Below are 141705 nucleotides of genomic sequence, written 5' to 3' on the forward strand. Positions count from 1 at the left end.
CAGTCAGAGTCCTGCAATCAAATCCCACTAGCCTTTAAAGTCTGATTCTCTAGGAATTCCTCCTCCCGTTGCCAGACCCCCAGGTTGGGAAGCCTGACGTGACGTGGGGCTCAGAACCTTCACTCCAGTGGGTGGACTTCTGTCGTGTAAGTGTTCTCCGGTTTGTGAGTCACCCACCCAGCGGTTATGGGATTGGATTTTATTGTGATTGCGCCCCTCCTACCATCTCATTGTGGCTTCTCCTTTGTCTTTGGATGTGGGGTGTCCTTTTTGGTGAGTTCCAGTGTCCTCCTGTCGATGACTGTTCAGCAGTTAGCCGTGACCCCGGTGCTCTCGCAAGAGGGAGTGAGAGCACGTCCTTCTACTCTGCCATCTTGAACCAATCTCTAGTCACTGATTTTTAATCTGTTCATATTTTTTCTTGTGAGGGTGGGAATAAGTTGCAAGCTCTTTACTTATTGGAGTGGAATCTTTCCTTTAGATTTTAGACATTGTTTTCTTTAGCTCTTTGGACATATTAAAATATCTGATAAAAGTCCATGAAAAGGCATGGAAGAACCTTAAATGCATTATTACTAAGTGAACAAAGCCAACTCAAAAAGGCTACATACTGGGACTTCCCTGGTGGCACAGTGGTTAAGACTCCGCACTCCCAATGCAGGGGGCTGGGTTCGATCCTTGGTCGGGGAACTAAATCCCACATGTATGCCGCAACTAAGAGTTCACATGCCGCAACTAAGGAGCCCATGTGCCGCAACTAAGGAGACTGCCTGCTGCAACTAAGACCTGGTGCAACCAAATAAATAAATGTTTAAAAAAAAATTTTAAAGGCTACATATTGTATGATTCCAATTATATGCCATTGTGGAAAAGGTAAAACTATGGAGACAAGAAAAAAGACCAGTGGCTGTCAGGGGTCGGGGGTCAGGGGAAGGGATGAGTAGGCAGAGCACAGAGGATTTTTAGGGCAGTGAAAATACTCTGTTTGAGACTATAGTGATGGATACACGTCATAATACATTTGTCCAAATCCACAGAATGCACAACACCAATAGTCCCCTGGTTCATTCTCCAAACTCCTTTGGAGCATCTCTCCTCCTCACTCCTGATATCCATTCACACGGCCTTTCATAGAACATATGAAACTTTCCCAATTCAGGATTTTTGCCCAACACCTTTCATCCAGCTTATTTATCTTTCAGGTTAAGCTTTCGTGTCCCTTCCTGGAGCGGCCTTCCTTGCCCTCACAACCTAAATCAGAATCCATTGTATTCTCTCTCCTTGTACCATGTTCCTTACGTGGACACACTTACCACCATTCGTGTATTTATTAGTTTATTGTCTGAGTCCCTAGTAGGGAGGCAAATTTCATGACAGTAAGGAAAGCATCTGTCTTGCTCCCTGATGTATTCCCAGCACCTAGCCCAGGGCCCAGCTGGAGTAGGTGCTCAGTTGACACATGTGGAATGAGTGAATAAAGGAGGTTTATTCATCCACTCTGTGAGGTTGATGCCATTACCTCAGAGTAGTTTAGTGACTGCCACACAGCTAGCAAGTGGACATAAATGGGTGAGATCTCAGAATTACAGTTCTTAGGTGAATACACCATCTAGGAAAGTATTTGCTAAGGGGATGGAAAGTAGGGGTCGGGGAGGAGTGGGGTGTGGAGCAAGGCAGTTTGGACGATTCCGGACCAGTCACTCTCAGGGAAATGGTCCCCGGGGGAGGGGAGGGGAGAACCTGCAAGACATATGTTCAACATTTTACGTGTTGAAAACTATCTTCTGTTTTCATAATACAGACTGCCCTGGCTGGGAAGGATAATAGAAAATTATCCTTCTTCTAAGGACAGATTTTCCGATTTATGGGAAGGAGGCAGGTTTAAAAGGCGACAGGGAAACCGCCCCCAGCTTTCTACCATTTCCCTAAGCAAGTAAAGGGCTCCGGGGCGCAGGAGACGTGTGGGCACGGGCGGCGCCAGGACCACACTCGCGCAGGGGAAAGTGGATCTTGGTGGCATGGTGCCCCGCAGGCTGCACATCCCTCCCCGCCGCAAAGACTCCCTTCCACAACACCCCCAGCCAGTCTGCACCTTACTTCTCAGACTCCACACGCCCCCCACCGCAGCCCTCCGCGAGCTCCACTTCACCCCACGTCACCTAGCAGTCTCACATCACCCCACGAATGGCGAGAAGCTTGCAGGGAAGGCACGGCTGTGGAGAGTCCGCGCTTAGCGGCGGCGTGGAGCCGACTGCACAGCAGAGGGCGCCGGAGAGCCACGCGGCGCCGGCCCGCCGGACGCTCGCGCGCAGGGGCCGCCTCCGTGCCGGGTAGCTCGCAGGCAGGTAGTAAGCCAAGGCCGCCAGCCGCGCCCTTCTAAGAAATAGACTCTTCCTGACTTCCGCTGCTCCGCAGTGAGTTCGCTAGTTTGAATGGCCCTACGGATAGCTGCAAAATAAAGGTTAATTGCTATTATTATTATCATTTATCACATGTATCGGTAACAGGTGATCTTAAGAAGCCAAGAGTCTATGGAATAAGAACAGAAGTGCAGATTGTGTTTGGGTAGTTTGCTTTTGTTTCTTTTGTGGCTTGGGTTGCGGGGTGTGCTATTTCGGCATATAGTGTTTTTTGTTTGTCTGTTTCTTAAGGTATAGGTTAAAAATTGCCTTTGTGGGGAGATTGAGATTGACATGTATACACTACTATATATAAAATAGATCACTAATACGGACCCACTGTATAGCACAGGGAACTCTACTCAGTACTCTGTAATGACCTACATGGGAAAAGAATCTAAAAAAGAGTGGATATATGTATATGTATAACTGATTCACTTTGCTGTACACCTGAAACTAACACAACATTGTAAATCAACTATACTGCAATAAAAATGAATTTTAAAAATTGTCTTTCTGGGAAAAGACTTATTTTTCTAGAGTGATTTGACACATTTCTGGGGAAATGCGTTAACATTCCCTTCACAAAAGACTGATGGGAAGGGAATAATGGGAACAACTTCATATGCCGAGGAAAACAGATAAGGTGTGAGGAGACCGTTTACTGACATTTAAATTCCCACACGCCCTTTTTGTATTTTTTTTTAAAGAAAGAACTTATCTAGGAATGAAATTGACCAAGTCAAAGAACGTTAGACCTGGAAGGAATTTTCGAAATTAAACCACCTTCTCATTATTATATATGTGGAACAGGAGGCCCAAAGAGGGTAAGTGGCGTTCAAAGTCATGGAACACCTGTGTGCAGTCAGGGCTGATTTCCAGTCTGGAGCTCAAGTGGGAAGCAGTATCTCTCACGGAAAGGACAGTAGTGTGATGTTTAAGGATTTTATTCTTTATTAAGTAATAATTGTAGGAAAAGTTGGGAGAAGTTAATGTTTGAATTTACCTAGAGTCCTACCACTTCGAAATGCTCATTGTATTTTTGCTGTATAATTTTCCAGACTTCTTCATGTATGCAAATACTGGTAAAAATGCTGTATTTACTAAAATTGGATCATTCTATCCATACTTCTTTGCAATATAATTCCTAACAGATGCATAACTATTCTGTTGGATGGAGGGACCTTTATTAATTTAATCAGTCCCTTATGATAAACATATAAGCTTTTTCTAATGTTAAACTCTTATAAAAGATGCTGCACTAAACATTCCTGTTTGTACATCTTTTGCTGAAGTGATGTCTGCCTATTGTTCAGTTTGAATTTTTGTAGGAATGTAGTGCAACGGTGTAGGCTGGGTTTGAACTCCAGCTCTGGAATTTACTGTGTGTCTTTGCACAAATCACAGCCTTTCTAGGCTCCAGTTTCCTCATCTTTAAGTGGAAGCAATCAGACTACTGATTGCCTACAGCTATTGGGAGGATTAAATGAGATAATACACGTAAAATAATTGGTTAGTGCCTAGCACATTGCAAATCCTCAATCAATATTAGCCATTATTATTATTATTACCACCATGACCCCTGAAGAAGGCTGTTTCTTCAAAATGACTCCCATAGTTTCTATTACTCTTTAAAAGAGAGTAATCAGAATTTCATGAAGAAGTTTTTAGGTGTAAAACTTTAGTAGTTAAATGAATATTTCCTATTTCTAACTTCATTTATCCAGAGGATAAATAATAAAGTGTGGGCTGTAGAGCTACTTAACCATGTTCTGGTTATATAGCTTTACTGCCAGTCAAACCAGGAAATCATAGCTTTTCATTGGAGGTTCTTATGTAAAAATCAATTGTTTTGTGACAAATAAAACCACCCCTGATTCTTTCTCCTTTGGAAAATGCTCAAAGCACAGCTTATCCCAAAAAAGCAGCAGAATATCTATGCTATCACCTATGCAGCTTCCCAGTACCTTCAAGCTATTCTCTTCTGATTTTCTCTTGTATCCATGGGCCCACTATTTCTTATTCTTAATAGGTGTGGGAGAGAGCACAGAAGCAGAAGTTGTTGCCTCTGAAACTTTGCTTTTAATCTGGGAAGATACCATGAGTCACACTGGGACAGATTTCAGGTTCATATTCCCATCTGAAGCTTTGGAAACTAGTCACTATTCCTACCAAAGCCTATACAGTTAACCCAAGCCTGTGTTACCCTTATTTCTCCAAGGGCTGTCAAAAAATAAGGAAACACTCACTCTGTTTTATTGATTGATTTATTTGTATATTTTTAATTCAGGTATAGTTGGTGTACAATAAGTTTCAAGTGTACAACATAGTGATTCACAATTTTTAAAGGTTATAGTACATTTATAGTTATTATAAAATATTGACTATATTTCCTGTGCTGTACAATATATCTTTGTAGCTTATTTATTTTATGCATAGTAGTTTGAGTCTCTTAATCCCCTTCTTCTATCTTGTCCCTCCCTACTGTGTCTCTTCCACTGGTAACCACTAGTTTGTTTTCTATATCTGTTGCCGAAATTCGGCCTTTGTTCACAGGTGCTGAATAGAAATGTGGAGACAGAGTTTTGGGTGAAGTAGAAAAGAATAGCTTTATCGCTTTGCCAGGCAAAGGGGCCACAGCAGGCTAATGCCCTCAAAACTGTGTGACCTACGCTGGAGGGGGTAGTGAGGAGTCTTATAGTGTTTAAGGAGCAGGGCGTGATCAGCTCGTGGACATTCTTCTGATTGGTTGGTGGTGAGGTCATCGGGACTCAGCATCATCAACCTTCTGGTTCCAACCGGTCTGGGGTCTCCGTGCTTGTGGGCAGCGTACAGTTAACTTCTTCCACCTGGTGAGAGTTTCAGTATCTGCAAAACAGCTCAAAGGAGATGGCTCAGAATATTATCTATAGTCCTTGAGGAGGAACTAAGGTCCTTGACTTTGTTTAATGGCTAAAGTATTACTATTTTGTCTTGCTTGACTGTTTTCCTTTCTTTCTGCATTTTCTCACTTCTCTGATTTAATTTATTCTTTTTTAAAAAAATTATTTATTTATTTATTTTTGGCTTCATTGGGTCTTCGTTGTTGGGTCTTCGTTGCTGTCCGTGGGCTTTCTCTAGTTGCGGCGAGCGGGGGCTACTCTTCATGGCGGTGTGTGGGCTTCTCATTGCGGTGGCTTCTCTTTTTGCAGAGCACGGGCTCTAGGCGCGTGGGCTTCAGTAGTTGTGGCACGCAGGCTCAGTAGTTGTGGCTCGTGGGCTAAGTTGCTCCGCGGCATGTGGGATCTTCCTGGATCAGAGCTTGAACCCGTGTCCCCTGCATTGGCAGGCGGCTTCTTAACCACTGCACCACCAGGGAAGTCCCTTAATTTATTCTCTGACTAAAGTTTTTCTACAGACAAAAGGCAGGCGGAGGACATGGGTAGGGGTCTATTCTGGGAAGGCCTCATAGGGTCTTTCTCGTTTACATATCTGTGAGTCTGTTTCTTTTTTGGCATATTCACTAGTTTGTATTATTTTTTAGATTCCACATATAAGTGATATCATATAGTATTTGTCTTTCTCTGACTTATTTCACTAAGCATAATACTCTCTAAGTCCATCCATGTTGCTGCAAATGCCAAAATTTCCTTTTTATGGCTGAGTAGTATTCCATTTTATATATAGATACCACATCTTCTTTATCCATTCCTCTGTTGATGGACACTTGAGTTGCTTCCATATCTTGGCTATTGTAAATAATGCTGCAATGAACACTGTGGTGCATGTATCTTTTCGAATTAGAGTTTTCAGGTTTTTTTCAGATATATACCCAGGACCACTCACCCTCTTTGAGAAGCTGGGTGGAATGTTCAGAGTTTGATGGCCTATCTCAGAAGTCAGCAGTCAGTGACCAAAATTCATGGCGACCAGATTTCCAAAATGCTGCCAGTAACTCCATGCTTACTTACGGTTCCTTCCTCTTCTGCTCCACTGAACACTGTGAACAGAGACACTCAACAGGATCGGTGGAGTAAATGTGGTGGTTAAATGAGTCCTTCCCGGACACAGCTCTTGTGGAATCTGAGCACCAAACGCTGGGAAATCCTTGCCTATAACTGAGGCCCGGAATGACCTCCCGTGTGTCTTTTGCCATGGTGTGCCATCCTTCTTTCCAGTAATGACCAGTTACACTCTATTATAGTGTCTCATGCTTGTTGTAGTGGCTTTGACAATTTAGCTAGGCTAGAACTACGTTTCCCGGGATTGCCTGCCCTGTCCTGAATTAGGGTTGGCTGGAAATAAAATTGGGGCAAGATTTGGGAGACGGAAGTGAAGCCACAGCCATTATGTTCTGAAATTTGGTATAAGACCAGGTGCTATTGCCCCTTGTGCACGTTGGCACTGACCCTCTGGCATATCTTGTTGGTGTGAGACAGCAGTGGGGCCCGCAGCAACTCCACCCACAAGATCTCCTCCAACGTCTCCAGATCCTGGGCCGGGTGCGTGTGCAGCTCCATGGCAAAGGATGGCAGTTCCTTCTCTAGATTGGAGACAGTAAGAGGCAGATATAGGGTCCACGGAGTTTTGTGTCTTCATGGGTTTTAGTTTGTCCTCATGGGTTCAAGGGAATCCTTGCAGGTTCCAGTTGGTCTTTGCTCTCCCCCATTTCATATGCACTTGTCTGCCCGACTGTTGGCCTTGAATATGTGCATTGACTTCAGGCCACCGTCAAATGCAGAGGCAATAGCCTTTCATAGACTTCTTCCTCAGCTCCCACAACTGCATGAGATCTAATCCCTATAATAAATTCCCTCATTGCCTTTCACTCCGCTTCCCTGATCAAACCCCACAACTGTGTTTAGGTGAGTCTTATTTTTACCCAAATTTGAAAGTCAGATACAGGATTACAGACATGACAGAAGAATGGTTTCTTTGTTTTTTGGCCGTGCTGTGCGGCATGTGGGATCTTAGTTCCCCGACCAGGGATTGAACCCATGCCCCCTGCATTGGAAGTGTGGAGTCTTAACCACTGGACCACCAGGGAAGCCCGAGAATTTTTAAAACTGAAGTATGGTTGATTTACAATATTGTGTTAGTTTTAGGTATACAGCATAGTGATTCAGTTTTTTGTTTGCAGATTATATTCTATTATAGGTTATTATATTACAAGGTATTGGATATAATTCCCTGTGCTATACAGTAAACCTTTGTTGCTTATCTATTTTATGTATAGTAGTGTGTGTCTGTTAATCCCATATTCCTAATTTGTCCTTCCCCCTCTCCCTCTCTGCTTTGGTAACCGTACGTTTGTTTTCTATGTCTGTGAGTCTGTTTTTGTTTTATATATAGATTCATTTGTATTATTTTTTAGATTCCACACAAGTGATATCATGCAGTATTTGTCTTTTTCTGTCTGACTTATTTCACTAAGCATAATATTCTCTAGGTCCATCCATGTTGCTGCAAATGACAATATTTCATTCTATTTTATGGCTGAGTAATATTCATATATATATATAGATACACACACACACACACACACATATATATATACATATATATATATATCAATATCTATCTATCTATCTATATCAATCACATCCTTTTAAGCCAATCATCTGTTGATGGGCGCTTGGGTTGTTTCCATGTCTTGGCTGTTTATATATTTTGGATATTAACCCCTTGTTGGTTGCATTGTTTGAAAATATTTTCTCCCATTCAGTAGGTTGTCTTTTTGTTTTGTTGATGGTTTCCATTGCTGTGCATAAGCTTTTAAGTTTGATTAGGTCCCATTTGTTTATTTTTGCTTATATTTCTTTTGCCTTGGGAGACTGATCTAAGAAAATATTACTACAATTTATGTCAAAGAATGTTTCGCCTATGTTTTTTTCTAGGAGTTTTATGGTGTCATGTTTTACATTTAGGTTTTTAAACCATTTTGAGTTTATTTTTGTATATGGTGTGAGGGAGTTTTCTAATTTCATTGATTTACATGTGGCTGTCCAGCTTTCCCAACATCACTTGTTGAAGAGACTGTCTTTTCTCCATTGTATATTCTTGCCTCCTTTGTCATATATTAATTGGCCGTAGGTGTGTGGGTTTATTTCTAGGCTCTCCATTCTGTTCCATTGACCTATGTGTCTGTTTTTGTGCCAGTACCATGGTGTTTTGATTACTGTGCCTGACAAAAGAACCTTTGATTTTTCAAAAGAAAAAAAAAGATTTGTACATGACAGTTAACTAACCATCTATTACCCTTGCTTTCTTTTTGATGTCAAACTCCTTTAAATTGTACTGTACGTTTATTGCCAACTTATTTTATTTTTCTTCCTCCCATTTTCTCTACAATCCCTTGAATATGATTCCTGCCTTACAAAACACTTTTTTACTTCAGTAGGGACTTACCAAACAGCACATCCAGGTCTCAGTCTTCTTTATTTCTTCGTACTTCTCTACACAGTTGGCTGCTTTCTCTTTCTTGAATTTCTCTCCTCTCTTGGTTTCCGAAATCTGCAGTCTTTGGGATTTTCTCCTCTCTCTCCAACTGCTCCTTCTCTGTCTTGTTTGCTGACTTTTCTTCTCCCCGCTCTTCAGGGTGTAGTTGTTGCCCAAAGCCCAGTTCTTAGCACTCTTGAATTCTCACTTTACCCTTTATCCCTTTATGATCTCCTCTACTCTCATGGATTCAGCCATCATCCCTTCACACTCATGGTTTACAACTCTATGTCTTTATCTCTGCTCTCTCTCCTGAATGCCAGGATTGTTTCTAACAGTTCATTGAGTCACACATGAATCTCAGATTCAACGTGTGTAACCCCCACTATCTGTTTACCACCACAAGTCAGTGTTCCTTAAATTGCATAATGGCATCACCATCCTTCAGTCATCCTGCTCAAAACTTCAGAGCCGTTCAACACTCTTCCCTCTAATCATCTTCAAATCCATGAGTGCTCTGACTCTCCCCTTCTTCCAGTTCCCCTTGCCAGACCCTCATTTGGGCTTACTTTTACAACTTACTATTACAACAAACTCCTACTTGATTCCTAACTTTAGCTTCCACCTCTCTCCTTTCCTACCCCCTGCAGCCTGTGTTACTTTCCCAAAATATGCATGGGCTTATGTAACTTCTTTGCTGAAAATATCTCCTGGTTCCCCCTTACATATAGAATAAATACCTGCCAGTTTTGCACAGCACAGCCACATCTTGATTTCTTCCCTTTCAACCTCATGTCCTATGATACTCCAATCTCCCACGGTGCACAGTCTATGGATCCCTGGACATACCTGCCTGCTCCCAGCCTAGGGCCTTGGCTCAAGTCTTTTCTGCTTGGGCTCTGTACTATATTGAATTCCTAACCATCCTCTCTATCCAGGCTCAATTCTCACTCCTAGCTAGTGACTTGGGTAAGAATCTCTGAATCAGAGGTAGTTTTCATCAATAACATGAAAATAACAATACATATAATAGCAATAGCTCTCATGGCTCAAGTACTTACCTACTGTGCCAGGCACTGTTCTACATGTTTTACATGTATACATTCTTGTGTTCTTCCCAATAACTCCTCCCCTGACATCTTCATGTCAGTGTGGATGTGGATACAGACTGACCTCACTCTTGATCCCTTTACTTGAGCACCAGCTGATGTTGGTTGAGTGCTCACCATGGGCCTTATCTTTATTACGTTATTTAAACCTCACAACCCTGTAAGGCAGGTACCATCATGATATCCATTCTACAGATGTGGCAGTTGAGGCACAGAGGGAGGTCAGCCAACTTGCCCAGGGTCACAGAGTGAGTAAATGGTGGGGCTGGGTGATCTGCCTCCATAATTTGTGGCTTCTTTCTCTGGTGTGGGCCAATCTGCCTCTCGAGACTGAGAACCCACAGCACGACGGCTGGGTCAGGCATTGTGACATTCCCCACATCGCCTGGCACAGGGCCCTGTATACCAGCAGCCGACATAGGCTTACTGACTGATGCTCACAGGTACAAAAAGTGGCAGGAGGGACATTATTTTCACAGGAAAACATCCTGTCCTCGTTGAGAACCGCCAGAGGATAACCATCTCCCCTCTTACAGACCCTCATGAATAAATAAATAAATAGAAAATGACTGAAGTGGTGAATATAAAGCAGTGTGGTGTGGTCATCTGTAAAGTTTTATTAGAAATATTCAATCCCAAAGTGTTACTGCCCATGATGTAAGTAACTACTACTCCCAAAGACAAGCTTCCAAAGAGCACATTAGTGATGGGTGCACAAATCTCACGTCACCTCCTCTCCTCCACACCTGCACTAAAGTATCATTAAGAATGAGACATTTAAAGCCTTTATAAATGGAATTAATTAATGACAAAAAATGATTAATGTCCTCCAGGGTAAAGGTACCTAAGAGGCTGTTTAATCAAATCTCCTTTTCCCCTCAAAGGCAGGTTGGCTGACACAGCAGCCCAGGCTCTGTCTACCAGCTCCTCCTTCTCTATTCCAACTCACTGGTGGAAGAGGGGCCACATCTGAAAGTGCAGTGAGTGGAACCACTTCATCATCAGGGCAGGGCAGGGCTTGTCTATGAGTGAGGTTGAGCCATTCCACCCTGGTTTAATTTCTTTTAAAAAGGGGATGATGATAATGATGATTGTGCAGGTAGAAATAGGATAAATCATGTACAATGTCAAGCACAGGACCCATGGTTAGAAGCTATTCTTAATATTCAGGATATTAACATGCCCCCGGGGACCTGTAAACACCTCTTGAAGAACCATAAAACCCTTAATCTGGCCTGGCTTTCATTTGGCCCTTCGTGGTGGGGAACAAGAATTCCACTATGGAAAACAGTATGGAGCTTCCTTAAAAAACTAAAAACAGAACTACCATACAACCCAGCTATCCCACTACTGGGCATATACCCTGAGAAAACCATAATTCAAAAAGAGTCATGTACCAAAATGTTCATTGCAGCTCTATTTACAATAGCCAGGACATGGAAGCAACCTAAGTGTCCATCATCGGATGAATGGATAAAGAAGATGTGGCACATATATACAATAGAATATTACTCAGCCATAAAAAGATACGAAACTGAGTTATTTGTAGTGAGGTGGATGGACCTAGAGTCTGTCATACAGAGTGAAGTAAGTCAGAAAGAGAAAAACAAATACCGTGTGCTAACACATATATATGGAATCTAAGAAAAAAAAAAAGGTCATGAAGAACCTAGGGGCAAGATGGGAATAAAGACACAGACCTACTAGAGAATGGGCTTGAGGATATGGGGAGGGGGAAGGGTAAGCTGTGACAAAGTGAGAGAGTGGCATGGACATATATACACTACCAAACGTAAAATAGATAGCTAGTGGGAAGCAGCCGTATAGCACAGGGAGATCAGCTCGGTGCTTTGTGACCACCTAGAAGGGTGGGATAGGGAGGGTGGGAGGGAGGGAGACGCAAGAGGGAAGAGATATGGGAATATATGTATATGTATAGCTGATTCACTTTGTTATAACGCAGAAACCAACACACCATTGTAAAGCAATTATACTCCAATAAAGATGTTAAAAAAATAATAATAATAAAATAATTTTTTTAAAAAAAGAGGAGAGAGTTACCAAAAAAAAAAAAAAAAAAGAATTCCGGAAGTTAGAGGAGAGACAGAGTGGGAGGGGTGGGGTGGGAGATGGGGTGCAGGAGAAAAGGGCGGCATGGGGAAGATGGAAACTCTCCCTGGTCTACAACTCAGGCCCAAGTAAAAGGCAAACATGCACCTTTGTAGGGCACCTGCAGCCAGAGGTGTGGAGCAGAGTCCAGCGGACGATGCATAGCTCCACTGTTACGTCCAAAGTCGAAGGAAGGGCCCCTTGCCCTGTAAGCGTTCTTGGGAGCACTGACCACTGGCAGGGTTCTACACTTGCACTCTGACGTGGGTTAGTACAAATCTGGAGTACTTGTTGCATTCGGCAAGGGACAGGTTGGGTTTCTTGCAGCAGGCATCTGAGCACACAGAGTGCTCTGCAAACACAGCCCCAAGCTCCCACTATAATGCGCCCCAGGGAGCCAGAGCAAGCAGCTCCCTAATCATTTCATCTGAACCACTAGCCTGATTCGTGGACTTTGCGGGCGAATGGAACAGAACCAGAGTCCCATCCATTAGTTACCGACTTTTGGGGCGTTGGGGAGAGAGTCGTGCTCAGAGCCCACACGACAAAGGGTGGTGACCGGGCTGGGGCTGCTGGGGCCCCGCGCGCTTTCTCCAGCCCCACCTGTGTCTCTCGCTCCGGGGTAACTAAGGGCAACAAGTCTGGGCCCATCGAGGGGCCAGGCCGAGAAATGTTCTCCCAGCATTTTTCCTGGGCCCCGGGGGCGAGTGAGGTCTCATTCCCCTCCCCCTCCCCCGCCTCAAGTTGGCACCCCTCTACGGCCACTCCCTGGCCTCGTGCACGCCTCAGCGGGTCCCACCCACCGCAGGCCAGGTGGGGGCGGGCACCTAACCAGGAGCGGGTACGTACTGCACCTGCGACAGACACGCTATAACCGGGATCAGGCGCCAAAAAGAGGACCTGACTCGGCCACTGGCCCTAGCTCTATCCCCGACGAGGGCATCCCCGCAGATCCCAGCGCAGCTTCATCCACAGCACTCAAGACGTGCAGCCTCGGCTCGTGGGGCGGGGGGGGGGGGCAGTGGGGTAGCCTCGATGATACTGGCTATCACAGCCTGGAGTTGGTGGAGACCGGGAAGAACCACAAGGCCAGTGCCCGGACCGGGACAGGTGCTTTGGCGAAGCCCAGGAAACGCCCTTTCCCTGGGAGAGGCGAGTGGACCGGACGCCGCTGCGGCTCAGTGACGGCCCTTCGCCTCCCTATAGGCTCTCTCTTTGCCTTTCCCCCTTTTCAGATATGAAGCCCTCCGTGATCTCAGCGATGGATGGTAGCGGGAGGTGAAGAGGAGGCAGTGTGGTCCGAACTGGGGCTGGGAAGGACGAGGAGGCGGCGGCCAGGAGCCCACAAAGCAGCAGCAGCAGGAGCTGACCTCCCCAGGTCCCTGAGGGGCGGAAGCCTGGGGACAGGTAGCGGCGCTTCTACCGCATCACATTCACCCCTTTGCAGCTACGGATGGAGAGCCTTTTACACCGCACTGGATAGCCCGCCGTGTTCCCCATGTACGCGGCTAGCCCTGGAGGTGCCTAGCTCTCCAGGGGGCTCGGTTGTCTCTGGGTGTCTCTGGCTCTTTTCCGGAGTCTGAGCCAAAAGCCACCTAGAGGGCCCAAGGCCACCAGGGCCCCCTCCCCCAGGACTCTGGGGTGGGGGCAGTACCTACTGGGCATCAAGGTAAATACTTTCATGCAGTATTTAAATCCATCAAGTAGGGAAACTTTGGCCGGAGGCCCGTTTTGTAAATAACGTTTTGTTGGAACCGTGCATGAGGCACGGTGGAGCAAGTGCAGGGTCAGATTCTACCTATGTTTAAATTTTGGTAATGTTTTCATCATGGGCTATTTTTGCACTAATTTTGGTATTTGTTAAATACTGCACTAAAACATTATTTACCTCGATTACTGATTTTTTTGGTGCCCCATTAAATTTTGCGTGGGAGGGAAAACCACCTGCTAAGGCGAGCCTGGAGCTGGGTATTACAGAAAAGTGTACTGTGGTGGGGGGCATGAAGGGGATAGAAAATTTAAAACAAGAGTGAAATAACATCCATATATTTCATTTCATCCACATCTCAGAATACTGAACATTTGTGATTTTCTTCTCTCAGAAAGGAGCTTGCAAGACACATGGATGATACTGAAGCCAGGGTGCAGGTGAGTAAACCTGAAAAAAACAACCTGGCAGGGCAGCCATCCTAAAACCTGCTTTGGGACTTGGACATCTTTGTCATGGACATTCTCACGTTGGTTTGTTTTTATTGCCTTTTCCATCATTGGAAAATAAGTTTTTGAACCTTGGGGGCTTTAAGGGGTAGTAAATGGGATCAGTAAATTCCAGTTTATGGAAACTGCCCATCATTCCCAAAGAAGAAAAAATAGAACAGAGCCACTTTTCCTACACCTGTGGTATCTATCCATCTGAATATATATAGATATGTGTTTTTTCCAATAAAAGTCAAGTCCTCCTAACACAAGTATCCTTTAGGGAGGATGTTAGTCCTCCTTAAAGCAATACTTCTATCTTCCATGCAGTCATGTTGGGGACTCAATCTGACCTGGAAGTATTTACATTAATGCACTGAGGAGCTGGGTTATAAGAGGGTTCAACTGTGCTAAATTATTTAAAATATTCAAAACCAAGCATAAACTCTGAGGTAAAATGAGTGATTCTGTAAATATTTCAGCACTGGTGCAAGGGAGTAATTGGTCCAGAGAACACACTATAGGAGTAACTAGCATCTGTTTAGTTGCGATGAGACGGATGGGGTTCAGAGCTTAAAGTTCAAGTCCTCCTGCTGTTGTTTTTCAGCATTTGGTAAAGCAAGGTAGGGAGTGGTAGCCCTAAAGTTGTCTTAAAAAACAAAAACAAAAAAGAACAATAATGGATAAAATTCCACTGACCCAAAAAGGGTGAAAATGAGAATTCTAATATATTGTCAAAATATGCCTTGGAGATATCACACAAAATCAATGTTACGAAACTACCAAATGCATAAATGAATATTCTCTTGAGGAACTTCTCATCTAAGGACTTTTTTCCCTTTTGGTGGTACAATTAGGAACAAGTGGGTTTTGTGGAACTCTTTGGTGCTGGTGGGGTGGCTGTCAATTCAGGGTAGATTTGGACCTGTGTTAACTTGAAGTACTTTTTCATTTCCTCAAGCAGGGGTGACTTATTTCTAGGTCATGGAATCAAGAGGTGACTACTTGAGATCACAGAAAACCATAGGTTGCATCAAGGAAGTATTGATAGGAGGAAAAATCAGGATGAGCTTATTATTAGCTTTGCTGCAGAGAGTGTGTGTGAGGGCAGTGATGGACACGGGCTGCAGAGCTGGTGGTGGGGTCTGGAAAGCAGTGCTGGCAGCCTAAGGCCACGGGCTGGGCTCACAGTCAGGTCTGGCCAGGGCTTGGGAGGCCCAGGCCTCTGCTTTCTCAAGCAGGCAAAGCAAGCTCAGAGGAAAAGAAATACTGAAGTTTTGGTGACTTGCTTCTCCTGGGTTTACGTAGTAGTCTCTTAGTGGAGTTCTGAAGGGAAAAGGAACCACAAGAAACAAATAAGGAAAAAGAATGTTCTCATCTATTTCCAAACTACAGCATGAACCCCAAAGAACCTCCTTTTCTCTCTTTTTTTTAAATTGAGGTATAATTGATATACATTAGTTTCAGGTGTACAACATAATGATTTGATATTTGTATACACTGCGAAATGATCACCACAATAAGTCTAGTTAACATCCGTCACTACACCAAAAATTTTTTTCTTATGAAAACTTTTAAGATCTACTCTCTTAGCAACTTTCAAATTAGTACTATTAGTACTTTCAATAGTACTGTTAACTGTAGTCACCATACTGTACATTACACATCCCCATGACTTAAGTTTGTACCTTTGACCCCCTTCACCCATTTCTCCTACCTCCCACCTCTGGCAACCACCAATCTGTTCTATGAGCTTGTTTTCTTTAATTGAGGGGGGTTGTTGTTGGTTTGTTGTTTTTAGATTCCTCCATGTAAAAGTGAGATCACACATTATCTGTCTTTCTGATTTATTTCACTTAGCATAATGCCCTCAAGGTCCATTCATGTTGTAGCAAGTGTAAGATTTCATTCTTTTTTTGTGGCTGAATAATATTCCACTGTATATACAGGCACACCTCATTTATTGTGCTTCACTTTATTGCACTTTGCAGATATTGCGTTTTTTCTTTTTTTTAAACAAATTGAAGATTTGTGGCCACCCTGCATCAAGCAAGTCCACTGGTGCCATTTTTCCAACAGCATTTGCTCACTTCTTGTCTGTGTGTCACATTTTGGTAATTCTGGTGATCTTTCAAACATTTTCATCATCATATATTTGTTATAGTGATCTGTGATCAGTGATCTCTGTTTCTATTGCAGAAATATTACAATTTGCTGAAGGCTCAAGATGGTGGTTAGCATTTTTAGCAATAAAGTATTTTTTTTCTTCACAGCTTAAACAACAGAAATTTATTTATTTATTTTTTATTGTTTTTTTTAACATCTTTATTGGAGTATAATTGCTTTACATTGCTGTTAATTTCTGCTTTATAACAAACTAAATTGGTTATACGTATACGTATGTCCCCATATCTCTTCCTTCTTGCATCTCCCTCCCTCCCACCCTCCCTATCCCACCCCTCTAGGTGGTCACAAAGCACCGAGCTGATCTCCCTGTGATTTGCGGCTGCTTCCCACTAGCTATCTATTTTACGTTTGATAGTGTATATATGTCCATGCCACTCTCTCACTTTGTCACAGTTTACCCTTCCCCCTCCCCGTATCCTCAAGTCCATTCTCTAGCAGGTATGCATCTTTATTCCCATCTTGCCCCTAGGTTCTTCATGACCATTTTTTTTTCAGATTCCATATATATGTGTTAGCATATGGTATTTGTTTTTGTCTTTCTGACTTACTTCACTCTGTATGACAGACTCTAGGTCCATCCACCTCACTACAGATAACTCAGTTTCGTTCCTTTTTATGGCTGAGTAATATTCCATTGTATATATCTGCCACATCTTTTTTTTTAAAACATCTTTATTGGAGTATAATTGCTTTACAATGGTGTGTTAGTTTCTGCTTTATAACAAAGTGAATCAGTTATACATATACATATGTTCCCATATCTCTTCCCTCTTGCGTCTCCCTCCTTCCCACCCTCCCTATCCCACCCCGCTAGGTGGTCACAAAGCACAGAGCTGATCTCCCTGTGCTATGTGGCTGCTTCCCACTAGCTATCTATTTTACATTTGGTAGTGTATATATGTCCATGCCACTCTCTCACTTTGTCACAGCTTACCCTTCCCCCTCCCCATGTCCTCAAGTCCATTCTCTAGTAGGTCTGTCTTTATTCCCGTCTTGCCACTAGGTTCTTCATGACCTTTTTTTTTTCCCCTTAGATTCCATATATATGTGTTAGCATACTGTATTTGTTTTTCTCTTTCTGACTTACTTCACTCTGTATGACAGACTCTAACTCCATCCACCTCACTATAAATACCTCCATTTCATTTCTTTTTATGGCTGAGTAATATTCCATTGTATATATGTGCCACATCTTCTTTATCCATTCATCCGATGATGGACACTTAGGTTGCTTCCATGTCCTGGCTATTGTAAATAGAGCTGCAATGAACATTTTGGTACATGACTCTTTTTGAATTATGGTTTTCTCAGGGTATATGCCCAGTAGTGGGATTGCTGGGTCATATGGCAGTTCTATTTTTAGTTTTTTAAGGAACCTCCATACTGTTCTCCATAGTGGCTGTATCAATTTACATTCCCACCAACAGTGCAAGAGGGTTCCCTTTTCTCCACACCCCCACCAGCATATATTGTTTGTAGATTTTTTTAAAAATTATTTATTTATTTATTTATTTATTTTTGGCTGTGTTGGGTCTTCGTTTCTGTGTGAGGGCTTTCTCTAGTTGTGGCGAGTGGGGGCCACTCTTCATCGCGGTGCGCGGGCCTCTCACTATCGCGGCCTCTCGTTGCGGAGAACAGGCTCCCGATGCGTAGGCTCAGTAATTGTGGCTCACGGGCCTAGTTGCTCCGCGGCATGTGGGATCTTCCCGGACAAGGGCTCGAACCCGTGTCCCCTGCACTGGCAGGCAGATTCTCAACCACTGCACCACCAGGGAAGCCCCTGTTTGTAGATTTTTTGATGATGGCCATTCTGACCAGTGTGAGATGATATCTCATTGTAGTTTTGATTTGCATTTCTCTAATGATTAATGATGTTGAGCATTCTTTCATGTGTCTGTTGGCAATCTGTATATCTTCTTTGGAGAAATGTCTATTTAGGTCTTCTGCCCATTTTTGGATTGGGTTCTTTGTTTTTTTAATATTGAGCTGCATGAGCTGTTTGTAAATTTTGGAGATTAATCCTTTGACAGTTGCTTCATTTACAAATATTTTCTTCCATTTTGAGGGTTGTCTTTTTGTCTTGTTTATGGTTTCCTTTGCTGTGCAAACGCTTTGAAGTTTCATTAGGTCCCATTTGTTTATTTTGATTTTTATTTACATTTCTCTAGGAGGTGGGTCAAAAAGGATCTTGCTGTGATTTATGTCATAGAGTGTTTTGCCTGTTTTCCTCTAAGAGCTTGATGGTGTCTGGCCTTACACTTAGGTCTTTAATCCATTTTGAGTTTATTTTTGTGTATGGTGTTAGGGAGTGTTCTAATTTCATTCTTTTACATGTAGCTGTCCAGTTTTCCCAGCACCACTTATTGAAGAGGCTATCTTTTCTCCACTGTATATTTTTGCCTCTTTTTTTTTAACATCTTTATTGGAGTATAATTACTTTACAATGGTGTGTTAGTTTCTGCTTTATAACAAAGTGAATCGGTTATACATATACATATGTTCCCATATCTCTTCCCTCTTGCATCTCCCTCCTTCACACCCTCCCTATCCCACCACTCTAGGTGGTCACAAAGCACCGAGCTGATCTCCCTGTGCTATGTGGTTGCTTCCCACCAGCTATCTATTTTACGTTTGGTAGTGTATATATGTCCATGCCACTCTCTCACTTTGTCACAGCTTACCCTTCCCCCTCCCCATATCCTCAAGTCCATTCTCTAGTAGGTCTGTGTCTTTATTCCCATCTTGCCACTAGGTTCTTCACGACCTTTTTTTTTTCCCCTTAGATTCCATATATATGTGTTAGCATACTGTATTTGTTTTTCTCTTTCTGACTTACTTCACTCTGTATGACAGACTCTAACTCCATCCACCTCACTACAAATACCTCCATTTCATTTCTTTTTATGGCTGAGTAATATTCCATTGTATATATGGGCCACATCTTCTTTATCCATTCATCTGTTGATGGACACTTAGGTTGCTTCCATGTCCTGGTTATTGTAAATAGAGTTGCAATGAACATTGTGGTACATGACTCTTTTTGAATTATGGTTTTCTCAGGGTATATGCCCAGTAGTGGGATTGCTGGGTCGTATGGCAGTTCTATTTTTAGTTTTTTAAGGAACCTCCATACTGTTCTCCATAGTGGCTGTATCAATTTACATTCCCACCAACAGTGCAAGAGGGTTCCCTTTTCTCCACACCCTCTCCAGCATTTATTGTTTCTAGATTTTTTGATGATGGCCATTCTGACCGGTGTGAAATGATATATCATTGTAGTTTTGATTTGCATTTCTCTAATGATTAATGATGTTGAGCATTCTTTCATGTGTTTGTTGGCAATCTGTATATCTTCTTTGGAGAAATGTCTTTTTAGGTCTTCTGCCCATTTTGGGATTGGGTTGTTTTTTTTGATATTGAGCTGCATCATGAGCTGCTTGTACATTTTGGAGATTAATCCTTTGTCAGTTCCTTCATTTGCAAATATTTTCTCCCATTCTGAGGGTTGTCTTTTGGTCTTGTTTATGGTTTCCTTTGCTGTGCAAAAGCTTTTAAGTTTCATTAGGTCGCATTTGTTTATTTTTGTTTTTATTTCCATTTCTCTAGGAGCTGGGTCAAAAAGGATCTTGCTGTGATTTATGTCATAGAGTGTTCTGCCTATGTTTTCCTCTAAGAGTTTGACAGTATCTGGCCTTACATTTAGGTCTTTAATCCATTTTGAGTTTATTTTTGTGTATGGTGTTAGGGAGTGTTCTAATTTCATACTTTTACATGTACCTGTCCAGTTTTCCCAGCACCACTTATTGAAGAGGCTGTCTTTCTCCACTGTATATGCTTGCCTCCTTTATCAAAGATAAGGTGACCATATGTGCGTGCGTTTATCTCTGGGCTTTCTATCCTGTTCCATTGATCTATATTTCTGTTTTTGTGCCAGTACCATACTATCTTGATTACTGTAGGTTTGTAGTATAGTCTGAAGTCAGGGAGTCTGATTCCTCCAGCCCTGTTTTTCTTTCTCAAGATTGCTTTGGCTCTTCGGGGTCTTTTGTGTTTCCATACAAATTGTGAAATGTTTTGTTCTAGTTCTGTGAAAAATGTCAGTGGTAGTTTGATAGGGATTGCATTGAATCTGTAGATTGCTTTGGGTAGTAGAGTCATTTTCACAATGTTGATTCTTCCAATCCAAGAACATGGTATATCTCTCCATCTATTTGTATCATCTTTAATTTCTTTCATCAGTGTCTTATAATTTTCTGCATACAGGTCTTTTGTGTCTCCTTAGGTAGGTTTATTCCTAGATATTTTATTCTTTTTGTTGCAATGGTAAATGGGAGTGTTTTCTTAATTTCTCTTTCAGATTTTTCATCATTAGTGTATAGGAATGCAAGAGATTTCTGTGCATTAATTTTGTATCCTGCAACTTTACCAAATTCATTGATTAGCTCTAGTAGTTTTCTGGTAGCATCTTTAGGATTCTCTATGTATAGTATCATGTCATCTGCAAACAGAGACAGCTTTACTTCTTCTTTTCCGATTTGGATTCCTTTTATTTCTTTTTCTTCTCTGATTGCTGTGGCTAACACTTCCAAAACGATGTTGAATAACAGTGGGGAGAGTGGGCAACCTTGTCTTGTTCCTGATCTTAGTGGAAATGGTTTCAGTTTGTCACCACTGAGGACAATGTTGGCTGTGGGTTTCTCATATATGGCCTTTATTATGTTGAGGAAAGTTCCCTCTATGCCTACTTTCTGGAGGGTTTTTATCATAAATGAGTGTTCAATTTTGTCACAAGCTTTCTCTGCATCTATTGAGATGGTCATATGGTTTTTCCCCTTCAATTTGTTAATATGGTATCACGTTGATTGATTTGCGTATACTGAAGAAGCCTTGCATTCCTGGGATAAACCCCACTTGATCATAGCGTATGATCCTTTTAATGTGCTGTTGGATTCTGCTTGCTAGTATTTTGTTGAGGATTTTTGCATCTATGTTCATCAGTGATATTGGCCTGTAGTTTTCTTTCTCTGTGACATCTTTGTCTGGTTTTGGTATCAGAGTAATGGTGGCCTCGTAGAATAAGTTTGGGAGTGTTCCTCCCTCTGCTATATTTTGGAAGAGTTTGAGAAGGATAGGTGTTACCTCTTCTCTAAATGCTTCATAGGATTCGCCTGTGAAGCCATCTGGTCCTGGACTTTTTTTTGTTGGAAGATTTTTAATCACAGTTTCAATTTCAGTGCTTGTGATTGGTCTGTTCATATTTTCTGTTTCTTCATGGTTCAGTCTTGGAAGGTTGTGCATTTCTAAGAATTTGTCCATTTCTTCCAGGTTATCCATTTTATTGGCATAGAGTTGCTTGTAATAATCTCTCATGATCCTTTGTATTTCTGCAGTGTCAGTTGTTACTTCTCCTTTTGTATTTCTAATTCTATTGATTTGAGTCTTCTCCCTTTTTTTCTTGATGAGTCTGGCTAATGGTTTATCAATTTTTTTTATCTTCTCAAAGCACCAGCTTTTAGTTTTATTGATCTTTGCTATCGTTTCCTTCATTTCTTTTTCATTTATTTCTGATCTGATCTTTATGATGTCTTTCCTTCTGCTAACTTTGGGGGTTTTTTGTTCTTCTTTCTCTAACTGCTTTAGGTGTAAGGTTAGGTTGTTTATTTGAGATGTTTCTTGTTTCTTAAGGTAGGATTGTATCACTATAAACTTCCTGCTTAGAAGTGCTATTGCTGCATCCCACAGGTTTTGGGTCATCGCGTTTTCATTGTCATTTGTTTCTAGGTAGTTTTTGATTTCCTCTTTGATTTCTTCAGTGATCACTTGGTTATTAAGTAGTGTGTCATTTAGCCTCCATGTGTTTGTATTTCTTACAGATTTTTTCCTGTAATTGATATCTAGTCTCATGGCGTTGTGGTCGGAAAAGATACTTGATAACATTTCAGTTTTCTTAAATTTACCAAGGCTTGATTTGTGACCCAAGATATGATCTATCCTGGAGAATGTTTCATGAGCACTTGAGAAGAATGTGTATTCTGTTGTTTTTGGATAGAATGTCCTATAAATATCAATTAAGTCCATCTTGTTTAATGTATCATTTAAAGCTTGTTTCCTTATTTATTTTCATTTTGGATGATCTGTGCACTGGTGAAAGTGGGGTGTTAAAGTCCCCTACTATGATTGTGTTACTGTCGATTTCCCCTTTTATGGCTGTTAGTATTTGCCTTATGTATTGAGGTGCTCCTATGTTGGGTGCATAAATATTTACAACTGTTACATCTACTTCTTGGACTGATCCCTTGATCATTATGTAGTGTCCTTCTTTGTCTCTTGTAATAGTCTTTGTTTTAAAGTCTACTTTGTCTGATATGAGAATTGCTACTCCAGCTTTCTTTTGATTTCCATTTGCATGGAATATCTTTTTCCATCCCCTCACTTTCAATCTGTATGTGTCCCTAGGTCTGAAGTGGGTCTCTTGTAGACAGCATATATATGTGTCTTGTTTTTTATCCATTCAGTAAATCTATGTCTTTTGGTGGGAGCATTTAATCCATTTACATTTAAGGTAATTATTGATATGTATGTTCCTATTACCATTTTCTTAATTGTTTTGGGTTTATTATTGTAGGTCTTTTCCTTCTCTTGTGTTTCCGGCCTAGAGAAGTTCCTTTAGCATTTATTGTAAAGTTGGTTTGGTGGTGCTGAATTCTCTTAGCTTTTGCTTGTCTGTAAAGGTTTTAATTTCTCCGTCAAATCTGAATGAGATCCTTGCTGGGTAGAGTAATCTTGGTTGTAGGTTTTTCTCCATCATTTTAAATATGTCCTGCCACTCCCTTCTGGCTTGCAGAGCTTCTGCTGAAAGATCAGCTGTTAACCTTAGGGGGATTCCCTTGTGTGCTATTTGTTGTTTTTCCCTTGCTGCTTTTAATCTGTTTTCTTTGTATTTAATTTTTGGTAGTTTGATTAATATGTGTCTTAGCGTGTTTCTCCTTGGATTTATCCTGTATGGGACTCTCCGTGCTTCCTGGACTTGATTAACTATTTCCTTTCCCATATTAGGGAAGTTTTCAACTCTAATCTCTTCAAATATTTTCTCAGTCCCTTTCTTTTTCTCTTCTTCTTCTGGGACCCCTATAATTCGAATGTTGGTGCATTTAATGTTGTCCCAGAGGTCTCTGAGACTGTCCTCAGTTCTTTTCATTCTTTTTTCTTTTTTCTGCTCTGCAGTTATTTCCACTATTTTATCTTCCAGGTCACTTATCCGTTCTTCTGCCTCAGTTATTCTGCTATTGATCCCTTCTAGAGAATTTTAAATTTCATTTATTGTGTTGTTCATCACTGTTTGTTTGCTCTTTAGGTCTTCTAAGTCCTTGTTAAACGTTTCTTGTATTTTCTCCATTCTATTTCCAAGATTTTGGATCATCTTTACTATCATTATTCTGAATTCTTTTTCAGGTAGACTGCCTCTTTCCTCTTCATTTGTTAGGTCTGGTGGGTTTTTGCCTTGCTCCTTCATCTGCTGTGTTTCTCTGTCTTCTCATTTTGCTTAACTTACTGTGTTTGGGGTCTCCTTTTCGCAGGTTACAGGTTCATAGTTCCCGTAGTTTTTGGTGTCTGTCCCCAGTGGCTAAGGTTGGTTCAGTGGGTTGTGTAGGCTTCCTGGTGGAGGGGACTAGTGCCTGTTCTGGTGGATGAGGCTGGATCTTGTCTTTCTGGTGGGCAGGTCCACGTCTGGTGGTGTGTTTTGGGGTGTCTGTGGCCTTATTATGATTTTAGGAAGCCTCTGCGCTAATGGATGGGGTTGTGTTCCTGTCTTGCTAGTTGTTTGGCATACTGTGTCCAGCACTGAACCTTGCTGGTCGTTGAGTGGAGCTGGGTCTTGGCGTTGAGATGAAGATCTCTGGGAGATTTTCGCCGTTTGATATTACGTGGAGCTGGGCGGTCTCTTGTGGACCAGTGTCCTGAACGTGGCTCTCCCACCTCAGTGGCACAGCCCTGACGCCTGGCTGGAGAACCAAGAGCCTGTCCTCCACACAGCTCAGAATAAAAGGGAGGGAAAAAAAGAAAGAAAGAAAGAAGATAAAATAAAATAAAATAAAGTTATTAAAATAAAAAATTAAGAAAAACAATGTTTTAATAATAAAAAAAAAACGGACAGAGAGAACCCTAGGACAAATGGTAAAAGCAAAGCTATACAGACAAAATCACACACAGAAGCATATACATACACACTCACAAAAAGAGAAAAAGGGAAAATATATATATCGTTGCTCCCAAAGTCCACCTCCTCAATTTGGGATGATTTGTTGTCTATTCAGGTATTCCACAGATGCAGGGTACATCAAGTTGATTGTGGAGATTTAATCTGCTGCTCCTGAGGCTGCTGGGAGAGATTTCCCTTTCTCTTTTTTGTTCGCACAGCTCCCGGGGTTCAGCTATGGATTTGGACCTGCCTCTGTGTGTAGGTCGTCTGAGGGCGTCTGTTCTTCGCTGACAGGATGGGGTTAAAGAAGCAGCTGATTCGGGGGCTCTGGTTCGCTCAGGCTGGGGGAAGGGAGGGGTACAGATGCGGGGCGAGCCTGTGGCGGCAGAGGCCGGCGTGACGTTGCACCAGCTTGAGGTGCGCCATGCGTTCTCCCGGGGAAGTTGTCCCTGGATCACGGGACCCTGGCAGTGGCGGGCTGCACAGGCTCCCGGGAGGGGAGGTGTGGATAGTGACCTGTGCTTGCACACAGGCTTCTTGGTGGCTGCAGCAGCAGCCTTAGCGTCTCATGCCCATCTCTGGGGTCTGTGCTGATAGCCATGGCTCGCGCCCGTCTCTGGAGCTCCTTTAAGCTGCGCTCTTAATCCCCTCTCCTCGTGCACCAGGAAACAAAGAGGCAAGAAAAAGTCTCTTGCCTCTTCGGCAGCTCCAGACTTTTTCCCGGACTCCCTCCCGGCTAGCCGTGGCGCACTAGCCCCCTTCAGGCTGTGTTCACGCTGCCAACCCCAGTCCTCTCCCTGGGATCTGACCTCCGAAGCCCGAGCCTCAGCTCCCAGCCCCGCGCCCGCCCCAGCGGGTGAGCAGACAAGCCTCTCGGGCTGGTGAGTGCTGTTCGGCACCGGTTCTCTGTGCGGGAATCTCTCCACTTTGCCCTCCGCACCCCTGTTGCTGCGCTCTCCTCCGTGGCTCCGAAGCTCCCCCCCTCCGCCACCCGCAGTCTCCGCCCGCGAAGGGGCTTCCTAGTGCGTGGAAACCTCTCCTCCTTCACACCTCCCTCCCATTGCTGCAGGTCCCGTCCCTATTCTTTTGTCTCTGTTTTTTCTTTTTTCTTTTGCCCTACCCAGGTACGTGGGGAGTTTCTTGCCTTTTGGGAGGTCTGAGGTCTTCTGCCAGCGTTCAGTATGTGTTCTGTAGGAGTTGTTCCACATGTAGTTCTGACGTACTTGTGGGGAGGAAGTTGATCTCTGTGTCTTACTCTTCCGCCATCTTGAATCTCCTCACCCATAAAGTATTTTTAAGGTATTTACGTTGTGGTATTTTTAAAATTAAAAAAAATATTTATTTATTTATTTTTGGCTGTGTTGGGTCTTCGTTGCTGTGTGCGGTCTTTCTCTAGTTGCAGTGAGCGGGTGCTACCCTTCATTGCGCGGGTTTTTCATTGCAGTGGCTTCTCTTGTTGCGGAGCATGGGCTCTAGGTGCACGGGCTTTAGTATTTGTGGCTCGCAGGCTCAGTAGTTGTGGCACGTGGGTGTAGTTGCTCCGTGGCATGTGGGATCTTCCCAGACCAAGGCTCGAACCCATGTCCCCTGCATTGGCAGGCGGGTTCTTAACCACTGGGCCACCAGGGATGCCCTTTATGTTGTTTCTTAAGACATAATGCTATTGCATACCTTAATAGACTACAGTATGGTGTAAAAATAACTTTTACATGTATTAGGAAACCAAAAAATCTGTGTGGCTCACTTTATTGCGATATTCGCTTTGTTGCAGTGGTCTGGAACCACACCTACAATATCTCTGACATGTGCCTGTATACACATTTTCTTTATCCATTCATCCGTGGATAGACAATTAGGTTGTTTCCTTATCTATTGCAAATAATGCTGCAGTGAACACGGGGGTGCCACACTGTTGTTGACCTTGTTCTAAAATGCCTAGTTCCACTCTCCTGCCTTAGAACTCTTGTTGGTGTTGGGATCTCCTAGTTGAGGAGTAGGGCTGGCAGGACCTACTCCGGCAACATCACCTTCCAGCCAGAATCCTGAACCTGGAGGTAGAACCGGGTTAGCTGACAGCCCACGAAGACTGGAGGATGAGGGCAGGTTGGCACATGCAGAATTGACAGTGGTCTGCCTCTTTCCCTCCAAGTTATTGGCTGGGCATAAACTGGGTTTGAATGGAGTTGAACCTAGTTAGGTTGAACTTTCTTTAGCATTAAAGACTAAGATATCAAGGCAGTGACCAGATCTTCAGCAACTCTCACGTCCCAGTAAGACAAGTCACAACCCCCCTGGGCCCCCTTGCCAGACCACCTTTCTAACTCTCAAGATGTTTCAGAGGGTGAATGACCCCTTAGTCATCCTTGAAGGAAGCCTTCTGTCTAAAAATCCAACATGTTCCTTCCTATTATTTACTTCAGACTGAAGATGGGGTTTTAAAATAGGGGCTGCTTCCCTCAGTATGACTTTGAAAGGGGTTGAGTTTTTACCATGCTCAGCTCCCCCCATCACCAGGGTGACACTGTCCCTAGTGAGGAGGGGCAGAGCAGCTGGACTGCTGTCAGAACACTAACATGTCTTTACCCTGTTACCAGGCAAAGCATTAACAGCAAGGACACAGTGCAATTCACTAGCTGGTTTGTGTGTAGGACATGGAAAATAGTTAAAGAGTACTAAAAGTGGGAGGACAGGAACAAAGCAATAAGCCTAGACCAGAGCTTGGCACGTATAGCCTACGATCACTAAGGGTGGGCTGAAGGGAGGGGTGCAGTATTAACTTTCCTAAGATATTTGAGCAATAATGAAATAGTTTCTTCCATTTCATCAATAGCATATAGATTTGCACGTTGTGTTTTTCTATTAAGACATTAACTGTTCAATATACTAAACCAATCCCTTTTTTCCCTCTGATTGAAGTTTTGGTTTAAGAATGGGAGGGCCAAGTGTTGGAGGTATCAGAGGGGTTTAATTCTCAGAAATACATCCCCCATGGCCATGGGTCACCCTGTCATCATAATCCTGGATGGACCCTATAATGCCATATTTATTCTGGAGCCCAACTGGAGTTGGGTTCCTCTGGTGCCACTGCAGCCCCAAATACCTGGGCCACCCATGCCATCCTTGCCTTGTCTGCCTTTGCCTCCTCCACCTGTGCCTTCCTTTGGCTTAGCTTTGCTTGGCCTGGCATGGGTCCCTGTCATCAGCATTCATTTTCTAGTCCCTAGCTTGTAAGGCATGTTTTCTGTGAGTTTTTCCAAAGTATTTTTTTGCCAGATTGAAATTTTTCATAGCACCTCAAGAGCAGTTCACCAAATGCCTGATAAATGAATTGAATAAATGAAAACAGTGCACTGTGTTTTTAATAGGGCATATTTTTTGTATTTTCAGTAAAGATGTGATTCTCTTGTATACTTGTTTTTATGTGCCAAATGGGGTTAGTATTATATGGATAAGAATTGCTAAGGAATGTCAAGAAGGTCTCTTTTCATGAGGTGACGTCCCTAAGCACTATCACTAGACCCTGCACTTCTCAGATACATACACATGTAAGATGAGGTGGGAAAAGTCGCTAGTGAGAGAACAGTGTGCTGCAAAATGGGGCCGAGCTCCATTCATGATGAGGAGCTCAGGCACAAGCCTGGACTCTAAAGGAACCTTCCTAAGAAATTACTATTCATAGGGCTTTATGGGAAGGTAGCATACAAATATTCACCTAGTTTTGTTCTAGATGCTCCAGATTCTGTTCACTACCCTCCCTTTTTGTGAAGGATATAGGGGAACAAACCATTCTGGCCCAAAGGAACTGCTGCTTCAAAGGGAACACAAGAGGAGCCTCCATCGAGGCCAGAAAGAGGCTCTTCTCCCTTTTCACCCCTCCCCCCACCACAGGAGCCATATTGTTGTGTCTTCCCCGGCTCAGAAGTGACAATTATGCCTTCAAATGTATTTTGTCTCATTCAGTGTCCTTGAAAGGACCCTAGATCTGACGATTAAACACTAAAAGGGAACATTTTGGTTTACTGCTGCTCGAAGCAAGAGGGAGGCCCTGATTAATATTCCAGATTAATGGATCACTGAAAAGAAGCGGTCAGACCTTGGCTTTCTTCATACTGTCTTCCTCATGTGAAACTGCCAGGCTAGAAAACAAAATAAAAATGAAGTGTGATAAGAACTGAGGAATTACTGTTAAATTTTTAGGCATAGCAATGGTAATGTGGTTATGTTTAAAAAAGAAAGAATGTCTCTCTTTTAGAGAAACATGCTGAATTGTTTATAAATGAAATGATATCTGGGATTTGTTTCAAAATAATTGGGAGGTGGTGGCAACTTCCCACAAGTTGATAACTGTTCAAGTTGGTGATATGTACATGGGAGATCATTACACTATTCTCTATACTTGTATATATATTTGACCTTTTCCATAATAAAAATTAAAGAAAAAAACCTGATCATCTGTGTTTCTTCTTTTTCTTTTGCTGGGCTTTTTTTTTTTTGCTTTCCTTTGTATCTTCATCTGAAAATTAAAACACATTAAAATTGAAAAAAAAAGTTTACCTCTAAACATTAATACCTTTTTATAAATTTATTTATTATTTATTTATTTATTTATGGCTGTGTTCGGTCTTCGTTGCTGCATGCAGGCTTTTTCTAGTTGCGACGTGCAGGGGCTACTCTTCGTTGTGGCACACAGGCTTCTCATTGCGGTGGCTTCTCTTGTTGCAGAGCACAGGCTCTAGGCGCACAGGCTTCCATAGTTGTGGCACGTGGGCTCAGTAGTTGTGGCTCGCAGGCTCTAGAGCACAGGCCCAGTAGTTGTGGCACATGGGCTTAGTTGCTCTGTGGCATATGGGATCTTCCTGGACCAGGGCTTGAACCCAAGTCCCCTGCATTGGCAGGCAGACTCCTAACCACTGTGCCACCAGGGAAGTCCCCATGTTAATACCTTTGACCAGATAAATATGCTTTTGCTGTCCCATTTGTTATATCAGAGAAATTCACTCATTCAAACGCTTATGTCACGAACCGTGCTAGGCACTGGAAGCATAGAAATTAAAGTCACACTAGGTATTAGATGATATAGGGAATTATTAACTTACTGGGTGAGATAATGGTATTGTAGTTAAGTAGGAAAATGTCCTTCTTTAAAGCGTTGCATACAGAAATATTTAGTGTATTTTACCTTGACTATCTCAACAAAAAAATCCCTATCTGAAGCAAGTATGTCAAAATGCTAACAAATGTTAAACCTGAGTGACAAGTACTGTACATGGCATTAATAATACTACTCCCTTCACTTTTCTCAGTGTTTGAGTATTTTCATGATGTGTGTGTTTGGGGGTTTGCTTTCCAGGAGCTCATTCTAGTGGAGGAGACACAGGGAAAGAGGCAAGTAGAATCTGAGTGAGAGGGAAGCATGGGGTGCTCTGGGCATACAGAGGAGTCTCAAAATCAGGCTGATTTGGGGAGGGTGGCTGAGGAACGGTTGACCAGGAAAAGGTGACTCTTAAGCTAGTTCTTTTTAAAATCAGTTTCATTACAAAAGTAATGCATGCCCATCATAGCAATGAGTAAGCCAAGCCGCGTGCAGGGAGAGACCGGCATTGTAGGCAGATGGACTCTCTGCATCAAGCGACAGAGTCAAGAGAAAGGACGTGCAGTATCAAGGAGATGGAAAGTCATTCTTAGGCCAAAGAGGACGCTGCAGGAGAGCCACAGGGTACGTGTGATGCGAGAGATCAATCGGGATCTGACTTTACCCTGAAGGCCATGGAGAACTGCGGAAGGATTTTAAGTAGGGACCGCCATGCTCAGATTTGCGCTTCAAGAAAGCTCAGCCTTCCAGCAGTGAGGAAGAAAGGTGACAGTGAGGGCCAGGAAACCCAGGTGACATCAGAGGAAGGGGTGCCTTAGTGTAACGTGTCCCCAGAGGAGGCACCCTCTGTCAGTCATCAGCCAGGAGAGGGCGCAAAAAGGTGGCTTTTCTGTGATGTGCCGCCCCACAGGAAGTGTGACACCTAAATCAGCTGCTGGCCTGAGGGAGACCCCTATGGTGCACCTTTTTGAAAATTGCACAAAGGCGCCCACTGAGTGTGAGAATCTCACAAAAGCGCCGCTCCACTGGGCTGAGGCAGCCCCCTGTGGCTTGGTTTGGCACCACACGTCTCACAGACTAACCCCAACTTGGTTCGGTGCCACATGCCTTGTACAGCTACACACAACCAATCTGTAGTCACATGGCTTAGGTTTGAATCCCAACTGTGTGGTCTTGGGTGCAGTACTTATAACCTGCTCTGGGCCTCCATTTCTCCATCTCTAAGATGTGTCCTTCAGTGACTGTGTGGATTAAATAGCAATAATGCATATCAAGCACTTAGCAGGGTGCCCAACACAAAGTCAGTGAGTGTTCAAAACTCTTGGCTATTATTGTTTTTAAGAACCTTCTTCTAAAATAAGCTTTCAAGAAGTACTAGTTTTGAAGCAAGGCTCACAGAAGGATGTTGGCTTTCTTACCACTGGAGTCTGTTTCAGAATCAGAGTCACTGTCACTATCATCAGAATACTTCTTGTGTTTTCTTTTAGATGATTTTTTCTTCCTCCTTTTCTTGGGTCTTTCTTTCGAATGACTAGACTTCGTCTTCTTCTTCTTTTTTTCTACATAAAGTACAAATAAAAAACTAACTTCTAAAGAAGTATTTCTGAGCATCAATTTTATTGTATTAAAAATACTGAAAGGGAATTGATGAAAGGCGATTTGAGTAAAGTCTAATGTTCAACTATTTATAAACGTATTTTTTAAACTTCTCAATAAAAAAGTCCTATATTTAAAAAATACCTTCTGAAGTAGAAGCTGAAGTGGTGCTTTTCTTTGGCTCTTCGTCCTCTACTGGTGTATGTTCATCAGAGCTGAATTTAAAGAAAATTGTAGTAAGAATCAGAAAAGTGATAAAATATGGACCACAGAGAATAAAAATATACACTTAAAATTTTTCAGTAACAAATTGCTTGTCCAAGAACCATTCAAAGCCAGCACCAGACTGCTTTTGTAACATTACAGCTTATCGGCCAACCACCTTCATAATAACAGAATAATCATTTACATTTGCATAATGCTTTCGAGTTAACAAAATGTTATTCACACTGAAAGCAGCATGAAGGATTTATATTTTCAGAAGAAACCACAGGGCAAATGCAGGGAAATAGGAACCATAAGGAAAGATGAAAGAAACTGGAGATAAGAAGGCTGAGGGAAGACTTCATAATTTCATTCTACATGTGGAACAGACATATGGTACAGTAGCAACTGTTCTGTCTCCCCAGAGCAAGAACCTAACACACTACGGTATAGAGATTTCATCCTGTTGTAAGAGAATTCTGAAAATGAGTATTATTAACATTCTACAATAGCTTAAAAAGGGAATTTCCATATCACAGAGTCTTTTCCTCTCAACATCACATCTGGAATAATTTAGGTATTGCCTAGAAAATTATTTTTAGGGTGTCTTCCAACTCTAATTCTCTGATTTCAGGTTCTTATAAGGATATCTGTAAGTACAAGTTTCTAATAATAATGCTTTATCAATTAGTCACAAATTAGAAGTTTATCTGTGAAGCACATTGTCTCAACTCAACCTAAAGTAGACACGAAAATAGAGGAGAGGGAAGCAGCAGCTAATGAATAGCACCAAAGAGAAAAGAAACAAGGAAAAAGAAGAAGTATTAAGCCTTCAGATAGTACTGTATATAGGAAAATTAACTAAACAAAACCATACTAGCATATTCATCTTTAAAAATCCCTTTGTAATGCTAAAATCTGGCATGCAATCTGTTATTGGGTTAGTTGAAGAAAAAAAATAATTCAAAATAACATAAATGCATTATTTGTTTTAACACTGAACCCTTCTATGAATAGGAAATTAGCACCCCATGAATTGTAATTTAAAAAGAACAATTAGCATGCTAAAATCCACTGGCAACATGTTTTAATTCTTAGGTATGTTCCATATTTTTAAAACTTAAGGGATATAAAAGGATAAATCACAAGAAAGAAGAAATATGTGAGATGCACTTAAAGTTCCTCACTTAATTAAAAAAATTTAAAATAGGCACTGGATTTAATAAATGTTATAAGATATTTTAAAATACATTTTAAAAAGACTTACTGTGGTTCAGGATTGTATTAGTCAGCTAGGGCTGCCATAACAAAATGCCAGAGACTGGGTGGCTTAAACAACAGAAATTTATTTTCTCACCGTTCTGGAGGTTAGAAATCCAAGATCGAGGATTGGTTCAAGATGGCGGAGCAGAAGGACGTGCTCTCACTCCCTCTTGCGAGAGCACTGGAATCACAACTAACTGCTGAACAATCATCGACAGGAAGACACTGGAACTCACCAAAAAAGATACCCCACATCCAAAAACAAAGGAGAAACCACAATGAGATGGTAGGAGGGGCGCAATCACGATAAAATCAAATCCCATAACTGCTAGGTGGGTGACTCACAAACTGGAGAATGCTTATACCACAGAAGTCCACCCACTGGAGTGAAGGTTCTGAGCCCCATGTCAGGCTTCCCAACCTTGGGGTCTGGCAACGGGAGGAGGAATTCCTAGAGAATCAGACTTTGAAGGCTAGCGGGATTTGATTGCAGGACTTTGAGAGGACTGGGGGAAACAGAGACTCCACTCTTGGAGGGCACACACAAAGTAGTGTGCACATCAGGACCTAGGGGAAGGAGGAGTGATCCCATAGGAGACTGAACCAGACCTACCTGCTAGTGTTGGAGGGTCTCCTGCAGAGGCAGGGGGAAGCTGTGGCTCACCACAGGGACAAGGACACTGGCAGTAGAAGTTCTGGGAAGTCCTCCTTGGCGTGAGCCCTCCCAGAGTCCGCCATTAGCCCCACCAGAGCCTGGGTAGGCTCCAGTGTTGGGTCGCCTCAGGCCAAACAACCAACAAGGAGAGAACCCAGCCCCACCCATCAGCAGACAAGCTGGTTAAAGTTTTACTGAGCTCTGCCCACCAAGCAACAGCCAGCTCTACCCACCACCAGTCCCTCCCATCAGGAAACTTCCACAAGCCTCTTAGATAGCCTCATCCACCAGAGGGCAGACAGCAGAGGCAAGAAGAACTACAATCCTGCAGCCTGTGGAACAAAAGCCATGTTCACAGAGAGACAAGATGAAAAGGCAGAGGGCTATGTACCAGATGAAGGAACAAGATAAAACCCCAGAAAAACAACTAAATGAAGTGGAGATACACAGCCTTCCAGAAAAAGAATTCAGAATAATGAGAGTGAAGATGATCCAGGACCTCGGAGAAAGAATGGAGGCAAAGATAGAGAAGATGCAAGAAATGTTTAACAAAGACCTAGAAGAATTAAAGAACAAACAAACAAAGATGAACAGTACAATAACTGAAATGAAAAATACAAATTCCTAGAAGGAATCAATTGCAGAATAACTGAGGCAGAAGAATGGATAAGTGATGTGGAAGACAGAATCATGGAATTCAGTGCTGCGGAACAGAATAAAGAAAAAAGAATGAAAAGAAATGAAGACAGTCTAAGAGACCTCTGGGACAACATTAAACGCAACAACATTCACATTATAGGGGTCCCAGAAGAAGAAGAGAGAGAGAAAGGACCAGAGAAAATATTTGAAGAGATTATAGTCAAAAACTTCCCTAACATGGGAAAGGAAATAGCCACCCAAGTGCAGGAAGCACAGAGAGTCCCATACAGGATAAACCCAAGGAGAAACACGCTGAGACACACAGTAATCAAATTAGCAAAATTTAAAGAAAAATTATTGAAAGCAGCAAGGGAAAAATGACAAATAACATACAAGGGAACTCCCATAAGGTTAACAGCTGATTTCTCAGCAGAAACTCTACAAGCCAGAAGGGAGTGGCCTGATATACTTAAAGGGATGAAAGGGAAGAACCTACAACCAAGATTACTCTACCTGGCAAGGATCTCATTCAGATTCGATGGAGAAATCAAAAGCTTTACAGACAAGCAAAAGCTAAGAGAATTCAGCACCACCAAATCAGCTCTACAACAAATGCTAAAGGAACTTCTCTAAGTGGGAAACACAAGAGAAGAAAAGGACCTACAAAAAGAAACCCATAACAATTAAGAAAACAGTAATAGGAACATACATATCGATAATTCCCTTAAACATGAATGGATTAAATGCTCCAACCAAAAGACACAGGCTCGCTGAATGGATACAAAAACAAGACCCATATATATGCTGTCTACAAGAGACCCACTTCAGACCTAGGGACACATACAGACTGAGAGTGAGGGGATGGAAAAAGATATTCCATGCAAATGGAAATCAAAAGAAAGCTGGAGTAGCTATACTCATATCAGATAAAATAGACTTTAAAATAAAGAATGTTACAAGAGACAAGGAAGGACACTACATAATGATCAAGGGATCAATCCAAGAAGAAGATTTAACAATTATAAATATATATGCACCCGACATAGGAGCACCTCAATACATAAGGCAACTGCTAACAGCTCTAAAAGAGGAAATCGACAGTAACACAACAATAATGGGGGACTTTAACACCTCACTTACACCAATGGACAGATCATCCAAACAGAAAATTAATAAGGAAACACAAGCTTTAAATGACACAATAGACCAGATAGATTTAACTGATATTTATAGGACATTCCATCCAAAAACTGCAGATTACACTTTCTTCTCAACTGCGCATGGAACATTCTCCAGGATAGATCACATCTTGGGTCACAAATCAAGCCTCAGTAAATTTAAGAAAACTGAAATCATATCAAGTACCTTTTCTGACCACAACGCTATGAGATTAGAAATCAATTACAGGGAAAAAAACATAAAAAACACAAACACATGGAGGCTAAACAATACGTTACTAAATAACCAAGAGATCACTGAAGAAATTAAAGAGGAAATCAAAAAATACCTAGAGACAAATGACAATGAAAACACGACAATCCAAAACCTAGGGGACGCAGCAAAAGCAGTTCTAAGAGGGAAGTTTACAGCAATACAATCCTACCTCAAGAAACAACAAACAGCTCAAATAAACAACCTAACCTTACACCTAAAGGAAGTAGAGAAAGAAGAACAAACAAAACCCAAAGTTAGTAGAAGGAAAGAAATCATAAAGATCAGAGCAGAAATAAATGAAATACAAACAAAGAAGACAATAGCATAAATCAATAAAACTAGAAGCTGGTTCTTTGAGAAGATAAACAAAATTGATAAGCCATTAGCCAGACTCATCAAGAAAAAGAGGGAGAGGACTCAGATCAATAAAATTAGAGATGAAAAAGGAGAAGTTACAACAGACACCGCAGAAATATAAAGCATCCTAGGACACTATCACAAGCAACTCTATGCCAATAAAATGGACAACCTGGAAGAAACGGACAAATTCTTAGAAAGGTATAACCTTCCAAGACTGAACCAGGAAGAAATAGAAAATATGAACAGACCAATCACAAGTAATGAAATTGAAACTGATTAAAGATCTTCCAACAGGACTTCCCTGGTGGTACAGTGATTAGGAGTCCGCCTGCCAATGCGGGGGACACGGGTTCGAGCCCTGGTCTGGGAGGATCCCACATGCCACGGAGCGGCTGGGCCCGCGCGCCAAAACTGCTGGGCCTGCGCTCTAGAGCCCAAGAGCTGCGGCTGCTGGGGCCCATGCGCTTGGAGCCCGTGCTCCTCAGCGGGAGAGGCCACCGCGGCGAGAGGCCCGCACGCCGCGCCGGGGAGTGGCCCCTGCTCGCCACGGCTGAAGGGAGACCCGCACGCAGCGATGGAGACCCAACGCAGCCAAAAATAAAAATAAAAATAAATAAATTAATTTAAAAAAAACTTCCAACAAACAAAAGTCCAGGACCAGATGGCTTCACAGGTGAATTCTATCAAACATTTAGAGAAGAGCTAACATCCATCCTTCTCAAACTCTTCCAAAAAATTGTAGAGGAAGGAACACTCCCAAACTCATTCTATGAGGCCACCATCACCCTGATACCAAAACCAGACAAAGATACTACAAAAAAAGAAAATTACAGACCAATATCACTGATGAATATAGATGCAAAAATCCTCAACAAAATACTAGCAAACAGAATCCAACAACACATTAAAAGGATCATACACCATGGTCAAGTGGGATTTATCCCAGGGATGCAAGGATTCTTCAATATACACAAATCAATCAATGTGATTCACCATATTAAGAAATTGAAAAATAAAATCCATATGATCATCTCAATAGATGCAGAAAAAGCTTTTGACAAAATTCAACACGCATTCATGATAAAAACTCTCCAGAAAGTGGGCATAGAGGGAACCTCCCTCAACATAATAAAGCCCATATATGACAAACCCACAGCGAACATCATTCTCAATGGTGAAAAACTGAAAGCATTTCCTCGAAGATCAGGAACGAGACAAGGATGTCCACTCTCACCACTATCATTCAACATAGTTTTGGAAGTCCTAGCCATGGCAATCAGAGAAGAAAAAGAAATAAAAGGAATCCAAATTGGAAAAGAAGAAGTAAAGCTGTCTCTGTTTGCAGATGACATGATACTATACATAGAGAATCCTAAAGATGCTACCAGAAAACTGCTAGAGCTAATCAATGAACTTGGTAAAGTTGCAGGATACAAAATTAATGCACAGAAATCTCTTGCATTCCTATACATTAATGATGAAAAATCTTAAAGAGAAATTAAGGAAACACTCCCATTTACCATGGCAACAAAAAGAATAAAATACCTAGGAATAAACCTACCTAGAGAGACAAAAGACCTGTATGCAGAAAACTATAAGACACTGGTGAAAGAAATTAAAGATGATACTAACAGATGGAGAGATATACCATGCTCTTGGATTGGAAGAATCAACATTGTGAAAATGACTATACTACCCAAAGCAATCTACAGATTCAGTGCAATCCCTATCAAATTACCAATGGCATGTTTTACAGAACTAGAACAAATCATCTTAAAATTTGTATGGAGACACAAAAGACCCCGAATATCCAAAGCAGTCTTGAGGGAAAAAAACGGAGCTGGAGGAATCAGACTCCCTGACTTCAGACTATTCTACAAAGCTACAGTAATCAAGACAATATGGTACTGGCACAAAAACAGAAATATAGATCAATGGAACAGGATAGAAAGCTCAGAGATAAACCCACACACCTATGGTCAACTAATCTATGACAAAGGAGGCAGGGATGTACAATGGAGAAAAGACAGTCTCTTCAATAAGTGGTGGTGGGAAAACTGGACAGCTACATGTAAAAGAATGAAATTAGAACACTCCCTAACACCATACACAAATATAAACTCAAAATGGATTAGAGACCTAAATGTAAGACCGGGCACTATAAAACTCTTAGAGGAAAACACAGGAAGAACACTCTTTGAGATAAATTGCAGCAAGATCTTTTTTGTTCCACCTCCTAGAGTAATGCAAATAAAAACAAAAATAAACAAATGGGACCTAATGAAACTTCAAAGCTTTTGCACAGCAAAGGAAACCATAAACAAGACGAAAAGACAACCCTCAGAATGGGAGAAAATATTTGCCAATGAAGCAACTGACAAAGGATTAATCTCCAAAATTTACAAGCAGCTCATGCAACTCAATATCAAAAAAACAAACAACCCAATCCAAAAATGGGCAGAAGACCTAAATAGATATTTCTCCAAAGAAGATATACAGATTGCCAACAAACACATGAAAGGATGCTCAACATCACTAATCATCAGAGAAATGCAAACCAAAACTACAATGAGATATCACCTCAGACCAGTCAGAATGGCCATCATAAAAAAATCTACAAACAATAAATGTTGGAGAGGGTGTGGAGAAAAGGGAACCCTCTTGTACTGTTGGTGGGAATGTAAATTGATACAGCCACTATGGAGAACAGTATGGAGGTTCCTTAAAAAACTAAAAATAGAATTACCATATGACCCAGCAATCCCACTACTGGGCATATACCCAGAGAAAACCGTAATTCAAAAAGACACATGCATCCAATGTTCATTGCAGCAGTATTTACAATAGCCAGGACATGGAAGCAACCTAAATGCCCATTGACAGACGAATGGATAAAGAAGATGTGGTACATATATACAATGGAATATTACTCAGCCATAAAAAGGAACGAAATTGAGTCATCTGTAGAGACGTGGATGGATCTAGAGACTGTCATACAGAGTGAAGTAAGTCAGAAAGAGAAAAACAAATATCGTATATTAACGCATATATGTGGAACCTAGAAAAATGGTACAGATGAACCAGTTTGCAGAGCAGAAATTGAGACACTGATGTACAGAACAAACGTGTGGACACCTAGGGGGGAAAGTGGCGGGGGGTGGTGGTGGTGGTGGGATGAATTGGGAGATTGGGATTGACATATATACACTAATATGTATAAAATGGATAGCTTATAAGAACCTGCTGTTTAAAAAAATAAATAAAAAAAAATAAAATTAAAAAAAAAAAAAGAAATGCAAGATCAAGGTGACATCAGTGTTGGTTTCTGGTGAGACCTCTCTTCCTGGCTTGTAGACGGCCACCTTCTTGCTGTGTCCTCACGTGGCCTCTTCTCTGTGTCCTCTGTGCTCAGGTCAGGGGAGGGAGGGAGTGGGGAGAGAGGGAGAGAGGAAGAGCAGAGGGAGAGAGGAGGATAAGGGGGAGATAGAAGGAGAGAGAGAGACAGAGAGATAGTGATTGACTGAGATCTCTCGTGTCTCTTCCTCTTATAAGGACACCAGTCCTACTGAATTAGGGCCTCATCCTTATGAGCTTATTTAACCTTAATTACCTCCTTAAAAGCCCTATTGCCAATTACAGTCACTTCAAGGGTTAGGGCTTCAACATATGAATTTGGGGGGCACACAATTCAGTCTAAAACAAGGATTCTTGGCAGAAAATCCTCATACTTCAGGAGCTCCCAATTCTCTAATCCTATCTCACTTAATTTTCCAGAAGATATAGGCATGTAAATTATAACTCAATAGGTGAATTCTAGGAAAAAGGGGAAAGCTAGAATGAACGCTGTGCTATGGATTGGAATTTGAGGTACTGGTGTGAACTCATGGATTTCAATAGGTAGAAATGTTATGAAATATAAATTTAAATATAGAAATAAAAAAATTTTAAAATAGCTGAATTCCATTCTCTCTCTCTCTCTCTCTCTCTCTCTATATATAAATTTTATATATATTCAAATTCAACAAGTCCAGTTATTCTATTCTCCCTTTATGTTTTAAACTTTAAATTAATAAAAACTTGGTATAAATGTAAACTTAACACTTAGGGTCTGATGTTCTGATAGTACTATCAAATGGTACAGACTACAGACAGCCTGAACAGCCAGGCTAGAAATGCAGCCTGGGAGGCTGTCAAGCGCATCCCTTCTGCCGCATGCATGACAGAGCTCCTAATTGCTCATTTCATCTTCTGCAATATGTGACAGAAACAGTTTTACATTTGGAAATAACTTCATTTGTTTATGCATATTTATGAAAGGAAAAAGAAGTCTGTTCCAATTTGGTTAAAACTTTAGTTTTCAGAAACCGAGGAACTAGTAAAGACAATTTTTAAAAATGAAGCACTACTGATTGGCAGCTTTAGATTTCTTGATTTAAAACCTAACTAAACTGATTACATTTTAGGCATTCTTTCAATGGTGAAGAGGTTCTCGGTGAAAAGTTTGGGAACTATTTGGTGCTTAGTAGAAATATTTTGAATTAATGTATGTACCAGTATTGCCATTTCTTTACTAAATTCAAAAATTTTCTGTCAAGTAAATATTTCAATTTTGAAAAAAAATGAAGCACTACAAGAAGTAGAAAATAAAGGGAGCTCTGAAAAGTTCTATGTGACAAAAGTTGTATTCAATGAGATTCAGGGTTTGTTTTGTTTTTCCTTTAGTTCCTTTTTAGAAAAGGAGTACATTGTCTATCTGCTCTTTGGAGGACATTAAATTTTTTTTGTTTTATTATAATGTTTGTCACTTCTTCTGTCATTTCTTCTGTTTAGTATTTGCTATTACTCATAAACTGAAAAAAAGAAAAGGAGAAAACTAACAGAGGCTCAATTCTCCAAAGTTTAGCTGCTTATGTCTCTGTTTTTTTTTAATCCTTACAAAATAAATATATTTGGTCTCATTGCTTAAATAAATTATTTTTTACTTCTTTATTCAGGGGAAAAGGTATTATAACTATGCAGATTTGGACTCAGAGGGTCGCCCAGTTCCAGAAGCAGATAATCTAAAAGTAAACATACAAATAACAGCCCTTGGAATATATAAGTATAGGGGCCAATGGTGCCTGCCAGACTGTAAAGACACACAGTCCTTGTGGTGTAGGGCCTAAAATTAAGGCCCAATATTATGTACTGCCTTGACATCTGGGGAAACCAGTAGGGCCTCCAATGGCCTAACTGCAAACTCCCCTTCCCACTCTGCTCCTGCAGAAAAGGTCCCCTAGCCAAACAACCCTCTTTATCAAAGGGACAGGTGCAGTTCCAGATTATCCCTGCATAGTGGATCTTATGTGTCCAGTGTCAGGTGTCCTATGTTCAGCTGCCCCATAACCCTAGGGAGGGATTACCTCTCTCACCAACAGGGTGAATAGGAGACCATTAAAACAGTCCCTGCTGCTACCTGGTTTCATCTGGACTCAAGATGAATTATGTTCTACATGCACAAATGCAAATTTCATCCAAGCTGTTCTTACACCTTTTGGTTAGGATTCTAAAATAACCTGTTTGGTTTTTGATTGACACAGATTGCGGGTGACCTTTCTGAAACATATAACTTGGAGAGGTAGGTCTCCAATATAACTCAGGACTATTTTTACTGTTCCTGCTCCCAGGTATGAAACCCCAATAGCTAAAACATAATGTGTATTATGTTCCAGGCACTAAATCATTACAACAACCCTAAAAATGTCAGCACTATTTTTATCCCCGTTTTTACAGGTGAAGAAATGTTCCTTGGAGAGGTTAAGTAATTTGCCCAATGTTTTGACTTCTTTAAATTAACATTTGTTAAGTGGAGCACAGGGTGCCAGATGGTGAGCCAAAGTTCAACAACAGACCACAAGAGAAATTGAAATAGAGTAGTTTATTACTCACAGGTCCGGTAGGAAGTATCCAGCACACCTCGAGGGGTTACATGGGGAGGTCAAGATAGGGTGCAGAGAGTGACAGGACCTGGGGCACATGCCTTTATTATGGTCTGTGGGTGGAGTGCTTTGGGGTTCCCAGGCTAGGGCCATTTTGGTCATTTTAAACCAAAAGAGCGGGGGTTTTGGTAAGCCCCACGAGGGTCTTCTCTAAGGGGGCCATACAGCATACCGGCACTGGGAGGCAGGGGAGACTGCAGATCACAGGGGCTGTTAGGGAAGTCATATCAGGAACTTACATTTGCTTGTGATTTTACGGGTTGCTATCTAGGGCATGTGCTTACAGGAGGGGGCTAGTCCCTGCAAACAGAATGGATGTTGAGGCAGCAATACCACAGAGTAGCTCAGGTAAACTCTCGACACCCAAAGTTATACAGGTATTAAGTAGCAAAGCAGGGCTTCAAACTCAGGCAGTCTGAATCCAGCCACTATCTTCCTCCTCACTATGCTTTATTACCTCCCACTGCTGGAAGAAAAAGAATCATCAAGACATCTCCCAACTGTTGTAATTTCAACCTGCCCCTCAATGCCTGTAATGTTTGTAAATTTCTCATTTTTAACACATTCAAGGCACTTGGGAGGTATGAATACTTACACAGCAATAATTAGAACTTTTCCTTCTTAAACTATTTTTCCGCTCCAATACTCACTTTCATTAGAGGAAAATTGATCTCACCCTCCCCTCATTCCTCAAGGTCAAGATTGAGACCATTTCACAAGACCTTTCTCAAGGTAGCCCCATTTGCAGTTACGCACATCGCTTTTCCTACGTTCATCCAATCCTGTCGTGGGGGAAGGTTTTCTCTTCTCCAGTTTAAACTCTTAATCTCAACCTTTCCCAACTCCCTACAAAGAATTTCCACTCACACATCCTGTTATCATCTCAAACCAATCTGTTCATTCATTCAACACACAACGGTTGAGCTCTTACTAAGTGCTAGGCACTGTGAATTCTGTGATGAGTAAAATCGGACTCCTTTCCACGAACTCAGTCTAATGGAGAATAAAAACTTGCTCACAAATGATAACACAAAGTAAATAGGTCTGGGACCCTTGGCCATGCCTTCTGCCAGACCAGAAGTGAAAGGGGGTGGAGGGGTCAGAGCACGGTATGAAGGGGCCCAAGGATGAGTGAGAATTAAGGGAGAAAAAGGGCAAATAAGGAGCTGTCGTGGACTGAAGCAAAAGATAGAAATGGGCGCAAAGAAGGTAGAAAATGCTTAATTGGGACAGTTCAGAAGCGGGATGAGAGATGAAGCGGACTCTGAAGGCAGGTGGGCTCCTCAGAGCGAAGGTGCAGCCGCATCACTCACCTCCTCCCGGTCCAGGAGGCTGGGTCCCGGCTCGTCGCTCCCGCAGCGGCGCGAGTGGTGGCAGCGCTCAGCGGACGAGGACGCAGAAGCGGAAGGGGCGCACCGAGGTGCCGAGGGACGCTCTCGCGAACGACACTGCAAGCCAGGGCCGCAGAGCTGGTTTCGGGAGCCTCGGCTGAGGCCACCCAGCTGATGGCCGAGGCCATTCCGGTCCCCGGGCCGAGAGCAAGAGTGCGAACGAGAGCGGCCGCCCCGCGGGCTCGGGGCTCTTCGACGAACTGCGACGCTTCCCACTCCGGGCTGCGCGAGCGAGACACCCGAGCCATTGTTGCCGCGAAAGAGGTAACACTCTCAAGAGCCCGGGAAGATCTCAGTCTCTTTGGCTCCCAGAACGCGCCGCTGCGCAACCCTCCCCCGCCCAACCAAAGCTGAGGAAACCGTTCCGGGTACGCCGGCAAAATCCTTCCCCAGGCCTACGTGGCCTCCCGCCGACGTGAAAGGGTTGTGTGCATCCGTGTAAATAAGCCGCCGCTGCGATCGGTTCCGCTCATCCTTCCGGTTCCGCAGGAGGCGCGCCAGGTCCAAGTTGGATCGGAGACCGTGTCTTTCTCAGCCTCGTACTTGAAATGACCGAAAGGAAGGATGACAGACCACAAGATACATTTCACTGAGTGGCCGTATCACCAACACAGTCAATTCTGCTTGTGTTTCAGGTGCCTTCTGTGCGTGTGTGTTACATATTCTATACTATTGGGTGCTTACTGTTTCTCGTGTGTGTATGTATGTACATACGTACATATACATAATATCAATATATGCACAGATGTGGGCGTCTGTGTACATGTAGAATATATAGGAATGGCTCAAATCGAATTACATATTTTTTTCTGAGTCTATCCTGATTTCAAATAAAAATCTAAGTGGGACGAGAAGAAAAAGCACCAAGTATTCAAAGTATTTCCTATGCAGCTGACAGTGTTTTTATTTTAGTGTTGTCAGATTTAGCAAAAAGAAAAAAAAATACAGTAGATTCGCTTACATTTGAATTTCAGCTAAACAATGAATAATGTTTTAGTATAAGTACGTCCCATACAATAATAATGTACTATTAACTATTTTCTACTAAAGATGAGGAGATAGCCAATATTATACCTCCTCCCTCCTCTCCCACCACCTCTAAAATTTATTCCTTATATTCTAAGGCTTTTCACTTGCTGTTAGAGAAAATGGATTGGGAAGCAGCCCCTGATATCTGGAAGCTGGCTAGTGCTCAGGCCATGTTCTTCTGTTGAACATAAACTCACAGAACACCAATCTAAGACAAGGTCACTAGGTGACTGACAACGTGAGACGAAATAAGACCACTTCATAATTTTGTCTAAGCACAGACAAAAAAAAAAGTCACTGTGCCACCCAGAAAACACCAAACACCCCCTCTCTTGGCCAAAATGGGTGACTGCTACTTTATCAATTACAGCTTTATCCTTGCCCTAGTCTGCCCTCCCTATATATGAGGTTATTGAGATGCCCAATCATACAATTGCCCCTGCTTTCTGACAGCATCTGATTTAGAGCGAACTGCCACTTCCTTAGACCCTCCCGTAAATCACTCAAATACTATAGTAGGTTCTTTCTAGCATTCTCTTACTGAAACACCCCATGGTTCCCTATGGTGTTCATTCTGCCTGCCTGCAAAGAATAATAAACCCAACTTGTCAGCTATGAGTAAGTTCCTGATGGTCTTTGGTTGAAGGGCATTGACATGTTCCACTGCCTAGAGTGCTCTTCCCCAGATATTTGCATGGCTCTTTCCCTTAGTTCATTCCGTTCTTTGCTCACCCATCATCTTTTCAGAGAGGTCGTCCCTGACCACACTATTTACAATAGCACCCTCATTATTCTCTCTCCCTTTATGCTATTTATTTTTATTCATAGCACTCATTACTATCTGATATTATGTTATATATTTAGATAATATGTTTACTGTATGTCTCTCCCATTAGAATCTAAGTTTCATGAAGACTGCGACTTCATCTTGATGATGATTGTATCCACAGTGTGTAGAGCATTGCCTGGCACAGAGTAGGTACTAAGTGATATGTATTTAATGAACAAATGAATGAATGGATTTTTATTGTGTCAGGGCTTATAATAGTTTCATTCTATCACATATTCATAACCTTGTTGTTTGGTCTTAGTCCTCCATTTACATAGACTGGCGCACTGCAAAATGTCCATTCTTAATTCTTCATTTTGACTCATTTCTTATCAGATTTGATTTCATATTGCCAAGTAATTTTTCACAAAGGACACATTTGTAGTATATTCTCTCAACTTTTTTCATATTAGAAATAAGCTACCTGTTGCTTTTGGGGGGTAGATTGTATTATTGTCGGCAATATCCACTTCCTCTTTCTCAGTAGGAGGGTTATATATCCTTATCCAATTGACTTTAGAAGGTTTTAAGAAGAAAAGGAGAATCAGCCGTATCAAACAAGTCACTTAAAGAGAGAATTGTTGGGATAAAGCAGAAAAGGGGAGAGTGATGAAAAAGCAAACATATATTTAGCACTTACTGGGTTCCAGACACTCATTCATTCAATATTAAGTAACCATATCTGTCTATCATCTACCATCAAGGCAGGCTTCACAAACATGTTAGTATTTGAGTTGTGTCTTTCTTGAAGACCAGGCACTTGCCAAACAACAGGAGAGGCACAGTGTGAATACAAAAGGAATGGTTATTACAGGCTCAGGGTTCCAGGCACAGACATGAAAGCAGTAAACAGCATGTCATATTTTGGAAACTGTAAGCAGTTTGACACTATCGGTAGTTAACTCATTTAATCCTCAAAACAACTCTATGGGAAGGTATTATTATCTCTATTTTACAGATAAAGAATCAGGCTCAAGGTCACACAGCTAAGTGGGAGTACCAGAATCCCAACCCACTCACATCTGCCCAAGTCTTTGTTTTTTCCACTATACCTTACTGTGGTTTCTTTTTATACTTGTGTAGTGACCTTACTAAATCTGTGTAGCTAAGCATAACTCAGTGGAAGGGCTCTAGGACTGAATGAATGCCGTTTTTTATCTTTTTAAAAATTTATTTATTTATTTTTGGCTGCGTTGGGTCTTCGTTGCTGCACGTGGGCTTGCTCTAGTTGCGGCGAACCGGGGCTACTCTTTGTTGCGGTGCGCGGACTTCTCATTGCGGTGGCTTCTCTTGTTGTGGAGCATGGGCTCTAGGCACGTGAGCATCAGTAGTTGTGGCTCGCGGGCTCTGGAGCGCAGGCTCAGTAGTTGTGGCGCACAGGCTTAGTTGCTCCGCGGCACGTGGGATCTTCCCGGACCTGGGCTCGAACCCATGTCCCCTACATTGGCAGGCAGATTCTTAACCACTGCGCCACCAGGGAAGTCCCGGTTTTTTATCTTTTATCATCATCAATTAATATATATTAAGCATCCACAAGATTCTTGACATTTTAACACAGGAGAGGACAGTTGCTGGCCTCATGGAATTCATAATCAAGTTCAAAAAAGGCAAAGGCAAGCAAACACTGACACATGGTTATAAAACCTGATTCCATTATCAGCCAATCAAAAATCTTTTTAGAATGTGAAACAATTGATACCTCCAAATCCATTTGATAAAGGTTCTTGTCTTTAAAAGCTACTACGTTGTTTGAAGTAGGGTTAAGCCTGCAGATGAAAAGAAAGTGAAAGGTGAAATAACTTGTTGAGAAACAGAAAATTAATGAAACTTTCCAAAGACCTTGTCCCAAAAGCAGCTGTTAAGGCCACTCAGATTTCTTGGTCTGCTCTGCTTTTCCTACCAAAATATTCCTTTCCTGATCATTGGATCCCCTTTAATTATAGGTAACTTTTTTCCTTTTAAATTCTTTTTTTTTATTTGAAGTATAGTTGATTTACAATATTGTGTTGTTAGTTTCAAGTGTACAACAAAGTGATTCAGTTATATATATATATATATATTAATTTTTTCAGATTATTTTCCATTATAGGTTATTATAAGATATTGAGTATTGTTCCCTGTGTTATACAGGAAATCCTTGTTGCTTACCTATTTTATACATGGTAGTGTGCATCTGTTAATCCCATACTCCCAGTTTGTCCCTCCCCCTCTCCCTCTACCCTTTGGTAACCATGAGTTTGTTTTCTATGTCTGTGAGTCTGTTTCTGTTTTGTATATAGATTCATCTGTATTATTTTTAGATTCCATATATAAGTGATATCATATAGTATTTGTCTTTGATTTATTTCACTAAGCATAATACCCTCTAGGTCCCTCCATGTTGCTGCAAATGGCAATATTTCCTTCTTTCTTATGGCTGAGTAATAATATTTCATTATATATATATACCACATCTCTAAGCCAATCATCTGTTGATGGGCACTTGGATTGTTTCCATGTCTTGGCTTTTGTAAATAGTGCTGCTATGAACATTGGGGTGTGTGTATCTTTTTGAATTAGAGTTTTTGTTTTTTTCCTGATATATACCCAGGAGTGGAATTGCTGGATCACATAGTAGTTCTATTTTTAGTTTTTTAAGGAACCTCCATACTGTTTTCCATAGTGGCTGCATCAATTTACGTTCTCACCAACAGTGTACGAGGATTCCCTTTTCTCCACACTTTCTCCAGCATTTATTATTTGTAGACTTTTTGATGACAGCCATCCTGACTGGTGTGAGGTGTTATTTCATTGTGGTTTTGATTTGCGTTTCTCTAATAATTAGTGATGTTGAGCATCTTTTTTTGTGCCTATTGGCCATCTGTATGTCTTCTTTGGAAAAATGTCTATTTAGGTGTTCTGCCCATGTTTTTGATTGGGTTGTTTGTTTTTTGGCTATTGAGTTGTATGAGTTGTTTTTATATTTTGGATATTAACTCCTTGTCAGTTGCATTGTTTGAAAATATTTTCTCCCATTCTTTTAGTTTTGTTGATGGTTTCCTTTGCTGTGCATAAGCTTTTAAGATTGATTAGGTCCCATTTGTTTATTTTTGCTTTTATTTCTTTTGCCTTGGGAGACTGAGCTAAGAAAATATTGCTACGATTTATGTCAAAGGATGTTTCACCTATGTTCCTTTCTAGGAGTTTTATGGTGTCATGTCTTACATTTAGGTTTTTAAACCATTTTGAGTTTTTGTATATGGTGTGAGGGAGTATTCTAACTTCACTGATTTACATGTAGCTGTCCAGCTTTCCCAACACCACTTGTTGAAGAGACTGTCTTTTCTCCATTGTATATTCTTGCCTCTTTTGTCATAGATTAATTGACCTTAGGTGCATGGGTTATAGGTAGCTTTTAAATTTTAGCTTAGTTTTTGCTGAGTTAGGGGCTGAGCGACATGGACAGAAGGGAAGAGACGGTTTCCTGCACTTCGAAGTAATAGGCCTTCATCATACCTCAGTTGTGGCTCCACACTTTTAAAGCCCTTTCAGGAAAGGGACAAAGGGAAGGCAATTCTGTTGGGGGCCTTGGTGCTGTTGGTGCTGGTGCAAAAGAAAATGTATTGCATCTTACAATTTACTGAGAGGTAACCAACACACATTTGATGTCAAGAGTGGCAGCTACTGCCACTGTGATCTGTATTTCAAAGAAATGTCTCATTTTAGTTTTAGTCAACTAAGCTACTGAAAGATAAATAGATCCTAAACTTTCAAAATGTACTTTGTCTTATTTCCTAAATTTTTTTTTTTGCTACTAAATTTTGGGGGAGGATGACTCAGAAAAATGGTCATTAATCTGCTAACTAGTTTTGTTAAGTGCTCAGTTACCAGGAAAATACTACCATCTGTCTTAGTTTCTTTTACAACAGCACACTCCTATTTTCCATGAAATGTTTTTATATTAGACAATAAAACTTTCATAATTTTAAGGCATAATCAAAAACTAATAATGCAGTAATTCCCACATAGATTGTTTTCCCACAGTACCAAACCTTGGAGAAATGCCTAAGGAATTTCATTTGGATTTCTTATCTCCATGTGAAAATACAGCTGTATTACACTATTTTGATGTCATGCTATGTGGCTTTACTTTATTGAGGAGAATGTAGAATAGATGAGAGATCGATAGATGATGACATCTTTGTCTGATTTTATGTTGAAGAAAATTAGAGATAGTTAGTAGATCTGTTTTTATTCTGGAATATCCTGGTGGACATTCCAACTGAATGGTAAATAAGTGCCAATTCAAGTTTTCGGAAACTGATGCAATATTATCCTATACATATTTTTAAAAAAGAAAATGAAGGTAGTAAATGGCTCTAATTGTTGAAGAAAATGCTGCTATTTTGTTCTTTAGTTGAATATAATCAATAACCAGCCTAAAGGGAAATATTTTGCTCTCCAAACACCCATCCCATTGCTTCATTCATCGTGGTACTCAGTCGGAAGTGTATTACCAGAAGAGTTTTTAAAATTACCACAACTCATTCATATATTCATTCACTAAACAATTATTGAACACCTACTATGTTCAGACAGTAAAGCCCTCTGAGGAGGAAATGCTATGTAAATAAAAATAATAAATTAACAATGCAAGTGTTAATATTATTTATCTTTCAAGATGCAGCTCAAATTCAGTTTGCTACTCCTTTCTCTGTGTTCTGCACCTTAAAAATATTTTGTCTATGTTTGAGTACCTATCTACTGAGCTCTTTGAAAAGGTAGAGACCTTGGTTTATTCATTTTTGTATTCCACAGAACCTAACATAAGATTTGGTACAGATCAAACAGGTGGTCAGAAAACGATAGGTGAAATGAAGGAATTAACATAGTGTTGCATCATTTAGTATTCAGTTAAGAAGATAGTACTTGTCCAAAAACTGAATTTATTTCTTCAAAGTAGATATTATAATGCAGTTGTTATCGTGTTATCCTAGAACTTGGATTATCATAAATCATAATGAGTCGATACATTGTTTGATTATATTTATTCTGATTATATTTCAAGGTGGTTTATCATCTAACAAACAGGCTATTAAATAGAGCAGTTTCAAACTTTCAAAAGAAATGAAACCCGTCTAGTCTCTCAAAGTTTTTACTCCCTAGAAGCTTACACGGAACGTAGATGAAAGCGACTAGCTTCCCTCGCATCCCAACCGTTTGTGACCGCATTACCCCGTCTTTCCCTTTCCTTTTTCCCACCCTTTCGCCCTCCGGAAGGGGCCGAGCTCTCCCGGTACTTCCCAGTCTTCCTCCGCCCCCTGCGGAAGGAGCCGAAGGCGGAGTGGGGCGCCGAAGCGGGGCGGCCTAGCGCTCGGACCCCTCCGGAAAGAGCCGAACCGCACTCGGAAGAGGAGGGCGCCTTTGCCTTCGGCGACTGGCCCCCGCGCGGTGCCCTCTGTCGGCGGCTTGGGGCAGCTGTGGCAGCGGTGGCGGCGGGAGGCGGTAGCCGCGTCGACGTCGACCAAGACTGGAGCGACGTTTAAAGAAGGAGCCGAGTCGCCGCGGAGTCCGGCTTCTGGTTGTTGGAGGACTCCCACCCTTCCGCGCGGCCCGACGACGAGAAGCTGCGGCGCCGGGAAGCAGGTGAGGAGCCGGCCGCGACCCGGGAGGGGGCGAGGGATCGCGCCTGCTTCCTCCGTCCCTGGGCCGCGCCTGCCTTCGCTTTCTCCTCACTTGAACCAGGAAGCGGCGGAGACGGAGTCTCCGCTCCTCCGGCCCTTTCTTTGTGTGGGCCCGGGAGCGAAGGAGGGGACGAACCGGGAGGGCCGCGGCGCGGTCCCCTCCGCCGTCAGGGGCCGAGGGGCTGCCGGCGCCCGGGGTAGGCCCGGAGCGTGGGGAGCCCACCGCGGAGAACCACTCGGCGTTTTCCTCGCCCCTCTGCCTGCCTTTTTGCGCCTCTTTTCCCCTCCTAGCCCTTACTTTGATTTAGAGCTTTTCGGCCTGGCCCATCCTCCCCTTCCGTCCCCTTCCCAGGGCATAACAATGCCGCCTGCTTGGCCTCATCCCCTCCCAACACCCCACCCTCCGGTTCGCCACCTTCTACTTTCCCCGGCTCGCCTCGCCTTACTACCCCCGCCCTGACTGTGCTGGCTGGACCTCCATCTGTATTTGCGTGAAGCTGCTTTTCCGCGTGAATCGGGGTTAAAAACCTCGGTTGCAGCCGGCCGGGTGCGAATGGGAAGAGGGGGTGGAGGGAGGAAGATGGGGTTCAGCTGCCGCAGGGAGCCGCGTGTCGGTTGTTTCAGTCTCGCGGGTGGTGTTTCTCTTTTCCACCTTCACCTGCCCTCGGTCAAGGATTTGTCTCACAGGAATGAGGAACGGCTTTTCCACAGTCGGGTCGCAAATCTTGGTTGGGGTGGGTTCAGACCGATTTGTGCTGTTCCTGGATCCACCTTAACAGGGAAGAGGAGGAAACCTAAACAACAAAATGAAACCAAGTCCCGGTGTCACCTGGACACGTACCTTTAAATAATTCCCCCATTGGGAACACCCATTTGCAAATGACAAAAATAGTGGGACCGTATTCAGAAAACCTATCTATCCACTGAAAAGGGACTTGTGTCGAAATCCCCATATTTCGGAAGCCCAGGTTGCTGGCTCGCTGTCCAAAGGTCACCCTTTCTGATGAATGCCTTTATGGTAACCTGGAATTCCTTGGTACCGTTAACAAGCAATGCCTTATAACATGATGTTTTAAATCCTTGATTTCTAGACTTTTCTCCTATTTTTTGTTTTTAAGCTATTATTTTGAAAAATTTAGAAGATATTTGAGACGCCCTGTCTTCCACGTGTATATAACTTAAGAACTGTGACAGTGGTACTATTTTGGTAACTCTAAAGAGAAAGAATATTAGCAATAAAAAGTGTTTCTTTACCAAAAGTACTTATCAACTAATTTTTCCCCCGCTTATCTATTTTATTTTATTTTATTATTTTTTAACATCTTTATTGGAGTATAATTGCTTTACAATGTTTAGTTTCTGCTGTACAGCAAAGTGAATCAGCTATACATATACATATGTTCCCATATCTCCTCCCTCTTGTGTCTCCCTCCCATCCTCCCTATCCCACCCCTCTAGTTGGTCACAAAGCACCGAGCTGATCTCCCTGTGCTATGCAGCTGCTTCCCACTAGCTATCTATTTTACATTTGGTAGTGTATATATGTCCATGCCACTCTCTCACTTCGTCCCAGCTTAACCTTCCCTCTCCCCGTGTCCTCAAGTCCATTCTCTACGTCTGTCTTTATTCCTGTCCTGCCCCTAGGTTCGTTAGAACCTTTTTTTTTTTTTTAGATTCCATATATATGTGTTAGCATACGGTATTTGTTTTTCCCGTTCTGACTTACTTCACTCAGTATGACAGACTCTAGGTCCATCCACCTCACTACAAATAAGTCAATTTGTTTCTTTTTATGGCTGAGTAATAATATTCCATTATATATATGTGCCACATCTTCTGTATCCATTCATCTGTCGATGGACACTTAGGTTGCTTCCATGTCCTGGCTATTGTAAATAGAGCTGCAATGAACATTGTGGTACATGACTCTTTTTGAATTATGGTTTTCTCAGGTCAACTAATTTTTAATTATATATACATGTATTTATTTATTTATCTATTTATTTATTTAAATTCCGTGTCATTGTTACTGGATATATCTTCTGCAAAGTGCCAAAAATTGTTTTGGGGGTGGTACACAGCAATACTATTTATTGACAGTCCCCCTCCCCTTTTTTCTAGAGTGATGTCTGCTCTGTTCCAGTAAGTTTATATCTTCATTTTCAGTAGTTCATTTGGTGTGAAGAAAGTTCTCATATCAATGCTCATGATTCTTTACCAACAAAATTAAATGTGTCGTGTTTTCATGCAAATGAGCTTTAAGAAATGGTAAACTTTTCTTTTCCTTTGTTTTATTTTTTCACAACAGCATCTGTTGACTTCATTTGGCACTCTGTTTAACATTCCGCCTCTGGAGATTGTAAGGGTAGGCAGGTGAGGGGAAGTGGCAAGGGGAAGAAGAAAGAGGAGAGGGTAAGAAAGGTGTTTCATAGTTTATCCAGATGAGGCATCCCAATCAAAATAAGAATAGAAAAATAATAGAGGTAATAATTGCCAGTGTTTATAAATGCTGATTTAGTCACTGGCTGCAGGGAATAGCTGTAGAATATGTTCTTAAAGATAAGTTAAAATTTAGGAAGACTACATATTTTGGACTCAGTGTTGCACACACCAAGCTTTTCTGACATTCAAAACATTCATTTACAGGTGAAATAACTTTTATGTGTTCATGATAAGATTTTTCTTCAAGTTTTTTTTTTTTTTTCTTCAAGTTTTAAGACAGTTAAAAATTAACTCTTCCCCCTAAATGTCTTTCTTATTTTCCAGTCATATTTTAAAGAGCAGAAAGACAATGTTGGCTTCTTAATCACAAACAACCTCTCGGTTGGGGGAGCATGAAAGTGTCCCTTGAGAAAAATTGCTGAACCCCATGCAGTGCAAGTTTTTCTTTCATAGAGTCAGGTGGCAGAGTCCGTATGGGACAACCAAGTCTTTCTATGTAAGGATTCTGTTCCCCTTTCAGTCACTGGCTCGTTGCAGCAACATCCTCTTGGAAGCCAATCTTGTTCACTTAGAATCACTCTTTGAAACGCTTCACAATCTCAAAGAGAATCAGTTTTGTTTTTTTTTTAAAGAGAATCAGCCAGGTTTTTTTTAAAAAAAAGTAAACTCTGTATTGAAATGTAAGTTACATACAGAAATGTGCCCAAATCGTGAGTTTGTAGTTTGATATATTTTTACAAAGTGAACACACCTGTATAACCAGAAAACAGAGCAAGGAGCAGAGCATCACCTGAACTCCACAAAGCTTCCTCTGTCACTTCTGTCCCTGTCCCCGAAAGGGCAACCACTATGTGGACTTCTAACACCAGGGATTAATTTTGTCTGTTTTTGAACTTTATATAAATGGGGTAATATAGTATAAAAACTTAACGTCTCCAGCTTCCTTCAAGCAATATTCTGTTTGTAAGACTCAACCAAGAACAACAGAATTTTGAGGCTAAGTTACATGAGCGGTGATGTCTGGTCTATAATTGTTTTTTTGGGGTGTTTTTTGCCTGATTTTGACAAGTATTTATGAAAAGCCAAAACCAAAACTCTCAGCCTTTATTGGTGGAAGTTTAGCAAACTAGTGCAGATAATCTTGAATGGAATACTTGGAGGAAGTAGAAACCACCACGTCAAATTACTTCAGAAACATTCAAAAGGCCAGGTCCAAGAGAATAACGGAAAGCACTCACACAATTTCAAGTTTGACACAGTGTATTCCTAGTCATGGCAATACAGTGACTCCCTGATATAAAAACTTTGCAAAATTCTTCTGAGCTTCTTAAATTCCCTGCAACTTAGAGATACTATATAAATATTCACAGGATTTTCCAAAGCAAAAATTGCTGCTTTTCTTGGCTCCCGACAAGCAAACCAGCAAGAGACTCTACTGGAACAAGATGCAAAGCACAATCATATTGAATTTGAACATCAGTTTTAAAACCGATTCTTTATAATTTCTGGAGCTAGTAATCAGAGAGGCAGCATATTAATGAGACTATGCCAGATAGTTTAGCTCTTCCACTTGGAATTTGCTTCTGCTTTTAAAAATAAAAATAACCTGTAATACAAAAAAAAATTAACTCTTAACTCTTCTTGAGGAGAAAATCCAAAATTGGAACTAAGAAAATTAATTTTAGTCTTTAAAAATAGCTTAGTGGTGATGCACGTATCTAAGATTCAAAGGAAGAGATTAATGTTCAAATCTGTAGATCAATTTAAAACTTGCTTGTCTCTTCTCAGGGGAAGGTCATGAGATTTGACACGTGGTCCAAAAACCAGCCTGTAAGAATAGTTTATATAAAAACCAAAAAGTTGTGCCAAACTTTGGGTAAAACTCCAATAAACTAGTTAATGATGCTGTAGCTGAAATTCTGAATGATGAAGTGCTTTTGTCTTTCTTTCCTAATCTCCCATCCTCCCCCTCCCTTTCTCTTACAGGCATGGAGAGTAGAAAACTGATTTCTGCTACAGACATTCAATACTCTGGCAGTCTGCTGAACTCCTTGAATGAGCAACGCGGCCATGGACTCTTCTGTGATGTTACCGTTATCGTGGAAGACCGAAAATTCCGAGCCCACAGGAACATCCTTTCAGCTTCTAGTACTTACTTCCATCAGCTCTTCTCAGTTGCTGGGCAAGTTGTTGAACTGAGCTTTATAAGAGCAGAGATCTTTGCAGAAATTCTCAATTATATCTATAGTTCTAAAATTGTTCGTGTTAGATCAGATTTACTTGATGAGTTAATTAAATCAGGGCAATTATTAGGAGTTAAATTTATAGCAGAGCTTGGTGTCCCGTTGTCACAGGTTAAAAGCATCTCAGGTACAGCTCAGGATGGTAATGCAGAAACCTTACCTCCTGGTTCTAGTGACAAGAACCTTGAAATACAAAAATCAAAAGATGAAGCCCAAGAAAATGGGGCCACTATAATGCCAATTATAACAGAGTCTTTTTCCTTATCTGCTGAAGATTATGAGATGAAAAAGATCATTGTTACCGATTCAGATGATGACGACGATGACGTCATTTTCTGCTCTGAGATTCTGCCTGCAAAGGAGACTTTGCCGAGTACCAATACAGTGGCAGAGGTCCAGCCTAACCCAGGCTCTGTTGCTATTTCAGATGTTGCACCTTGTGCGAGCAATAGCTCTCCCCCTTTAACAACTATCACACCTACTCAGAAACTTCCTACTTCTGTGAATCAGGCAACTCTGAACCAAACACAAGGAAGTGAAAAATTGTTGGTATCTTCGGCCCCAACACATCTGACTCCCAACATCATTTTGTTAAATCAGACATCACTTACTACACCACCAAATGTCAGTTCTTCACTTTCAAATCATATGTCTCCTTCAATCAATGTACTTGTGCAGAATCAGCAGCCACCAAACAGTGCTGTTTTAACAGGAAACAAGGCCAATGAAGAGGAGGAGGAGGAAATTATAGATGATGATGATGACACTATTAGCTCCAGTCCAGACTCGGCGGTCAGTAATACATCTTTGGTCCCACAGGCTGAGATCCCCCCAAATACCGCTTTTGATGGATCGTTGATACAGAAGATGCAGATTCCTACACTTCTGCAAGAGCCACTTTCTAATTCTTTAAAAATTTCAGATATAATTACTAGAAACACTAATGATCCAGGTTTAGGATCAAAACATCTAATGGAGGGTCAGAAGATTATTACTTTAGATACAGCTACTGAAATTGAAGGCTTGTCGACGGGTTGCAAGGTTTATGCAAATATTGGTGAAGATACTTATGATATAGTGATCCCTGTCAAAGATGACCCTGACGAAGGGGAGGCCAGACTTGAGAATGAGATACCAAAAACATCTAGCAGTGAGACGGCAAATAAACGTATGAAGGTAAAACATGATGATCACTATGAGTTAATTGTAGATGGAAGGGTCTATTATATCTGTATTGTATGCAAAAGGTCATATGTCTGTCTGACAAGCTTGCGGAGACATTTTAACATTCATTCTTGGGAGAAGAAGTATCCTTGCCGTTACTGTGAGAAGGTATTTCCTCTTGCAGAATATCGCACAAAGCATGAAATTCATCACACAGGGGAGAGAAGGTATCAGTGTTTGGCCTGTGGCAAGTCTTTCATCAACTATCAGTTTATGTCTTCACACATAAAGTCAGTTCATAGTCAAGATCCTTCTGGAGACTCAAAGCTTTATCGTTTACATCCATGCAGGTCTTTACAGATCAGACAATATGCATACCTTTCTGATAAGTCAGGCACCGTGCCTGTCATGAAGGATGATGGTATTGGGTATAAGGTTGATGCTGGGAAAGAACCTCCAGTAGGGACCACATCTACTCCTCAGAACAAGCCAATGACCTGGGAAGATATTTTTATTCAGCAGGAAAATGATTCAATTTTTAAACAGAATGTAACAGATGGCAGTACTGAGTTTGAATTTATAATACCAGAATCTTACTGAACTCCTTTGAAATATCAGAAAGTTTTGGTTTGGATTAAGGGTCAGGGCTTTCAGAAGACCTGTAAAACAAAGGTGAAGACAAGTTGATTTGATCTGCCATGTCATCTGAAGGTAGTCTAGTTGGATTATTTGTTGATAATTTTTTAGAAGCAAATTATTCTGAAAGTTTGAATAGAGATTGAGAAGTTTTTCCCCCCAAGTATCCATTTTTATAGTTAGCTTTCAGCACATTTAAAAGAGGCAAAAAGAAAAAAAAAGCTTGGAGAGATAGTTTCCTGAATAGAATTTGAAGCAGTCTGAATGTTCTTTGAAAATAACTGGAGTTATTAGCATACCCTAGTATATCTTGCAACTTTCCCCTTCCGTGTTAGCACTTTACTGATGAATTCTCAATTTTCTTATTATTGAGACTATAAATGTGTCGTGTCTTGTATATGGCATAAAAAGTAAACAAGAACTTCTAAAGTTGTCCTGGAAATTTTCAGAATAAGTCTCTGCTTGGTTGTGTATTCTGCTAACCCAAATGGATAGCAACCTCCTGCCCCTCATGAAAATGGCCGTGCAGACAAATCTCTCGTTTGAAGAATGAAGTAGTTTTAGCTAATTAGAATTAAACCTTGCTTTTATTGCCATAGTCTGGAAAAGACCTGTGGCTGGACTACTGTATATATACCTTTGCAATGTGGTTTCCGTGGGCAAAAATACTAAAGGAAAACAAATCTCTGTAGTGCAGACAGGAAGAGGTGAAATGTTCTATCGCATTTGTTTTGAATTCTGCACTCTTATATGATAGCGACAGAGAATGGAAATAAATGGAGATTTCCTTTTTGCTTGTTATGGTTAAAAATATTCCCATGACATTTTTCAAATTTTGAATCTGAAAGCCACCAAATTAATCTTTATGTATAAATCTTTATAAATGACAAATTTCATAAATGAGACGCCTATATATTTTGGGCGGGAGGCTACTGGCATATATTTTTAAATGTTCATATTACTTAGAATCTCTAATAGGAAGTTTTTATTTGACATAGTTGAATCAGTGATCTAGTATTTTCCTTTCAGCAAGACCTTTTAGGTTTTTACTCCTTCTAAAATAAGTTCCATTCCATCTGCAAATTGCTGCAGTATTATAGCAATCAGAAGCTATACGTGGAAGTTAAATAGGCTTGTTGATTCCCATTTATCTTGAGAACAATAAATACCACCTTTCTCCCTTTTAAAATGACACATATTTAAACACTTAGAAAATAAAGTCAAAACTTATTGAAGTGCTAGTACTAAAAGGGAAGCAGGTTGGAACAAATATATAGCCTAGCATTTATAACAGGATTGACTTGTTGAACTTCTGTAAATGACTTTTTGCAAAGGAAAAAAATTAATAGATACTGAAAATGATTGTTGTGCATAGTTATTAGTCATTTGTAACCTTGCTTAAGTATTTCTTAATTCAACATAGATATTTTCTTTCTCCCTAACCACGTATTTTTGAAAATAGTCTATTTCTTGACTTTGAACTTAAAGCTTTAATCATAATTTCTCATGTATATGTCATTCTTCTGACAGTAATCTAGATTTGAAGATAATGGTTTCAGTGTTCCTTAAGATGGTAGCTGAGGGTATCAGGCATCAGTATTTGCAGTAATATGAGAAGAAAGAAAAATAGTATACTCCTTTGCTTTACCAAGGATTAGAATGATGTGCATCTTTCTGTTTTCTGTTATGTGAGTTGAGACCTTAAGACCATTTTGTAAACTAATCCTTGGAAATTTTTAAATTACCTTACAACTTAAGAGTCTGATCTCTGGAATTGCAATATCTGTTTCCTTTCTGTGTAGGTACTGATAACATTACTCTTTGACTATAGGGTACACTCTGAAATATTTTCAGTGGAAATTTGTTTGTTTCATTAATGCTGTTTTACAAGTTAGACATAATTCTTCTACAAGTGTGAATGATACTGATACTAGCAGAGCTTCCAGTCCTTTCAGACTTAACTGCTAGATAAATTAGTTTGTCATAATAAAACTTGGTGGTTTCTACAAGGCCATTATGACAAACCAGGAGTTAATTCTATAATGGAAAACTATCCATTCTTAATTATCTGGATATAATTATTTGCTGCTGCTGTGCTCTATGTAAATTCTGAGCATGAAATTTCAACTTTGCCTACTGAAGGTATCTTCTAGAGTTTTTTGGGAGGAGGAAAACTGGAAAAATCACTTTAAATTGCATTTTTGCCAGAAGACTTTTACTTGCATGTATGTCAGGGTCTTCTGTTTTTCTACAAGTCTCTATATCCAAAATTCAGAATTCATGCGGAATACTCCTTTGGGATTAAAACCGTTCACCCCCAGTATTTATGGGGTTGGAAATCTGTGGCAAGAGGCTGTTCAAAGCTTGTCATGGGGTGTTCCTATTTTATACTTAGTTTTCTGGCAGTTGAACTTCCTTTTTTTCCTTTCAAGTTGGCCTCAAATTTGCTCCTGTGCTAAATTACCTATAAATATTCTGGATAGGAACTTTGAAATAGCAATTTGTTAAAAGAGATGACAGAAAATGAAAGTGCTCAAACTAAGCAAAGATTTTTAAATGTAGCAATCTTGCAAGATTCACTTTAGAATAAATCTTAAATGATTATCATTTTGGTGGTAATGATCCCCCCCACACAACCACTATGAGGAATTGATGCTGGGTTTTTCCCGTTGTACCAAAAAGATAAAACAAATGGTAAAAATGATGAAGGTATTTTGTATTGTCAAGGCGTGCATATTCTAAAGAATTAAATACTAATTCAGCAGCACTGGCTTTCTCATCTCTGTCAATCATATGAAACCTTGTTCATTTCCATCCAATACTGTAATGTTCATACTTGTTCACTCTTCTCTGTCATGACTTTAAGTTCTACTTTTCATTAACCGTTACCTGATATTAGTTCGTAGAGCTTCTTATGGCAAAAATAAAATGTTTTAATTCTGATTTTTGAGTGCATTTTTTACAAGATGATCTTTCAGAAATTATATATCTATCTTATGTTCTGTTGTTTTTCAGTTTTTGTAGCAGGAGACTGGAACTGTATTTCTGATGACAGCATGACAGAATTTCCCATTAGGTTTTATATGTTGGTTAATCGCATGCCCATTTTATCTTGAACCATAATAGTCAAAAGTGATTCAGCTGCTGTCAGTTGCTTTAGAGTGTTTGTGATACTTCTGTTGATTCCATGAAGACACATGTAAGTTGATAAGGAGGAGGATAGTTTTATTAATTTGAAACATCACAAAAGCAGTCTGGGTTTCCAACATGGCAGTGATACAGATTTTAAGCAACATCCAGTTATACAGGTTCTGGATTAATATTTTAATGTTCATGCCCAGTTCAATACTTTAAAGCAGAATTAGGAATAAAGCGGTAAATATTACAAAATGCAGTCAAGGTACATTTTGGAAATACAAATTCCTTCATTACAGCAAATGTTTTTGCAAAAGAGTAAAGCAGCAAATATTAACTTTTCTAAGGTAACATGCACTTTTTATAGTTCAATGTGATAAAAAAACAAGCTGCTCAAATTAAGTGTTACAAAATCTATACTGTTTCAAGTTATTTTGTAAAGTAAGAAAAATACATAGAAATGAGTCATAGAATCTTAACACTTTAAGAAATGTGATAAATGTAGGATATACTATGTAATGGTGCCTTTAAAAAAATTAAATACCCATACACGTTCACTAAAGCAAAATGTAAAGTGTAAACAGCAAGAAATTTCATTATTACAAGTTGATATTTGTATAGTAAGTCAATTGGTTATTAGTCCCTTTTTGAAATCCAATAGAATTTTAATATGCTCAGAACTGTAGAAAATAATAGTAACTTTATATAACGCAAAAGGATTATAGTTGTTCAGATTTGAAATCCGGATGAGACATCAGTCGTGATGCCGAAAGTTAAACTGAATGTTTTGCAAACATTTACTGTGAACAATGAGCACACTGGTTGTACCTTGGTAACTCTTGATGGCTGGGTGTCTACAAGGTAGATGGGAGCACCAGCATTTGCCTGCTACCGCTAATCCATGGCGTTGGGAGGTAGCGAAATTGGCTGGAAATTTTTCCTGTATGCGTTCTGTGTTTGCAGAACTGTCTAATTAGGTACCCTCCTGTAGCCCTGTATTTTTATGTTGTACAAGTGTAGGATTATCAATCTTCCTTTAAATCAATCGATTCTCAGGTTAACATAAGATCACAATGAAAGTGTTCATTCTGAAGTGAAGGCATGGTGCCGAAGTGTTAAATTCATCAGATTGAGGTTTAAAGCTGTGTATAATTAAAAGAACTGTACAAATACCTACCACAATGTGCCAGATGGATTTTAAATCTACGATAACACTTAAGAATTTGTCAAGTTGGCTACATTTGAGGTATTGCAGACAAAGCGGCATTGTAACACTTTCATAATCTTGAACGCTGTCATGACTGGTCTCAACAGAAAAAAGGACCAATAAGAGCAGTGGCATTAAAATACAGATGATTCTTTTGGGGGTGGGGTGCAGGATACGTGCGGTTTGCTGGGATTGAAGCACAATATTTGAAGATAAACAGTCACAAAGATTAGTAACAATCATAACACGACCCAAGAACCTAATCTAGCATTTTTGAACTCAATTTTAACCGTAAGATTTGTATCTCCTGCAGCAAATGCAACATGTAGTAGAACCGCTGTCTCCTAAGTTACCCGATGTATAACTGAGATCCACTTAAAACATCTCACATGTTGTTCTGTGTATTTCAGTGCCTCTTGAACAATCAATCCTGTTCCCCACTACTCAAAGGACTATTGCACTTTTCCCTTTGGGAGGTACCAATCACAGAAGCTGAGCTGAATGATCACAATAGCCATTTTTACAATACAGAGAAGAAAGGAGTAAGAGACATGGGCAGCTTTTTTCAGCATCCAGACACAAGCAAACAAAATCTTAGAACTCTCTGCATTGGAACTACCGTGTAGCCCCATCATCTGGGAAATTTTCCTTAGGGACTGACTTTAGTGGTAGGGAAAGACAGGGCCTATAAGCCAGGTGCTTCAACCAAGGTGCTAGGGTGGCGATCTGCCAACGGCCGGAGGACAACACTCCATTTACACAAAGTGAAGCAGATGGCAACCACACTTCTGCTGCACACAGAGGCGGGGCCATAGGGTAACGCAGGTCCAAACAAGACAAGCTGCTTGCTGGGATGGCTCTCCAGCCTTGCGTTGCCCTTCTTGGAAGTGCTGGGCTCAGTCTAGCCACCCCTGCTCTGCACTGATAACAAATAAGCTTCTTCCCTATCTTTCCTTAGCCTGGCAGGCCATTGCAAAACTTTATGCATAAGAATCACACTTTAAAGTTTGTACCCTACACACTTCCACTAAAGCAGAAATACAAAAGCCACAATAATCTCAATAGCCAGCAGACATTCCTCTTTAGGGGCTGTAAGGGGGTGGCTTTTCAAAAGGCGGATAGTAGGGTGGAGAGTATCGGGGTGGAGCACTGGAGGACCACATGTAGCTGGGCGAAGGAGAGGCAGACTGGGGCTCGTCAGAAAGTCCAGAGGGAGGGGAGGATGGAAAGACACTGGAATGCTGTGTAATCAAAATAGAACAACATCAGTTTAGGCAGTGAGGTTGCGATTCTCCAATGTCAGTCATTATTTTAAAATGAATACGGACCCAGTGTGTTTCTGTTTGGAACAACCAAGAGTTCCTAAACCTCGCAGGGTTAATGAGGGGCATGAAACTGAGCTGGTCCCACCTTCTCTCAGTCACTCAGGCTGCAGAGCTCATGCAGAGAGGCCTTGGAATCCTCCCCCACCCCTCCCTTTGGACCCCCTCATTCAGTCAGTTACCGAGCCCTGTTGCTCCTACTTCTGTGTCGTCTCTGGAATCCATCACTCCCTTTACCACGTTTATAACTCAAGCCTCCAACAACTACCCCCTGAGCCATGGCAACAGCATCCCAACTAGTCTTCAAAAAGGTAGTTTGGGCCTTAAGGATATTTGAGGTTAAGCCATTAATACCTGGGAAAGTCTTTGCTACAAAAATATATCATCACAGAGCCCATCTCACAGACCAAAACAAAACAAAAAAACTAAGGTCAGAGAGGTTAAATGGCTTTCTTGGATCTGGGGTCTTCTAACTCAAAGTCCAACAATTTCTATTTCATCTTAACTGTGGCCCACCACCCCAAAATGCAGGGTATGTTGGAGGGCAAAGAGGAACAAAGGCGTGGAGGTGAGAATCACAAAGATAAGAGTGAGGACCAATCTACCAGGTTGCAGGGACACTTTGTGTTGTCTAACTTTTGTAGTCTTTGGGAAGGGAGCGAGATATGGGTTAAAAAAATACCCAGTGAATTGGCGTGTTAGGAGTCATCTGCCACTTCTCTTTCCCTGGCCCGTGTATACCCTCGACCCTAATGATTTTCCTGCTCAAGGAGAGTTGGCCTGTTTTGTTCACTGCTCTCTCTCCCAGAACTCAGAACAGTGCTTGGCAAGTAGGAGGTACTCTAACTTCAGGAGCATAGAAGATGAACTTGGCATGTTTTTTAAAAAAATAAAATCTATTTTCAAAGACTACGGTCACATCTTGTGGGTACTGTTGCCTTGCTCCAGTGGTGGAGCATGGCTGAGGCCTGAAGGCTGGAGGGGTCTATAGGGATGGCAAGAGGCAGGAGGCCAGTTTTAGGCTCTCAGGAAGAGCAAACGTAAGCTAACGAACAGGGCTGCAGAACTGCAATTTTCTGTTGTGCCTTAGCTCTAGGAGGAACTGCTATATTAAAAAAAAAAAAAAAGACCCACTTACATCAAAAAATTTCTCAAGAGTTCAAGTGCTGTCTGGGGAGGTCAATGCCTTTTCTTTGTTCTGCTGGCCGGAGTCTAAGTAGATCATGTCATTTTCAGGCCTAGAGCAATCTAGAGTCAGCCTTGCCATGAGGTATATGGAGCCTGAGACCAGTTGGCTGATTCTCCTTATCACCAGTCCTGACCTCTGCACTCCTTAGAGAGGGTTGTCCTGGTTTCTAGGTCTTGCTTGAGACACTGAAATCTCCATCTCCCACCACATAATGTCAGGACTGAGAAGAGGCCGTAGCGGCCAACATCCCCTCCTTCCCCATCACATCCATCCTTTCGAGCTGAGAGAAGGAATGACAGGGTCATAGAAAGCCTTTAAAGACAAAAGAACTTGAGGCAGTGGACTCGAGACAAGCCAGATTCCTTTCAAAAATCTCAAAATTTCTCCTCCCTCCAGGAGGAGGTATGCTTTCTAAGACACTGGAATCGTGATTTCCTAGTTTTCCACTCCGCACTGCACAACTCTCTCCTCTCTCTCCCTCCTCTTCTTTTGCTTTCCTCAACTAAGAACGCTGTCCTCTTAAACCAGAGAGGAGAGCAAAAACCCACTAGGGACAAGATCTCTGTGGCTGGGGATGTGCCACTCTGCCCTTCCAAATCCCGTTCCAGGATAGTGAGAGCCAGGACGCCAGTTCTCTGTGGCCCAGCCACAGAAGGGAGGGGCAAGTTTCTGACGGTGGAGCTAAAGGCCGTTCTGTCCTGAGAGGCAGTAAAAGGCTGCCGTGGGCAGCAGCTGCCGTGGGTGGCAGTTGTACACTTTGATAATAAGAGGGGGTGGTACAACGGCCTTGGGTTTTCACTTCTCAGTTTCATGTTTGGGAAAGTATTAAGGGGGAAGGGGGTGGGATGCTTCTCACTTCCCTTTGAGGATGCTGGGAGTCTTAGGGATAAACTCGAAGGGCTCCTGGCAGAGTTAGGGAGCTAACTGGCTGCAGTCCACACACACCCCTGGGATTTGTTGCGGGTGGGGCGGGGTGGGGGGCGCCCACCGTACCAGTGCATAGTTTCCTAGCAACAGGCAGGCACCTTGGGAAAGATCTGGCTTTGTTGCAGCTGGGGAGCTGGCCCGGTGCATTTTGCTTCCTGCCTAAGAGTCGACTGGACTAGGGACAGGCAGCTCAGAAGAACAGAGCTTTGAATCCTTTCGCACCACAAAGCATGAAAAGCATGAAAAGCATCTAAATAGCCTACTGCTGGGCCTCGTCAGCTCGAGCGAGCTTCCCGAGCTGCTGCTTAGAGGCTGGGGTGGCCTAGGGCGGTGGAGCTACAGAGGAGGGAGCCGGCTCTCTCTCCCGCCTCAGCCTGCCCCTCCCTGCCCCATGCAGACCCACACTCCGCAAGACCCTTGTGCGTTTCTGCCACGTGTGCTTCTCTCTTCAGAAGCACTGGGAGGCAGTGACTCCAAAAAGAGCCCCGGAACTGGCCGGGTGATAAAGGGTACCAGCAAAAGATGCTGTGTCCCAAGGGTGAAATCCAGGGTCTCTTGGTTCTTTGCATTCCCCCTCTGTTTCTGACCCAGAAAGCAAAGCCAGGGGAGACGGAGAGAAGAGTGGAGAAAAGGAAGAGGAAGAAAAGGGGAGGGATCAGAAACAAGAGAAAGGAGGAGAGGCAAGGAGAACCTCAGCAGGAGAGGGGAAATAAAAAGTTGAGTGGCGGCAGCAGCGGCAGCCTCCTAAGGCTCTCAGCAACCTGCGCCATCTACCGCCTCCCCCCGGACTAGCGCGACCCTCTCATTCAAGGGGCCCCATTTATAATGGGTCCTGTTCAGTGGCTACGACGAAACCTAGCGTACCTTCATGTGATTTAATAAAGAGCATAAACAGAGGTGCTCGCATTTTGCAGAGGCTTTTGTTTTAAGCTAAACTTGGCGATTCACCAAATGGCTAGAGTGAAATAGGGGGTCTGGCCCAGTAGGCCAGACTAGGGAGTATGGCTGGAAGCCTTAAGGGATTTACCCCAAAGCTACACTGGGTTGAATTTCCCAGCAGAAGTAGAAACGGATGCTTTATACCCTACAGGATATGGACTGCTTGGCCATGGGGAAATGAGTGCAAGGGGCAAGAGAAGTGAGCGCTGGGGAGGTGAGCAAGGAGGCACCAGCAGTCTTGGCTTCTAATCTTGGACGCCTTGGAGTCCAACATTTGCAAGAGTCACAACATCCTCAGGGCCAGCTGACCAGACCCACGTCCTCGCTCCCGTCTGACCACAAGAAATGTTTCCCAAGCTTCCTGACTGGACAGCTACCCAATAAGAGCATGACTTTGAGGGGTGAAAACAAAACTCTATAAATCTCCTCTTCCTTCTATCAGCCTTGGGATAAAAAGGAAAGAGAAGTCTTCAAAGGCAGTGACATAAATAGTCCTATTTGGAAACGACCAGAATGGGGAAGTCATTCAGGAGAAAGTCTAGAAAGGTCAGTTTTCCTGCTATGATTTGGGCCCTTTTACAATCTGAGATGAGACTAAGGGAGCTCTGGCTTTTGTTTTTTTTTGGTAGGTCTGTGCTTCTGGTGGTTTTATTGTCAGAGGTGGTGTGCGTTTTGCTGACTGCTTTCTATTTATCTGGGAACATAGCAGATGTTCCTTCATCCTCTTGGCTTTCTTGGGGAAAGACTGGTATTTCCTCCTATGAAACAATAAGGGAATGGAACTTGGTGAACAAAAGAAAGCTCCACTCAAATACTAAAGTGAAATACTTTGTAAGTTCTAGAAGGAAACAAATCACTTAAAAACATACACCTTAAAACCCATAAATTTATAAAGTCTCCAAAAAGGAAATACAAAAGACGGCTTGAACCTACAGAAAGAACCAGAAGAGGTATAAGAAGTGTCCCAGTAGTCCTTGGAGTGGGGAGCAATTTAATAACATAATAAGAGAAAGTAAAGGGAATCCCCTGGCAGTCCAGTGGTTAGGACGCCACGCTTTCATTGCCAAGGGTGCGGGTTCAATCCCTGGTCAGGGAACTAAGATTCCACAAGCCGCGTGGCACAGCCAAATGGAAAAAAGAGAGAGAGAGAGTAAAGAGACCCTTTCCGAGTCATGATTAGGAAGTCCATAATTTAAACCAGTAGAATGTGTAAATATCCTAAAATTAACTGGGGAAAAGATCAATGCTATACTCAGACTTACAGCTTCTCCAAAGAATCCCTCAAGCCAATCTCTGGCATCAGACAGACCTGGATACATATTCTTGTCCTCCACTTACCATCTCTGTGACTGTGGAGAGGTTACTTACTTCCTCCATGACTCAGTCATCTCAACTTAAAAATGGCAATGACAAGAGTATTTCCCTCAAACGACAAAAATGAGATAACTGTAAAGCACTTAGCACAATGCTTGGTACATAGTAGGTGCTCATTGAATAGGAGCTGTCATTAAAAAGCAGAGGCTTCCACAAATCCCTGAAGTGCCTGCTTTGAGCCCACGGTGTAGGTTTGGGTTAGGCGGCTAGATTTGGATCCCTTCTCTGAGTTAGGTACCCTGTGTCTGGGTTTCCATAGCACTCTGGGTAATAGTCTACTTACTGTTTTGTCCCCACTGCTGTCCCCTGACCAGTCCCCTTCAGGTCCCTAGACTGGTCTCTTAATGCAGGGCCTATGTCTCATTCAATCTCTACATCCATAGCTCCTGGCCCAGTTCCTGGCACATGGGAACACAGAGTCAACACTGACTGAACTGAAACCAACAGCCTGGGCCACCACTGGCATTGGCAATCTTGTTTTCATGCCTGGGGTAGTGTTTGAATGAGGAATGATGGACAGAGAGATGGCCCCATCCCCTAAACAGGGGCTTCCTATCTTAGAGTTTGCAGCAGCCATCACCAAGGAGGTTATTGTTACTACTTCAGGGGTTCGTTATAAAGTGAAAAGTCCTAAAATCAATATAGTCAATATAATTTACTTCGATATAAAAAAAATGGAAGCAGCCTCTTGGGAGCCACGCATGGCCCCTCTGCCCCAGGATGACTTTTTATTATGGGCGTCCCCAAAGAATGGTGACCCTCCTGTGCTAGGTTCAACATCCCTGCATTCTTTTAAAGGACTCCTTTGCCTCTGTCACTACTGCAATTATCTATGCCCTTTTAGAACATATTTGTGTTTTCCGGTCTATATTACCTATTTGGGGAACAAGTTCCCTGATTTGTCTACCCGTGAATACAGTAGGCTTTAAAACAAGTTCTAACATCTTTTCCCAAGCTTTAATGGATGCCTCCTTGTGCTGGTGCTGTATTTTATGACAGCAAACAAATCCATCTTCACACTATAGATACGTATTCCTATTGCCATATAGAGTCCTAGACCTCCCCGTACAGTATGTAAACCAAACCAAAGTACACTTTATTCAACTAAATAGGGGGGTTTTCAGTTTCAATTATTTTGTTAATCTGAAGTGGAAATTAGGTTGCCCAAGGGCTCTGTTTTTCTAAACTGGCTGGTTAATTGGAACCACCCCCAAACAGTCATGCTTTTATGTCCCCTTGGAGCATTCAGGGCTCTTGGTCAATAGAAGTAAATTCATTATGAGCTTCCCTCCTTTCAAAGGCATTTCCTTGGTCCCCAAACTTTGAATTAACCAGATTCGAGTGTAATCCCATCCTTCTGTGGTCCAGGGTTTAGGGTCACTGTAAATGCCTAAAAGACTGTTCCGTTTGTTTTCCTGAAGTGTCTAGTTCAGTGCTCTGCATACAATGAATTCCTTTTAATTATGTGCCTTTTGGGTTCTGTTCTTCTGTGCTTAGTCTTAGCTCAAAAGGAAAATGGTAAAGGGCAAATTTGGTAACACTTATTTCTGACCCACGTGATAACAAGGCAAAAAAGGGGAGGAGGGTGTATAAAAAATATTTTCTCTGCAGAGTCCCAGTTAGGAAGTCTGGAGGAAAAGAAGGGACTTCTTCCTCATTACAGATTTGATTCAAACCCTTGTGTGGCTCAGAATGCCCTTGTGCTAAGGAGCAGGACTAGGCAGGCCTCTCCCGGTGGCAGAGAAATGGAAAAGGCCCCTGTTGGACAGGGGTCCGTGGTGACATACTCATGAGTACCTCGGTGTAGGTCAAGGCAACTTGGGACACCTGGATCCTATCTCCTCTCCCCTTTTCTTCCCTCATTCTGTTTCTTCTCCTCTTGTGTCTTTCCCACCCTCCCCATCTCTCCCATCATTGCCTGCCTATGCAGTCCTTAAGCTAGTCACTGGTACCCACAGGCTGCTAAAGGCCCTCAGGGATAGAGAGCCTGGCTACGTCATATATATTAGAAAGGGTCCATAATTAGGGAGAGAACGAGACAGCATGAGCGAGAGCAAGGGTAATAGAGAGTTCTTTTTCTCTCAAAACATACCTGAAAGTCATAAGCAGAATAAGGTGGCAGGTGAGGAGGGCTATGGTAGTAGGTATTATAGGATGCCACTTGAGGACGAGCGTAGTAAGAAACAGTCGGATGGGCATTTTCAACAGAACAGTTCAGTGCTGGGAGAGCTGGGTTCTGCAGAAAAACATAAATTAGAAACAACATAAACGTTCATCACTAGGAGAATGGTTAAATAAACCATGTACATTTGTACTACAGAATACTATGGAGCTATTGATAAACAATGATGTGCACCTATATTTAGTGACAGGGAAGTTGTCCAGGATATATTGTTAAATTAAAAAAACAAAAACAAGCCATTGGCAAAACTATGGAGACAATAAAAAGATTAGTGGTTGCCAGGGGTTGGGGTTGGGGAGAGGGATGAATAGGCAGAGCCCAGAGTACTTTTAGGACAGTGAAAATACTGTTTGCCACCATAATGATGGATACATGTCATTATACATTTGTCCAAACCCATAGAATTACGACAGCAAGAGTGAACCCTGGGGCTTCCCTGGTGGCGTAGTGGTTAAGAATCCGCCTGTCAATGCAGGGGACACGGGTTCGAGCCCTGGTCCGGGAAGATCCTGCATGCCGCGGAGCAACTAAGCCCATGCGCCACAGCTACTGAGCCTGCGCTCTAGAGCCCGCGTGCCACAAGTACTGAAGCCCACGCGCCACAACTACTGAAGCCCGTGCGCCTAGAGCCCGTGCTCCACAGCAAGAGAAGCCACCGCAATGAGAAGCCCGCGCACTGCAATGAAGAGTAGCCCCCGCTTGCCACAACTAGAGAAAGCCTGCACGCAGCAACGAAAACCCAACGCAGCCAAAAATAAATAAATAAATAAATTTATTTAAAAATAAAAAAGAGCGGGGCTTCCCTGTGGCGCAGTGGTTGAGAATCTGCCTGCCAGTGCAGGGGACGCGGGTTCGAGCCCTGGTCTGGGAGGATCCCACATGCCGTGGAGCACACAATTACTAGGCCTGTGAGCCACAATTACTGAGCCTGCGCGTCTGGAGCCTGTGCTCCGCAACAAGAGAGGCCGCGATAGTGAGAGGCCCGCGCACCGCGATGAAGAGTGGCCCCCACTTGCCGCAACTAGAGAAAGCCCTCGCACAGAAACGAAGACCCAGCACAGCCATAAACAAATAAATAATTTTAAAAAAAAAAGTGAACCCTAAGGTAGACTATGAACTTTGGGTGATTCTGATGTGGTGATATAGCTTCATCCTTGGTAACAAATGTACCCCTCTGGTGGGGGCTGTGGGTAATGGGGGAGGCCGCGCACGTGTGGGGAAGGGGTACGTGGGAAATCTATCTTCCTCTCAATTTTGCTGTGAACCTAAAACTGCTCTAAAAAAATAAAATCTTTTTAAAAAGCCACCATGTTACATTAATGTAGCATAATCCCAGTTTATGTAAAAAATAAAGACTCAAACAATTATACACATATGTGTGTTTGTCAATGAAATTAATCTGGAAAGATTCACAACAGACTGTTAACTATGGTTATCTCTGGGGAGGGCAGCGGTACTAGGAAGTAAATGAGGACTCTTCACTTTCAATTATATAGCCAAGGCTTTCGCAACTAACATGTATTACTTGTGTCATTTCCCCGCAACTTATTATTTTGAAAAATTCAAACCTATAAAAAAGTTGAAATCATTTGTATGATTTTCAAAAGCAAAAAAGAAAAAGAAGAAATTGAGACCCCAAATACAAAATGTCAAACGGACAAGGCTATTGCTATTGCTGTGACAGAAATGTGATCGATCACAAAGGGTTTGTAAAAGTTGTAAGGATTCTTGCAGATTCCACCCTCACTTTTTGGGAAAACAAAGCAATGCAGAAAGAATTTAATACCATTTTTATAACATGGTGTCGTGTGTAGCCCTTCAAGGGTTAAAGCTAATCTTATCCAGGATGGGGTTGCAGATTTCAACAAGGCCAAAACACTGCTCAAGGAAGCCACCACTGCTCATTAGTTCCCAAGCAGGACTGTGCTCTGTACCTTATGAGTGCCACATGGGTCAAGGTGTGGGTAAATGTTCTTTCCATCATCCATGTCATTGACACCTCCTCCATTCATGTGGATAATCAACAGCTGTCTGTAAAATCAATGTGTCTTCTTTCTGGTACGTATCTACTTGGCATTAACGGAGAGCAGAAGCTTCCTCTCAAGTGATGAAAATGTGTGGGCAGGCTTTGGCAATGTCACAGGCAACCATGGTGGGATGTTGGCAGAGGAAACTCCCTTATAGCAAGTTTCAACACAGTCTGTTGCTCTCTTCCTTGGAGTGGGTTACTGTTTACATCTCTAGGAGGTTTGAAGAGCTACAAGCCTCAGTCATTATGATGCTGCTCACAGACAACCAGAGAAATGTTTCTCAGCCTCTCTCTTGTGTGGGAGAGAACTTAGATCTTGACCATTCCAAGGGCTGGCTCGCGTTACAGAAGAGTGCTCAGAAATGCCCTTACCTCTCCACAAGGATTCCAAAAAGAAATGTCATCCCTGAGGAAGTCCCAGAAACCATGTTCCGTTGGCCTTGTGTCAGTTAAAAACACACCCTCCAGCTCTTGCAAAACGAAACCAGTTCTTCTATGCAAATAAACTAAGCCTAACCATAGAGAAGCAATCATGCAATGTAAACTCTATCTAGAAAAGGTTTTGTGTGTGCAGCGAGGCTGGGGGTCCAGGACAATCTTTGAAAGGAAGTTGACTATTATAGAGAAATAAACACAGGAGGAAGATTAAATAAGCACAAGAAAGCCACAGAAGAGAAGTGTAGAGGACGTAGAGAAAATGGACAGGGCACCAAGAGAGGTTGAGGGAGTGAAGGGGGGTGAAGTCAGGAGTCAGGCAGGGAAGAAGCAAAAGGGATGGCCCCAAATAATGGTCTGCTTATGGTTGTTGTTTTTTTTAATATTTATTTATTTTGGCTGCTTCTGGTCTTAGTTGCGGCATGCAGGATCCTTTGTTGCAGCATGCAGGATCTTTACTTGTGGCAAGTGGGCTTCTTAGTTGCAGCATGCATGTGGGATCTAGTTCCCTGACCAGGGATCGAACCCAGGCCCCCTGTATTGGGAGCATGGAGTCTTACCCACTAGACCACCAGGGAAGTCCCATGGTCGGTTATGTTTTAAATCAGTAATTCTGATTTTCCAATAAATCTGGGCTCCATCTCTACTTGTGTGTGCATATAGGAGTGCGTGTATTTCTGTACCAATAATTCTGGGGCTTAAGTTATGAGACCCCCATTTTTGACCAGTAGCATTCTGAGCTCCAGTGAAACAAACAGTTACTAGGTAGCACGGGAAATGGTCAAAGCCGTCTCTCCTGGACAACACTGAGTCTCTTCTGAGACAACAATTGCGGACTTTGGAAAGAAGGCCGCTTTGACTTCTCCCCACTTTACTCTAAACCAGAGACACCAAGTAGGAGAAAATGGCAAGATATAATCACCTTTTAAAGATTCACCTCAAATTCTTATATCTTTGGGCAGCAAACACTTTGGTCATCAAACATTTGTTCAACACCCTTTTCACCAAGCCCCTCTGGTCAGGGAAAGAAGACGTCTTTTTTCCTTTCAGGTTCCCACAACTCTGGAAACGATGCTCTGAGCTGATCTCTTTGAAGGCTGCCAGCTCACAGCTATTGGCTCCTGGCCTCACTACTCAGGAATGCCTTTCATCAGCCAGCACCCCTGGGCCTCCCTGCAGCCCCCAAGGCATCCTACTCAAGGCGGAGGCACGCCAAGAGTCACCAAGCACATCTGGACCCGGGCCGAGGATTTTATGTAGGCCTACCTGGTTGATGCTGCAGGATTTTCCACACCATGTGCCTCATTTTAATAAAGTGATGGAAACAATGGTTCCTCCTTGGTGCCCCCGTCTTATAACCCCCGCTTGTTCTCTCCCGTCACGAATCAAATCTTCTGCCCCTGCTCTTTGCCTTCATCTTTCGTTTTCCCCACTGGCCCTTGATTGGGTTCCCAGGCCTGGCATTTGATGACGCTCAGGTCTTCCCTCGCCCTCCTCCTTTCCTCTCAGAGAAGCTCCCAACAGTTGGAAACAACTTGCTTTTAATTTTTTTAATGAAAGCAACTAAACAAAGGAGGTCATGTCTGTTAAAACACTTGTAGAACCAGAAAGGGCCAGCCGAATGCTCGTTAGGGGCAGCTGGGATGAAGCAGAAGGAGCAAAGGCTCTGGCATCTAACACACCTGGGCTCCACTCCCAGCTCTGCTATTTAGCCCTGGGCAGGTAACTTGACCTCTGTTGGCCTGTTTCCTCATCTGTTAATGGGGGGAGTAATATTTACTTCACGAGGTACTAGTGGTGGTGAGGAGCGGAGAAAGAAATTGTACAAAAGCCCTTTACGGAGAGTAAAGGGGCCATTACTGGCACCTCTCAGGACAGACTGTCAACAAGCCCCTATTCCCCTAGAGATCAAGGTCACAGTGAAATTAACAGTGCAGACTGTACACCTGAAACTAATATGCTATTGTAAGTCAACTATACTTCAACAATTAAAAAGAGTTCAGAAATAAACCTAAACATCAGTGGTCAATTGAGTTTTGACAAAGGTCCTTGCAGGAGCCCCACAGAGCCTACCAAGTGGCCACCAGCCACTCCATTTGTACATCAGGGCGCTCAGCTGTCCATGTCCGAGAGCTCGAGGGATAATTCAGAGAAGCCTTAACACTCATCCTGATGTCCCATCTCAACTCGCCAGCCCCAACCAGACGCTTCTCTTCCAGCCCGAGCGGCTCAGATTCTACACAAGGCCTCTGCTTTCACCTGCCCCCTGGGGAAAGTCTCCAAGAACAAAGGGCATTCTTTTCTCCAAAGAAGCTCCAACCCAGAAACAGCTTTTCTGAAGCTTTCTCACCCCAATGCTCCGTCAGGCCCGAACTTACAGGACAGCCTTCTCCCTCCAAGGGGCCCCCCTACCTTGATGATTCCCCCAAGCTTGTGCTTTCCCGGGCGGGAGGAGGGGCCCGGGAATGAGAAATGCGTGTGTGAGAGAGGGACAGTCGGGCTGGGCAGCAGGGTCACCAGCAGGAACACTCAATACTTCCAGTTAGCCCGGTTCTACTGGGGACTTGTTGCCCAAAACTGCGGAGTTTTTTCTCTTCCCTGGTCCCACCGCACCTTTCACTTTCCATTACTCATCCTTTTGACGGTCCAGGGCCAAACTACAGGCTGCCTTTCAGCTTCCTGTTCCTCAGTGACTCCCCAGATGGGACAGAAACAGCCAAAGGCCTAGGGGTTATCTGCCTCATTTCTGGGGTCAAAGGAAAACCCTTTTTAGGCACAAAATAATTCCCTAGACATGGGTGGGACATTTCTTTAAAGCAGCCATACTCAACCATGGCCACAGTTGGAGTCACCTGGGGGGCTTTTAAAAAAGTATTGACGCCTGGGCTTCAATTTAGACCAATCAAATTGGCATCTCTGGAGGAGCGGTCCGGGCAGCCGGATTTTTTAGAGCACCTCAGGTGATTCCATTCTAATCTGAAGCCAGGTTGAGAACCATAGCTCTAAAGCTATTATTATCTCCATAATTAGGGATCAAGGTTTATTACATAAGCAAATAAATGCTTTGAAATGCTTTAAAAGCAAAAGAAGGAAGGACCCCACTATTATGGAGCACCTACTGGGCGCTGAGTCCTAGGGTGCCTTTGCAGACATACACACGAATATGGAAAAGAGTTGAAAGGGAGCACAGGGGACGCAGGGAGACTGAGAGTGAGGTTAAGGTTGAGGACAAGACCTGACCAGCAGTTTAGCCTAGGGCTGGGCCTTCACATGCAGAAAGAGTCCTGAGGCTCTTTCTGGAGAAACTCCAGGAGGAAATTCCTGGGGAGGGGGAGACGAGCAGTACTCTTACCTGTAGCTAAAAACGTCTTTGCTTCCAGCTCTCCCAAAGTCTGTTAATAGAAATACCCCCAAAAAGGTTTCTACTAAAAGTGTGTGTGTGTGGAGGGAGTGGGGGGTGGTAATTAAGGCTATGTTTACATAGCTAGCATGAACCCCACCCACCCCCAGAATGTGCCTCAAAAACACAGGCAACTCATGTTAACAAGAAATGTCTGCAGGCTGATGGCATCACCTGGCTCCTTCGACTTGAGATGTTTGAAACCAGCTACATTTTTTTTTTTGGCCCCACTGCATGGCATGTGGGACCTTAGTTCCCCAACCAGGGATCGAACCCGCGCCCCCTGCAGTGGAAACACGGAGTCCTAACCACTGGACCGCCAGGGAAGTCCCAAAGGCAGCTACATTCTTGAACCAAGGCTTTCTGTTCCTCCCTTCAAAGCGTGGGTCCCCATTGCCCCCAACCGCCTAGCCTCGCCCCAGCCCTGACAGGAGGAGGGGCCTCTGTGGGATGGGAAGTCACTTCCTTCCTTACCATGTCCTTAAAGCCCCCCAGGACAGCAGCAGTGATGATGCCCAGGAAGAGGCCGACGATGTTGAGGATGGTGGCGGACCAGAGCAGGTGGTAGAGGTGGATGATATCCTGGCAGCTGCTGACGTCAATGTACTCGTAGTAGCCACCGGTGATCTCCACCCGGCTGGACGGGGAGAAGCACATCCAGTCAGTCTCCAGGGGGCAGGCTGTCCCTCTAGGGCTTTGGCTACCATGCGGCTCAGTGAAAAGACAGGTGGGCAGGTGGGGAGCTATCGTAAGGGACATCGTAGCCAACAGTGCACTCGGGGAGCAAGATACGATAATCAATCAAAGTGTGATTACCGTTTATCCCCAAAAACCCTCCTACCTGCCAGAGAAACACTTGTTACCATCAGCTAATGCTAATCCTAGATGGCAATCATTGACACCTGCTATGTGCCCAGCACGGGGCTAAGCATTTTACAGACGTGAATTCATTACATCTGTGCTAATATGGCGGCTTCTAGTCAACAGGTGACTATTAAAATTAAGTAAAAAATTCAGTTCTTCAGTCTCACCAGGCACATGTTAAGTGCTCAGCAGCCACACGTTTAAGGGCCACACTAGTGGCTGGTTACTGTACTGGACAGAGCAGATTACAGCATTTCCATCATCGCAGAAAGTTCTATTAGGCTGTGCTGCAAATCCTTACAATATTGTATGAGGTAAGTACTACCACCATTCCCGTTTCACAGATGAAGAAACTGAAGCACAGAGACGTTAGGAATTTCCTCAAGTCGTAAGCGGTAGAGCTGGGATCTGAATTCAGGCTTCGAAGATTTCAGTGTTTCCTCTCTCAAAACAAAACAAAACACCAACAAACGAAAAACAACATCCCAATAAAGTACTAAAGCTGAATTCCTGCACAAAATCTGAATATCACCTCCTCAGAGAGGCCTTCCCTGACCACTCTGTCCAAAGACATCCCCACCCCCACCCAGCCTGGTCACTCTCTAGCCCACTACTTGCCATGAACTGAATTGTGTTCCCTTCCAAAATTCATATATTGAAGCCCTAACTCCCAAGGTGACTGTATTTGGAGAAGGGCTCTTAGGAGGTAATTAAGGTTAGATGAGATCATAAGGGTGGGGCCCTAATCTGATAGGATTGGTGGCTTTACAAAAAGAGGAAGAGAGAACTCTCCACACGCATGCACACACTGAGGAAAGACCACGTGAGGACACAACAAGGTGGCCATCAGCAAGCCAGAAAGAGAGCCCTCACCAGAACCTGACAATGCTGGTGCCTGATCTCAGACTTCCAGCCTCCAGAATTATGAGAAAATAAAGATTTGTTGTTTAAGCCAACCAGTCTATGGTATTTTGTTATGGCAGCCCAAGCTAATTTCCCTTCCCTAAATCCTCTGCAGCACTTACTCCTTACTAATGTGTGTGCTTCATTACTGTCTGTCTCCCTAACTTGAATGTGAGCTCCATGAGGTTAGGGACTTGGTTTGTTTTGTTCATTGCTGTGCTGGACACATAGTTGGTGCTACATGAATACTGGTTAAATTAATTAAATGGAAGCTCCTGTCTTCCTGGATGTTGCAAACTAGTTTACAACTTGGCCACTGGAATCAATAATGAATCTTAAACACTATGATTCTTACAATTAAACTTAGAACCAAACCCCCTGGCATCAGGATAGTTATGTGTGACTCCCCTGCTAAAAGAATACAGAAAATGAAAAAGAAAAAAAAATTAAATGTTAACCTCCAAAATGAATCAGGGAGAGATTATTCACAGAAGACTTTTAAACTTTACAGATGAATTATCTTAGAATTCTTTAAAACCAGTGCTTCTTTAAGGAATTGAAATCAGTGTGGTTACAGGACAGCCTGCGTCAAAATCTGTTTGTGTGTCTATGTGCCTGCCTGTGTCAGTGTGTTAGTTGTGTGTGCCTGTGGGAGTCTCTGTGTGTCTGTGTGTGCATGCATCTTTGAGAAAGAGATGGTTAAACATGCAGATTCTGAGGCCCAGCCACAGTCCTACTAAATCTGGCAGAATCTCTTGGGGTGAGGCTCTGGAATCTGTGTTAACGAGCTCATTGATATTTGAGACCCGCTGTTTTAAATAGTAAGCTTTCATAGTGGAATTTTAACAGTGTGTCAATTCATCAGAATTTCAGCTGGATTTCAGGTTTTTCAGGAACATAGCTGGACACCACCTGGAAGCATACATTGAGTGTCTCCTATTAGCTGGCATGGTACTCGAGCCTGGGGATGGGGCAGGGAGGACACACAGATTACTTACTGCTCAAAAAGGCACCGCTGTACAAGAACTCTCCCCTGAAAAAGGCAGGCCTGTGTATAAGGGCGAGTGTGGGGTTGTAGGGGTGCAGGGGAGGCTTGAGAATCAGCTTCTGACTTCTCCCCAGGTATCTTTGCTTATGTCCTAAAACACCGAGGGTGGGCTGGTAGCACATACAGATGGGTGGTACAGCAGAGCAGACTCTGGAATCAGACTGCATTTGAACCCTGGCTCTGTCATTTATTTGCTGTCTGACCTTGAGCAACTTTCTTAACTTCTCTGAGCCCGGGGGATTTCATGAGCAAATGCACGGAAGCAGTACTCTAGCACATTGTAAGGGGCCCCCCCAAAACATGTAGCTGTGTTTTTTCCCTTTTAAGAGCCAGCCTCTGGCAAAATGATTCAAACCTTTGAATCGTGTTCTTAAAGGCAGTGACGCTTAAAAAGCACAGACCACAGCATGGGGCTAGGTTAGTAGTTCATTTAAAAGTATTCACTAATTGTAGAGAATGTATGTTTGGTTTCAGTTTGAGCGGGTTCAGCAGCTACTAAAATGTTTTTTTACTGAACCATGAAGCAAAAGAACATTAATACTAGATCTGGTTCAGGGTTTAGCGAATTAATGTGGTTTGTTTCTGTTTGAGATTCACGATTCCATTTGGTTCAGTCTCTGGGCAGAGCTTCGTCTGATAGTCCATCTTTTGGATTCTCACTGCTCCCACCCTCAAGCCTCCGTGACTGCAGGGCCCTCCTGCCAGACCCCATCACTGCCTGGTTCAGCTTCCTAACACATTTGTAAAACTAAAAGTCATTCATTTAATCAAAACCCTTCCCTGGCTACCCATTACCTTCAGGAAAAAGTATCCCAATTCCTCAGTCTGCCATAATCCAACTCCAAAGTGGAATCCACATTCCAGCCAGGCTGGAATCCTCAGAAGCACCAAACTGGCCATGCTGGGTACTTATTCCAGACCTTTGCTCAGATTTCTCCCCCTGCGTGGGAGGTACTGCCTTCTGTTCTCTGCCTGTCCTGATCTCTCCCGCTGCACAAAGCTTCAACACACACGTCTCATTCTTCAAGGACTCCAGCGCCCATTCATTAGCTTTGTACCTGGACTCCCACAGCCTCAGTCTGTTCTTCTTAGTTTGGCACGTTGCATATGTCAATAATTCAGCTATTCATTTCATCTGATATTTACTGAGAGCCTACCCAGTGCTGAGTACCGTGCCGGGTGCTAAAACTACAACCAAGGCCAAGATGGACACGATGGCTCCGTCTAAATTCTAACCTCTGGAGGGCAAGGTCATCTCTTACACTTCTTTTGTGTCTCCCTCACTGCCTCCTAGCTGGGTGGTAGAAACGTTATGGGTCATCAATAGATACTTGGTGAATGAGTAACTGAGTTCAAAGACGGATCATTGCATTGATCATAAGATTGATTACCCAGTGCGGGCTTTTACCCCCTTGCTCCCAACTTGCTGGGTGTGCCTGGAGAAATAGAACCTCTCTGTGTTTCAGTCCACATTCAACAGAGTAGGAGGCAACAGATCTTGGATAAAGCCAAAGGGCACCTTTCTGCTCTTCGATAAGGGCCTGGAACTATTCACCAACTCTTGGTGGGCAGGCAGCGGCTATGGGCAGCCTCTGTGCATCTTTCTCTCACTGCGTGTATTCTGTGTATCGGTCTAAACCCCCCTCCCCATAATCCCCCTGGTAAATTGAGTTCCTTAAGGGCAAAATGTTATTTTAAGGATATCTATTCTTCTAGAACAGTCCCTGGCACACAGTAGGAGCTCAATAAAAGTTTGGCAAAGGGAGGAATGGATGAAAGTGAGCTATCATCTTTCATTTTATTCATCACCAGCTGCAGCAGTTCACAAACCACCCCCATTTCCTTTCGCTTCCTTTAGGTTACACACCGAAAACCAGTGATATTGACTTGACCTCTCCAAAGCTGAGTGAAGGCTGAAAGGCAGCTGCTGCAGAGCTGCGTCCTAGAGAAACCACCTTCCTGCACAGGATGAAATGGAATCATCTATGTTTGGTATTAAAACCTCGCTGCCCCTGACGTCAAAGAAGGTCTGTGGCTTCGAGGGGACAGCAGAAACTCTGTTTCCGTAGCGCTATACAAATGACTGCCTGATGTTTTTGTTCCCACTTTTTTTTTTTTTCTTGGCCTCCTTTCCAGGAAATGGACTAGAGGAGCTGGCAATTGATTAAAAATAGGCTTCGTGTGAGGAAAAAAAATACGCATTCGGCAAAATTAAAGTCTCCGAGCCTCAGAATGCTTGCAGCTAGCTATATTTAGGCCTGGAGATTAGGTCTCCTTCGAGCTGGCTGGAAAAAGTCTCGGGTCAAGGAAACTCTTTTCCTTCTATTGTAGGATCATCACCTCTTAAGTCTCGCGGCCTTGCTTTCTGACCGCATGGGACTGTTTCCTGATGAAAAGCTCAGTAAGTGGTTTTCTAGTGGCTTTGCCCTTGGAATCTCAACGCTACAGACCTGGGCAAGGCCTCGATCACCGCCTGAGGCTGGTCCCCAGGCATCAGGTAGGTGAACAGCATTTCCAGCTCAAAGGTTGTTAGGAGCAGTGTCCCCATGAACCCTCTTAGTTGTCTGGTCCAATAGTTTATTTTCCTGGGGAAAAGGGTGTTCCTCTTTTTGATCCTTTTCAACACATGTCACTCCCTTGTCATCAGGTCTTTCATTCAAGCCCGGTCCTGTGCCGGGGCCTGAGGATACAGATAAGATGAAGTTGTGTTCGCTGCCTTTAGGGAGCCCAGAGTTTAGCAGAGCTCCTCATAGAATTCCTTTAGGGCCTTGAAGACGATCCTGGCATGACTTGCTTTAAGAAAGTCAGTTATTATGAAGTTCAGATTGACAGGAAGATAAATTGGGCCTGAGTCTCCACTTAAAAAAAAATTCACCTAAAGGCTCAGCTAAATGGAATTTAAAGTAGGATTTAGTTTATTCAGACCTTTTTCAGAAACATACCTAATTGTGGAGAGAAAGGTGTGCCCATAAGGAATCACTTCTCAGCCCTCTCAGCGGGCCTCCTCTCTCCTCCTGGGATCTCAGAACGGAAAGGGAAAGGAGAGGGGAGAGGAGAGCTAGCCAGAGGACAGGATGTCAAAAGGAGGGGAGGGGAAACAGAGGGGAGGACTGAGCAGGGGGAGGGGGATGGACACGGGAAGGCAAGAGGAAAGAGCAAAGTAACCCCAATTCCCCTAGGACCTATTTTACATTCCTTTGATCATTTTTGGAAGGATCGGCTCAGGGAGTACAATTATAGCCAGCTCTCCATCACCACTAAGGAGGGAAGTCCTTTACAAGTGTTAGTTATTATTACAACATGAATAATTGAATCTCCCAGATAATCCCGAAACCTCATTTGAGTCTTTAAGTTTCTCTTCCTCCACTGCCAAACCTTTTAACGAAATGAGACCGAAATGAGACCGGTGCTAGCAAAGAAAGTAAAAGGGCTGGCGTGAGTCCCCCCTTTTCCTCCCCCCACCCCACTGCCTCTGGTCTGTCAGGTCTTTAATCCTCAAACCGGAGAAACTGGCCCCCCAAAACCATGAGTAGGGAGTGTGAGTGAGGAGGGGTGCACCCAGCTGACCCCTCTGGACCTACCTAGCTCCATCCGGGCCCCTTCTGCCAACTCCTCCCTCCCTTCCGCCCTCCCCCTCCCCAGCACCCCTGCACTGAGAGCTGAAAGAAAACACGTGCATGGCAGGCACTGGCTGACAGACCCCGCGTACAGGGCCATTCACTTATGCTCTGCATCACCTGCTCACGCATTCCTGTCTATTCCACCTTCTAAATTGCTCTTAAAAGTACTCCTTGCTTTCCACCATCCCCAAACCAACTTAATCTAGGCTCTGTTCCCTTTGGCCTGGACTCTTGCAGTGGCCCCCTAGTAGCCTCCAGTCTCTAACCACTCAAATCCATCTTCCACGCTATACCCTTCAACGGCTCCCAGTTGCTCACAGGGTCAAGTCCAGAGGCATTCCTATGGCCAGTGAGCCCTCCGTGATCTGATCTGTGACCAGCGCTCTGCCCTCACCTCCCCCACAACTTCTGGGAAGACCCTGCCCACCTCCACCCCACTTGGGTTTGTTTCCTAACTCCCTCCTTATCCTTTAAGTCTCAGCTCCCACATCCCCTCCTCCTTGACACGCCCCCCCTCTTTGCCCCCAGCGACTCTGACTTCCAGTCATTTGCATAGAGAGGGTCTCCGGTACATCCCCAGATCCGCACAGCACTTCTCACACTAGACTGTAATCAATGGCTCACAGGTCGGTCATCCCTGCTAGTCTGCGAGTTTCTCCGCAGGACTCTCTGTATTCCTGGCACCTAAATATGTCTTGAAAGAGAATAAATGATGTTTTAACAATTGAAGGGCAGAGCGCCAGAGTGGTTGTAGCAGAACTAGCACCAAAATCTAAGTTCTGTGAGGGCAAGGAATTTTGTTTTGTTTGCTGCTGAATCTCTAGCGTCTGGAACAGAGTCAGGCTATTTGTTGAACTTGGACTTAGACAGAACTGAGTATGAACCCAACCTCTACCATTTTCGAACTCTGTGTCACCTTGAACTACCTGTCTGTTTCCTCTGAGCCTCAGTCTTATCATCTGTAAAATGGGGATAATAATTCTACATACATCATAGGTAAGAATTAAATGAGATCAGATACTTGACAGCACCTAGCATGATGCCTGGCACAGAGAAGGCAAGTAATGCATGTCAGCTGAAATCCTTTGAAGACCAATGTCTTCTATTTCTCTGATCCCTACCGTGCGCCCTTCCCCGACCCTAGCCCTGCTCGTGCCCACTGTGGTCAAACCATCAGGGGCTCAGCACTCACTTGCCACAGTTGTAGAGGTCACAGCAGAAGCAGGTGTTGCCCCGGATGCGAGGTGTGCAGAATCCACGGCTGAGGTGAGGGCAGTTCACCTGGGGACACACCACAGTGAGGAGGTGAGCTGGCACTGGATGGGAGGCGGGACCCTCTGGGATTGGCACTGTGAGTTAGTGACTGATGGAGACGGTAAGGATGGCTGTGAAATGAACACACCAATGCACGGGCAGGATGGGGCTGGGCAGGTGGCTGGCTGAACTCATGTGTGAGGCAAGTCACTGGGGAGCTGGGCTCACGTGCAGCCTCAGCCACAGCCCTCAGGGCCCCATCCCTGAAGGGTGGAGATGGAGAGGAGGAAGGACGGATGGAAGGACGGACAGAAGAACAAATGGATGGTAGGAAATGAGGATACAAGGGGCGGGAAATCAGGGTATGGGGAAAAGGGGACCAGATGGGAAGGAAGACAGAGGGGCCATCACATGCACTCTGAAGTACAATAGTACCTCTCGAGCTGCCTGGGTAAGGTTCCTCATAACCCTCGCGGAAGGAGAATTTTTGGTTGAGGAACTTATGACCTTATATAGGAAAAATAGGGTTAGGGGGACCAGGGTTACAAGTGAACCTATGGAAGTCATTATTAACATTTTTACAGTCACCAAGTTAACACAAGAATGCGAACACGATGAAATCCAGAGAACAGCAATGACATTTTACACATCTCGAGTTTGCAAAAAAGATGTAAAAATTAACTTCCATTTATCATCTCTTATTTGTGAGAAATCTTCCAGGCTCTCCCCCGCCCCATGTGGATGCAATGAAGTGCTTGTAAATTTGTTTCACTGTGTTATAGAGAATATTGGTGGTAAACACGCACTTTTTTCTATATTGGGTCCTTCATCCAAAAGCTCATGCCTTTCTGATAAGCTGTTGGCACACACATCTTTCTACTCCGTTCTAACCCGAGAATAGTTAGAAAAATGGTAAACTAGTGACTGGGTAAGGAAAATGGGGCAAGTGGATGGCACTGTTCACACTGTATGTTAAGGAAAACAGCTTCCCCTGAAGTTATGCAATGCAGTCACCATTTTATATCCACTTGCCACCTTTTTCTTTTTTTTCTTTTTTTTTTAAGGCCTGTTTCTTTTTTTTGAAGTTTTTTTAAAATTAATTAATTAATTAATTTATTTTTGGCTGTGTTGGGTCTTCGTTTCTGTGCGAGGGCTTTCTCTAGTTGCGGCGAGCGGGGGCCACTCTTCATCGCGGTGCGCGGGCCTCTCACTATCGCGGCCTCTCTTGTTGCGGAGCACAGGCTCCAGATGCGCAGGCTCAGTAGTTGTGGCTCACGGGCCTAGTTGCTCCGCGGCATGTGGGATCTTCCCAGACCAGGGCTCGAACCCGTGTCCCCTGCATTGGCAGGCAGATTCTCAACCACTGCACCACCAGGGAAGCCCGCCACTTTTTTCTAACAGTCACAAGTTTACCATTTTTCTAACTATTCTCGGGGGGGGGGGCGCATTGACTTTCAATTTGAAGTTAATAGAGAACCAAATGGTCGAGGTTGCTAGAAGCACATGGTAGAGTTTTATATTAAAGGGCTGTCTGGATTGGAGAGAGGTGATTGTGAGCTGAAATGAAAGCTCTCCAAAAATGACCTGGAACCAAGCTTTACCTCACCGCCCACTGCCTCTGCTTCTGTGTGAGGCAACAAGGAACCCAAGGAGAGCCGTGCGGGGCAGGAGAGACACACCCTCACGTGTCCACTCAAGCATCATCAGACTGGCCTCCAGGCATGTCATGACAGGGGCCAGGCTGCCAGCCCAGGCCTCCCCAGAGCCTCAAAGTGGACCAGGCTTCTCAGTGACCCTCGTTTGGCTTCCTGACCCCTCCCACGTGTGGGACTCAGACTCTGCCTCCCCGGTCCAGGCCTGCTGCCTTGGTGGGGCTCCCACTTTTCTTCCAGCTGGACATCAAGTCCAGGCAGCTGAACCATCATCCACAGACATGGGGGAGGGACCTACCCTGTGGCCTCTGTACTCTTCATCTGTCCCTCTCGGGATCAAAGCCACACACTGAGAGGCTGCCTGCTGGGGTCAGAGGGGCAGCCTGTGGCCACAGAACAAAGTAAATCTGATTAGGCCTCATGAGGCTCTAACCTATGACCGTGGCCCCATTAGCACTGTGCTCTGACCCACTGAACAAATCAACTAAACATACCTTGTAGCAAGCTGTAGGCCCGGGAAAAAGAGTAAAAGAAAGGGGGTTCCAGGCAGAACAGGAGACTTTCCCCAAAGGTAAGACGTGCAGCCTCCTTCTGGCTCTTACCTCCTCAGCTTCCTTCTGGGATGTCTTGGGCACATAGTGGCACCGGTTAGCATAGAGCGGTTTCAGATCCTGGAAACGGAAACACCAAACCAAATGGGTTTTGGCTTTGGAAAATAGAGCAGCAAGTGCTCTGACTGGTAATAAAAGATTTGAATACACACACACACACACACACACACACACACACACACACACCCACACCCACACACACACACACCCACCCAGAGCAGGTAGTGGGTTGGGTTGATTTCTGAAAGCTGCCCATCTAGGGAGGCTGAGAATGTGAGGATCAGATAAAAATGTTCTAATAACTGCTTTCTATTGGGCCACTTGGTTAATGAGAAATTAGGAAATTGACTGAGAAGTGGGTTTCTTGAAATTTCCGCTCTGGTTTTCTTTTATTTCTAGTCTTTGTCTCTTTGCAAAGAGTCCCCAGGGAACAAAAGTCAAAACTCCAAGTTATTGCAACATCACACTCCCAGTCGGAGGGAGGCCAGCTCCCACAATGAGGATCCATTATCACCTGGGGACAGGACCAGGGCTGGCTGATGTGTACACCCTGCGGTCATTGCCACAGCTTTTTCAGAAGGAAGAGCTCAGGAAGCGAGCCCCAGTGGAGTGGGTAGCCATGGAGCCTGCTGGACATTTTAACTCAACTGAACTATGAGCCAATTTCACTCAACTACACAGATTAAAGACAGTGAACTCCAAAAATACCACTGAAGCCCAGAAAACTAACATGGGGCTCAAGGACAGTTGACTAACGCTGCTGACTTGGGCAGCTTCCTGGTGAGGGAGCTCTCAGACACAGGGGCTGGGGTAGAACAGACAGGTGCAATCCAGTGCTACCTGGAAACTGTCAGTCAGCGGATGCTGCCCACTTTCCGGGGGACACTAAACATCCCCTGACTGGTAGGGGGCTTCGACCAAAAGCAGGTTAGCACAGGACAAGCAGTTTATGCAAACTGACCTTTGGAACTTGGCCAAAAGCACCTTGGCAGAGGGAGTTTATCTATTGCCCCTCCTTCCCCCTAAACCCACTTCTCTCACCGTTTTCAATAATCCTGGTGGCTGCTTTTCCCCACACATGTGATTGAGCATCTCCTGTACATGACACCCAAGTGCCTCCTGCCTCCCTGCCTGCTGCCCCGTCAAGGACCTAGGACCTTCCATCAGCTGCTTCTACATGAATGTCCTGGCCGCTCCATGTTCTGAAAGTACACTGCCCTGTGGGCTCAGCCTGGAGTCAGGCTGGAAAGGAATGAGGGTTCTTATGGTCACTGCCAGCAGGGTTTATTTTCCGAGTTTGGGCAGTGGCAGAAGTCATCATCATCCTGCCGAAGGGGAGGCTTGATGTGCTGGTCGTAGCCCTCCTGACCTCCTGGTTCTGCAAAGAGCATTCAGCCACCAACTGCCTAAATGAAGACAGACGTGTGTGTGTGATGGTCCCCCATATGCTGCCTCTGGATGCTCTTGTGCACTGAGGCCCCAGGGGAGGAACAAGCCCATGTGACTGGGAGGTAAGAAAAGGCCACTTAGCCAAGGCAGCCTTTTACATCCGAAGGGCTAGCAGCTCCGGAGTGGAGGGCTGGCCACGAGACTGCTTTCTGCTGAGTGTCAGTGTGCTCTGGGTGAGGCCCTCTCAGGGCGCGTTCACACCCATTATTTCATACCATCCTCATGTTAACCCTGAGAGGCAACTAAGTTACTATCACATCCAGGTGGAAGAGGAGAGACTGTGGCACGAGGAGGGAAAGGGATTTTCCCAGCTAGTTAATTGCTATATTCGGGGAGGGGAAAGGAAGGAAACTGGAGACAAGAGAGAGAAGGAATGAGACACATTTAGAGGGGGGTCAGGAGGTAGGTCTTAAGGGGAAGCGCATATGCCCCCAAGCCAAAGGACAGGGCACCAGGAGGTTAAAGGGCCCCAACAACAGGAAAGGCTGGCTCTAACCCACCCGAGCGGTGCTGGGATCCAAATGTGCCTTTCATTTAAACTGGCCAACAGACATCACCATAGATTAATAAAGCCTTCTCCCTCAAAACTGTCTGGGTACCAGTGAGGGCTGGCAGATGTCTTAGGACAGGTACAGTGTAGGCAAAAAGGTGTTCTCAAAGCCTTACCCCAACCTCCCGAATCAAACGCTCTACTGCAAGCCACTAACGGCAGGAGGTACAGACGGCCTAGACTCAGAAGCTGGAAGAAACTTCCAATAAATATATTTTGGATTTTTCTCCCATTGCCTTTGGATGAGGCCAGTGATCAAAACCTTGAGGAGTTTAGGAGTCAGGGAAATGCAAATCAAAACCACAATGAGAAACCACTTCATACCTACTAGGATGGCTAGAATTAAAAAGTCGGATAATAACGGGAGTTGGCAAGGATGTGGAGAGACTGGCACACTCAGATACTTCCAGTGCGAATGTAAAACGGTGCAGTCACTTTGGAAAATTGGCAGTTCATCAAAAGGTTAAACGTAGTTACCATATGACCCAGTACTTCCAATCATAGGTATATACTCAAAGGAAATGAAAACATATGTCCACATAGAAACTTGAACACAAATGTTTATAGCAGCATTACTGATAACAGCCAAGAGGTGGAAACAACCCAAATGTCCATCAACTTGTGAATGGATAACCAAAATGTGGTATATCAATACAGTGGAATATTATTAGACCATGAAAAGAAAGGAAGCAATGATACATGCTACAATATGGATAAATCTGGAAAACATTATACTAAGTAAAAAAAGTCAGGTTGCAAAAGACTACATATGATATGATGCCATTAACAGGAAATGTTAATTAATATAGGGAAACCTATAGAGAAAGTAGATTAGTGGTTGCCTAGGACTTGGGGGAACAGGGGGAATAGGGAAGTGATAGCTAAAGGGTATGGGGTTGTTTGGGGGATGAGAAAAATCTTCTAGAATTGACGTGATAGTTTGCACATACCTGTGAATGTACTAAAAGCCACTGAATTATATACTTCACATGGGTAAATTATATGGGACATGAACTGTATCTCAATAAAGATGTTTAAAAAAAAACATTAGGAGTGGGAGGAGGAGGGAAAAGGAGGAAGCCATTTTAGCTCATGATGCCATGAAAATCTACTGCAGGCTTCTTGGCCACTAGGCCTACGTTGCCATGGAGACTGCCTCAGAGTGAAGAGTGCTTGTCAAATGGGGATAATAACACCTGCCCTACATATCTCACAGGATTGCTGTGGGTCTCAAATGAGATAATAGATGTTAAGGCATACTGAAACACTAAATTCACTACACAAAAACAAGGAATTATTGTTATTAAGATGGCGCCTGTTGAAACAAAATAGCACACATACTATGATTGTCTACAAGCATGCTACAAAAATAGGTATATACTCAGAGGGTAATATGCAAAAATTGCATACGTAATAGAATTGCTATGTTAGGGTGGTAGGATAGTGGATGTTACAAGTTCCTGTTGTGTCACTTGCCTTTTCAAAAAGAAAAAGATGAAGAAAAAGATGGCTCTCTCAGCTAAACTCAAAAGGGATGAGTCTGATATAGGGGCCGACATATTTCTGACTCCAAAAGAAAACTGGGCAAAAAGCTTCTCTCTTCCATCCCATACTTTTCCCCCTGCCCAGTAATTATCTCCTGACATGCCAGCACTGACCATAGGAATTCCACTAATCTTGGCAAATGAGGGACTGACTCTTATGTCTAGGAGGAGAGTCCAAGAGCAAGTTGGGATTGAAATAATAATGTTGCAAATCATCCTTTCCCAGATCCATCCATACCCAGGACACTCCCTCAGGATGACCTGCACTATTAGCCAACGACTGAAATGGAATAAAATATGATTGATCCACACAATATTCTGATAATACAATTTTTCTCTAATTCAATTGTTTTAGAAAACATATAATTCCAACTAGTTCATAGGATGTTTTCATTTTCAATGTTGGTTCACTTGGGGGAAAAAATGAGTATCTGAGGTTTTTGTGGCAGCTCAGTAAGCTGCTTGGCTTGCTCTCGATTTGGGTTTGTGGGCCAGATCAGGGCTATACTATGACCTCCCTGGGACTTTTGCCTTTTGTGGACAGCTTCCTCCATTAAAAATTGTTGAAAATGATATTTCATTTATTTTGATTATATCTTATGACTGCATTGGTATAAAGACAAATTTCTATTATGTGTGAAAACTTTTTTTTTGGCCTAAAAGTTCATCATTTTTCCTCTGACTTGAAAAGAAATGATCATATTTTTCTGGGACCCTGAAAGTCCATGGGTCACAGGCACTGTTGTCTACTGAGCCCAATGGAGAAGGCGGCCCTAGGCCAGATATCTGGAATCGTAAGAGATGGAAAGCGCCGACCGAGGGGTGAGGGCTCCTGCAGGGAGCCCTGTGGGAAGGACCCGAATCCCAGGCTTCTCCAAGAAGGAGCACAGGTTTGGGTTTCAGGAGTAAAGTAGCCTTACTCGAGGCACAGCTTCTCCAGAACAGGAAGCATTTGGCGCCTCAGCTCCAGGACTGGGCTCGTTTTGGAGACTTCCAGCTCTGGGGCTTTCTCCGGATCCCAATCACATCACTCCTCTCCAGCCATGAAGACAGCGAAGTTCAGGTATCCTAGAAAGGGTGTCTGTCCTCATGGGCTGCTCTTGTCACTGTTGGAGGTGGGGGAGGTCAGCTACTGCCACCTCCAAGGCTCTCAGGAAGTCATGTGGCTTCCTGCGGCTCTCTCCCTACCTCCCCACTCCCAACACCAATTCCAAGCCAGTCCCCTGGCCCTTGTCTCTGACTTCTCCAAATCTCACCCACATGTCAACAAAGGCTTAGCTCCAACCCCTCCACCACTGGGAAGCCTGCTCTGATCCAAGGTAAACCACTTGGGCACTTAGAGTTTATATGCCCAGCTTAGACCAATTTCTCTAGATGCCCGTGTGTGTCCAGGGATGTCCTCATTTTGACATCACCTCCTTGAGGCCGGTGATGTCACCTCCCTCTCCTGTACCCCTCACAGCCCTTAGCACACACCCAGCACACACACGCTCGATGAAGCCTTGTTGTATTGCCCATTTACTTTAACCCAGGACTAAAAATACTCACAATGTGTCTGGCAGCGAAGACCCCATCGACTATGGCACAACAAAAGGCTGCAATCACACCAAAGCTGATAAAGACGATGGAAGCCACCAGCTGTGGGAGTAGGGGTGGGGGACAAAGCAAAAGTGTCTGTTAGCCTTCCACTCTCGCTGCTTCTGGAGACAAGGCGATCCCCAAGAGACCGCCAGCCAAAGCAGAACTCTGGCCTGCCACCCCGTGTGAAGTGTGAATGCCCTTTTCAGTCACGCAGCATGAGTGGGAGCAGGGGGAGGGGGACGCGGAGAAGGGGCCATTGAAGCACTTCTTACATTTTCAGGGCAAGCTAAGAAATTCACTCCATGAGTCTATGAGCGCCCAAGGAAGAGGAGGCTGAGGAATTAGACTGCATGGCTCTTCCATTCTCAGACTCAGAAAAATGTTAGACCTTTGACATCATGAAGTCCCACCCCCTATTTTATTTATTGTGGAATTGGAGGCTCAGAGAGGGGAAGTGGTGTGTCCAAGGTCACTATCCAGTCTATGGAAGAGCCTGTGCCCACCAACCCCTAGTCCAGTGTTCTTCCCAAGCCCTCATGGTGGGCAATGATGAAGAAGGGATGATTCTGAGGCCCTGCACAACCCTACATGGCCCTGCACCACTGAAGAAAGAGAACACTCAACTTATTACGGCTTAGGTGTCAAAGACATTTTACAAGGGTTGAAGTCTCTGAAACTGATCAACTCTGTGTACCACCATCCTGTGGTACATACGAAAAAATTCAAGTAAGAGAAATGTTTGCTGGAACCAGACTGCCCTCTTCTCCTATCGTGTTAGATAACAGAAATTTTCCTAATAATTTGTCTTCCATTACAAGGGCGATACTACAACCCAACGTGGGGGTAGGTGTTTCAAGGCGTAACCAGGGGCAGGGATAGGTACTGCCTAAGCCCACCATCTGCCCGTGTTGACCCTCAAAACACCCTCTTTGAGGTGTTTGGGGGGTAAAGTAGAGAAATAGCATGGCATTAAGCTGCTCCCCAGGGAGAAGGAGGAAATCAAAGTCAAGGCCACCCTAAGGTGGCCTCCCATCTCAGAGGCTAGCCTCCCATCTCACAGGCTAGAAGGTAATACTGATCTCCTTTGGGAGTTGATTCAGAAACCTCGCCCCATAAATCTCACTTCACAGCACTACAGAGAGTTGGTAAATAATGGATGAAAGATGTCATGAAATTGGCATTATCAGCTATGCGATGATCAGCTCTACAATTAGAGCTCCCTTGTCATTTTGAATAATTTAAACCCAAAGTGCAAACACAACTGGCAGCGGAGAGCCCAGGTGAAATGGAAGAAGAGAACTATTAGAACCCCCCTGAGGGCGATTCCCTACATTGCTGGGGGGAGAACACATGGTTAGAGTTCCCTGTCCCTGGAGCTATTACGTTATCTGATTAAACTTGCTGTTAAATAGACCCTAGCATCAGTCTAGATGCCACAGTGACTTGTATGGGGAAGCCTAATCAGTCCACCATCTGACCACTCACCAGGCATCTTGATTTACAAGCCCATAAAACTGCAATATGCTTGCAATTCGGTCTGTACCATCTTCTCTTGCCCTCTAGGAACCCTTCTCAGCCTGAAGCAGGAAAATACAACAGCCTGCCCTTGCGGGCCCCCATTCGGACATAGAACTTGGTGAGTTTTACCTCCTGTTATATGCGTACCCTTCCTCTCAACCTTACACATACTTAGCTTTGAACTATGTATGGGTAATGGGAATACTTGAGGTTGGCTTCGTAATTTCATTTCGTCTTCTTGCGCCCTAAATATATTTGTTCTGTTAATTAAAGTCCCCTAGATTGGAATCTCCTAAAAGGCAGGAACCCTCTGCGAAAACTCCTCTCCAAGATTATGCATCAGAGAGGAAGGTGTGAGGGTCACCAGTGAGCCAGGGCTGCAGCAGCAGGAATCAAAGAAGCAAAGGCATCCGATGCGAGGACAATTGGCCTGACTGGATAGGCTGGCGCACTCCTTTGCGAATGAGGAGAAAAGCAAAAGGCAAGATCCAGATTATTCCATCCCTGTGACTTAAGGAGACTAGCTGGGCCACTGAGGGAGCATCAGGCAGGGTGAGAACAAGTCCCATACCACAGGGTCACTTTAAAACAAGTTCCCTGGAGGCTTAGGAGAAAAGTAAAGTAGCTGTTTCTTTTGTGGCACAATTTGGGCAACCTTAAGAAATGTGTCACTTACCCACAGAAATGTTGAGCTTTTTCAGATGAAGAATTTGATTCTACAGCAATGAAAACTTACCATCTGCCGTTTGTTCTCCACGAGGTTTGATCCGATGATTCCAAGGAATGATCCAAAGCCGAGCTGCAAAGCAACATGGCACAGATAGCACGTGGGAAGATGGTTAGCCTGACCACACGGTCGTTCCACCCCTGGGATACAATTCAGGATAACAGAAAATACCCTGGGTACAGATGCTAAACCCGTGCAGCTGTTATTCACACAAATACAGTATGAGTAAGAAAAGTATTTCTCCCACCATTTGCCAATTTTTCCTCGTAGATATGAATCACACCTAAAAAGAAACTCGTGCGCCCAGAAGCTAAAAGTAAAAGTCAACCATAGCTTTTCAGAGCCTGCTTATATCAATTTCAATATCCATTACCTAGCATGTGACTGGTGAGTCAGTAAGAGAAGGATAATGGTGAAAAGTACGCATGATATTCTGATCTTTATCTTTTCTTTGAAAAGAGACCTTCTATCCTGATGCACGAATTACAAAATAAAGGTTTGAAATAGCGATTTTTGATGCATCAGGCACACTAATCAAACCCAGGAAGTACTTTAGCAATCAGCAAGCACCTTAACCTAGACTTAAAAAAAAAAAGAACTATTTTTTTTGAAAGCCTGTATTTGTGGTTGACCCACTGCAATTTATGTTAGCACTTATTCACCTCTTCTTCCATCTCTGCTTCATTTATGGACAGAAAGCATTCATTAAAGGGTGAATAGAAATGGCAGTGTAAAACCCTGAAAAACAATTTCCCCGTCTAAGCGGCTGGGATGATGGCTCGGGGTAGCAGATTCCACTTTGCTCTCAGTTCTGCCATTAGTGGATTGAGTCTGCCATTCGCAGCTGAAAATGATCACTAACCGATGGCTGCTGTCAGGGGTGAAAGTGGAAGAAGTAAAAAGTGGTGGGAATGGACCAATAAATCTTAACACAAGTCCAGCAATGTAGTTACATTTCTCTTGAGCCTCACTAAGGATCTGGCTTTCCATCTGCCGCCTTACCTTGGCTCACAGGGACATCTCTTTCAGTCTGAGGCCCCCAAGCCTTACACCAAGTCTTGGAAATCTAATGGACCCAAGGGCTGGGCAGGAGCCTGGTGGGGCAGTGTAGGGGAACTGGGTGCCTGCCTCAGAAACCCAAGCATGAAAAAGAATGAAGGGAAGGAGTGAATACAAATTTCCAAGGACTCATTCTGCAGGGCCACTCAGCCAGCAACCCCTCTCGAGAAATAGAAGCTGAAGAGCATGAAGGTGTAACCCATGCCGTCCCAGACTCTACTGGGAACATCCTCACTCAGCGGTTAAACTGTCTGTCTCCCGCCTGGTCTTATTTGAAATGTAATTAAAATGTGTTGTGATGAAGTATAGTGATTAAAACCTGGTCATCAGACTAGCCTGGCTTCTAACCCCAGCTCTTCCACTCATGGCTGTGTGACTTGAACAAACTGACTGACCTCTCTAAACCTCAGTTTCCTTATCTGGAAAATGGGGACCATAGTAGTAGCTGTCTTATAGGATTTTTGTAAGGATTAGCCAGGATAATACAGTCAAAGAACTTTGCACAGGGCCTGGCACACAGTAAGTACTCAGTAAATACGAGTTCTTGTTCTAGTGATTATTATTACTATTTTTAAAGACATTTAACTTTGGGGCAGCTCTAACCTGATTTGAGCTGGTAAATCCTATCATTATTTGCTCTATTTCATAAGAGTTTCGTATTCTGTCTTATCTCCCCTCCCAATATGTTGCACAGCTTTTATTTTTCAGGAAGAATTCCATGAATAGCCTGTGCTTATGACACTCTGGGCCATTTGTGGAGACTGAAAGAAAGTCAGAGGGCAGTTTCTTACATGGAAAATAAGTCCTTTCACTGAGCAGTTCATCTGTTTCCACAGATATTCACTGAATGTTCTTCTGAGCCTCAACAGCAGTCTTTGCCTTAAGACGGGAAGCAAAGACACTCGCTCTTCCTGACACTCTCAAATAACTCTCTGATGGCAGTGACCGGAAGAGGTGGCCTGAAGCCTCATGGAATTGGCTGGAAAGACAAGGTGCTCTGGGACTGGAAATCCCAGGCCAACCAGTTACTTCATCCAGTTCCCTCCCCTTTCCTTCCATTCCATTTCTATTCCACTCCAACTCATTCCATTTTCTAACACTCACTGAGTACTTTTGGGAGATAAATAAATGACATGGCCCCTACCCTGCAGGAGTGCATAGTCTAGTGAGGGAGAGACAGACTGTGACTTAAGGACCACAGGCGAGGTAGAAACAAAGTGCTGAAGGAGCAGAGAATAATTCATTTTGTATTATATCCTTGGCTCTGCTACTTATAAACTGTGTGACCTTGGGCTAGTTCTTTAACCACTCTGTGCTTCGGTTTCCTCATCTATTAAATGGGAATCATAATGGTCCTGACCACACAGGACTGCTGTGAGGATTAAATGAGATAAGGTATGTACGTAGCGTGACCTGCATAAGGTAGGCTGCTAAATACATATACATGGTCGTTCTCAGATCTCACAGAGGGGATAAATGGGGTCAAAGACAGGTAGAGTTCACCAGGTGGGGAACTAATATCAACTGAGTCCTCGCTGGAAGAATTCATTCATCTGGATGACAGGTTTATGAACTAAGTCACCAGTATCACTAAAACTACCTTACATTTGAAAAGCACTTGAATTTAAAGAAGCGCTTGCCCTCTACCTTGGTCACAGTCATGTTAGGGAGTTCGGTGGAGCTCATATCATTCCCATTTGATAGATAGCAAAACGGAGGCCTAGAGAATTGTATGGACTCGTCCCCTCTTACAGCAAGTTCACAGCAGGGCCAGGACGAGCCCTCAGATTCCCTAACAGCTGGTGTTCTTCCAGCCACACTTTGCTGTATTTGTGGTCAGTGTTAGCAGAATAGTGACCTTCACCGCTGCCCCCCAGGGAAGAAGTTCCCTGTAAGGATGGAGCGAGAAGTTCTATTTGAGGAAGAGCTGAGGGGGTGAAAGTAAAGAAGGAAAAATCAACAGAATTTCCTGAAAATGGGCAGCTGCTTCTAATCAACTGTTTGCTCTCCTGAGGCCTCAGAAAGGTAAGCTCTGTGGTCCTCGCTCGAGAACTGCCCGGAATCATGGAATGTTCAGACCTTTGGAACTCCATCTTGACTCCGCATTACCTGAACAAATAACCAGTTTGCTTTGTTTTGGCTGCCCTCCACTTGTAGAAGAAAAAAAGGCAAATCATTAGAACTCAGATTCAAGAGCTCTTTTTAGGCTGCACCCTATAATTTATGCCTATTCCCATCCACTGGGACTGAGGTGCAAATGGATTAATCATTCAACAAGTATTAATTGGACATCTACTCTGCTAGACCTGTGATCTGGAGGCCAGGAAGCGGGGTGGGGTATGATACCAAGACCAACGAGACTCAGCCTCGAGGAGCTGTAACTAGATAATGGGTCCACAATCCCTTTCTGTAATCCTGAAATCAACAAAGCTCTTAAAACCAAAAGGGGTTTTGGTAACTAACTTGGTGGCAAAACCTGACCTTGAACTGACGTGAGGTTATTTTATAATGTTTATCTACTTAGTGTAAAAATTCACAGTTTATTATAGAAAGATGAAGGTGCTTGATTATGGGGTATATCTCAAGACCCCACTGGGATGTTAGATAATATATGATATATGCACTCTATTATCTTTCTGAAATTTCAAACAAAACAAAACAGTCTAAATTTGCAAACACATCTGACCCAAGGGTTCAGAAAAGGGATTGTGGACCTGTATAAACAAAGCTAAATGAGAATATAGCCCAACATCCCACAAAGCAGAATGTGACTATTTCCCAAGAACTATGAGTGGAAGGGAATCTACAGTAGGGAGTTCAAAGATGGTAGACACCACTGTGGATCCCAGTAGCTGAGAAATGTCCCAGCTGTGTCTTTAAGTTGGAATAGGACAGAGCATTTGGATAAACAGAGAGAGAGAGCACAGGGAGGCTGTTCCAGCCCAAGTCACATTCAGGGGACTGTGAATTGACAATTTTGGTAAAAGAAAGGTGTGGGAGACCAGGCCAAGGGCATCTTCAGAGAGCTTTGAATGACAATGCTAAGGAGGCAACAGGAAGCCAATGAAGGTTAGTCTTATCTAGCAAATCAAGACTCAAGTGTCATCTCTGAAATGTACTTACTATGCTAGGAACTTTATCTTAGAATGATCTTATATTTTAGAAACATTTTCAACAAGAGGTAGAAAAAATTTCTGCCTAATTCACAATAAACCACAAAATCCCACTATCCAGACCTCCTTCTATTTCCTGAACATTCAAGTTAGTCAAAACTTTGCTGGATGTATCAAGAGTCTTCACGTGTGAAGCTGAAGCCACACTGGCCTAGAGAAGGTTTCTGGCCTATTGACTGTTTTGAATGACCCCTGTTGTCTCTGCCTCCTACTACCCCATGGCAACTCTGATATAATTTTCAATTAACTGGACCCCCCCCTTCCCCCGCCTGGGAGAGGGGACAGAAGCTCCTGGTTTCTTTCCTGAAAGAAAACCCAGGCTGGTGTGGGCCCTAGCAGTATAACAGCTGGGGGAGAAGGTTCTAGAGTGAAAGGCTTTCAGCACGATCAGGTGGCCAACTCCATCTTGTGGGTTGCATGGGAAACACATGTAGAGGCCTCGTTCTCCTGGATGTAAGGTTAGAGAGCTATAGAGAAGGAGCTGGCTCTCTTCCCTGCCTTTTCCATCTTCATACAACTGAGGCTCTTGGCTTTTTTTAGGCCTCCAGAGTAGAAAGCTCACTGGAACTCTTCTGGAACGGACTATGTCATGAACATTCGAGGACAGTAAAAATCCTAAGCCAGTTTGTCTTTCTGTGTTGGTTTTAATTTTTTTAAAAATTTACACTTTAGCCTGTACAGATGAGCACATCTTTAAAGATGCCTGCTGCATACATGTCTTAGGATGATGATACCACATTCTAGCTCAGGTAGAGTAGCTAACACCGTATCATAATACACCTCACTGTACAAGGGCATCTCGTTTGGCAAAATAAAGATGGCTCAGAAAAGTTTTGCATGACTTAGAGTTATGCAAACACGATTATATTTTTCAATGCCTGAGATCTCAATATTTAAATGAATTGTATGGTAAGTAGTCTTTAAGTCGTCTTTAAATCTAGTAACTGCTCCCCAATTTGTTTGTTTTAAAATTTTAAATTCTCGTGTACACATTTAACCAGAGTCCTAAAACAGCAAAGTTCCAAATAACCTGACATTTTCCCACAAATCTATACAATGGTCTTTATATTCAAACTGACCAATTTGATAGTGTGGAATCTGAAAATGCCACATTTTGCTCATTCTGGTTTTACTGCAAGCATACTTTGTTTATTGTGTTTTAGTTCTCCAGGTGGTTGCCGACCCACCTGAATTAGACTCCCCTGGGGTGTTTATTAAAATACACACCAAGGTGGGAAACCACTGGCTTAGAGTTTATATACTACCTCTCTAATAACCAAACTATCCAATTAGTGAAAGCACCCCAGTCCCGGATAAATCTGGATTCTCAGGCACTTATTGTTTCAGAGGTATGAGTTGTTTATTGTATTTGTTATAACATGATCTGACCTATCAACTCAAATGGATTTTTCTGCTCTTCAATCTGCAGTCTTCCCCCCTTCACTTCCTATAATTAAAACCCATTTTAAAGAAACAATCTACAGGAACTATAAAAGCAAAAAAATTAAGGTTAAACCATAGGGCACACTGCTAGGGCTGGCTCTCCTATTAACATTTCCATATTAGCTCTTAGCCAGACGCACACGCACAGACACACGCCCCCACTGCTTCAACTTCCAGTGCTAGCTGAACGTCAGGTACTCCAGTAACAACAATCACGCGCCCTCCTTCCTTTGTTAATGTATTCCAACCCAGCCACCCACAGGCAGATATTCTACAGAGAAGGTTCAGAGGCACCGTTCATGAATAGTAGTTGCTACTCTTAAGTGACATGGAAAATACCTTCCTCTCACCCAGGGAGAGTCTGAATCTTGGCTTGAGCATTTGCTCATCAGTCAGAAACCTTTTACTAAATGCAGCTACCTGAAGCCCACGAAGTCACGCAGACCCTATAAATTGCTTTCCCAAGCCACCAAAATGCAATCTTACCCCCCCTTCCTCTGTCCCCCGCCCCTCTTGTGTTTAAAAATAAAAGCCAAGTCTGCTGATGACTGGTTTTCTTGCCTCACCACAGGAAGTGGACCGGGTGAGTTCTCACATCACATGCTTAGCAGAGGGCACCAGACGGTGTCTGTGGGACACCTGCCCTCGGCTCGGCTCAAGAGCTGCGAAGGAACTTCCCGGGAAGGGCGGGCGGCCTTCAGCAGCTGGGCCCCCGTGTCAGGCCCCGACTCCTGCTAGGGCTATTGAGAAGGCTGACTGCGGAATCGGTGACCTAGGCAACAGGCGTCAGGCTTGGTCACTCACGGCGCCTGTTTGTCGAAGGCATCCATCTTTAATCCCTTCCCCTTCCTTTGCTTCTCTTTCCAACACCCCCCACTCCAAAAAAAGAGTAAAAAAGAAAAGAAACAAAATAACAGCAACAAAGCCGTCTGCCCTTCCTGATAACCTAAAATGTAAACAACAAAAACCCATCCTAATCTTCCTTCCCGCTCTCTAGCAGTTACAATTGGGAAGTTATTTAGTTGATATTCAAAATACGATCCAACCTCTAGAGTTAGGTTTTAGGGTTCAATAACAGTGTGTGTAGATCCAAATGAGGTTTTTGTTTGGTTTTCTTTTTCTTTTCTTTTTTCCTCAATTATATTGAGGTATAATTGGCAAATAAAATGGTATATATTTCATTTCATTTCATATACAACGTGATGATTTGATATAAAATGAGGTTTTGTATGCAAAGAGTTCAGCGCTTTCCAGAGTGGATTGCATGCAGCCCGGGGATGGGTAAAACAATCCACTGAAGTATGGAAAGAAACTATTTGAACTCTTGTTTCCTATTTTTTGTTTATTTAAAAGAATAAGAAAGAAATTACGCGTTACAGATACTCAATGAACAGACTGTCACTGGCGCCCTCCCTCGGTGTGAATGTCAGGTGACAAGGCGAGAGCTATCGTTCTGGAGGAGGGCAGGCTCCAAGCAGCAAAGGGTTGGTGGTGGGGCAGTTTACGTGTGCCCGGATAGTCTTATCTAGTCTTCACTAAACTAGTCCCAAGAAAATGGACAAGGAGTTTGGAAAGACTCCTGTTGATAAACCATGAGTTGAAGATGACCCTAATAACGTAACACAGTGAGAAAATGACAGAGCTGACCCTTGGAACTCTCAGGGTGAGCTCTTTGTCAGCCACACTGTGAGATCACATTAAAAAAACAATGATGGGGCTTCCCTGGTGGCGCAGTGGTTGAGAATCTGCCTGCCAATGCAGGGGACACGGGTTCGAGCCCTGGTCTGGGAAGATCCCACATGCCGCGGAGCAACTGGGCCCGTGAGCCACAACTACTGAGCCTGCGCGGCTGGAACCTGTGCTCCGCAACGGGAGAGGCCGCGACAGTGAGAGGCCCGCACACCGCGATGAAGAGTGGCTTCCGCTCGCCACAACTAGAGAAAGCCCTCGCACAGAAACGAAGACCCAACACAGCCATAAATAAATAAATAAATAAATTTATTAAAACACACACACACACACACAATGAAGGGCTTCCCTGGTGGCGCAGTGGTTGAGAATCTGCCTGCCAATGCAGGGGACACGGGTTCGAGCCCTGGTCTGGGAAGATCCCACATGCCGCGGAGCAACTGGGCCCGTGAGCCATGATTACTGAGCCTGCGCGTCTGGAGCCTGTGCTCCGCAACAAGAGAGGCCGCGATAGTGAGAGGCCCGCGCACCGCGATGAAGAGTGGCTCCCGCTTGCCGCAACTAGAGAAAGCCCTCGCACAGAAACGAAGACCCAACACAGCCATTAATTAATTAATTAATTATTTTAAAAAAACAAACAACGATGCCCATGACAATCTGTTCATATCTGAGAAGAAAGCCCAAAATATTCAAAATTATCTAGTAAGCTATTTGAAATAACGACTTATAGCCACTATCTTTAATGAGATTTCATGCGAAGTGCATATCACTCCTTGAAATTTTAGTGTTAGTATGAAGATATTAAAAATTAAAGTGTATTTCGTTTTAATCTAATTTTTGAACTTCCATTTTTGTATGTTTTATGAATATGCATATAATTTGTAAATGAATAAATACACATATTTGAGGAGTAAACATTCCACATATTTTTCCTGAGAGGAGGGCAGGATGACTTTGGAGATCAGTGCTGTGCGTCACAGACTGTCAAGCTGCAAGGGTCCTCAGATTTCAGGTAAGGTCAGGTGACCCCTATTATATATATAGGAAAGCAGATGCCCAGAGAGGAAAGGACCTCAGCCTAAGGTTAACACTGCTAATTAGTAACATGTCCTAGACCAGAAAACTGAGGTCCTAAAGAGTGAGATGACTTGCTCAGGATCACACTGCTAGTTAGGGATGGAGCTGGGATTCTTCTGAGTCTTAGTCCAGTGCTCTTCGAAACCAGCCCAGAGCTGTTTCTCTATATAAAGGTAGAGATATATAAAGGAGGAAAACTGAGCAAACACGGAAGCTCAAACAGAATTGAAAACCATCAGAGTAGAACCAAATGTCTGTAGCCAGCAAGCTACTGAGACCTACCTATGCCTTTGATACTCACAATAACTCCCGGGTAATAACCTCCAACAGTCACATTCTGGGTCCTGGTGGTTGCGGCGAGGCCCACCGTGAGAATTAACACGGACACAATAAGCAAAGTCACGGTGACATAGATGGAGTTTCGTTTCCTCCGATTAAAGGCTCCTGAAAGCACACAGAGAAACTGAAATTGCTCATTTCGGCTGGAGAAGGGATGGACTTACAGAAAAAAATCACTAGGAAGGTTTTTCTTTCCTACTTCAACTCGTAACTGGGGTTATCTCTGGGGAGTGGGATTATGGGGAAGGGATGGAGCTTTAGATTTTTGCAGTCATCAGGTGTTACGTTTACAATAATGTATATACGTTTCCAGTTTGAAAATAAACAACAGAAGAAATTGTACCAGTTACATAAAAACAAAACTAAACACATTCGATAAAAGATGTATCATACCCACTTAGTGAAGTGTTTCTTTTTTAAGCCAAATTATAAGGTACATGATAGATGGAAAGTATACTGTGGAGATATTAAATGAAAATATTTTAAGGCCAATATGCAACTAAAAAGGGTTTTTTCATAAGCTGGAGATATGAAATTTCATTTTCAGTGTAAATATCAGAACCAAGCCAGGTACTGGGATTTTTTTTTTCATTTATTTCTGACATTTGCCACCTCATGTATAAACTTTAAAAATGGTGTGTTGGCAAGATTTGCCACATAACAAATGCGTGTAATAAAGTGTTTGGAGGCCATTAGTCCACAAAGATATGTATCGGGGGAGGTAGATGGGGAGGATTATAACTTACACCGTTTAGGCTTATGTGAGGGTGACATAAATACAAATGATGAGAAACCCATTCTCCCACTCAGTGCTTATCGGACATGATAGTGCAAACCAATATTTTTTTTCGAAAACAGGCTTATTAAGTCAGATAGAAAAATGGTATCTAGACTTGCTTTTGAATTTAATTTTTTTTTTCTAAGGAATGAAGCACTGCTCAACACTCTGCGTGCGTTTTTTTCTGGAGGGGGTTCTCAACAGAAAATACCAGGGATGAGTTACCACCTAGGAGTTCTCATAAAAATAAGCAACTGGGGACTTGCTATGAGAGTCCAGTTCTCTAGTGGGGAGCCTTATGACAGAGTTGCCCACTCAGGTGGCTTGGCTGTCATTTATGGGCCTAAAGAGGCCACTTGGGACTGATCGCAGGACCCCGCCATTCTGGGAGGCCTCGCTGCAGCCTCAGGAAGCAGCTGTCTTTGAAGCTGCCCAGACTGCACCACTGGGAGGGAGGGGAGAGGGGATGAAGGAAGGGGGAGGGAGGCGAGAAAACCAGGGAGACCCAGGAGGCCTGACGGTGCTGAGAGGGAGGCACTGTGGCTGGCTCTGCAGCCCCCAGCAGATGCCCCTCCTCGAGGGAAGAAGAGCATCAGGAGTGCCACCCTGGGTGAGCCCCACCATCCATCTCGTCTCTCCCAGTGCAGTCCCTGCCCAAGGCTCCAAGGGAGGTGGGAGGGGCTGGCGGTCTCTCCCCTGACGTCAGCCTCGAAAGTGAGGGCCGTGACTCATCAGGGTCATTTCTAATACGGTACTATTCCAAGACCATTTTACATCGAAATGTAGAAGTGGCTTGAGCGTTTGGAGGCACCCACAGACTAAAGCGCCATATCGCACCCTGGGAGGAGAGGTAAAGTGAGTTGGGAAACGAGGCTCCTCTCCTGGGGGGCCTGAGTCCAGCCTCCAGGGGGAAAAACAACGGGACCGCTGGAGACACCTGTGACATCAGGGCCCTTTGTGTGAGAGGGCTATTTGGGATGCAGATGGGGAGCTGACTGCTGGTAAACAGAGGAGCAGAGCAAGGAGACACAGACTGCGAAGGGTTGGCGGGGGAGGAGCAGGATTTATTTCTTCTGTTTATCTGAAGGTTAGTTACCCCTCCTCTAGATTTCGAGGGACCTTAAATGAGCCTCCAAACCAGGATCCCTAAGTCCATTTGATGATAGCCAGTTCTCAGTGAATCTGCCAGTTGGCTCCACAGAGGGGCTCTAACATAAACTTACCGACATCGCCCCCCATCCCTGTCTGCATTTCTACACCATCTTAGCCCTCCCCGACCCCAAACTGGCCAAAGAGAGTGAGGGAACATCTGGAAACAAGGGTATCTTTGTGGCACACAAAAGTGTCTCAACACCTCACAGGGAAAACATGTCACCTTAGAGACTAGATGTGGGGGAGTGTGTGTATACAGTCTTTCTAAATTCGGGGTATCACTCGCCTGCTCCTTCCCGGCCAACTGGCTTTTGATCTTATTCACAGCTCTTGGGTCTCCTTTGCAAATACCACTCTAACTCTTAAAAGAACAGGAGCCAGGTCAGAAAAGTGACTCAGCAAACCACATGGTGTCATTTGAAAAATCTTTTTTTTTTCCTGCTTTGGAACCTGAATTGAAAATCCAGTCAGTTGAGAAACCCAGGCAGAGATCCTGCAGCTCCACAGGGGCCTTGCCTCCAGATAGGATTAGTTTGGGATAAAATTCCTAAGAAAACTCTCCCATCACTAGGTTGAATATCTATTCTCTGTCCCCTCACATCCTCCCCCAAGTCACCCCTTATTTTACACTCTAAGGACTAAAATTGTGTAAAATGAAATTACTTCTAGCTGCACTTGGGGAGTTGACCATTTTGAGGAACCCCAGGGTGAATGAATCCCTTTGAAAAGTGAAGAATCACCCCTTCCATTTATCTTTAGTGTCAATTTGACTGAAAAGTCACATCTACTTAGAGCAAGATGCACCTGTCCTCTAAAGGTGTGGCCCAGGCTCCCAAAAAGCAGCTCTTTTAGCTGCTTTTGTCTATGTCTACTTAGGACATTTTCCTGGCTGTTGTACTATTTAAGAAGGGAGAAGTAGAGTTCTGTTCTTATTAGGGTACAATTCGGGGCCTGCCTTAGATGTTCCCGTAAACACAGGAACATCTTACTCCAATTTTGTTTAGTAAATCAACATATCAAAAAAACCTCGGACACCATGAGGTACTTCAATAAAGCAGCAGGTATGTGAAAACAGTGCCCATCACAGTGTCTGATACCTAGTGAGCAGTCAATACTTGTTGAATAAATAAGAGTCAACATCTCAGAATCACTTCCTTTCTAATCAAAAAGGCTGTAGGGGGGAACTGTGAGAATAAATATGGGCTACGCTCATGGAATTGGTTTTTTACAATAGGGTACACCCAAGGGCTCCCCAGATCTAAAAGTTTTCTGGCCAACTAGTGTCACAACCCCAATGGCTCTCACTAGCCTGTCTACCTGGCGCCCAGTATCTTTCTGTTTAGACAACAACAGCCAGCCCTGCAACCAACAGCAGTGGGAGAGTCTGAATCCCGTCACTGGCACTGCCTGCCCCCCTCCGCCCCCAGCAGCCTCTCTGCAGAACTACTGCAGCCCTCCCTCTCTGCAGTGCCCCTCCTCCACCCCAGATTCGTGACGACCAGGATGCTCTGCTCTAGAAGGGCCCAATTATTTGCTGTCTCCACCCTTCCCAATACAGCCAGCTTTTCCCTCCTCCGAGTCCCCTCCCTGGTCAGAGCCCCACCTGCACTGCGGTCTTTGAATTTGAGTCCCTCCCTTCTTCTGAAACCTTCTCAAAATTCACCTCCTCCGAGAAGTTTTTCTTGATCAAGCTCACTCTAATCACTCATTATTTCATGTCCCTGAGTTCCTAGATACGTCACTCAGTAAGTATATTAATTATAACTGCTACAATTACAGTTGTAATTGTGGGTCTGGTCCACAACCCATATGATGTCCACCAGTTCCAGGATTATGTATCTGACAGGAACCAAGGTGTGGGTTGCCAGAAGGTAGGATGATTGTCTCTGCTCACTTGTTTTTCTACCTAGTACCTGTTCTTGATTCCACCCCTTGATTATAGGGTGTGTAATCTCTGTCAGAGTGCAGCAAGGATGGAGGCCCAGTATCCTGTCCTGTGCACTATGTTGTTGCTGACTGGCTAATTCTTCGGGCTGATCTTTGAACCGATTCGGATTTGCTTACCTGAGTCAGCTTTGCCATACAGGGAGGGTCCCAGAAGTCCCAGCCTTGAGCATCGGTGGAAACAGGTGGCTGCCCACACAAGAGCCTCAAGGCTCTGCCAGTCTCCCAAACATTTCCTTAAAGGTGCTGAAATCCCCCCTTTGGGCAATTCTTTGACCGGAGACATCCAAGGCCACCGGTGAATCACAAATATGTTACTTGCAAGGGAAAGAGAGCCCCGCTGTAGTAGAGGTGCCTTAGCGCCTGGGGGCGGTGTTGCCAAAAGGGAGACGGGGGTAGCTGGGAGGGGATGAAGGGGCGCCGGAGTCAAATTACCAGCCACGTGCCTGCTCCGCCCCAGCCAGCCAGCAAGCGTAGAGTGCAGGCACCTTAGTGCAGTGTGTGTCCGTGTGTTTTATATTTTATTGTTTTGGCTGCGGTTGTGTCCTGCCAGTAGAGGGAATCCCCTCAGAAATGCTGCCCTTGGAGGCTGAAACACTAACCCACCCACCTCTACTTCCCTTCCCCCCATGCAAGGGAAGGTGGCGTTGCCAGGGCTGAGTTAAGTGGGAGTAGCTCCTAAGTAGCCTAGACGCTGATTCAGGCCTGGGCTGTGCGGGACCAGCGCCAGGGAACTCCGGGGAGACTCCCCTGTCCAAACTCTGGAAACCCAGGGTTACCACTCGACTGGGGAATTTGCTAGTGCCCTCGGTCTGCGCACTTTACGAAGCGGGCTGCGTGGAGAGGGCTCGCGCGTCCATACGGGATCTGTGATTCTTTCCCCTCAGTGTCGAGTCTGGGCTGGGCGAAGCCCACTCATCTTCTTGTTGCGCAGATCTTTCGGGAAACGCATGATTGGCTGAGGGCCCCTGGGAGCCCAAGAAAGAACTCTCTTCATCTCGTTCCCCAACCCACAGAGCAGGGTGCCAAGGAGCAACGCTCTACGCCCGGGGTCCCTAACCTGCCCACTCCCGCACGGGCAGACGGGCGGGCGCGGGCGGCCGGGTTTGCAGGCGGTTGTGGCCCACTGTGAGATGCGCGCGGCCGAAACCTCGTACTCTTCCACCCAGCCCTCCCTCGCGCACCGGCCTGGCGTCGGGGAGCCAGGGCTGCGTTGGCGCCACAGCTGGCCAAGGTGAGGAGTGCATTCTGTGTGCGTGTGCTTGTGCGCGTGTGTGTGTGTGTGTGCGCGCGTGTGTTGGGGAGAGAGAGCTGGGGGGGGGGGCTGGTACTGCTGGGTTCTGGATTCGGACCCGAGTCCTTGGCCTCATTTGTACCACGTTGCAAATAACTACGCCCTTAAAAATAAAAAAAGAGCAAATTCTTATACTGAATATGCAAAACCACTGGAAATACGGATCTTTCCACCATCCAGGAGATAACACTTTCTGGGGCCCCTCCGGTGAACGAATTCTGTTGAGACGGGGTCTTTTGCAGGCAGTAGGGAGCTCACGTAGCGGGTTCAAAGCCCTCCCCGCCCCCTCCCCTCGATGTTCCCGCAAATTCTTCGGAGAAGACCTGAGCGGACTGGATGGCAAGAATTCGGGAAGGAGGGGTTTTGCAGAATGTAAAGTATGTTGGAAAGAGAGAGTTCGATTTGGTTAAAGTGTATCCGAGGCGAATTTTAAGGTTAGGTGGGATCATGGTTTGACAATCCCCTCCCGCTCTCCTGGGCTCCAAATTAATTTCTCCGCCCAGTGAAATCATAGTACTTGGGAAGGTGCCTAACCGCTGAGTGGGACTGGGATTTTTGTTTGTTTGTAACTACCAAAAAGCAGCTTCCAGGGGCAGCCAAGTTGGTGCCTGGAGGCAGCTGTCCCCCACTTTTCATGAGGAAAGGTGTTGAACCAAATCAGGCTAGTGGGTTTCCCCCCTCCCCCTCCCTTCCACCCTGAGAGGAAAAGCGCGACTTCAGAAGACGCGCGGGCTCGCGCTCGCTTTCTTTCTCGCGCTCTCACTCGTCGTCCCCCCTCTTTTTTCACACTCACGCACAATTCCGGGCATTTGGAGCAAAATAGGAATCGAATTCAAGGAATGTTGATCCTGCCGCTGCAGACGGCAGGGCTGGGCTGTCTTGAGTGATTCCTCAGGAATTCCCCTCCTGCCAGCCCCCCCCTTTCTTCTCCCCACCCCCCGCCGCCCATCCCCCAGGGTTGCGCAAACCCCCCATCAGCGAGGTGCAAGTCAGGCCTCCCCCCACCGCAGCTCTGAATTTCAGGGCAGCTTCGACAGAGTTGGGAGGGGGCGAGGACCCTGCTTCTTCTAATTCTCGTTAGTCTTGAGCTCTTAGAAGTGACGGGGACTTTGCAAAGAGGGAGCGTCTAATGGAAAGCGAAGGCGCAGGTTGCAGGGAAGTGTTTTGATCCCCAGACAGCTGGGATTTACCACCGGCTGCAAGACTGTCGGCACACGCACACAAACACGCACACACCCGCACTCCGGGGCAGGGATACTCCGACGCAAGCTGGGCGCTCGCATCACCGCGCGTCGTCCCCGCCCCCGCCGGGCCGCTCCCCTGGGGCTCGGGTCCGGGACCCCGACGCTGGGGCGCGCGGACCCCCCTCCCTCGCCCCGCTTCCCGCTCCCTGGCTCTCGGGGCGGCCGGGGCGCTCGCAGTCCAGGGGGTAGCGCACTCACCCCTTGCCGCCGCCGCCCCTAGGCAGGGCGGCTAGACTTACCCATGGAATCCGGCAGGGACATGTCGCTGGACCGCTGCTGAGTCAGGGACTGATGCATGGTGAAAGCTGCCCTGTGGCCCCGGCCCCCGAAGCTGCTTCACGCGCCCCAGGCTCAGGGCGCCCCGCAGAGCATCCTACTCCGCGCTGCCGCTCCCCGTCCCTCCCGAGAGCTGAGAGAGACTGCCTCTGGTTGCGAGCTGCAGCCCAAGTGCCGCCTCCCCCTCCCTTCCCCTCTTCTCCCTCCCTCGTCTCCTGCCTCCCTCTGCTCCGGGAGGCAGCAGCATTGGCGGTCCGAGCAGCGACGTGCGCTTGCGCAAGACCCCCCCTCCTCCCTCCCCCTCGGCCCCCCCATCCTAGTTATCCACCTCCCAGCCTCCCAAGCCAGACAGGGAGCCGTTTTAGCCCCTTGGGGCCAGGACTGCGTAGAGAAAGAGGGGGAGGCTACAACCTGGGGCTGACCGGTCTCCTCTGTAGTTTGGAGCGAGGGTCTTGCGCTAGCACCCTGTTCTAGGATTTATAATTGGGGAGGGGGCAGAGTAAGAGGTTCAGAGCTGAGAACACACACACACACACACACACACACACATTTGTGCAGGTTTGGTCTTAGTGCTTCCAGAATGACATAATGGAGCTGGAGATGATCCAGAGAAGGGCCACTCTATAATCAAGGGGATGGGGGAGGGTGGAGGGGGCTGCCATATGAAGATAGATTAAACAAATGCAGACTCTTTAGTCTAGAAAGATGAAGGCTGGGAAGGGATGTGACTAGAGTGTATAACATTATGCAGAGATGGAGCAAGGGAACACAGCCTTATTCACCAGATCTGAGAATTCTAGAACCAATAGCCCCCTAAGAGCTAGAAGGAGATTCAGCTAAAGCAAATATGACTCTGCATCAGCACCCGAGTTTGTGCTTTTGTTCAAGGTGCTTTTATGTTAAGGATCTCATTTTCTCGTCACAGCAGCCATGCAAGACAGGAAGAAGAGGTATCGATAACCCCATTTTACAGATGAAGAAACTGAGTCTCAGAGAAGGGATGAAAATTTCCTGTTCTCACTCAGCTAGTACGTGACAGAGGTGGGATTTGAACCTAGATCTGTTGGACTCCCAGCTCAGCGCTCTTCCTGCTACGGCAGCTAGTAGAGAAATGCTACTCTATCTAGTATATTGAAAACCTGAGGAATTCATTAGCCCCAAGAGGTGAAATAGGATGAAAACACAAGTAGCCTTGGAAAGAGTGAGAAAGTCATGGCTGACAGACCCACTGTGCATTGCTAAGGGAAACTGGGGATGTGGTAGGAATGTTCCTGATCTTGGAGAACAACCAAGTCCTTCCCCAACCCATCCTCCCAGACCCCATTAGGATATTGGGCTGGAATCACTACGTTGTTGGCCCAGAGGGTGGTTCTGATGTCCCCAAAAGGGCTGAACAGGATGAGGCCTCCTTGGAGTACCCCCAAGATATCTGGCTGGTGGCCAAGGGAGGAGGAAGGTGAGGAAGGGGAGAACAGTGGGCTCCAGCTCCTTCTGGAAACTCAACCCTGCGGGCCTGGCATTGCAGGGAATTCGCCTGTTTGAAGGCACTCATTCTGCCCCAGTGAGAGGTCCCAGGTTCTGCTTGCCAGGTCTCCTTCCAACCACCTCCCCCTGATGACTGCTGCAACCCTCTCTCCATGTGCACCCTCAAAACATCCCCAAATCAAGTATAAAACACTCCTGAGAGTTGGTGGGATGAAGAAGAGTACTTGGTTCTTTCCAGCTCTGGCTTGCTAATCTACTGCGAGGCTTCGTTTCCTTATCCAGGAAATGGAACCGAGGGCCCCTGCCCTTTCCCATCTTCCGAAGGAAGAAAAGAAGCTTCCTGAAGGTTGAAAAGGAAGCCCTTTGTAAAGAACTCAGGGCACCCCAGGGGCCACGCTGAAGGCCATGTCAGGTATTATTAGCAGCTGTACACTATAGATGCAGTTTAGAAATCTGTGATACATGCCCTAGATAGAGACAAGATGCCCACTATTGCAGGGGTGTGTGTCTTAAGCATGTTTGGCTTATGTATCAGTCTCCATAAACTCCACAAAGGCAGAGAGAAACCCCATATGTACACTCTTGCCATGTTTGTCTCCAGTTCTGTTTACTAGTCTCTTCCTTCCCCCACTCTAAATATCTCATATATTTAATGTGAAGAACTCCTGCAACCAGCACTGATTTCTCAGGAGTACTTCATAATTAACTGATTTTGTTTCTGTGAAAGTAGCCTTGAAGAGGTTTTTATACAGGCTGGAAAAGACAGCTTCACACCTTCTTCGGGGATTTGGGCCCCCCAATAGCAACCATACAGCTAGAGATCCCTAAAGAAGCCAGATAGAAACTTGTTACTATGCTCGTTTCGATGCGTATAATGAGGACTTTTCACTTTAGAGAGAAGCACGTTACAGGATAATTGACACAGAAGGCGTATGTAATCTGACCTTTATAATCAAAGCCGTAAACTGGGGAGGTGCCCTTAATGGAGGTGAGCCTTGCTTTACGCAACATCTGTATTCCTGAATCTGGCGTGAAAATGAAACACTATTTTAAAAAATACTAGAGGAGCTAGCTATTTCAAAGAACTGCATACTGTACATTTCCTTCATACTGTCTCTCGGGGTACCGTATGGGACTTGGAACACAGCAGGCTCTCAGTCAAGTTAAAAATGACTTTGAGACCAGTAGCAGTGACAATAGCAGCAGCTGCGGCAGCTCAGAGAGTAGTAGCAGTCTTCTCCCCAGAGATGCTGTGCTTGTTTGGTCAGAGGATCTGGGATAAGGGGAGGAACTAGAAGGGGAACTTGGGGAAAAAAACCCACAGCACATTTCAACTGAGCCTGGCACAGAGACCCCCTTTCCTCCAAAAGAAAGTTTCTTTTAACTCTGAATGAGCTGGACAATTAAAAAGCAAGAGGCGAATTTTCATGGGCTCTATTCTGATTTTCTTCATGTCAGAACACTTGTGGGTTTTATACATAAATCAGCTCATAGTAAAATTTACCAATAGGCAAGCCACCTAGATGAAGAAGCGGGTCTTTCATGCTAATGAAGGCTACTGTAAAACTGCTTGGTTAGTTTTTGATAAAAAAGAAATTATTAAAATGGCTTAAAATGAATCCTTTTCATTGCAAGCTTAATCAAGCATACAATGTTGCCCTAGGTTGCAAACTGTTTTATAGCATGAGGAAACGTTTGCCAATGGGGCTGCAGCCTGCTTCTCTCCGTCTTCTTCAAACCAATGATGAGCGCGCTCCCCAGAAGCCTTCAGACCACTAGAAAAATGCCAGATGGCGCTCTGCCTCTAATATGTTCGCCCTGGGAATAGTCATAGCACTCCATCACTCCCTTATTTTGATGATCAGTTTGACTGCTCAAAATACCGTAGTACCTTCCTGATTCCAAATATGGGCATGCAAACTAGAGGGATCATGTCTACATGTGTACACAGACATACATGCATTCATGCATATATGAAATAGTGGCTGCATAAGTATTCACAAATGCACAGACACGCATACACACACATACCTATTTACATCCTAACCATTCCCTCTCCACCGTGGTTACCACCACCTACCTCTCAGCTCCAGACTTGAGTTGACCAAGGATAGAAAGGAGCTTCAGAATAATGGAGAACCTGAAAGAGTCCAAACATCCCTAATTGAGGCTGGAGTTGTGCCCACCAGGCTACCTTAGGTCAATGCCTAGTACCCAGTGCCTGCACCACAAAGAGCTGAATCAGAGGAGAGCCATGGTTGATGGTGTTATTTTGCTCACGAAGCTTGACTAGTTCCCACCATCAGCTGGGCATTTTCTTTGAGTACCAGGAAAATCGCCACAGCACCAGGGAATAAAGCTGGTACTTGTCTTTACTTGTTATTGTTTTCTTCCTATTCTGTGACCTGCTTCAGTTACCAAACACTATATCATAAATAAGTGTTTTCCAATACCAATACAAAATTTTTGATAACATGATTTTAAACGGATGGAACATCATTTATTTATCATTCCCTGGTATGAGATGTTTTAGAGGTTTCTAATTTTTCACCATTATAAATAACACAATGAACTAAATATTTGCATCCTTATTTCCATTGGCTACGATGTTACCGTGGACTTGTTGGTTCAAACGTTTCAAATATATTTCCCAATTAAAACATTTTTATCAACATACAGTAAAGTGCACAGGCCTTAACTGTACATATCGATGAGTTTCTACATAACTATACTCCTGTAACCACCACCCAGATCAAGATGTTGAACCTTTCCAACATCCCAGATGGCTCCCTTGAGCCCCCTTCCCAGCCAGTAACCCTCCTAGAACGTAACCACTATTCTGATTTTTATCATCCGAATATATTTAAGGTTTTTAATAGATATTGCCAAATTGTCCTCCAAGATATTTGTAGCAAAGTACATTCCCACCATCAGCATGTGAAAGTAGCTGGGGCCTTGCGCCCTCTAGGCTTTACCTTGCAAAAGAGATGTTTTAGCACTTAAGACACACCTGGTTACAGTCAGCGACCGGAAGGGCCAGTCAAGAAGCCAGCTTGGAGTTCAGCTGGGCACTAGGCATCCAGTGGGAACCACAGATATAGGAGCCAGAGGTGGAGGGCAGGCCCAGAAGGCAGGCAACGACACACCACAGTCCACAAGTACCTTAGAAACTGCCAACTGCTCAGTTGTTTTCTTGTATTCATTACTGTTCTCCGTTGCACATACCCAAAGTCTTCTTTTTTATGCAGCTTTCAAAATTTCTATAGTGATCACTTAGTTACGCCTGGTACATAGTAGGGACTTAAATACTTGTTGAATATATGGCACTTTTTATCCATTGCTTTTTTCTGCTTACTGAAATAAAACATGACACTGTAAATATTCTCCAAACTGCAGAGATGCATGATGCAGCAAATTACCCTCTCCCCACAATTCTACTCCCCAGAGATAACAACAATTTACGGATTGGAGTGCATCTTTCCTGATTTTGTTCTCCATGTATACTTTTCCTTTTGTTTGTTTTGAGAGTTAAATACTCCTTTTAAAAAGTAAATTTTCTCAATAATAAAATAATATATTTTTTGTTAGGCATTGTAAGTTGCATTTAGTAGCGTTCCAATATGCCACATCAAAGTTCATCTTCAATCAGTCAAACCCAACAGTAGTTCATCCTTGCACAATAAAACCCCCTTCAACTTATATTACAATACCTACTTAGCTCTTATGGGCAGGAAATGGAAATTACATCTCGCTTCTGATCACTAATGTGTGATGAAGAGTATCAAGAGAATTATATGAAAATGAATATAAAGAAATGATTGTGATTTCAAAGTACGTGGTTTGGAAACATTACCAAAAGCATAAAAAATGATACAGGTATACATACTTCTAGTAAGTTCTTGATAGGAAAGTTCTGAAGAACAAACAACCTGTTTCTTCCTACAGAAAGAAGGTAGTTTCTTTTTAAAATCAGTGTTTTTTTCCCCACAGAATTTCACATTTTCCTAATTTGAAGGCATAAAAGAGAGAACAATAATGCATGCAGCAATGAATACACTAGGGAAACATTGATATTCAAAAAGGCTAGATTATGCTTTTTTGAATTTTAGAATAAATGTGACAGGTTAATAATCACAAAATGTTAAGGTTAGAGCGAGATCAGTGAGTAAACAAAATTAACATATTTTACACTGTAAACTATTTATTGAAGGAAAAACTCCATACAGAAAAATTCACCATATGTACTGCTTTACAATCAGGAAAAAAGGGCAGGAGATGATGTTGAGTGGCCTCAAACCCACAGGAATGGGTTGGGGGATCATTTGGTGGGTTTCACCGTTTGGATGCCCTGGTTTACCTGCCAGAGATGGTGGTTGGTGGGGATCGTCGAATAGGATTCAGTGAAGCTGTAACTGCCTTGTTTCTTTCCTCTAATTAATTACAGAGCTCAGTACATCCTTTTCCTTTATCCCCATCAAATAACTTTCATTAAACACCTAATTAGATGTGGCATTGTCGTGGGCAGGGGCGTGTATGTCCAACTGCTTTTTTCAGGTTTGACTGGAGAGGATTTCTGTGTTCAGTAGTTTCTGGGAAGCAATAGATTTGCTCCCAGTTCAAACTGCTCCACAGAGCCTTTAAAAATGTTTACACTCTGTGACCCAGTAATTCCACTTCTGGGAACCTGTACTAAGGAAAGAGAAATCTGGACTAAGATTTACGTGCAAGGATGACCATGGCAATGTTATTTATAATAAGGAGAAAAATTGGGGTAAAAAAACCCTGAAATGCCCAAATTTAGGGGAATGATTAACCAGATGATACCACAGCCATATGATGCACATATTATATAGCTATTAAAATTGGGTTTTCAAATGTTAAGGACATAGAAATATCCATAATAATGAGCGAATACATAGGTTAAGAACTGCATGTATAGTTTGATCCTGATTTTGTTTCAAATTGCATATACATGCCCAGAAAAATGCCTAGAAGGAAAGTCATAAACATTCACTGTAGTTACCTCTGGGAGGTGGAAATACAGGCGACTACCTTCTTTATACTTTTCTGTACCTTTCAAATATATTCAATGAGAATGTATTATTATTCACATTAGCCCCCCAAACCCTCCAAATTCTATTTTATAAACAAATTAAACAAACAGGTGAATGTTTCATAATTGTACTCTGTCCTCCCTGCGGTGTGTGCTTGGGGCCACTCAGGGCTCACTTACTCTGGTTCTTCTCTCTCTCTCTCACACACACACACACAAGTACACACACACACACACACACACAAACGCGCGGCTCTGCTTTCAGTCTTCCTTGCCTGAGTGCAAGTTTCAGGCAAGGTGTCACCTCACTAAAGGGAATCTGTACTTCTCTTTCATTGTGTGATTAAAGCTTGTTGATGCTGGCAGGTGGCAAGTACTTTTTCTGGTCCAGCTCTTTCTATGCCCCTGAAATTACACCGGTAGGGGGCTGTCTACTCTGTGGATTGCCTGAAAGGAACAGCTTTCTGGGAAACTGACCTGCCTGGGAAGATAAAAGGAACTCTGCCTGGGGTAGGGTGGGGTGGTTGGAATTTGAGGGAAAGATAGAATATAGAGAGGGATAAAATGAGCAGCTTTGTTTATTAGGATATCGTTAGTAAGGTTGTATTTTAGTGTCTTGCTGTTTAAAAGAAATACAGCACTGCAGTTCAGATGGTCCTGTAGGAAGTTCTGTTGAAGGTGAAATGCCCCTAACTCCATGCCTTCCTCTCAGCTCTGCTAGGAACCCAGATCCTGCTATAACGAGGAAGCAGTTGCTCAATAAAGTCTGCCTTCCTTTAACAAACAGCCAACGTGAGATATGCACCTAAATTTCGAACAATACAGAAGTGTATAAATTAAAAAGTGAAATTCTTTCCCTCCCCAATCTCACTCTTCAGAGGTAACCTCTATTAAAAGTCTGGTGTGTATTTTCCTAGACTTTTCCACTTTTGCTATGCATATATAATAAGTATATGCATATACACACACAGAGACCTACACACATAGGTAGTGAACAAAAATGGAACCAAACTATAAATATTATTCTGCAACTTACTTTTAAAAAAACCCAATATTATTTCATGGGCATGTTTCCATATCAGTATATATAGGTTTACCTCATTTTTTTAGCAACTGCATAGCATTCTGTCGTGGGAATGTTTCAGACTTATTTAGCCAACTCTGCATGGTTGGACATTTAATTTAGTTTCAGTTTTTCCTAGTTACAAGCAATAGTGCAATAAACATCCCTGTACATATACCATGGAATCATCTTAAGGGGAAATCTTCTTTCCATCAGCTGTGCATTACCTAAGCATTTGCAATTAGTTTCCTGGGCTCTGGAGAACAGTTTTTAATGGCCATGCCAAATGTTCTGTAGCATCCCGAATGGTCCAAGGCATCCTTTCCAATTAAGTCGCAGCCTACTACACACTGCATTTTAAACGACATTATGCTTTAAGGACAGGGCACTGTCTTACATTACTGACACAGTGTTATAATGCTCTATCTTCATATTAATGCCCTGGACTTGAACGGGTACTGCCTGTAGAGGGTGGGGCGGCCAGAGACTGCTGGTACACATCAGCAGGGGCAGCCCAACCCAGGGGGACACAAATACGTGACCTTCCCTCCTCCACTTCCATCCAGCATCTCTCCACCACTTCTGGCAGGAAGATCCAACTAGAGATAAGGTACTTCATTTGCCACCTACTGGCTTGGGGGAAAGAAATAGGGGAGCACTAATAGTAACATCTGAAATGAGGGAGACCCGGCTGCTTTCCACCCCTCTCGCCTCCCCACCTCCCTCCCCTACACCCAGGTGCTCACTGTCTCCACTAACCTTCTGGCTGTTCGCAGGCCCTTTCTCTGGAAAGGGTCGCCCTACTTGGAGGTGACCTCAGCCATTGCCTGCACCACCATCAAACACATCTCTTTTTAGAACTCTCAGTTGCCAGTATTCATTTGTGTTAGCATGACAGACAGCGCTTAAGGTTTGGCATCAGGAGACCATTTTCTACCCCTTGGACTTTGATCAAATCAGTTAATCTCTCTGAGCCTCCATTTTGACATCTGCAAGATGGGGATAGTAATAATATCTTCTTCACAGGGTTGATGTAGAGATGAAATGAGGTAGCATAGGGGAAGGTCCATTGAAAGCAAGGAATAGTGTTTTGTGATTGTAAGGTGCCGTTATTATTTATGGATTCTCTCTTCCAAATAAACCAGTTTGATTTTATTTTGTTTAAACAGGGGATTTCTGGAGACTACAGTGTTTTAACTGGGAGGAGTGCTTATTACAGTGAAAATGTCAGGCAGTGGAGCAGGCCAGTGGGGAAGCTATTTTGAGATGGGGAAACCCTTCCAGACCTTCAAATCCACGTATGTAGGGGGTTGCTGGCACCACCAAGATGTAAGGCTGACCAGAGTCCCCCAGGCAAAAATGTCAGAAAGGTCTTTGTTTCCCTTTTCTATCTCCGGGGGAGAGGAAGATCGGTTGGAAGGGGGCAAGAACAGCATAGATTTCTGTGGGCTGGCCTGAGGACCTACTCTCCCTGGGGAGATGTGTTCTAGCAACTGTTTGGTATATTTTTAAAGGTCAGAGAGGCTTTGGCTCTATAGGATGGAGTGGCTGTGACACCTGATTAATGTCTGTGCAGTACTTTCCAGAATGAAATTTAATCAGCAGAATGATTGCAGCAAGCAGCTGCCTGGAGGAAAATGATCCTGTTCTAATGGTGGCTTGTTTGATGTGTTGGCATTGTAGTGGGGCACGTACATTATTAGTCCAGCCCAGGGGGGCCCAACTAGGACACTGGATCAACTAGTAAGGAAATGCTGCAAACAGCAGCGGCCCTTCTATGGCTCTGTGTAGGGTCGTCGTCGCTGTCAGATTGTCATCTCCTCCCACTCCAAGGACCTTTACTGTCCGCCACCTTCCTGCCCCCAGGGTCTTCCCTGTCAGCTCCGTTAACCCCCTCCTATCATTATTATCCATTCACTGAGGCCCCTCAGATCCATCATTCTTGGTGCTTCCCCCACCAGCTTCCTCCAGCACACTCACACAGACACACAAGCATACGTCCCTTCCCTCCCCACACAGGTGTTCTCAAGGCTTAAGTGAAATGAAAAACGGTCTCTCCTCACAAAATGACTGGAGTCCCTTGGTCTAATTAACCCTTCTTGGCCTATTTTCCCATCAGAAGCACAGAGGTTGTTATACGGACTCACAGAAATTCTGTAGTCCGTATTATACTCCTTAACAGGTAGGAAATGCAGCAGATACCTAGGTGACTGCCATGTCTTGCCACTCAAATGCCATGCTGTGCCTTATACCCGAGCTGACTGTGCTGGGCCTTCTTCACCAGGATCTGTGGTTTGAGATGATTTCCCAGTAGTAGAGCCAGGTTGAATGAGCTAGTCACACCTTCTTGCCGCTCTTTGTTTCCCCAGTTTGAAAAACTTCCACTTAACTCCTCCAGGGTGTACCCCAGAATCACCACAGGGACCTGACCCAGGATGAGGGAAGTGTTTGGAATTATTAAGGCCCCAGTTTACAGTGGAAAGGGTAGCCTTTCAGGACTAAAAGGATCAAAGTGGATTGGGCTGTAAGAACCCTTTCTAAACGCAGAGGGCTGAGCGGGCTCTTTTCCTGGGCAGTTGGGAGTACTTCAAGACTCCCAGGCTCTGCTTGAGGCACCGCCCCAGGGTCCTATGTATGAAATGAACCTGAAAGCCAGGAAAAACAAAGAACTGACCAGTGTTCCTGGCCACAGCAAGTTGTGCAGCCGTGTGGGAGGGGCTAGAGGCGGAATTGAACCAGAGAGAGTAGAGACTGTCTTTAAAGTTAGAAAACACCTTGAATAGTATAGGACAAACCATTATTGAGCACTTGCTATGTACCAGGTCCTAGAAATAAACAAGATTCAATAAATAAATAAAATCCAGCTCTCAAGGAGTTCACAGGTTTTTTTTGTTTGGTTTTTGGGGTTTTTTTTGGCCACATGGTGCAGCTTGTGGGATCTTAGTTCCCCCGCCAGGGACTGAACCCTGAACCCGGGCCCTTGGCAGTGAAAACATGGAGTCCTAACCACTGGACAGCCAGGGAATTCCCTCAAGGAGTTCACAGCTAAGTGGGGGGGGAGAGAGATTTGTAAAGAAAATAAACAAATAAAAATAATAATTTCAACACAAAAAACTTAATGCAATGGTAAAGGAGATTTATCCTGGATTCAGACAGAGGACTGAGAAGGGAGGGGAGAAGTGGTGCCTGATTTAAGTATTAAAAGATTTACTCATTCACTCATTCATTCTCTAAGATGTAAGTCCCATGAGGTCAGGGGCTTGTTTTGCTCACTGTTGTAGGTCTAATGCCTAGAACAGTACCTGGAATATGGTAAGAACACAATATTCATTGAATAAATGAATACATGCCTACTCTGTGCTAAGTGCTGTGTTAAGCACTTGGGATACATGGGGGAGGGGTGGTGAAAAGGGAAGAGTCAAGGAAGATTTCTAGGTTTTTGGCTTGAGCAAAAGGATTGGTGTTAATTCTTCCGTGGTAGAATTTGGCAGTGAAGCTATCTGGTCCGGGTTTTTTTTTTTTTTTTTTTTTTTTTTTATTTATGGCTGTGTTGGGTCTTCGTTTCTGTGCGAGGGCTTTCTCTAGTTGTGGCAAGCGGGGGCCACTCTTCATCGCGGTGCGCGGGCCTCTCACCCTCGCGGCCTCTCTTGTTGCGGAGCACAGGCTCCAGACGCGCAGGCTCAGTAGTTGTGGCTCACGGGCCCATTTGCTCCGCGGCATGTGGGATCTTCCCAGACCAGGGCTCGAACCCGTGTCCCCTGCATTAGCAGGCAGATTCTCAACCACTGAGCCACCAGGGAAGCCCCCGGGCTTTTTGTGTATGTGTGTGTATGTAGGAATTTTTGATTGCTGATTCGATCATTTTACTTGTATTGGTCTATTCAGACTTTCTATTTCTCCTTGAATCAGTTTTGATAATTTGTGTCTTTCTAGAAATTTGTCCATTTCATCTATGTTATCTAATTTCTTGGCATACAATTGTTCATAGTATGCCTTTAAAAAAATTTCTCTAAGGTCAGTAGTAATGTCCCCAGCTATAACTGCTGAATTGTCTATTTCTCCCTGTAATTCTGTTGGGTTTTCCTTCATGTATCTGGGGGAGGGGGTGTTTTTTGGTATGTATATATTTACAATTGTTATATCTTCCTGAATTAGTGACCCTATTATCATTATAAAATGTTCTCCCTTGTCTCTAGTAATAATTTTTGTCTTAAAGTTTATTTTGTTTGACATTAGTATATCAACTTTCTTTTGGTTACTGTTTTCATGATATGTCTTTTTTCATCCTTTTAATTTCAATTTAATTGTGTCTTTGAATTCAAAGCATGTCTCTGGTAGACAGCATATAATTGGATCATGCTTTTTTATCCATTCTTCCAATCTCCTCTGCCTTTTGATTGTAGTGTTTAATCTATTTGAATTTAATGTAATTAGCAAAAAGGTAGGATTTATGTCTGCTATTTTGCTATTTGTTTTCCATATTTCACGTCTTTTTTGTCCATCAGTTCCTCCATTACTGCTTTCTTTTGAGTTAAGTGGATTATTTTCTAGCCTACCATTTTGATTACCTTGGGTTTTTTAAAAATTAATTTATTGTTTATTTATTTATTTATTTTTGGCTGCGTTGGGTCTTTGTTGTTGCGCGCAGGCTTTCTCTAGTTGCAGAGAGCGGGGGTTACTCTTCGTTGCAGTGCGTGGGCTTCTCATCGCGGTGGCTTCTCTTGTTGCGGAGCATGGGCTCTAGGCGCGTGGGCTTCGGTAGTTGCGGCTCACGGGCTCTAGAATGCAGGCTCAGTAGTTGTGGCACATGGGCTTAGTTGCTCCACGGCATGTGGGATCTTCCTAGACCAGGGCTCGAACCCGTGTCCCCTGCATTGGCAGGCGGATTCTTAACCACTGTGCCACCAGGGAAGTCCCCCTTGTTTCTTTTATATCTTCAGTTATTTTCTTAGTGGCTTTTGGGGATTGCAATTAGTATATTAGTTTATAAAAACCAACTTAAATTAATACCAACTTAATTTCAATATTATTTAAGAACTTTGCTCCAAGAATGCTCCATTCTCTCCCCACTCCTTTATGCTGTTATTGTCTTACAAATTACATCTTTATACATTGTATGTCATCAACACAGGTTTGTCGTGATTACTTTACACAGTTGTCTTTTAAATCAGAAAGGTGGGGGGCAGGGGGGATACTTCCCTGGTGGTCCAGTGGCTAAGACTCCGTGCTCCAAATGCAGGGGGTCCGGGTTCAATCCCTGGTCAGGGAACTAGATCCCACATGCCTCAACTAAGAGTTCACATGACGCAAGTAAAGACCCCACGTGCCTCAACTAAGACCCAATGAAGCCAAATAAATAACTAAATAAATAAGTATTAAATCAGAAAGGGAGGAAAAGGAATGTGGTATATGGCCTAAAATTAATATTATGTGTTGCCTTGACATATGGTAAAATTGAGAGTGCCTCAAATGACCTAACTGCAAATTCCCCTCCCCATTCTCCTTCCACAGATAAGGTCCTCTAGCCAAACAACCATCTTCCTTATGGAGACTAGGCATAGTTCCTGCTTATCCCTGAGTAGTGGGCTTCACTTCCCTGCCAGCCCAGAGAATTATTTAAACAAACCAGTCACATCCTCTCACAGGAACCAGGGGTTACTCCATTCTCTTTTCTTTTTTTTTTTTTTTTTTGGCTGTGCCATTCAGAATCTTAGTTCCCTGACCAGGGATTGAACCCGTGCCCTCTGCAGTGAAAGCACCGAGTCTTAACCACTGGACCGTCAGGGAATATCCCATCCTCTTGAAACTACAAAGCCTGCCTCCCACACCCCTGGTTGTTCACTCTGTTCCCAAGCGCAAACCGCTTGTGGCTCTGTGTGACATGCAGTGTCCTCCTTCAGGCTGTAAATATATGTGACGAATAAACTGCTGTCTATTTCAACTGTCCGGTGTTGGGTGTTGTGTGTTTGGTCATCCCCATAACCCTAGGGCAGTATCCCTCCCTCAACAATGGGGTGAAGAGGAGGTGATCAACACAATTGGCGTCATGAACAGGATGGACCAACCATGACCAAGGACACTGGGTCAGCTTTAATTAACTGTTCACGGCTAATTAACTGGTTCCGTGATATGGCAAATACTGTCTGGGACAGAACTGCCAATTGCCAGTGGACTTGTGCTTTGGCTTGCAAGGCAATGTGTTGTCTTTGCTAGGTATTATCCTCTATTCCTACTCTGAATGCTCTAATCCTCAAGATAAGAATGGGTTGCTAATTGACTATATCCCATCATGGTAGGCTGTTGGTTTGGGCCCGTGTTTGGCAGGTGGTCTCTGAGGCTCCTGCCTGTGAAGGCAGCACACACAGCATCTTGACCAGTTGGCACTTGAGTCACAGTTACCAGCAGTGAGGCTATAGCTCTGTCGTCACAGTATCTAGCCTGGTTACTGTCACTAGCTGCTTGGGCAGCCATAACATACCTTGTTCATGATTGTGCACTGCCAGGATGGGCCCAGGGACACTTCTTTGTGAGGTTCGTGGAAAGGAAGGAGACCATCACCCTGGGGAGAATTAAGTTGACTATTAGTTGCCTAATAGTCATTGTTATTCAGGCAAGGGTAGCATTCTTGCTTCTCTCTATACTGCTGCTTCCCTTGCTACTGTTGTGTATGCTCTCCTGACCCCCAAAGGTATTGAGGTGCATATCCATGGTGGCCCATGGCCCAGGCACCGATGATAAAAAGAAAATGGGAAGGAGTATTTCATACTTAATTGCTGTCCCAATCCATAACCCCTAGCCAGTGTGCCTGGGCTTTACCTAACACTGCTGCTTACCAGCACGCCAAAAGTCCTAATCTTGCAATCACGGGGCTTGATGAATCCCATCCAGCCCGTAGACAAAATGATCTTACTGGATGTGGACTCAGCTCAGGGAAGATTGACTGGCATTCCCTGGAAGAGAAGGCAGCTGCCTATGAAGTGGGCCCCAGGGCCCTGAACCTTTCCCTGTAACCACCAAGAAGGTCCACATCACAGGTGATTGGGTAGAGACAGAAACTGAAAGCAGCAGCTTTACATGGCTAGAAATCTAAGTTGTTATGAGGGAATTTTTAGAAAAACAAAAGAGAGGGGGAAAGGGAAGTCCCTGTGGGGGAAAGAGTGGGGCTGTAGCAGAATTGTGGACCCAATGATCTTCTGTTACACCACTCTGCTGCTTATGCCTCCATTGCAACAAAGAGCTCAATTCTCAGGGTTGCAGAAAAAAAATTAAATTGAAACAAAGGTCCACAATTTAACACAACTGGAAATACAAAATTTACTAAAATAATTTATACAGCAAAAAAGACAAAAGGGCACTTTTACACCTTTACAACATAGGTTCCGAATTCACTTCAACACTTGCAGTTGAAATGCACCAATTGGCAAACGTTCGTGGACTAATACTGGGGCTCAAATCACAGTTATACCTGGGGACCCATTAAATTTAAACAAGGTACCCTCTATAATCTTAAGGGAATTACTGACTGTAAAATATAGGACAAATAGGTATGCCTCACCTTAACCATCAGAATTATTATTTTGCCTAAATTCTCCATGGTCATAGCACCCATTATCCTAAAATATCCTGTAGTGGGCATGGACACTCTGACCCATGAGTAATAAATTAAAATTAAATAAAGTTTTGGCACTTACAAATTTCTTTGACTAAGTGAGGTGCCATGGATTCCCCAGTTAAAATAGTTAATATGACCTAATGTAACCTAAAATAGGGCCTTCAAGGATTAGAACTTACTGTATGTAAGACTGAACTAGTGAAGGGGTGATTATCTCCACTGCTCCTTCATTTGACATCCCAATTTGGCCTGTTCTTCAACCTGGAAAGAATGAATGGTGCCTCACAGTACGTAAGTGCAACCTCAATTCTGCGGTCCCATCCACTATGACCCCCATATCCAATACCCAATATTATTGGAATTACTGACTCCATCCACTTGGCAACTATTTTGCTACTATAGATTTGGATAATATATTCTGTTCAGTATCTATTTCAATACCTTTTCAACTGTTGTTTGGCTTTACCTCTGAAAGGATACATACACCTTTACTAGGCTACTCATGGGGTACCTCAGCGGCCTTACCGTCACACGAAAGATCCTAACTGCATCCACCTTTCTCTAGGAATACAGGTATGACATTACCTTGATGACGTCCTCCTCCAAGGAGATTCATTTAACACATTTATTAAGGACATACAAATACTCACAAAGGAGCTCATAAAAGGGGATAGACTATTGCTCCACACACAGTGCAAGGCCCCACTACCTCTGTTACAATCCTGAAAATTCTTTGGTAAACTGAGAGCTGCTCCATCTCTGACACTGTCAGGAAACAGCTATTGACCCTTTAAGTGCCCACAATGTTAATGCAAGTCCAATATCTTTGAGTATTTCTTTTTTGGGTTTCTGGAGGCACCGTATTCTTCATTTACAAATTTTTCTTTACCTCACTGATGCTGCTGCTTGCAAACTGACCCATCTTGAATGGGGCCTTCTCCGACAGAAAGCTCTAGAATCTGTCAAATTGAAATCAACAAGCACTTCTGTTAGTGCCCTCAGAGACTCCTTCATTGTAGCTTCAGCAACCTCCTTTCATACCTCCTGGAATCTCTAGGCCACCTACAATGACCTAGTTGTCCCTAGGCTTCTGATGCAAGAAATTGCCCTTCATAGGCCTGCACTATATACCATCAGGGCAGCAATTGATGGCCACATATTGAGATCCCCTGAAAACTGAGGTTCTCACAGTCCCTGAGCCTGTGACCTTTTATAGCTAGCGGCTCATTATGCCTTGGGTCTTGGAAGCAGCACCCCACAAGCACATCACAGCTAATGAGGCCTCCTTGACACAGGATGGAACTGAACCTGGGCCCTCTAGTGGATCCCAGCTACAGGAGGCGTGGCCTCCTCTATCCTCAGTCCTTTGCCAGATGTCATGATGCTGGAGGAGGTCAAGCCTCTCCCTTGGCTACCTGGGGACTCCCTTAGGATCAACTGAGTGACTAATAATGGGAGTTCATACACTTTATGGGTGGCATCGCACCATCATACCTGATGGAGTTCAGTAGAATGTTGCTGTTTTTCATCCCTTAACCAGAATGCCTCTGAAAAGGATGGCACACAAGAGTCAGCCCAGGGGCTTCCCTGGTGGCGCAGGGGCTTCCCTGGTGGCGCAGTGGTTGAGAATCTGCCTGCCAATGCAGGGGACACAGGTTCGAGCCCTGGTCTGGGAAGATCCCACATGCCACGGAGCAAGTGGGCCCGTGAGCCACAACTACTGAGCCTGCGCGTCTGGAGCCTGTGCTCCGCAACAAGAGAGGCCGTGATAGTGAGAGGTCCATGCACGGCGATGAAGAGTGGCCCCCGCTCGCCGCAACTTAGAGAAAGCCCTCGCACAGAAACGAAGACCCAACACAGCCATAAATAAATAAATAATTAATTAATTAAAAAAAAAATCATCAACATCATTTAAAAAAAAAAAAAAGAGTCTGCCCATTGGCCACACTTCAGGTCGTCATTTTAACAGTGGATGCCCTAGCCAAAAAATAGTCTTATCTCCACATTTTTACAAACTCTTGGGCCATTGCCTAAGAGTTGCCCCCTGTGGGGTAAAAACTCTGGGAATCTCTTGCCTCATAGATACCCAAAATATAAATCAAGGTCACACATGTCTCGACATATACTAAGGCCACAACACAAGGCCTTACCAGGATACTTCTTATTTCCTTTGGAGTTGTAGATATAACTGATCATGACAAAGGTACTCATTTCACTTTTCAAAATACACAATGCTGGCTCTTAAAGAAGGCATTCAGCGGAACTTCCACCTCTCCAATAGGCCCCAGGAAGTTGGTTTAATTGAAAGGCAAACTGAGCTCCTCAGAGAACTCTTATTTAAGTTACAGAGCGGCAAATGGACCCCCCACTGGGTGTCACTATTGCCACAGGCATTGATTAGTCTAAATTCATGCCCCCTGGGGACAGGTACTCCCTGCACCAATGCCGCACAGGTCCCTCCAATGTGTTTATTGACCACAAAGGGGTCACCACTAAAGTTACTATTTTTTGATGATCACCTCACCATGTGGCCCTCTTTCTCCTGGTCAAGTTCCTCCTTTACTTCCTAGGGAGGCACTTCTACTCCCTAAAAGTCTCAATCATAACCAAGATTTAAAGTGATATCAAGACCTTCAAGAGGTCAGCTGCAATGTAAATCTTAAAATTAAGTGCTGCCTTGACAGCTGATAAAATCAGGAGGGCCTCAAATAGCCTAACTCCAAGTTCCTCTCCTCACTCTGCTCGTATGGATGATGAAGTCCCCCAGCCAAAAAATTCTCCTTATCATGGGAATCAGGCAAGTTCTTACTTAACCCCGAGTAGCATGTCAGCCCATGGAATTATTCAAACAGGCCAATCACATCCTTCTGTGGAAACCAAGGGTCACCTCATACTCTTGATACTATAAAGTCTGACTCCTTCAGACCCTGCTTGTTCACGCTGTTCCCAAGTGCAACCCCCTTGTGGCCCTGCATGGCATGTGGTGTCTTCCTCCCCTGGACTGTGAGTATATGTGACTAATAAACTGCTATCCATCTCACCTGTCCTAGCCATCCCCATAACCCTAGAATGGGGAATCCATCCTTCACCGATGGGGTGAAGAGGAGATGATCAAAACAAGGAATTATAGAGAAAAAAATACATTTATACTGTCTCATACTTACCTATGTAAATAAACTTAACAGTTTATTTTTTTCATGTGAATTCAAGTTGCTATCTAGTGTCCTTTCATTTAAGCCTGAAAATGTCACTTCAGTATTTCTTGTGGGGCAGATCTGCCAGCAATAAATCCTCTTAGTTTTTGTTTATCTGGGGATGTCTTAATTTCTCCTTCATTTCTGAAGAAAAGTTTTGCTGGATATAGAATTCTTAGGTTGACAGTCTTTTTCTTTCAGCACTTTTAACGTGTCATCTTACTGCATTCTGGCCTCCATTGCTTCTAATGAGAAATTAGCTATTAATCTATTGAGTAACTCTTGTATCTAATGAGTCACTTCTCTCTTGCTGCTTTCAAGATGATCTTTTTTTTAAATAAATTTATTTATTTTTGGCTGTGTTGGGTCTTCATTGCTGTGCGTGGGTTTCTTCTAGTTGCAGTGAGCGGGGGCTACTCTTTGTTGTGGTGCACGGGCTTCTCACTGTGGTGGCTTCTCTTGTTGCAGAGCATGGGCTCTAGGCACGCAGGCTTCAGTAGTTGTGGTGCACCAGCTTAATTGCTCTGCAGCATGTGGGATCTTCCCGGACTAGGGCTCGAACCCCATGTCCCCCGCACTGGTAGGAGGACTCTCAACCACTGCACCACCAGGGAAGCCCAGATGATCTCTTTTTTCTTTGTCTTTTGACAATTTGATTATGATGTGTCTAGGTGTGGATCTTTTTACATTTATCCTACTTGGATTCATTTAGTTCCTCAGATGTGTAGATTCATGTTTTCTTTTTTTAAATGAAATTCGGGAAGCTTTCTGACATTATTTCTTCAAATATACTGTTTTTCCCATTCTTTCTCTCCTTTCGTTCTGGGTCACCCATTGTATGCTTCACTGTGTCCAAGAGGTTTCAGAGGATCTGTTCATTTTTCTTTTCTTCTTTCTGCTCCTCAGATTAAAAAATAATCTCAATTGACCTATCTTCAAGTTCATTAATTCTTTCTTCTGCCTGCTAATTCTGTTGTCAAGTCCCTCTAGTGAATTTTTCATTTCAGTGATTGTACTTTTCAACTCCATAATTTCTATTCCATTTATTTGATAATTTCTATCTCTTTGTTGATAATTGCTATTTGATGAGACATCATTTTCATACTTTGCTTTAGTTTCAGTAGACTTGAGTTCCTTTATTTCAGCATATTTAAAAACATCTCATTTAAAGTTTTTGTCTGGTAATTCCAGTATCTGGACTTTCTCAGGAATAGTTCTTATTGACTTCTTTTCCCCCCTGTGTATGAGCCTATCTTTCTTGTTTCTTTGCATGTCTTATACTGTTTTGTTTTGCTTTTTTGAAAAATATAACGTGGCAACTCCTGAAATTAGATGCTGTCTTATGCCCAGGGTGTTTTATGTTTTGTTTTTTTTTTCTGTTTGTCTTTGTTATTGTTGCTGTTTGGTTAATGACTTTTCTGAAGTAATTCTGTAAAGTTTGTATTCTTTGTCATGTGTGACCACTGAAGTTTTTGCTTGGTTAGCTTACTGATCAGCTAATGATTAGACAGAGATTTCCTTAAATGCCTGGAATCAATGTCTCCCAGTATTTATTGAGGGGCTCTGTGTTCACTTTGGGGCTTTCAACACTGGGCCAGATAATTTGAAACTCTGTCTTAGCTGCATTTCCTGATTATGTAGAACCTCAAAATCAGCCAGAGGTGAGAGCTTTGGGCCTCCTCAGGTTTTTCCTAAACATGCACATAGCCCAACACATGTGTGTGGTCTTCTAGATTCCCAGGAATTTGTCAGAGCTTGTCAAAACCCCTATGGATCTTTCATTTCCCTGCTTTTCTTTTTAAGCTTTTTGGTTAGCCTGTTGTGTCCCAACTATTATCCATTGCATCTAGAAGCAATGACGTTAAATAATTGGCACTTATTATTTTCAGCAAACACCCTCCAGGAAAAGGCTGTTCACACTGGGTGAACTCTGAGTCAGGTCAAATAAAGACAAGTCTTGTGAGTGGGGTCTTCCAGGGAAATATCAGACAGGTCAGATGATGACAAGTATATGGGTATAGTGCTTTGAAGGCGCTCTAACCTCATTTTGCCTCCCCCAGTGGCTGCCAGGCTCTTGGTTTTCTACATGATTGTGGGTTGTCAGTTTTAAAGGCTACTGCAGAGCTGGAGAGAAGGGGATGGGCATAGAGCAATGCCACTAAGCTTGCTGTTCTTATCACAACTTAGCTGCTTTTCTTCAGTAAATGCTCTCTGATTCCTGCAAGCATTTTGTTAATTCCCAGAGGTCTAAAAAAGTTGATTTTGACCATTATCACCAGTGTTCTCATTGCTTCTGTGGAAAAGGGTATTTTCTGTGGTCCTTACCACATCATTATTGCTGACATCATTCTAATTAATTCAATTTTGAACATTTTGAGTTTGAGATATCTGTAGGATACCTAGATAGAGATATCCAGTAGGAAGCTGAGTATATAAATCTGAAGACTGGGAGGGTCAGTCTGGTATAGAGATAAAAATGTGGAAATTGTCAGAATAGTTTAAAACACTGGAGTGGGTGAAATCATTCAGGAAGAATTTGTGTGATATAAAGAATAGAAGTTTTAGGAAAGAACTGTAAAGAACAGCAATATTTAAGGGTCATTTTGAGACCCAGAAGATTGAGAAGGCACAATAAGAGAGGTAAGAGAAACCAGAAAAACTTGGATTTACAAATGCATTTGTCCTTGGCCATGCCCTCTGTGGTTTGAAATCCAGTGTAGTTCCCATCTTGTTTTTTGCCAACATAGACTATCCTGTGTGTCCACCTAGCCTTGGACCAGCAGGATGCTTAGAACTGCTCCATCCTCCACTCAGAGACAGAGACCTCAGGTCATTTATCAGGTCTACCAGCCCTCAGTTTGTCTCCTTCACTGGTCTTTTTAACTGCTGCTCAAATTCTGTCTCCTCCGTGAAGCCCAATATGAATTAAAGAAGAAGCAATATGTATCCTTGATGCTGACTCCCTGAAGTTTAAAAAAATTTTTTCACCGCTATCTATATCTATGTCTATGTCTATATCTATATCTATACCAATTTGTTCTTTTTCAGAGTTGTTTTGGACATTTAGGTCCCCTTTGCATTTTCATATAAATTTTAGAATCAGCTTATCACTTTCTGGAAAAAAAAAAGCTGCTGTGATTTTGATTGGGATTGTGCTGAATCTACAGATCAAGTTGGAAAGAAATGACATTTTAAGAATATTGAGTCTTCTAATCCAGTAATACTTTATATCTCACGATTTACTTAGGTTTTCTTTTATTTCTCTCAGTAATGTTTTACACTTCTAAGTGCACAGATCTTCCACATCTGTTGTCTGCTCATTATGTCAAAATCGTATATTTGATATTATTGTAAGTAGCATTGTTTTTAATTTCAAGTTTAGGATCTTCAAGGCTAGTATATAGAAATACCATTGATTTTTTAAAAAATAAATTTATTTATTTTATTTATTTATTTATTTTTGGCTGCATTGGGTCTTCTTTGCTGTGCGCGGGCTTTCTCTAGTTGCGGTGAGCAGGGGCTACTCTTTGTTGCAGTGTGCGGACTTCTCATTGTGGTGGCTTCTCTTGTTATGGAGCACAGGCTGTAGGTGCACGGCCTTCAGTAGTTGTGGCACACGGGCTCAGTGGTTGTGGCTCGAGGGCTCTGGAGCGCAGGCTCAGTAGTTGTGGCACACTGGCTTAATTGCTCCGCGGCATGTGGGATCTTCCCGGACCAGGGCTCGGACCCGTGTCCCCTGCATTGGCGGGTGGATTCTTAACCACTGCACCACCAGGGAAGCCCAATACCATTGATATTTTAAAAAAATTTTTATTGGAGTATAGCTGATTTGCAATGTTGTGTCAGTTTCTGCTGTACAGCAAAGTGATTCAGTTATACATATACATATATCCACTCTTTTTTAGATTCTTTTCCCATACAGGTTATTACAGAGTATTAAGTAGAGTTCCCTGTGCTATACAGTAAGTCCTTATTAGTTATCTATTTTATATGTAGTAGTGTGTATATGTCAATCCCAATCTCCCAATTTATCCTTCCCCCCCTTTCCCCCTGGGTAACCATAAATTTGTTTTCTACATCTGTGACTCTGTTTCTGTTTTGTAAATAGGTTCATTTACACCATTTTTTAAGGTTCCACATATAATATCATATGATATTCCACATAATATCATATGATATTTGTCTTTCTCTGTCTGACTTCACTTAGTGTGATAATCTCTAGGTCCATCCATGTTGCTGCAAATGGGATCATTTTGTTCTTTTTTTATAGCTGAGTAATATTCTATTGTATGTATGTACCACATCTTCTTTATCCATTCCTCTGTTGATGGACATTTAGGTTGCTTCCATGTCCTGGGTATTGTAAATAGTGGTGCAATGAGCATTGGGGTTCATGTATCTTTTTGAATTATGAATACCATTGATTTTCATATATTGACTTCATATTCTGCAACCTTGTTACTTATTAGTTCTAATAACATTTTTTGTAGATTCCTTAAGATTTTCTACACAGATCATCATGTTGCCTGTGAATAAAAAGCTGTACCTCTTCCTCCAACCTGTATGCCTTTTTTTCCCTTTTTCTTGCCTTATTACATGACTTAGAATCTTTGATACAATGTTGAATAGAAGTGGTGAGAGCAGACATACTTGCTTTGTTATCTTAGGAGGAAATAATTCATTTTTTCACAATTAATTATGATGTTAACTATAGGCCCTCCACATTTGCTTTCATTAAGTTGAGGAAGTTCTCTTCTCTTCTTAGTTTCTGAGAGATTTTATCAGGAATGGATGATGGATTTTGTCAAAGCTTTTTTCTGCATTAGTCTGTTAATGTGGGGAATTAAAGTGATTGATTTTCAAATGTTAAACCAACTTTTGATTCTTGGGAGAAATAATAATTTAGTGATGGTATATTATCCTTTTTATATATTGCTGGACTCTGTTTGCTAAAATTTTATTTGAAGTTTTTGTGTCGATGTGTCTGAAGGGTCTAGGGTCCTGAAGATGGTCTGCACTTTGCTTTTTTATGTCTTTCTATGATTATGGTATCAGGGTAATGCTGGAATAGAGTTCTGGTGTTTTGTTTTGTTTTGTTGTTGTTTTTAACATCTTTATTGGAGTATAATTGGTTTACAATGTTGTGTTAGTTGCTGCTGTATAACAAAGTGAATCAGCTATACATATACATATATCCCCATATCTCCTCCCTCTTGCGTCTCCCTCCCACCCTCCCTATCCCACCCCTCTAGGTGGACACAAAGCACCAAGCTGATCTCCCTGTGCTATGCGGCTGCTTCTTCCCACTAGCTATCTATTTTACATTTGGTAGTGTATATATGTACATGCCACTCTCTCACTTCGTCCCAGCTTACCCTTCCCCCTCCCCGTGTCCTCAAGTCCATTCTCTACATCTGCATCTTTATTCCTGTCCTGCCCCTAGGTTCTTCAGAACCTTTTTTTTTTTTTACATTCCATATATATGTGTTAGCATACGGTATTTGTTTTTGTCTTTCTGACTTACTTCACTCTGTATGACATTCTCTAGGTCCATCCACCTCACTACAAATAACTCAATTTCATTTCTTTTTATGGCTGAGTAATATTCCATTGTATATATGTGCCACACCTTCTTTATCTATTCATCTGTCAGTGGGCATTTAGGTTGCTTCCATGACCTGGCTATTGTAAATAGTGCTGCAATGAACATTGGGGTGCATGTGTCTTTTTTTTTTTTTGAATTTTACTCTAGGTTCATTTTAGTTATTCTGCTTGGTATACATTGTGTTTTGTATATCTATGGATTCAGATATTTTCACCAGTTTTGGAAAATTTGCAGCCATCATCTCTTTAAATATTATCTCTCCTCAGCTCTTTCAATTTGCTCTTTCTGAAATTCCAATAAGATGTATATTGGACTCTCATACTATCTTCTATCTCTTTTAATTTCTTTCATATTTATCATCTCCTTGTTTCTCTGTGCTGCATTCTGATTTACATCAAAATTCTATTCCATTACTCAACCAGGCTACCAGAGATTAATAGATCTGAAAAGTAGCCAGAGGCACTTATCACACAAAAAAAGAAAATTTATGTTCACACAAAAACCAGTTCCTGGATGTTCATGGCAACTTTTGGGCAAAATATGGTATTGGTTAGATGTCTTTCAATGGCAGAATGGTGAAAGTGCTGTATGTACATACCATGGACTACTACTCAGCAATAAAGAGGAACAAACTATTGGTACCCACAACAACTTGGATGAATTTCCAGGGAATTATGTTGAGTGACAAAAGCCAATCCCCCAAAGTTACATACTGTATGATTACATTTATATAACATTCTTGAAATGACAGCATTATAAAAATGAGGAACAGATTGGTGTTTTCCAAAGATTAGAGACAGGAGAAGGGGGTAGGAGGGAGATGGGTGTAGTTATAAAGGGGCAAGATGAAGGATTCTTGTGGTGTTGGAACTGTTTATTGTCTTGACTGTGGTGGTGGATACACAAACCTGTACGGGTGATAAAATTGCATAGAACTTAATACACATTCACATAGACATATACACAAGAATGAATGTGAGTAAAACTGGGGAAATCTGAATAAGATCAGTGGATATTAATATCCTGGTTGTGATATCATACTATTGTTTTTGCAAAATGTTACCGTTGGAAAACTTGGCAAAGTATACAAGGTATATCTTTGTATAATTATTTACAACTGTATGTAAATCTAAAATTATATCAATACAATTTTTAATTTTAAAAAAGTAGCCAGAGAGAAAATACAGATCCCCCACAGAGGAAAGACAGACTGTCAGCAGACTTATCAATAGCAGCAATGAAAATCAGAAGATAGTGCAATGAGGGACTTCCCTGGTGGTACAGTAGTTAAGAATCCAAGTGCCAATGCAGGGGACACGGTTCGATCCCTGGTCTGAGAAGATCCCACATGCCACGGAGCAACTAAGCCTGTGCGCCACGACTACTGAGCCCATGCGCCACAACTACTGAAGCCCGCGCACCTAGAGCCTGAGCTCCGCAACAAGAGAAGCCACCGCAATGAGAAGCCCACGCACCAGAACAAAGAAGAGCCCCCACTCGCTGCAACTAGAGAAAGCCCGTGCACAGCAAAGAAGACCCAATGCCACCAAAAATAAATAAATAAATAAAGTAATAATAATAATAAAAAAAGAAGATAATGCAATGATATCCTCACAGGGCTGGCAAAAGTCTGTCAGTTCTGAATTAATACCCAGGAAAAATGATCTTTTGTGTGCGATGGTGAAATAAAGGCATTTTCAGATAAAAACTTAGAGAGTTTAGTAAAGGATGTACTTCAAGAAAAAAAATGATATCAAAAAGAAGGTCTAAATCACAAAAAGAAATAGTGAGAAAGAATTGGTGATCATGTGGGTAAATCCAAACAAACAAAGCAAAACAATAATGTATAATTGGTAATATTTTAAAAAATAATACAATGAAAATACTAAGCAATAATTGCATGAGAATAATTAGAGGTTTAGCAAGGTTGCTGGATGCAAAATCAATATACAAAAGTCATTTGCTTTACTCTACTCTTGCTAAATAATACAGCCATTTTAGGGGTTGGGAGTGGAGGGAGAACTAACCCAAGAAACTTTTGAACACAATATTTTGACTATATAACCTAGACTTAAAAGCAAAATAATTGTAAACAAGTAGTGTACACTAGGTAGTGGGTATGTTTTTTGCAGTGGTATGGGTTAAAACTTCTGGAGCTGCTTTATGTGTGTTGTCTCCTTCCTTCACTATCCATCCTAAATTCCTCTCACCCTCAGATACCACCTCTGCTAGTCCTGGTGGCTTACTTGGTGATGTCAGTAAAACCCTCATTACTGCGAAATCTGAGCCCCTGTCAACCATACACACCTCGGTTTGGGGTTGCTGCACTTGGCCATTCACAGTTAAAATGCAGCAAGGCAAAGGAGTACCAGGAGTCGTCCAAATGGATTATGTAAACTCCATTCATATTTCATCTTGTCCCCATTTTGTAACAGCAGCCCACTGGGACTTGGCATAAACTCTACAATGCATATTTTCTCACCCCTTATTCTGCCCACTCCATAGGGTCTGCTGGATCATATGGTTTGAGCAGCAGCGCTGCTTTTACTTACTGGATCTGTTGAAAAGAGCCCTTTCCTGCTCTGTGACTTATTCAAAGGCGGTAGATTTCCATGTCTCCAGGTATATGAGTGGATCGGTGTTCTTAGGTATGGAATGATTTGCTCTAAAACCCAAACAGTTCTTCCTGGTACTGTGCTTTTCTTCTTTGTAGTAGGGATTATAAGATGCCACAATTTGTCTTTTACTTTGGCAGGGATTTTCCTGCATGCTCCTAACCACTGGATCCTTAAAAAAACTTCATTAAATCTTTATAGGTTTTATCTCCTACAATCTGGAGCACATGTGTCTTACCAAGGCCTCCAGAGTACTAGCCATCTCTTGCTCGTCCTGCTCAATCAGCATGATGAGGTCATCGATATAATGGATAAATGTGATGTTTTTGTGGCTGTTCAGAGAGGCCAGGTCTCTTTGAACTATATTATGACAGAAGGGAGAAGTAACATATCCCTGGACAAAACTTTAAATGAATATTGTTATACATTCCACATAAATGTGAACTCTTTCTGATCCTCTCTCTTGTTTGGAATAGCAAAGAACATATTTGCCAAATCAGTGGCCATATATCATGTACCTAAAAGCCAAATTAATATGCTCTAGTAAAGATACCATGACCGGCATAGAAGCTGAGATTGGCTACTACTTGCTTAAACTTTCAGTCATCTCCAGTCATCTTTCAAGTTCTACTCATTTCTGCAGGGTCTATACTGGTGTATGTGTGAAATGGGGAACACCATCCCTTCATCCTTGAGATCCTTAAGGTAGCACCAATCTCTGCCATATCCCATCCTGGGGCAGGGGATGGAATACTGATTTTTATTTATTATCATGACTGTCAGCTGCAGCTTTAGAAACTTCAACCTGGCCTTTCCACTACTGTAGCTCTTACACCACAGGACAAAGACCCAATGTGAAAGTTACTCCAGCTGTCGAGTATGCCAATCCCAGGGAAGATGCAGTGACCAGGGAAATGAGCATCTGGTACATGTAAAGACCTAGTGGACCTTCTGTAAGGTGTCTTTTTGCCAGGACTCTATTTATTATCCGGTCTCCCTATAATCCACTCTCTAAAGGGAGTCATGATGACACTTTGGGTCTCTGGGTATCAATGTCCAGTATTCCTCTAAATGTCTCCCCTTTCCCCAATGTACAGTCACCCAAATAAATGGCAATAGGTCTCTTTGGGAAAGAACTGGGGTTAGTATTATGATCTGTAATTGCCATAGTGATTTAGGGTCCTTCCTCCTGGGGACCTGGCCACCTTTTCAGCCAGTGGGTTCTAGGTCTGAAAACAGAGTCAGGTGCAGGAACTTGGCAAGGGATCATGGTTTTCTCAGACTCCTGCTCATTCATTGCAGATATATATATGTGAATGAGTACTCAGCTTCCTAGTAATGCTACTGCCTGTCTCACTAGCACTTTCCTCATGGCCTTGCTGAACAGTGTGTTCCCTGAGCGCTTGCATGGAACATAGTCTCCAGTGGGTCTTTTGGTCTCACATAATATATACACTGCAGCATGCCTACTTCCTTGCGCCTTTTAATCCCTTCCTCCACTGTCTCCCGTAGCAACTCAGGCATTTTTACCGCACTCAGTGTGGGTCACCACGTTCCCCAGGCTCCTAGGAGTCACCCTAGCAGCAAATGTGCATCATTCTCCTAGGGTCCTGGCTGGAGTATTGCCTCAATCCGTTCAGGCTGCTATAACAAAATACTACAGACTGGGTATCTTATAAACAATAGAAATTTATTGCTCACAGTTCTGGAGGCTGGGAAGTCCAAGATTAAGGCGCCAACATGGTCGTGTCCTGGTGAGGGCCCTCCTCCTAGCTCACAGCCAGCACCTTCCCACTGTGTACTCACTTTGCAGAAGGGGCTAGGGAGCTCTGTGAGGTCTAATCCCATTCATGAGGGCTGCACCCTCATGACCCAAGTACCTCCCGAAGGCTCCACCTACTAATACCATCACCATTGGGGGTTAAGATGTCAACATATGAATTTGAGGGGAACACAAACATTCAGACTACAGCATTCCACCCCAGCCCTCCAAAATTAATGTCCTTCTTGCATGCAAATACATCCATTCCATCCCAACAGCTCCAAAAGACAACTCGTTTCAGCATCAACTTAAGTCTAAAGTCCAAAGTCTCATTTAAATAACATCTAATTGTTTCCCAAAGGCGCATGATGGAGGGAAAATCTGGTATACAACCGTTTCTCCAAATGTAAACTCTTTTGTTATTGGAGAATCTCTAAGAGATCCCTCAGATCCTTGGTTTCTCTCTCTTTTAAATGTCAGGATTTGGTTATACCTAGGCTACCCAATACAGAAGCTACATGTGGTTATTGAGGACTGGAAATGAAGCTATCCCGAATCGAGATGCTCTGTGAGTGTGAAACAGACCAGATTTTGAAGACTTAGTACGAAAAAAAAAAAGGAATGTAAACTATCTCATAAATATTTTGATATTGATTACATGTTACAATGATAATACCACATAGGCTAAATAAAATACATTATTCAAATTAAAATAAATAAATAAAATAAATAGCATCAAAAACCAGATATGGATGAGACTCAAGGTATGATTCATTCTGAGGCAAATTCCCTTTCAGCTGTGAACCTGTGGAATCAAACAAGTTATGTGCTTCCAAAATGCAATGGTGGGACCAGCACAGGGCAGACATTCCCATTCCAAAAGGGAGAAATAGGAGAGAAGAAAGGGGTGGCAGGTTCCAAGCAAGTCGAAACTCCAAGGCAAACAATATTAAATCTAAGGCTTGAGAATAATCTTCTTTAACGTAACGCTTTGCCCTCTGGGGCAGAGGTCCTGCTTTCTGGACACATTGGGGCAGGCGTCCTGCCTTCAGGACACACTGGGGCACTCGACTCTCATGGCTTTGCTGAACCATGTGGCAGCTCTCTCGGGCTGAAATCACATGCTAGTGGCTCTATCAGTCTGGGTCTTGGGGGTGACCCTACCCCCCATGACTCCACTGAGCAGGGGTCTAGCACCCACACCTCTGAGTGGGAGTCATCTGGCTTGTTGAAACCCTGGAGATGGCCCCCCCTTTTGAAGCCAAGGAGGCAGCCCTGATAATCTCTGAATTGCCTTTGGGTCCTTCTTCTTAAGAGTCTTGAAGAATATTGTACTTTTGTAGGTGAATAGCTCTATGGTCCCGTCCTGCAAAACCTAAGAAGTCTAATAACAACTTTCCTTTCATTCTTTCTTGTCTCCTTCTTCAGTTCAAATTGGCTGTTTTCCTGCTGAGGTGGCTGATTAAGTCCATGGCTGACAACCCTACTAATCCCCTTATCAAAGCATCCCTTGGTCACGCTTATTAGTGTTCTCATCTGAATATGCTTTCTCATTTTTTGCCATATGGATAGGCTGAGAATTTTCCAAACTTTTAATTTCTGTTTCTCTTTTGATTAACAATTTTAAGCCATTTCTCTCTTCTCTCATTTTACTATGAGAATTCAAGAGAAGCCAAGCTGCTCCTTCAACACTTGGCTTAGAAATAGCTTCAGCCAAATATCCAATTTTATCATTCACAAATTCTGTCTTCCACAAAACTCTAGGACATGAACACACTTCAGTGAAGCTCTCTGCCACTTTATAACAAGAATGGCCTTTCCCCCACTTTCCAGTAAGATGTTCCTCATTTCCATCAAGACTTCATCAGAATGACCTTTAGTGTCCATGCCGTGACATACTGTGACCAGGCTGTTTATGACCACTTAGGTATTCTCTAAGAAGATTGAAGCTCTCTCTACACTCTTACCTTCTTCTGCGCCCTTACGCAAATCGCCTTTAATGGTCCATTCATGGCAATGTCGACTTTTTCTAGCACGCACCTCCAAACTCTTCCAGCCTCTACCCATGACCCAGTTCCAAAGCCGCTTTCACATTTTTAGGTATTTGTTACAGCAGTATCCCACCCCAAATACCAAAATCTGTATTAATAAGGGCTCTCCAGAGAAATATAATCAATAGGATATATATAGATATATATAAGAGGAAATTTATAGGGATTGACTTACATGGTTATGGAGGCCAGAAGTCCCATGATCTGCTGTCTATAAGCCGGAGACCAGGTAAGTTGGTGCTATAATTTCTTCTGAGTCCAAAGGCCTGAGAACCAGGAGCTCCAATGTCTGAGGGCAGGAAAAATGGACATTCTAGCTCAAGAAGAGAAAAAGGAAATTCGCCCTTCCTTCGCCTTTTAAAATGATGCTTGTCCACATTGGTGAGGGTGGATCTCTTTGTCAGTCTACTGAATTAAATGTTAATCTCTTCCAAAAACACTCGCACGGACACATGCAGAAATCATATTTTATCAGCTATCTGAGCATCCCTTAGCCCAGTCAAGTTGACACATAAAATGAACTATTACAACGATTAGACCTTGTAACCCAAGAGAGTACCCCCAGATCAATAAACTCTCCCTTATCCAGTCTTATGACATGGCCCCCTTGATTGAGCACCCTCAAAATCAAGTCCCATGAATACCCTTCTGACTGCTGCTGACACATTCTAGCTAATTTGTGTGGATCCCTTGGGCTATAGGCCCTGTCCTCTCCTATCAGGCCCATGTTGTTCTTAGATGGGTTATGCAGCTATGCCTGCCCAACAGGAGAAGAGGTGGGGGCAGATCCTGAGGGGGGGGTCTCCTGTTGCCTTGAGGGAAAGAGGCCTCTGCAGTGTCTTCCCACATGGGGGTGGGCTGGAGTGCTATTTCTTAAAAAAAAGAATGGGGGACTTCCTTCGTGGTGCAGTGGTTAAGAATCTGCCTGCCAATGCAGGGGACATGGGTTTGAGCCTTGGGCTAGGAAGAGCCCATATGCCGCGGAGCAACTAAGCCCATGCGCCACAACTACTGAGCCCGTGTGCCACAACTACTGAAGCCCGTGCACCTAGATCCAGTGCCCCGCAGCAAGAGAAGCCACCACAATGAGAAGCCTGTGCACCTCAAAGAAGAGTAGCCCCTGCTCGCCGCAACTAGAGAAAGCCCGCACACAGCAACGAAGACCCAACGCAGCCAAAAATAAATAAATAAATAAATAAAAATAAATTTTAAAAAAACAGTGTGGATAAAATTTGTATTAAAGAAAAGAAGAAGGAATGGGCCATCTGTGCAGGTTCTGAGGGTGCAGAAGGGCCTGGGGTAGTGGTGTCAGATAATTGACAGGATGCCCAGTTAAATTAGAATTTCAGATAAATAAATAAAATTTTAGTATAAGTATGTCCTATGCAATATTTTAATTTTTGTTATATTTTTATTTGCTAAATCTGGCAATGCTAGCTTGGGGAGCTGCTATGATCTGAATGATTGTGTCCCCCCTAAATTCGTATGTTGAAATCCTAATGCCCAATGTGATGGTATTAGAAGGTGGGGCCTTTGGGAGGTGATTAGGTCATGAGGGTGGAGCCCTCATGAATGCGATTAGTGCTCTTATAAAAGAGACCCCAAAGAGCTCGCTAGCCCCTCCCACCATGTGAGGACACAGAGAGAAGTCTGAGACCTGGGAAGAGGGCCCTCACCCAACCATGCTGGCACCCCGATCTCAGACTTCCAGCCTCCAGAACTGTGAATAATAAATTTCTGTTGTTTATAAGTCACCCAATCTGTGGTATTTTGTTATAGTAGCCCAAACGAACTAAGGGAGACGTCAAAATGTTCAGGGTCACTCATCAACATGTGTCCCAAGTTTTCCCAACCAAGACTCTGATTTTAACAAAATAGCCTTGCCTCCACCAAACAGTCATCTTCGAAGCTGGATTCGAAGTTGTAAACCTGGATTAAAGAACCTGGATTCTTTAAAATCCTGAGTTTGGTCTTGAGATTTTTTTTCTGTTCTTCCACTGCAGAAGATAAGAGCTTTGGTGTAAGCTACCAAACAGACACTCTGGATTTCACAGTATTTGTTTGTTAACAGCCCTCACCTTTTCATTAGCCTTCTGTAGGTATCAATGCAACTAAATGACAGCTGGAAAATCTCATTGTCTTTGTATGATTCCCTCTCCTCCCCTCTCACCCCCCACCCCGCACCAACCCATTTCCCAAAAGCCTGAATCATTGCACTGGCAAGGCATTCCCTTCCACAGAACATTTCCCCAAGACACTGCTTGTGAAAGTTTTAGCAAGTGCGCCACCATCTGGTGCCTGGGACAATCCATACCCCACATACCACTGGGGATGGGGTCTACGTTGACAGCCTGGTAGTGAGTAATCCCATCTCCCAAATTCCATTTTACTGCCTGGTTTCTTGGATCACTCCTGGTAGCAGATGTGTTAGTTTAGGTCCTCTGGTAAGGAGACAATGAACTGGAGTACAAAGTACAAGAGGTTTATTGGAGGGTAATGTTTGAAAGGAAGGGAAAGCAGGATTGGGCGTGGAGAACCTCAGATTGTGAAAGTTTTGGCATCCTGGATGAAGAGTTCATTAGAGGAATCCCTCAATGGGCAGAAAGGATCAGGCCTTAGTACGCCTCCCATGCTCACTCATTGGCTAGGGGCTGCGTGGGAAGAGCTTGGCTTCTGCTTAAATGCTTTAGCGATCTCAAAGGTGCTGCACCTTGAGGCTGACAGCTAACTGCACTCCTTGCAGCTGGATGGCAAATTCTTTTTGAAAGAATAGCCAAGAGACACAGATGCTTCTTTTCAAAAATGGTGCTGGGACAATTGGGTACCAATATGGAAAAAAGGAAAGAGATTGGACCCTTACTTCAATTAATACCCCAAGATCAGTACAAGTAGATTATACATCTAAATCTGAAGGGCAAAATTATGCTTTTACAATGTAAATGATTATGTTCGCAGCTTTGGAAGTTTAAGAACTTCTTAAACAGTACACAAAACTATTAACCATAAAAGAAAAAATTGATACTTTGATTATATTAAAATTAAACAGTTCATTAAAAGATACCATGAAGAAAATTAAAATTGATCCATACAGTAGCAGAAGAT

General features: G+C 43.4%; 3 protein-coding genes across 11 annotated transcripts; 1 reads left to right on the top strand and 2 right to left on the bottom strand.

The window, feature by feature from the left end:
* Nucleotides 1–24572: 24572 nt before the first annotated feature.
* LOC132357015 (uncharacterized) lies at nucleotides 24573–43614 on the bottom strand. 3 transcript variants are annotated; one of them, XR_009500154.1, is made up of 7 exons: nucleotides 43152–43614; nucleotides 33386–39262; nucleotides 32867–32997; nucleotides 31450–31520; nucleotides 31128–31268; nucleotides 29062–29130; nucleotides 24573–28753 (listed from the first exon to the last, which is right to left on the bottom strand). XR_009500154.1 is itself a non-coding variant. In XM_059910339.1 (4 exons), the coding sequence occupies exons 1-4, from the start codon at nucleotides 43475–43477 to the stop codon at nucleotides 29620–29622; spliced, it is 570 nt and encodes a 189-aa protein (XP_059766322.1). In that variant the 5' UTR covers nucleotides 43478–43612; the 3' UTR covers nucleotides 29185–29619. The 3 variants fall into 3 exon arrangements, 1 of the variants encoding a protein (XP_059766322.1); XR_009500153.1 differs by having other exon boundaries at nucleotides 32867–39262; XM_059910339.1 differs by lacking the exons at nucleotides 24573–28753; nucleotides 29062–29130; nucleotides 32867–32997; nucleotides 33386–39262 and adding an exon at nucleotides 29185–29651 and having other exon boundaries at nucleotides 43152–43612.
* Nucleotides 43615–43722: 108 nt separating this feature from the next.
* On the top strand, nucleotides 43723–60149 carry ZBTB33 (zinc finger and BTB domain containing 33). Of its 4 annotated transcripts, none has more exons than XM_059911273.1 (4): nucleotides 43723–43873; nucleotides 45155–45233; nucleotides 50347–50712; nucleotides 55179–60149. In XM_059911273.1, exon 4 carries the CDS (start codon nucleotides 55181–55183, stop codon nucleotides 57197–57199), a length of 2019 nt encoding a protein of 672 aa, XP_059767256.1. In that variant the 5' UTR covers nucleotides 43723–43873; nucleotides 45155–45233; nucleotides 50347–50712; nucleotides 55179–55180; the 3' UTR covers nucleotides 57200–60149. The 4 variants fall into 4 exon arrangements, with proteins under 4 accessions (XP_059767256.1, XP_059767258.1, XP_059767257.1 ...); XM_059911275.1 differs by having other exon boundaries at nucleotides 43723–43864; XM_059911274.1 differs by lacking the exon at nucleotides 45155–45233.
* Nucleotides 60150–60987: 838 nt separating this feature from the next.
* On the bottom strand, nucleotides 60988–108274 carry TMEM255A (transmembrane protein 255A). 4 transcript variants are annotated; one of them, XM_059910347.1, is made up of 10 exons: nucleotides 108127–108274; nucleotides 101438–101580; nucleotides 92705–92767; nucleotides 90418–90507; nucleotides 85318–85386; nucleotides 83499–83570; nucleotides 83002–83090; nucleotides 75849–76011; nucleotides 69421–69564; nucleotides 60988–61763 (listed from the first exon to the last, which is right to left on the bottom strand). In XM_059910347.1, exons 1-10 carry the CDS (start codon nucleotides 108182–108184, stop codon nucleotides 61428–61430), a joined length of 1227 nt encoding a protein of 408 aa, XP_059766330.1. In that variant the 5' UTR covers nucleotides 108185–108274; the 3' UTR covers nucleotides 60988–61427. The 4 variants fall into 4 exon arrangements, with proteins under 4 accessions (XP_059766330.1, XP_059766331.1, XP_059766332.1 ...); XM_059910349.1 differs by having other exon boundaries at nucleotides 61701–62818; XM_059910348.1 differs by lacking the exon at nucleotides 83499–83570.
* Between the last annotated feature and the right edge of the window lie 33431 nt (nucleotides 108275–141705).

This window comes from Balaenoptera ricei, chromosome X, assembly GCF_028023285.1.
Source record: "Balaenoptera ricei isolate mBalRic1 chromosome X, mBalRic1.hap2, whole genome shotgun sequence".
NCBI lineage: Eukaryota > Metazoa > Chordata > Mammalia > Artiodactyla > Balaenopteridae > Balaenoptera > Balaenoptera ricei.

What these genes read in the sequence shown, in the direction of transcription:
- LOC132357015 (XM_059910339.1), bottom strand. Translation starts at nt 43,477, where the DNA reads ATGGCTCGGGTGTCTCGCTCGCGCAGCCCGGAGTGGGAAGCGTCGCAG. An exon ending in TTCAGCTTCTACTTCAGAAG is followed by an intron (nt 31,269 to 31,449) that starts GTATTTTTTAAA and finishes TACTTTATGTAG; the next exon opens with AAAAAAAGAAGAAGAAGACG. An exon ending in TTCTGAAACAGACTCCAGTG is followed by an intron (nt 29,652 to 31,127) that starts GTAAGAAAGCCA and finishes CTATGCTTCCAG; the next exon opens with TGCCTAGCACGGTTCGTGAC.
- ZBTB33 (XM_059911273.1), top strand. Translation starts at nt 55,181, where the DNA reads ATGGAGAGTAGAAAACTGATTTCTGCTACAGACATTCAATACTCTGGC.
- TMEM255A (XM_059910347.1), bottom strand. Translation starts at nt 108,184, where the DNA reads ATGCATCAGTCCCTGACTCAGCAGCGGTCCAGCGACATGTCCCTGCCG. An exon ending in TCTTCGCTGCCAGACACATT is followed by an intron (nt 85,387 to 90,417) that starts GTGAGTATTTTT and finishes TTCCGTTTCCAG; the next exon opens with GATCTGAAACCGCTCTATGC. An exon ending in ATTCTGCTTATGACTTTCAG is followed by an intron (nt 61,764 to 69,420) that starts GTATGTTTTGAG and finishes CTTCAATCCCAG; the next exon opens with CAAACCGCACGTATCCTGCA.